The sequence below is a fragment of the Sturnus vulgaris genome, chromosome 10 (assembly GCF_052056855.1).
Source record: "Sturnus vulgaris isolate bStuVul1 chromosome 10, bStuVul1.hap1, whole genome shotgun sequence".
Classification (NCBI taxonomy): Eukaryota; Metazoa; Chordata; class Aves; order Passeriformes; family Sturnidae; genus Sturnus; species Sturnus vulgaris.
Genome location: NC_142252.1, coordinates 1,394,431 through 1,526,722, shown reverse-complemented (window position 1 = coordinate 1,526,722; position 132,292 = coordinate 1,394,431). Strand labels below are relative to the sequence as shown.

The following is a 132,292-nucleotide window of genomic DNA, read 5'->3' as shown; positions in this document are numbered from 1 at the left end:
CCAGTGAGCTTGCCTTGCTGTTTCCATCCAGCTCTGAGTGTGCTGCTGGTTTTGGATGTCAGTGCATGGAAAACTCTGCTTATGGGAACAAAACCAACTTGGAATGTCTTTATTTCCATTCCTGCAAATACCTTGCAGTGTTTTTCCTGCCTGGCCTTGGCATCCTTTACAAAAACAACAGTGAGGTGCTTCCATGGGCCAGCACTTGTTCTAACCTGTGACAAACAAAAGGGTCCTTGTAACAAGGGGATTAAATCAGCCAAACCTTTGCTAATCCTGCTCCAGGACAGCTCTGCTTTGTGTTATCCCCTGTTCCAGCCCCTTGTAGTTCACTCAGAGGCTTCCATGGGTGCTTACCTCGTACCACTCTGGTGATGCTGAAATGCCTGGGCCATTTCAGGTCCATAAATGTAACTTGTCAACATGGGGAACTGCTGAGTCTTTATAGTTAAAGACAAATTAAATGTAGGGCCCTGGATGGTGAAAGTGGTACCAGCATTCATAGCACTAATTTAATTTCCCAAAAGAAAATAAAAATCACTAATATGTGTGAAAGTAGGCTGCATTTCATTAAAAGCTCGTTTCGGGTACATCCAGCAGCATAAAAATAGGAAAACTGAATTGCATGCTCAGTGTGTAGTTTCTATATTACAAAATCACTGTTATTTGTGGTGCCTCAAATGTTATATAAACACTAATTTTAACAAGTATATGGAGGAGGAGCTTCCTTAGTTTTCTCCTGCTCAGCTGAGTGTTCCACACCCATTCAGAAATGCCAAATTGTTGCATTACCACGTAAAATACTTCAAAAAACGGAAGCTGATCTTTAACTGGGATAAGTTACTAAGTATCTTACCATCAAGGAAGCTATAAATAATTTTCAAGAATTGAGTCTCTGTCTCCCCTCTCAGTTGCCTGTTTTTTCCTCGGGTATCCTTATAACAGACATTATCCTACTTGATTCTTTCTTGGTTTACCAAAAATACATTAAAGACACACAATTCTTAAGTAAATATGTGGGAGGGGGCATTTGCACTGGAATTTAGGAAGAAGGCTGAGCAAATGGTTAAGGCTGGAACTCCAGTGCCTGGGACAAAGGGCAGAGCAGTTTCTTCCTAGGGGAACAGAGTTTTATAGGGAATTTGGAATGGGCTGTCCTGTCCCAAGTGCCAGTTTAAGGCTGTTTTTATGGGACATGTGAACCGGGACTGAAGCCAAAGAATTTAAGGGAAACAACAAAGAAAAATTGTTTTGTTAGAACTGAGATGCTCAAAGCAGTTTTGACAAGAAGCAACTTAATCTTGTTGAACTGTCATGGCAGATAATTTGAGTCTGACCAGGCTAATTGTGACCCATAGGTTAGATAAACTCTTTTCTTATTTTTAATAAGAATTCTAATTTGCATAAACAAGATATGCAGTCTCTTATTTGTTTTGCTTTCCTGCTTCCAGTTCTAGACCTTGTTTGTGTAGAGAGATTGGTGAGTGACTGGGACAATGAGATGGAGAATTGGTTTTGGCATGAGGTAATTGTGTATCCTGGCAGCTCCCTGTGTCCAGCTGGGCTCCAGAGGTGCCAGGTGTGTGGAGTGCTGTAAATGCCCCATCATTTCAGAACCACCCCAGCCTTGCTCAATCAGCTTTGAAGGCTGAGCTCTCTGAGGGAGCTTGAGCTGTCTTTGAGCTCACATCACAGCTGAGCTGCTGCCTCTGAGCTTCTCTGCTGAGCTCCTGTGGAGGTCTGAGGTGTCCCTGTGCCCCAGGGTGGGCACAGTGCCTCCTGCTCTGGGTCATTCCATGACCAGATGGAGGTGACACAGCTGGCAGTGGCTGCTTTGCATTCCACCATCTGACTGCCTGGACTGGTGAGGGATGCAACAAAAAGAGCCATAAAATGGGTGTGTTTTCACAAACTGGGCCCACACAGTCATTGTTGGATTGATTTTTCACTGCTGGAACGCTGGGGTCAGGTGAGGAGTGCTCGGGACAAACCTGTACTGCAGCACTGCCAACCTCTGTGTTTCTCACTACTGTGGAACTCAAAAACTTTCCTTGGGTGACAGAGCAATAAAACCACCTCCTCCCTGGCTGTGTCCTACAGGGAAGGAAGGAAGGAAATCTCTCCAGTTCTTGATATGTGTAGAGCAAAGAAGGGCAGAATAAGTGAGTGTGAGTGGGTCTGGGGTATGTAGGGACACCTGGGGCTGGAAGCTGGGCTTAGGTGAGACTGTGCTGCTCCAGGTTTCATGGTGAAATTTCATCCAGCTCTGCATGTCTGTCCCTGGCTCCTGACACTTTCCTGCCTAGAGACACCCAAACCTGTGCCCTGAAGGAATTCTGATTTATTCCAGTTTAACTTTACATTTTAGTTAACAAAGAAATAGAATGATGGTGCTATAATGCAGCATTGTCATACGTGGCAGAGAATGGAAAAAATAGCAAATGAGTAGCCCTGGTGGTATGTGTGAACAAGGAAGTGGTGTGTCAAGAAATCAGCTATTTTTATCACTGTTTGCCATAAAATGAACAATGCAGGAAATAGTTTTAAGCTCAGTTAATTTTCAGTTCTCTTGAATAACTGTTAATATTAAAACAAAGCCTGTGTTGCCCCCTGCTCCCCCCCGTTTCTGTCCAGCCCTGTCACCCCAGGCACGTCAATGGCCACGCTGGCACCCAGGGATTCCTGCTCCATGGAGGAGCTGTGTCCCCCCTGCACCTCCCCCAGCCCCAGAAAGTCTCCAAGGGGCTGGGAAGGGGCAGTGGTGGGTGTGGGTTTCTCCTTTATGAAACCTGTGTGCTTCTGCTTTCTGAAATACAGTGTGTGTACCTGTGCTCTAATCCCATCCCTGTTCTCTGTCCATCCATGCTTGGGAGCAGATGGTTCCTGTAGAGCCCCAGCATTGCATGGATGCTTTTATTCACTAATCTGCCAGTGTAAGCAGTAAAGCATCTTTGGAAAAGCTGATACACAGATTAAAAGCAGCTGAGCCATCCCATCACCTGAAGTCATGCTTTGTTTTTTGCAGAGTGAAATTTGTCAGCACACTTCAATTCCCCACCGTGCCCAGCTGTCACTGCATGGGGGGGTGTGTGGTGTGGGGAGTACAGGGGAGCTGGGAAAACAATAAATACAGAAAAGTTCACCTTTGTGGTTTGCTGAAGCAGCTGAAGCTGAGGGTGTAATGCTGCAAGAAGCTCATTGAAGGTGAGGAGAGGGATGCAACCATAAAGGAATTTTACAGAACTAGGAGGAGATACCAGTATTGTACAGCAAGTGTATGGGGGCTGAGCACCACGCTGCTTTCAGCACAAGGACACTTGAAGGGCAGATTTTTTGCATCTCTGGTACAAGCCATATGGAGGTGAATACAGCTGGTTTTGTGCCAAGCATTTTGTTACAAAATCCCTGCACTGCAAAGCTTAGCTTAATCCCTCCAAACTCCCCCGAGCCCTTGGGAACACCTGGATATCTTGCTTGAGGTTTTCAGTTGTGATGAAGTTGCACTTCAAAGCTCTTCTATGGATCAGCAAATGCCAGAAACACTTTATATTCTCCTTTTAAGCAGGGCTGAGCCCCCAGTGGGTGCTCAGTGCAAGCCTGAGAATTGCAGTGCTTATAGAAACACCTAGAGTCAGTGACATCTCTCTGACCTGGTCAAGTTAAAAATTTTCTCTCTGTTTATTTGCTAATGTACCTCTTGCTTTGATTCATGAAGATAGTGATCTGGCAAAACTGAGTGCAGTATTTCCAAGAACACAGCTCTTAAAAACAGCTCTTTTGAAGTCAGAAGGTGATTATTCTACCAAGAGCAGCACTTGGCACTTGTTCATGATCAAACAATTACAAAATCACAGTAATCATCAGGGAAAGCAAGCAGGAAATGGCATGTTGGGTGAAAATGGGAAGAGCTGTGCAATCAGTTTCAGGAAATTCTATTTAATAAACAAAACAAAAGCCCCAAACCGGTCTTAGCAGCAACTTATCTAATGGGCAAAGTACTTGACAGGCACCTTCACACTTGGAGTGTTCCTGAGTCAATGTGATTTTGCTGCATTCTTAATATTTTAAGCTCCTTTACCGAAGCAAATTCACAGGCACCTGTAAGAAATCCTGCAATGCTACAGCAACTTTCCATCTCCAAACTTAAACACTCCTTGCCTGCTGCAGAACCTGGAGCATCTCCCCTGGGGTGGCTGATGTGAGCAGCCAGAACTCCCTGCAGGGAGGGCTTTGTGCTGCACCTCTGGGTTCAGAGCTGTGCTGCCCAGTGGGATTTGAGTTGTTTGTGCACTCTTGGGACTCTGCTGGCTTTTTCTGCCTGATGAGGTGTGTGTGTGTGTGTACAGGCATCAGGGGAAGAAGCACAAAGCTGCAGAGTGAGGCAGGGATGTTTTGAGCAAGAATGGCAGTGGGGGGCATTCCTGGCTTTTCTACTGAACCCAGTATTCAGGATTTCCCGGCAGAGGATGGGGCACAGGCTGGAATTTGAGTAGTGGGGACATTTACACATACTTGAAAATGTGAGCAGGTGTAACCAGTGGGGATCTTCTCACTTCAGCCAAAGGCCATGTGTAAATGAAAATAAGTTTCTTTCCACCAACTGCTGTTAATGAATTTTGCCTGCCTTAATTGAGTTCCCAAGGTCAGTGCTTCCAGTCCATTCAGGTTGTCATAGGTTGGTCAGTGCCTTCACTGCCACTCTTTGGCTGTTTGGTTTTGTGGTATTTGAGGTTGTTAAAGCCACAAGTGTAGTCTAAACTCAGCTTTCTAATCTCTGCTGCCACAGATATTCCTCAGTTTCTCTCTCAACACTGGTAATCTAATCCTTTTAGATATTTGCCTGGAAGAAAAGAACTCAGAAAAAAAAAAAAAACCAAAACCCTGAATGTATCAAATAGGATAAAGTCACCTCCTCCCTCCAACTGCAGTAGATACTTTCCACAGTAAAATACACACTTAAATTAAAACAGCCTTTGCTATGTGTTACATAAACTCACACCTGTCTCATTACAAAGCTAAGGAATTGAGTATTTAAAAAGAGTTTTTAAACTTGAATTGTTTGAGGAAAAATACCTGGAGCCTGACAGTTTTCTCACGTGAAGCAATTTAGCATCACCTCAGAACAGCAGCTGTCCATATTTGAGGGGTTTCCTATCCCCAGTTCATTGGTTTCTGTTCAAATTCTGAAGTGCTTCTGTCCCCGAATTTCTTGAGGTGAGTGGGGTCAGCCAGGGGTGGGGTTGCACTGGTGAGTGAGCTGGACCAGGGGTGGTGGGGAAACATAACACGTGCTGGATCCTTCCACGTTCTCCTGGCAAAGGAGAGGGGAGCACAGCTGGGAATGTGCTGCCTCCTGCATCCCCCAGCCCTCCTCTGCTGCCCCTGGGCAGGGCACAGGCAGCTGTGGGGCAGAGACCTCTCAGGGCAGGAGAGCTGTGGACACACACATTCACAGAGCTGGGGAATTCCAGCTTGGAAATCCTTTTCAGGCCTGGATTTCTCCTGACTCTCAGCTCCATTCCCAGGCTGACAAGCTGACTGCAGCTTCAGTTAGGGAGGAGTCTCCCAGGGTGAGAACACGGTGACAAACAGAGTGGAATTCATCATAAACATTAACACCTGGTGTCTTTCCCGTGGGACACATCCTGAGGTGCTGTCCCAAGGATGTTTTTCCCAATTGTCCAATGAGCTCCTGTCCTGTCCTGGCTGTACTAACACACTTTAAATCCGGGCTGTCTGTACAATAAAGTTGGCCTTTTTTCCTTAAAAAAGTCCGTGTGTTACTGTCCTTTCTCTGTCTTTTTAGCACAGTAACCACAGAGAGTTCCCTCTTCCATGGAGCTACTCTGTTGTACAGGGTCAGGAGATTCATGTCCCTCTTTTCAATAAACTGGGGAAAAATTTATACCCTTCTATCTCAACCATTTAAGTATGTGCATGTGGATTTTCCCCACTTGTACAGTTTTTTCCTAATTATAATTTTCTGACATACTTCCTGGAAACCAGAGTTATTAATATTTATCCTCCCAGGACTAAATGCCTCTGTTCAGCTCTGAGTCACCCTTCCAATTACAAATGAATTTGTCCAGTATTGCTCTTTGCTGGGAGACTGAAATTTGCTAAGGGAAGAGGTAACATGTGTGAGGTGTCTCTGTGGGGCTCAGCTTTGTGAGGGGTGCATTGAAACAGGCTGGATGTTTGGGGAGGCAATAGGGGCAGTGTGAGGACTGATCTACTCCAAGGAGTTTTACAGTGTGCAAGTGGGAAAAGCCCCCAATGCAGGGGAGCTCCCCAGGGCCTCTCCCCCTCACCTTCCCTCCCTGACCCTTTTGGACTGGCCTTGCCTTTCTCCCTGTACACTGTCAGGACAGGATGGGGATTGCTGAAGGCATCTTAGGGCTCCAATTTGCAGACCAACAGCAACTTGCAAAAGAAGTGTGTTTGTTTAACTGGGTTGCTTAAGATCACTCTTCCCTGGTGAAAGGGAAAAAATGCAGATACTTGGGTGAAAAAGCTGTTTAATGATTCCTAAAAGATATAGGTGGTGGAAAATGACTAAAAAGCTTTTTGCTTTTTTTTTTTTTCCCCACCACAATGAAATCTGCAATGTGTGTAGCCCAAACTTTGGACTGGCTGGTGAGAATCCCTGTTGGAGTAGAGGAGAGTCAGAGCCAGTCGTCCTGAGTAAAGCCTGCAGGGAAATCCTCTGTCTGAAATGTGGGAAATGGCATTTGTTTTAGGATTGTCTGCCAAGGCAGAGAACTGTCATGATCAGTCAGTGGATATCTGGAGGGCATCAGCATGAGAACCTGCTGTGCATTTGGGTCATCAGTGAAAAGCCATGAGCTAAAATCCCCTTGGGGTCACCTGAACTGCATGGAGGGCATCCCATTGCATGGCTGCACATCACCCACAGGCAGAGCTGCCCCTGAGCTGGGGAGCTGCTCATTAAAACCCAGCTGTTTGGGAAGCTGCAGTGTCACCTGCCTGGATCTGAGTTATTCTGTAAATAAACCTCTGCCTTGACAGAGGGGGCAGGTCAGAACTCTGAGTTGGGGGTTTTTGGTTCCTGACTTGGGTTGCACCCACTCAAGAGAAGCCTGGCCAGGCACTTTTATTCCTGTAACCCCCTCACTTGCCTGCTCACTTCCAGCAGGTCTAGATGGATTGCCTCTGTCCCCCCATCTTAATTATCTTATTCTTATCTGAAAGTAAATTCAGAGAAGTGCAACTAAACTAAACATGCCCTCTCTTTTCTTGGAAACACAGATCCCTGTTTGTTGGACATGCTATGACCTCCCAGGTTAATTGAGCAACTTTCCAATGCAGTGTGGGGGTGAACCTCTCCTCTGGTTTGGTGTCAGATGGAAAATTCAGGAGGGGGAGGCATTTCCTGCTGAGTGGGCCTTGGAAATGTGCAGTGCTGAGCATGGGGAGCTGTGTGAAGCAAGTGCCCCTCTCCAGGGGCAGGGAATTGTTGATGTCACTGAGCTGGTCCCTGACAGCTCAAATCAGACCAAATCAGGAGCCAGGGCTCCTGGTTCCATCAGCAGTTTCAGACTGAGCTGAGGATGTTTTAGCACTGGAAAGCCTGTCTGATTAATCTTATTGTCATTGATTTACCACTATGTCACTGTCTGGTTTTTAATGCAAAGTGCTGGGGGGTTTGGGGCAAATTATATTAAAAAATCCAACATGTAGAATTAAGGCTGAATGAAGCTCTTAGTGTTGCTAATCAGTCTTCCTTTATTCCATAAACATGTTTTTATCCTTTCATCATCATTTTAGGTTGAAGGGAACATTTTTGTTATTTACCATATTTATAAGTCAGCCATCTTAGTTTTTTTAACTTTATGTTCCTCTCCCTTATTTGTATCTCAGTTGTAAGGTATGGTTTCCTATTTCAAGGTGAAAACCATAACAGATGTTGGGGTTTAAAACCCTGCTGTGACTGGAGAGTGCCCACTGTTCCCTGAATCCAAGGGGTCACTGGAACTGTGCCCAGCTGGGAACAGAGGAACAGAGCCCTGCTGGGAACAGAGCCCTGAGATGGGAACAGAGCCCTGATACGGGAACAGAGCCCTGAAATGGGAACAGAGCCCTGAGATGGGAACAGAGCCCTGAGATGGGAACAGAGCCCTGATACGGGAACAGAGCCCTGAAATGGGAACAGAGCCCTGAAATGGGAACAGAGCCCTGAGATGGGAACAGAGCCCTGATATGGGAACAGAGCCCTGAAATGGGAACAGAGCCCTGAGATGGGAACAGAGCCCTGAAATGGGAACAGAGCCCTGATATGGGAACAGAGCCCTGATGGGGGAACAGAGCCCTGAAATGGGAACAGAGCCCTGAGATGGGAACAGAGCCCTGATGGGAACAGAGCCCTGATACGGGAACAGAGCCCTGATACGGGAACAGAGCCCTGAGATGGGAACAGAGCCCTGAGATGGGAACAGAGCCCTGATATGGGAACAGAGCCCTGATGGGGGAACAGAGCCCTGATGGGAACAGAGCCCTGATATGGGAACAGAGCCCTGATGGGGGAACAGAGCCCTGAGATGGGAACAGAGCCCTGATATGGGAACAGAGCCCTGAGATGGGAACAGAGCCCTGAGATGGGAACAGAGCCCTGATGGGGGAACAGAGCCCTGAAATGGGAACAGAGCCCTGATACGGGAACAGAGCCCTGATGGGGGAACAGAGCCCTGATGGGGGAACAGAGCCCTGATGGGGGAACAGAGCCCTGAGATGGGAACAGAGCCCTGATATGGGAACAGAGCCCTGATACGGGAACAGAGCCCTGATATGGGAACAGAGCCCTGATGGGGGAACAGAGCCCTGCTATGGGAACAGAGCCCTGATATGGGAACAGAGCCCTGATGGGGGAACAGAGCCCTGATATGGGAACAGAGCCCTGATGGGGGAACAGAGCTCTGCTGCTCTCTGTGCACGTACAGGGGTCACTCTTAAGCTTCTACTCAAACAGATTTTTTTATTTCTGCCGAGACACTTGAGACCTCAGTGTTTTTCACTCTAATTTTAATCTTGTAAGATGTTTCTCATGGGCTCTTTATAGACTGGTTGGCTCTTCAAAGGCCCAGAGGGACTTTTTCTGTAGAGCAAGCCTGAGAACTTCACTCAGGGAGACTTGCCAGGAGCCCATGTCTTTCATTTATTATCCTCAATTGCACAGCTCACTAAAGAGAGTAAATCCTGCAGACTTAATGCAGCTTCTCAGCCTGGACTGACCACACTGATGTTGAAGGAACTGCTCAAAAGACTTCAAATAAAGGCTGGTGTCTGCACGGATGTGTGTGGGGCTGGGGTCAAAGAGACCCCAAAATCTGTACCTTTTGAAAATTAGGCTGCTGAGTGAAGATCTTCTCCAGCTGCTATGCTCCTAAAAAATTAGGAGAAGACCACACACATCCTCACCAAGGACAACTTATTTTGGACAAGGCAGCTTTCACACCTGACCCACTTAGTATGCAGTAGTTCCCTACCTGGTCTGTGGTATGCTGAAAAAACTTGCAGCCTGACTGGATTCATTGTTTTGGAGTGTAAGGGGAGAATTAAATCCCTCTTCTGCTCAGTAGTGCACATGTAGAGGTTTCTTTCTGGAAGCAAACCCCTCTGTAGTGAGGATTAAGCATCAATGGGCAGAAATAAAGACAAAGAAACAAACTGTCCTCTCTGAGGTTGTTATAGAAGGCACTGTGCAATAATACCTCAAATTATTGCCTGTATTTGGATTCTGTAGATAGACAAGATAGGATCTTTTAGCTGTGTTTCCTCAAATTACAATTTGATAGCAATGAATTGTTAGACCCAGGCAGTTCAACAAAGCAATTGGTCTTATAATGCCTGTATAAATCTGTTTCCAGTTCTTGTGATGGAACAGATTGTGTGTGCACTTTGACTTCAATCATCTTCCTTTATTTTCCATCTTTCCTTAAATAGATGCTGAAATTCCTTCTCCATTGTTCATCAGTTTGGGCTGTGTCACTGTGTTAGTTGCTAATTTAGAGCAAGTGGAATAGGATCCTCTCTATTCATTCCTCCATGTCTCCTTTGAAAGGATGTTTTTCTTCTTGGATCACAGCAACTTCTGCTGGAAGTATTTGTGGCTGGCACTTAGTGCATTTTTACTACATTTAGATCATAAGGGTGACACTTGAATGAACCCTCATCAGTGGAGCTTTTTTCATCGTCTTTGCCTTCAAAAAGCACTCCAGGCTTTTAAATCTCATCGGTGGGAGGTGCTGTGCAAAGGTTCATTAGGTAGAGCAGCAGGCTTTGATTTATTTGATGAAAACATGTCAGTGGTGTGTGAGGCTGGCTGCTGTGGGACTGCAGGCAATGAGAAATGTGTTCTTTGAGCAGCACCAGGTGTGGCATGGCAAATGTGCTGCCACTGGGATGTAGAAGAGCCTCCAGTGAGCTGTCAAGGTCTTGGGCTTTGTTTCCATCTTTGATTGTAGCTGTGGCTGAGTGCTGCAGGTGGGCAGCCAGAGCTCGCTGTCTTGTGGCCACCAGCGGATTAGTGGTGGTGCTGATGCCTTGCAGAGCCTGCCTAGAACAGAGGCTAGACAAGGTTAAGAGCAGCTATGGGCCAGAAGGATCAGGGATAACCTGCTCTGGGAACTGGCATTCCAAGGATGCCAACAACACATCCTACATCATCTGTCTTTTCATCTTTTGCCTTGTAATCCCTTTTGCCATCATTGTCTATTCCTATGGGAAGCTGCTCTGTGCTGTCACACAGGTGAGTTGACTCCTCAGCTGCCCTTTGACTGTGACCCCAAACCAGGCAGAAGCCCGTGATCACCTTTGTCCACCTTTAGGACTCCTGTGCTCTCAGATGTGCTGCCACCCCTGGAAACTGCCTGGGCTGTGACTGTCCTGGGGACAGGCTCCAGTCTGCTGGGCTTTGAAAGCCACACTCAGGTGTGTACAGCTGGAGGTGACGCCCTCGGGTGGCTCCCTAGAACAGAGGCTAAGAGAAAGACTGAGAGAATAAAGTGGGTATTTATGAAATAGATACACCTGGGGCAGTCAGAAGCCTCAGAGGCTACACCCAAGGATGGTCATGAGTTTTTCAGACAGATTTAAGTTTGGTCCATTTACATATCAGGGGTTAATCCTCCAATTACAGCTCCAGGTAATGAAGTCATTTACCCCCAGTTTGCTCCCCCCAATTCACTTTTTTTATACTTTTGGGGCCTGAGGCAGTGAGGTGACCTTGAGCTTCAGGCTTAGAGGAAATGTTTTGTGTGAATATCATGGGAGAACAGTAACTCACACTCTGTTTGGAGTTTGGAGTTACACACTAATGAAGTACAGCATTTGAAAAGTATAAAAGCTAAAATCCTAAGGAATCAGTGCCTCATGAAAACCCTTGTGGGCTGGGGTATCTCCAGTGTGTGGGGCAGCCCTGTGGCAGGAGGCTCCTCCCCAGCCTGGGATGGTTTTGGGGTGGGATGTGCTGTGCCCAGGCAGGGCAGAGCTGTGGGAAGGAGCTCTCTGCTCACAGCAATCCTGCCCCCACACTGCTGCTGCTGAGGGACTAAAACAAATCCCTGCAGGGCTGTTCACCTCATGGGGAGCAGGGGAAAGGGATGGCAGGAGCTTTTTGTGCCTCTGGACAGCCTGCCACATGTCTGGAGCTGTGGTGCATCTTGCAGATTAAAGAGTGGATGGTCAGGGCCGGGTGGTGGCATGAGCAGGGACTGACCCTGCTGACAACCCCATGTTTGCCCTTTGGAGGACTTCTGGCTGTGTGAGGATGTGGAAAGTTGTCCTGGATTAACATAAAAAAGAACAAACAGATGATTTAAATTGGTTAAACCCTGCTGTGGACTTGGATTTCAAATGGTATATCAGGTACTTCAGATTAATGATATCTGAAAGTAGAGTAAGGACCACTAACTCAGAATCAAAGCAACTTAATGCAGATCATCCAATTAACTTTAAATCCACACCCCTAAGTTAACTCCAATGGATTTCCCTCTGTGTCCCTGTGCTCTCCAGAGTGGTTCTTCTCTCCCAGGCAGAAGTGGCTTTTAAGTAAAGGAATTTGATGGCCTAAAATTGCCTCCTCATTCCTTTTTCCCTTGTTGGAAACAGCCTCTCTCTCTGCTGAGGAGCAAACACTGTAATGCTACAATTAACACCACCGTTGTAATTAAGAACTGCCTGGAAGACACTGCCTGCTCCACTTCTAATTGGAAAATCTCGTGGAAACACCTGGAGAAGCTCAGTCTCTATCATCTCAGTGACAGATTTCACTGGCAGTCCCACTACTGCTGCTAAAACAGTCCTTTTATGTTTAAACCAGTCCTTTTTTTTATGTTTAAAACAATCTTTTCCAGTTTAAACCACGACTTGAACTTTTTGCAAGAGACATGGTTCACTCTTAGCTGAGTGCTGCCTTCCAGCCTTCTGGCAAAGTAAAGCTAGTAATATTTTCTGAAGTAAATTACGTGCAAGCACATGTGTGATGACCTAGAGCTGGAGAATTGGATGCTGCCTCCTCTCTCCTGCTAAGAAAAGGTGCACAAAGGCTTTCTGCAAGAAAACCTATGGGGGGAAATGAGAGGTGCTCTGCAAAAGTTGTTCACAGGCTGCAAGTTCAACTGGCCCTACCTGCAGGACTTGCTGGTGTTCAGGGAAAACAAGAAAATCGAGGAATCAGGAAAAGGAAATGGGCTGCCTGGTATATTCTCTCTACTTGGGTTGCCAAAACATGAAAGTGTTGCACAATCCTTTATGGGCTGCCTAAAGTACTGGTGTCATTCTGCTGTAGTTTGTTCCTCTGTTATTGAACTTGTTTACAGTTTGACGTTTGATAAACATAAAAACATTTTCTGGGGATGGATGTATTTCAGTTGTCAGTGGTGTGACCCAAGAGCATCACTTTTTTTGGGCAATATTCTCTAAGGTTTAGGGGAGAAAAAAAGCCGTCTAGCCCATGCAGAAGATAAATAAAATCAGTCACTATAGCAACTGCAGTAGATGTTAATCACACTCAGTTTAATTCTCCCCTGGTACTGTGCTATGTAAAAATAATCTGTGTGTCACCTTCCTACCTCTCTGGGTGTTGTCCTGGCCACAAACCTGACAGAAGCTCTGCAGGGTAACTCCAGAACGAGTGCTGGCTGTCCCCTCTTGCACATGGCCAGTAACCCCAGATTTCCTTGGGATTTAGCTCCCTGCAGCTCCAGCAGATGTTCCTCCTTCTCCTGCAGGACTTGTGCTTGTTCTGCTTCTAATCTGGGACCTGGGCCTTTTAAAGCTAAGCTGGCATTTACGTTCAATTCAAGGTGGGGCAGAGGTGAGAAGTGATTTGTTTAAAATTAAGTTTCACACTGCGGGCCTGAAGCTCTTTTGCAGTGGTGAGAAAACTCCCATTGCCTGAAGAGACTTTTCCTGTTTCTTCCTGGAGTGGGGCCAGCACAGCCCAGATATAAAAGGAAAGAGCTCCTGAAAGTTTTTTCTCTAATCAGTGCAAGGGGGTCTGTGCCTCTGGGAGGTGACATCTGCTGTGTCCCAAGGGGCCCTGCAAGGCTCCCTCCTCCCTGGAGGAATCATCCTCTGCTGCTCTGCCCAGTGCTAGTGAGAGGAATGTTGAATTTGTCTTTACAAATGAGCTGTGGATCAGCCTGTAGATAAGGCTAGCACTGAGAGATAAAAGAAACAATGGGATGGATTCCACTGATTGATGAATGGAAAGAGATATTTGCCTTTACAAACAAACTGTAGGGCTGCTGATAAAGGAAATTGGATATCGAAAGATGAAAGAAGCAACGGGGGGGAAAACTATGAATTCTGTAAGAATTAAAAATTAAAAGGGAGGGTTATACATTAGAGGGGAATTTCAGGTATCAGGCGTTCCGGGAAGTCTGTGCCTCTCAAGTACCTCAGCCAATGGGGAAAGAGAGAGGGAAATGCGGCCGGGAAAATAGGATAAAAAGGAGGCTGCGTCCTCCAAAAATTGGAGAGATCCCAGGGGAATGTCCCATGGCCTCTCCCTTTATTCGAATAAAGCAAAAAGGACTCCTCTGTCTCCTTTTTGGACATAAACCTCTGGTGTTTGTGGATTAATTTTCCTGACACTAGGAAGGGAGAGCTCTAAAGGAAACGGGGCTGCTTGGAACTGTTCAATGGTCATTTCCTTTCTGGTATCAGTTTTGCTTCACTCTAAACCCAGTTCTTGGATCTGCATTCTGAAAACTCTGTAAAGTCTCTCTTGGGATATCCCAGGGGTTCACTGGAGGTTGGATCTGCATGCAGTGAAATGCCAAATAGCTTTTCCTTATCACAAATAAAAAAGGATGTAAAGTAGTGCTAGGGGTGAATTCTGGTCATTTAGCTCATTTTTCATATACTGAAGGTGCTGAAAAACAGGTAAGGGAAGGCTTGGCTGCTTGCTGAACACCCTGTGATACTGCTGGTTACATGCTACAGCGCTTTGTTTAAAAAAAAAACAAAACAGGTAAATGGTTATGAAATTACCATCTCTTTTAATGACAGCCATTGCAGGCAGCAAATCTACCTGCTGAAATGAAATTACAAGCTGCTTAGAAATCTCAGAAGGTCCAGAGCTGTACAATCATTGAAAAAAAATGGGAGCTGTACCTCCTTTTCAAGGAGGAGAATTTTGCTCTCACTTTGGAAGTGTAAATTGAAATCTGGGGTTTTTTTGTTGTTTTGTTTGTGCTGGTATCACCTAAATCATATTATTCAGCAAATCCTAAAGGAACTGTTGGGCAGCACGAGCCAAGTGCAGCTCCTGTCTCTTTGGTGCCAAACCTGGGAATTGTGTGGGGGCTGTGCTAGTGTTCAGGAGATAAGGCTGCTGAGGTACCACAGGAGGATATTTTTATTTACAGCCACAACATCCTGCATGTTTCCAAGCAGGGCAGTTACAAGCTGCTCTCTGGTGGGTTAATGAAACAGAAACCAATAATTTGTGTTGAAAACAGACATTTGTATCACAAACCATGAACTATTTAATGCCTCAAAGACACCAATCAAGGACAGATTTGTATTCTCTAAGACAGAACAGATCCTTGCATGTGCAAAAACCACCAGTCACAGAGCTGCAATATTATTATTAATGCAGAAAATAATACTGGAATTTAACAATCCACCTAGAGACAATATCAAGGGAAAAAAGAAGAACTGAAAATATCCTGGCATGCTTTCTAATCTGAAAATAACAAACTACTCTTTAAAATTATATACTTGGGAATAAATAATTGATTAGTATTGCTTAGCAGTAAGTGCATCTATTGCTTTGATTTCATCCACTAATACAACCTCAGTAAAAGCCTCAATTCATGGCTTCTGCTTCTGTATTTTAAAACATTTGATGTTATTTAGGTTATTAGTACAATTGTGGTTTAGGGATAAAAAAAGAAATAGGTTGTGAAATAGTGTTAGGACTACATAGAAGCTTTTGTTAATATTGCAAATAAAATGTAAACCCACATCCCTGGAAGAGAAAGACAGCCTTGATCACCCGAAAAATAAAAAATGTTATTTTGGAACAGGTACCCTGGTAATGATATGCACAGTGTTCACTCACCCAGACCCCTGTGTTGGCTAATATATGGTAATGAAAGCACTCTGGTACAAGTTTTTGACAGCTGTGTTGGCAGGGCTGTGGATTTGCTTGTGTGTGAAACTCCTCTGAAAGAAGGCATTTCCATGTAGTTTGGGATTTGAAAAATAATTTTCCACAGAATGGTGTTATTTCATGCTTTCCTTCCAATTTGGGATGAAAATATTGTCAAAATATTGAGATTGTGCTCAGAGCTAATGAGGGAGAAGGTTGTTCCCTGTTTGCTTGGTTATAATTCTCCTTCCAGCTGCACTTCTGAGGCTTCCCAATGCTTTTGTGTTTGCTGGAGGCACCACCTGCCCCTTCCTTCCCAAAGGTGGTCCAGTAGAAGATCCCATGGAAGGTCCCCACCCAATTTTCCTGATGGGGTCGCAGGGACTGCTCTGGGTGAAACCTCTCTGTCCCAGCCCTGCAGGGTGTCACTGATGCTCCTCACTGCTCACAGCCTTCCCTGGCTGGCCTGGCCCTTGTTCCTCCACACATGCCCTCATTCCCACACCTGTTCAAAGGGTGGAATCACTCCTGGCTTTTCCTAATGCTCACAAAGTGGCAGATTTCCAGAGACAAGGGCTTTACCCAGCTCAGTGCATTCAGAGCTGCTCCTTCACTGAGTGCTGGCAGGAAGTTATCTTTTGGTGCAGTAACTTTGTGAGCTGATAATTTAAAAGTCCCTAAAATGCTTATTTTCCTAAGCTGCAATGGGCCATCTTCAGTAATGTGTAATTTTCCACAGCTGCAATTTCTAAAGTTTGAGACATAACCCATACACGCAGCTGAAATTTTAGTAGAGCTTTATTTTGTGCCTGCATTGCTCTTCATAATCCATTCAGGTTTGTGTTGAAAAGCAATGTGAGACTTCTTGGAGGAGCATAATCCAAAGCTTGGAGGGAGGGAGGGACCATCTGCGAGCTGATAATTTCCTCCTGTTTGCCTCCTCTCTTCACAGGCAGGTTGTTCCTTGGGGCTGCCCTGCAGCACCACACTCTGCATCTCTGTTTTGGGGTGGCTGGGCTTGGATGGGCTTTGGCAGAGGCTCTTCAGAACCTGGGTTTTGTTGGTGCTTTTTTAACCTGGGCAAGGAAGTCACGGGGGATTTGTTGCATCTCAGGAGTGCCACAAAGCACCTGTAAAACTGTCACACAAAGAGAGCAGCAAGTCAGCAGGAATTTAATTCATCAGGGTTTTGTAGGACAGACTTGATCTCCTCATATTTGTATTAATTAAGTCCTGAGATAGCTCTGGAACAATATGGGTGTGATAATATTTTGTATTGGAGGTTGAAATGTTTTGTAGAAAGAAAATATGTCACTGTGCCAAGAGACCTTGACCACAGCACAAGTACTACAGAGGGGAGAGAGCCATAAACAAAATTTTGGGACAGGTTACAGGCCTCTAACAGCTGTCCTGGGTTTTTATTGGTTACAAATGTCACTGACTTTGTGGCAATGCAGAGAATAGAAGGGTCTAAGTGCTGCCCAGCCTGCTTGCAGGTCTGCAGGGTCCTGAGCTGATATAAACCCTGCTGCTGTGGCACAGAGATTTTGGGGAGCTGACAGTCACTCGTGCTGGCCTGCAGTCAGGTTATGGCCATATCCCATTGCTAAAAGTGTGGTATGGATTGAACTAATTGAATTACCAATGAAACTGATGCTGGCTGGTCTGCTTTGTGTTTGAGAAGGGAAAAGATGAGAACTTGGTTTGAGCTCTCAGGAGGGCTTGGTTTGAGATCCATAACTGGAGGGATGGCAAAGCATTCTGTGTATCTCAGAGCTGAGGGAATGTGCTAAGCATGAAGGTAAGGAAACTGCCTGTAGCTGAAAAAATACCTATTTTAGGTGGTGTGCATTGTGTGCATGGCCCCCCTAAAGCTGCAGGGTCCTAAATGCTGATAACTGATCTCTCTACACTCAAGAGTCCAAAACAACATTGCTGGTAATTCTTTGTACAACACAGCTGCTAGCAACAAGCTCTGACAACTCTTGTTATCAACAGGGAAATGAAAAAAACGTGCTGGTTTTTCATCAGCAGCCTTGCTTGCTGGGGAAAATGGCTTTTTAAAAGTTGTACACAATTTTTGCATCAGCTGAGATTCCTTTTTTTTCAATGAGAAGCTGCATTTCCTCAGGATTAAAAGCTCACTTTGTAACAATCATACATTTTTCATCAGCCTCTCACCACTGAGCATTGAAATATTAAGGACCTTCCAAACTCGTGGGGAGTACTGTCTATTTTCTAGTTTTTGCTTTGCCCCCTCCCCTCATGGTCAAGCTCACGTGGCTCTTCCCAGGTACTTTCTGCAGCTGTTTAATCCCCAGAAATTTCTGTTACAGCTTGAGAGTCTCTTCAATCTGTTTAACCTTCCCCTAGTCCCTGTCTGGATGCATTTCCTCCACGTAAATGCTATTTTATCTGGCCTGTTCTCAGATTTTATCCAGCCTGATTAGAGATTTCTGAGCATTTCCCAAAGGAGGGAGGGGAGCCTGGACATAGAATTGTTTTAGGAATAGCACAGAATTAGAGGGCAATGCCAGCTGTGTGAGTTTCCAAGGCATCTCCTATAGATTTCCACAGCCTCAGGAATGCTGTTGGTGTTGAATGTGGTTTTCTGGATGACCAGCATCTCCTGCCCTCACCTGCCTGGCACTTCTGGGTGGCTGCAGCATCTTCTGCTCTGAGTGCAGAGAAACCCAGACCACTGACTTCTTACTCTGCCCTGAGTATAGAACCCTGAGCACTGATTGCTGCTAAAATACCAACAGAGCAATGGAAACCACGTGGAATTTAAAACAAATCTCAAACCAAAAGCACCACAAAACCCCCTCCACAAACAAAATGAAGCATGTATGGAGCACTAGCAGTAAAAGTTTATGGTCAGCTTGAGGAGTCCAGCATGGTTAAACCCACTTTAATTTGTGTCTAGCTGCTATTTGTGTCAGCAAGCTATTTAGTAAAAAGATCAATTTAGAATTGTCTGTAGAAAACTCCTCTGCACAGTCTGTGTTGTTTTGGAGTGCTCTTTCCAGCCCATGCACACGTTGTGATCAGCCTGTGATTTCTGCATTGCCTCTCAGGATTTAAGCAGGGCTGGATGTGTTTGAGGTGAGTCAGAGTTACCCTTTGTGTGTTGGTGTGCTTGGGGATGGCAACAGCTCTCCAATGTTCCAGGTGCTTTCATGAGAGAGTTGACTCAAAAGCTAATAGTAAAGGGGAAGGGAAAGAAGGGCTCCTATCACAGGGAAGATGTCAGGGAATTGTGCAGAGAAGGAATGTCAGGGAATGGTGCACCCCCTGAGCTGTTTGTGGCACTGAGTGGAGCTGATGGATGCTGTGGAGATGATGGATTGTGTCACGGAAACTTTCACTCCCTGGGAATTTCTCATGGCCCAGGAAAAACACCCACAGCTAATTTAAGCTAGACTTGAATCAATCTTTTACCATCATCATTTGTTTTCAAGAGGGACTGAGCAATTTACTATCTGTGCTTCCAAAAATCGTTTCAAGTGGAGGGCTCAGAGAAACAAATGATCCAGCTGCTGTAGTCCCAGCAATGCACAGATCAATGCAATGTGCCTGAGCACATGGGCTGATGGAGCTGGAGCTGGCTGAGGCATTGGAAGGGCTCTGGTGCTCTCTGTTTTCCTCTGCAGATCTCTGCTCATCTTCTCTTTTATCCTCTGTCCCTGTGCAAGGGGCTACCCCAGCTCCTGCCTGTGCTGTGCTGTCCCCTGCTCCAGCTCCCCTGGCAGTGCTAGATCCTTACTGCTCCTGGCTCCCACCAGCTCTCAGGAGGGGAGAGCAGGACCAAAGAGTGGCTGAAGGATTTTTGGGGGTTAAAAGAATAAATCAGGGAGGGGAGAGCTGGTGCTGTGGAGAGGAGGAGTTACTGTGGGCAATGTGCTGTGCTGGGGCAGCAAGGGCTCACATCCTCACAGGGCTGCTCATATCTGACTCACCTCAGACAATTTCTGGTGCTTCCACTCTTGCCAGAATAAGGATTTCTCCTCTTTTTTGTCAAATTGTGCAATGGAAAGGAAGGACCTATCATTTACTGTGTGCACATGCGGGGAGTTGGTCAAGTCATCCAACTTCCAAAAGCACAGATTTTTCCAATATGTTTGCTCCTTGGAGCCCTTTTTCAGAGCTTCCCTCTCATGGATTTGAGTGATGTCACTGATGCTCTGTCTATCTCCCCTTGCTATTTTTTCACTCCTTGCACACACCGAATCCAAAAGAAGGGAGGAGAGCACTTCACTGACCTGTTTGTTCAGAAACACGTAGATGATGGGGTTGTAGACAGTGCTGCTCTTGGCGAGGATGGCTGGGATGATGCTGGCTGCAGGGCTGATGAGCCCAGGCTGCCCAAAGGTGGCAATGAGTGCCACAGGTGCATAGGGCAGCCAGCAGAGGAGGAAGCACAGCACCATCACCAGCACCATGAGCAGGATGCGCTGCTCCCGGCCCCGGCACGGCCCCCGCTGCATGCTGCTCACCTGGGAGGGACAGAGACACAGGTGAGGCTTCAGCTCTGCTTCTGCTGGGGACACTGATGGAGCCTGGGAGCTCCTGGGGACACTGATGGGGCCTGGGAGCTCCTGGGGTGGCTGCACTAAGGGCAGGGCTGGCAGTGTCACCTGAACTGCTCTGGCTGGACAGGAGCTGCCCCGTGGGCAGGGCTGGTGTGGTTTGTACTCAGAGTGTCCCTGATGCCTTCCTGGGACTCCCTAAAAACACAGGCCAGACAGAAATAAGGGAATAAAAAGCAGTTACATTTATTGAAGAGCCTTCAGGTACATTTAGGGCAGACAAAGCCCCCCCCCCAGGGGCTACACCCAAAAATGGATGGCAGGTCCCAGGTTTTCACATTTTTATAAGTTTGGTCCATTTGCACATTGGGGGTTAATCTTCCAATTACAGCCCCAGGTAATGAAGTCATTTACCCCAAGTTTGCTCCCCCCAACTCACTTTTGTTTACATTTCTCAGGGCTGAGACAGTGAGGTGTCCTTGATTCCCAGGCCTGGAGAGGAATTGCTGTGTCTGACCAAAATGGGAAAGCAGCAGCTCACACTGGATATGGAGTTTAGAGTTAGACACTAAAGAATTACAGGATTACAAATATATGAAAAACATAAAAGCTAAAATCCCAAGGCATCAGCAGCACCAGCAAAAGTGCTCTTCATCTACAACACCTCCTCCAGCTCACTCCAAATCCCAGCTTTTAGCAGGAGTATCCTGGGCAGGAGGCAAGGAGGAGGAATGTGCCCCAGAGGACAGCAGCTCCCAGAGCTCCCAGAACCACTGCCTGAGCCCTGGCAGGAGAAACCCCCAGCAAGGATGAAATGCCCTGTACCTACAGGGAACTGGGGCAGTGAATAACAGCGGGTTGAGAGAATTCCTTCCCTGAATCCATGGCAAAAGGCAGCTCTTGAATTCAAGTGATTTACAACAGGCTCCTCCTCTGAACTTCAGGCTCACACGCTGCAAATAAATCACACTGCACATAAACACTGCTGGCCCGTGCCTCACCCTTGTTTCCTAATTTGCAGTGTGTTTTGAAAACCAGACCTTTCAGTGACTGCTGTGTAGTGCCTGCAGTAAGTGACGTGCTGCAGTAAGCATGAGGAACTAATTATTTCAAGCAGTTTTCTAGGGAATCCTTCAGGATGTATTTGGGTGTCACCTTGAGACTAATTAAAAAACCTAACCAAAACTGTTCAAAAAATAGAACATATCTGTAATTGCAAGCTGAGGGAACTCAAATACCAAGTACTTTATTAATATCTTGTTAATGTGCAAATGAAATCTTTTATGACACTTGTCTGTGATTTAAAAGGAAAAAAAATGGTATTTGCCACTAGGCAAATAAAGTTGTTAATCAAAATATTTCCATTAGTGAGAAGTGAATATTTCACTCAGAGCCACCCACAGGCATCAGTAGCTCAGATTTATTCACAGACATCTCAGACAGAAAGCTCACATTTATCATCTTACATTGTATCTCATGGAGCTGGCAAGAATTTTGTATGAATATGTTGATTTTTGTATTTTGTAAGAATTTTGTACAGCGCATTCCCTGTGTGTGGATTTTTTGAGAGCTTGCCATGCCTTGGTATAAAACTTCACTCAGGCTGTGTGATGAAGTCCAAAGAGCTGGATTGGGGTGGGAACAAGGCTGGAGACAAGAGAGGGGCTGCATTTTGTGTTCTCAGTTTTTGGGGCTCCTGATGAGAAGCACTGAAGGGCACCAGCAGCAGCTGCCAGGGTATCCCCACACAAACCCCCTTTTTTTTTTGTGTTCCTTTGTGCCTTGCTGGGACCCTCCTGTCCCTGCCCCGTGCCAGGACACACCTGGGATGGGTGCTGGGTGATGGCTGGCATGTGCAGCACCTCCAGGAAGCCAAAAGCTCCTTTTGCTTCTGTTGATTTCTATCAATTTCAGAAAAGGAAACCCAGCAACCTCTTCCTCCAGGTAAGGTCAGAGAGGACAAATGCTTTACTGGTGTCTTCTAGATGGAAACCAGGCTGGTGAGAGGCTGGGCACGGGAGGAGGGCTCTGGAGGGATTTCCCATGGAATAACCTCCAGCAGGGCTGGGGCACAGGGAGCTGTGTAATTCTTGCTCTCCACATCTCTGCAAATCCTGCTGCAGGCTGGCACGGGGCTGCACAGAGAGCAGGAACTGCTTTTGGCCACTGCCTTCAACTTAAAGCCACTGGGGACAGCTGCACGTTCCACCTGGGACATGCTCCCTTCTCAGGTAAACTCTACCATGTATCACTCTCTTAACTTTTCAAGTGTTTTGGCCTTTCCTAAAAAAAAAAAAAGAGAAAAGCTTGCAGTTTTCAGACTGCTGATACCAGGGAATTCTTCACGGGTAAGCAAGGAAAGGTTTCAATTTCCTTGCCAGCAGCAGGAAATTATTATTTTCATCCTATGAGGCAGCGTGTTTGAATATCCTCCCACTGCTGTAACTCTCCTTGGAGCATTTTTGCTTTCAACTACAAGGCTCCCCTGGTCAGTCAGGGAAAGCTGAGATACTCATATTTGGCACATCTACAGAAAACTTCTGCTAAACTAAATCAAACCCAGCAACCTTGAAATGTTGCTCAGCCACCAGCAGATGGTGGCCTGGCTGTGCCATGTAACTGTGGGCTGTGCCTGGCATCAGATCCCCCTCTGGAGGTGGACAAAGCAAAGAGCTGGGTGAAAACGATTCTGATGAATGATGCTGTGGCCTCTTAGTTTAATTCTGTCTTGATAACTTCCAGGAGAGCTGAGAGCAGAAGTCTGGCCCATCTTGCCTTTGGTTGCTGGCCCGTGGAGATTGGAAAGTCAGCTCAGGCTGTTCCTGGCTCAGGGGTAACAGCAGCAATGCCACTGCAGGAGTTTAGCACAGGGGTGCCCTGTCCTTTGCTTCTGCTTTGCTCAAAAATCTAAACCTCAATCTGCTGTGCAAGAGATTTGTTTTAAAAAAATCTCACTGTTTCTGTAGGTTTTGGTATAGAAAACAGCCATGAAAAAGGTGCTTTTATAGCTTTCATATTTTCTTCACTGGAAATTGAGTCTCTGTTTCTTCTAAAACGATGTTTTCAGTTTCCTAAAAGTTATTTTGCCTCTGTATCATGCCTTCTATATGTAGAATGTGTGGCCCAGTGTCCTGAGTTAGCAGGACTGGGGAGCTGGAAGCCCTGGCCCCATCTTGCTCTTCCAATGTTTTCTTCTCTTGCTTCCCATGGGTGTTGATCGTTTTACTGGCTAAGTTTCCTTGTGTTTTCTCCTGCAGAGAAGCACCTCAAAGTGGCGATTCAACCTGCAGAAATGATTAATTTGCCTTTTTTTAAATTTCACTGACCATAATTGGGATTGTACACAACCATCCTCCCAGAACAGGAGCAGAAATGCTCACAAATTGTGTTTGTGTGCTGTGGCATGGGATGTCACAACCAGAAGGACATGGATGAGTGACTAATGCAACAAACAATAAGGACAGGTTTAAGTAGAGGTCACTGTGGGCACAGCAAATTCCTGGCTGATATTGCTGACACTGTGCAGAAAGAACAGAGTCATCACTTTAGTAGGAAAGTAAAAAATGTGTTTTCAGCACTGGGTATGGAAATGGCTCAGTCACATCCAGGCCTGGAGAGCACAGCTGAGCCAGCTGGGAGGTTCAGGCTCCTGAATCTCCAGGGTTATGAGAATCCCAGCTGAGTGACTCTGCTTTCTCTTGTCTTTTTGTGAAACCACCATACTATTTAGAGCCTGCAGAACTGACAGCAACACTCGTGGGAGTAAGAGGATGGTCCCTGAGAAACGCTGGAATAAGGGAGATAAAGGGGAAAATAACCCAACTGTGCATGTGCTGGCCTGGACATGCCAGCTGAGCCCTGTGAGCAAAGCAGAGACACAAGGGCAGCACAGGCACTGCTGGGCTGTGGCAGCAGCTGAGCACCTTCAGGCATCACTGCCCTGCTCATCTGAAGGAGCCCAAGAGCTGTGAAATCAGATGTAGCCAGTCGTGCTCTGCCCCGGAGAATTCATGGCTGGGGTGCTTTGAATATGTAGTGAGGAACCAGACTGTAACCTAATGGAGATGCAATCTAACTGCACAGCCTGTGCATTGGAGGTCAGTCTGGTTTATTCTGAAGAGGATGTGAGAATTCCTGGTGGTCCCTGTCCATCAGCATATGCTCTGCTTCTAAGAATTGATAAATGTAGGCAGCTAAATGGGATGCTTCAGGGGAAGCCCTCAACCCTTTGGGGTTGGGGTTAGATGATCTTTAAGGTCCCCTCAAGCCCAACACAACTCATTCTACGATTATTGAGAATTTCCTTGAAGTTCTGAAACAGTGGGCAGTCACTCAGTTTAACAGTATTTCATGATCTGTCCTAATACTAATTTTAAAAAGTTTTGCTTGGAAAGGAAATAAATGGCTGACACTCCCCTAGAAAATGTTGCAAGAACAACTTTGATTTTATTTTTAGGGAAGTTTTTCTATCCCTCCTAACATTCAGACCTTTGAATTATGATTAAAAGCCTCTAAGTACAATCATAAAAGCTAGAAACTGGTCTCCTGCATTCAGAGTGAAGTTTTCTTAAAAGTCCCATCCATTCAGTGCCTTGCCATGAAAATGAGAGTGGGGAAAGCAAGCTCTGTTCCATGTCTGCTTTAATGCTTGTCTGTTCCTGACACACCCAGGGCTCTTACCCCACAAAACAGCGAGGGAACAGCCTTGAGCCCAGCAGGTCAGTCTGCAGGACAGCACAGGCACAGACGGGGAGGAGCAAAGCTGGAGCCTCCAAATGATGTGAGGCAAAAAGCAGCTTCACTGCTGGCATGTCACCTGGAAACTTCTGCCTCCCAGATTCCCAGCGTGCTGATTACCTGCACTAGATATGGAAGATTGACACATCAGGAGGCTTAGCTTCACCACTGAGCACGAAAACCTGAATTCCTTTGTCTGAGTGAAAGACAAAACCTTTTGTAGTGCCCTTTGTGCAACACCCACTAAGCCATGTGCCTGCTGGACCCAAGTCTTTCCTATATCCGAGAGGACAATTAGAAACCCCTCTGATATATATAAAAATATAAATATTTTTCTGCATGCTTTTAGGGAAATGGGGGAACATGAGGTGGGGGTGATGTTTTGTAAAAGATGTGAAATGGGAAGGGTTTATCAGTCCTCTGAAAGTCACAGAAAATGCAGCACCTTTTTCTGCTTCCTGCTCTGCCTTGGCTGAAACTGGGGGCTCTGCCAGCCCCAGCTGCACACCCAGAAAAGCTGAGCTGCTGGGGGAGAGAGGAGTGGGAAACTGATTTAAAATAGTGGGTATTAGTTTCAAGATTCAACCCCCCACATTTATTCTCCAGGCTGGGAATCCTTCCTCAGGATTTCCAGGGCAGAAGCAAGCCTGCCTGTGGGCTGTGGAGAGCCTTGCACCCTCCTTCCACAGCTACAGCATTCTTGATTCTTGGTTTCTTGTATTTTTATGGATAATGGAACACCTTATGCACAGGAAGGAATAAACCATCTGTAAGAAATTGCTTTTGCCTCCAGCTGCTGAATAATTTCAAGCAGAATTCCATCCTCCTTTTGCAGAAGGTGTTGGGCTGAGGGAGTCTCAGTTTGGCTTCACTCAGGAGCTGCTCTGAGGTTTCTGGGCTGCCCTGCACTGCCCCATGCACACTCCTTGCCCCAGCAGAGATCCAAGAGCAGATGTCTGTGACCTGCACAGCTGAGACATGTCCTCCTCTCTTCTGAGGGCACGTGGAAAGGCAGAGAATTCCTCAGCCACATCAATACATTCTGCATCACTCGAGCTTGACAACAGCCCACATGAATTACTGATTTTTCTAGTCAAACATTTCCTTTCCCCCTGCCTTTTTCCTATGCTGTTTTACCATTTCCCCCCTCAGTTATTGATGCACAGTTTGGGTTGCCCTGAGCATTTCCTTGCTTTTGGAACACTTGAGACCTCACCTCACTTGGCTGTGCTAGGGAAAGGGAAGCAGATGACAAATGTGACCATTCATGATGTACAAAACGTGCTCCAAATCCCACTGATGCTTATGCCTCAGCTTCAAACCTAAATACAGGGTGTGTTTGTGTACCTTCATGAGTTGGGTTTGCACCAAAATATCCCAAGTTTGCCTGTTCCTACAAAGAGAACACCCACGGGTTTGGTGGGTCCAAACAAAACTTGTGACCCTCAGGCTGTGCTGCTGGTGCTGCCCAGCACTGAGAGCTGGGTGAAGACTTGCCTCTGCAAATCACCTTTTCTTTTCCTGTAAATGAAGGCTGTGGAAGAATCTCCTGTGGTAAGTGAATGAACAAGAATGGAACAGTGGAAATGTGGCCAGGAGCAATTAAGGCTGGCTATTAAAAAAGGAAGGTGGTGTCAGGCTGGCAGGGGATCACACAGCCCACGCAGGGATCATCAGCTACTGATGGTTCTCTGGCAGCTGCTGTTTCCAGTGTTAACACAGACCCTTGCCAGAGCTTACAGGGAGGTGAGAGGAGAGACACAAGAAATCCATTTCCATCTGCTGTGCTGATGTCTTTCACCTCTGCAGCAGTAATTTTTCTCATTCCTGAGAGGGCTTGGAAGGTGCTAGAGGAGTCAGTGAGGGCCCTGTGGTGTGCAAGGGAGGAGCTCTCTGGCTCAGATATCCTTTGAAGTGCTCACAGCATCCTCTCACACCCACCTCTGTCCTCTCAAGGGTGAACCACATGATTTAAAATCAAAATTTAAATCTCAGTTCAGTCCCTCATTTGTTATTATAAACATAGAGGGCTGTAAGAAGAGGTCTTGTAATCACTAAAGGGGTTAATTTTTTATTTCAAATACCAGGATATTAAAATAATTAATCCTGGTCGTTGTTTGCAAAGGTTGGAGCACCAAGTGTGGGCACGATGCAGCACTGCTGGGGCATTGCTGGGTTCTAAGGGTGGTCCCCGAGTTCTGTGTGACACAGCCAGGTGCTCCCAGGCCTGGGGATTTCCTGAGCAGGGATGTCCTTTGGAGTTGTGAATCTGCACAGCCCATCTGGCAGTGAGAATGGTTATTAAAACATCTCAGTGATGCTCACACTGCTTTGGTTCCCCTCCTTCTGCACCTTGCACGGATTCTTTAATCAGTAATGACTGTGGAGAGCCTGTGTTCCTTCACTGACAGTGGAGGTGTTCTCAGTGTTACCTGTGTGTAGCTGTGGAAAGGGGTTTTAACCCTTTAAGTGCAGCAGAAATAAGATGCACAGCTACATGGTCGTCTGTCATGACAGGAAGAAAGAGCCAAGTTTATTCAGAAACACACTTGGTTTTATAGCATGACTGCAACTCCAAGAGTAGAGAAAAGGTGATTGGTTCAGAGAGAAGACACCCCATTGCCAGGGCCTGGGCACACACCACAACAGGTGTTCTATCTTGTTATTAATTCCTTTTTATTGCGACCAAATTATCACCCTGGGAGAAATTCTCCCTGGCCTCGAGCTGGACCAGCTCATGGGCTGGGAACAGAGCTGAGAAGCTCCAGCCTGGAATATTTTTCAGGCTGTAATTTTCTTACCTTCTCAAGATGTGTCCCACACCTGTGGCACACAATGGAGTGCCAGGAAGAGCCAAGGGAGGAGGGAATGTGTCCTCTGGGCACGAGAGCAGTGGAGCTCAGCCTGCAGGGCATGGCTGCTCCCTGCTGTCCTAAGGGAGAGAGCTCTGCAAGGCTCTGCTTCCCTCACTGCCTGTGCTCAGACACTTCCCAGGTTTGGAAGCACCTACAGAAAAATATTTGCACTACAGGAGAAAAAAAAATCACAGCTGCTTTGTGTTCAACTAGAAAAAATCTTTAATGTGTTCATCAGGTCAGTGACTGCTGTTGGACAAATGATGATGTGGCACACCCAGCACGAGGTGTCTCCTCTCCAGCCCTCTGGAAAAGCTGAGGACAGGCAGTGCCCCTCTCTAAGCAAATCCTCCAGGGAATCACAGCATCCCGAAGGGGGGAAGTGCTGCCCCTTGTTCCAGAGCCACCTGGGCTCTGGCCCTCCTTGCACACGTGCTTTGTATTCACATGATGCCTTAGGACTTTAACTTTTCTATTTTTCATACATTTGTAATCCTGCAAAAATCTAAACTCTATATCCAGTGTGAGCTGCTGCTTTCCCATTTTGGTCAGAAAATTCCTCTCCAGGCTGGGAATCAAGGACCCCTCACTGTCTCAGCCCTGAGAAATGTAAACAAAAGTGAGTTGGGGGAAGCAAATTTGGGGTAAATGACTTCATTACCTGGGGCTGCAATTGGAAGATTAACCCCCAATGTGCAAATGGACCATACTTTTATAAGTATGAAAATCCATGATCCATTTTCCATTTTTTGCGTGTAGCCCCTGGGGAGCTTTTTCTCCCCTAAATGTACCTGAAGGCCCTGCAATAAATATAACCACTTTTTATTCTCTTAATTTCGTCTGGCCTCTGTTTTTAGGGAGTCCCAAAAAGGCATCACACGTAGGTATCAGATCTTCCACTGGCCACAGAAGAGAGAATCCTTCCTGCAGTGTGAGAAGGGGAGCCTGCAGCCGAGACCAGGCAGGAGCAGGAGCAGCTCGGATGAGGAACCACGCCGAGCATCTGGAATGGGCAGAGCTCCTGCTGCCGTCCAAGTGGGGAAATACAGAAACATTCTCTGCTGCATTTTCACTGGGACTGAACTCAGCTGAAGGCTAGAAAGCCAATTCCTTGGTTTTCCCTCTTTGATCACTGACCTGCGTGGTTTCTGCAGCTCTTCTGGGCTCAGCTGTCTCAAGACTGATTTTCTCTTCCCTGGTGCCTGAAGTGTTCCAGTGCTGAAGCTGTCATGATTCCTGCCTTTGGGAATGTGTCTGTCTCACATGCCCATCTCAGCCTCAGTTTATGGTGGCTATTCATACTGTGCAGATCAGTGCTGAAGGAGCAATGCAATCACCCCTTCCCCTTCCTGCCAGTGGGAGGGAATTGCTGGAAAACAGAGCTGTTCTCCCCAGTTTCTCCTCCCCATGCTGTACAAAGTTATTACCCCGGCATTAGAAACTGCTGGACTTGCTAATAATGAAATTATGGACTTGCATAATGAAGTTAACATGTAACACATCAAGTGCCTCCTTGCTGCACTTTTTTTTCTTTTTCATAACACTTGAGGGGCCAAGGGGGCAGAGTGCTTGTTGAAACCATGCCAAGGCGTTGGCTTTTCCTGCCTTGCCTGTGATTACTGCTCAAGGTAGATTTACCCTGATATGACTCAACCCAGGGCAGGAGTCTGTGCAGAAAAGCAGAATATTGAGCCTTGCAGTGATCTGCTTGGATGAACACTGGTCAATAATCTGCAGGCAGGCCCTCAGATTAATTTGTCAAGGAGATAATAGAAGAGTAAGTTATCTGTGAATTAAAGGGAAAAAAACCCCAACCACACTGTAATACAGTGACACAAAAGCTGGAATTGATTATATTTGCATTGTGACAAGTCATGTGAGAGGACTCAGCCAAGCCTGTCAATGGCTCTAACTAATGACTTTCTAACCCCTGTGCTCACAAAATGATTTATCTGTTTCCAGCAAGCATTTTAAAGGTTGCATGTGCTGACTACAGCTGTTCCAAACCCTGGTAGCAGAATGGTTGTCTCCTGCAGGATTCATGAATTTTGCCTGCTATTTCCAGCTGGAATCTGGGATGCAGATCATGTTTGACCAGGGGGTTTGCCCAGGCAGGCCTTCACTGGGCATCTTTACACATCACACCTGGGGCTGTGCAAAGTGCTGAAACTCAGCAAGGGCCAGGGAGATTCTTCATTCTTCAGGACATCCCTGAGCTCGGGGTGAGCCCAGTGCTGGCCACCAAGTCCTGGTACCAGAAGAAATTCTAAACTACTGTTTCTTGGCAGCCCATGGATTGTTTGCATGGCCAGAGCTGCCTTTGAGGGTCCATGTGCACAGTCCCTGTTGGCTGGAGGGGTTTTACAGAAGCTACAGACACGACCAAGCTTTTCAAGCCAGCCTTGAAAGGCTTTGGAGGAGGAAGAGTCCAGGCTCCTGCACTGCCCAGCTGCACATCCCAGAGGGTTTTCCCTGCTGCAAGCAGCACTGAACAGGTCACCCCGACAGCCTCTGCCCCTCTGTGGCTGCCAGGCCCTCCAGGGCAGCAGCTCTGCACAGGAAGAGGCAGATTTGCTGTTCTGCTCCTCACAGCTTGCTCAGCCTGGCTGCCAGCTGCCTCCCAGGCTCTGCTTCGCTTCTGTCATTTCCAAACCTTTGTAAATTCTGTCACCCTCCCGAAGTGGTCTGAGCTGAGGGATTACAGCTTCTCTGCTGTGGCATGGAGCTGTGAGCTGCTCTGGAGCTGCACACTCAGCTGTAGGGGCAGCACCACGCTCCCCAGGCTCTGCTCACCAAACCAAGGCATCCTAAAGCATCCCTGCTCTCTGCAGCAACCCCCAGCTGGCAGATTCCTGCCTTTCAAGAACGGGACTGGACACGGGGGACATCCCTGGGGCACTGTGGTGAAGCCAAGGAAGCAGAGATGAACCCAGACCCAGCTGTCTGCCAGGGCACACCTGCATCCTGCTCTTGTCTCCCCAGGAAAGCAGCAGCCTGCTTTTTGCTTCTGCCTGGGCCCTGCACAGTCCTTCACAGGAGAGCTATGAAACCTGTATCAAAGCAGAAAGACTTCTCAGAAATGAGATAATTAAGACTAAAAATCAATGTGATTGGAAACTCTCATTTTCTGATGGTTTTCATAATTCAGATTTCTTGTTGACAGTGTGCTGCAATACACCCCAGCTCCTGTGGTATTCATCTTAAATGGCTCAGAGCAAACCCTTCCTTCTGCTCATTCCCTGCCAGCCTCAAACAAGACATGGGAGGAAAAACAGATCCGCTCTGAGTGGTGAAAATTTTCTTCAAGTTTAAGGAAACTGTGACCTTGAAACAATCCAGTGGGAATGGGAGCCTGGACCGATTTCCAGGAGTTGAAGCACCCCTGCATATGTCCCGTGATGACAATCAGAAATCAGAGCATGAAAATACAAATGTCAAGCGAAAGCATGCAATTGTTCATGCCTGGCTGAAACCAAACATCCTGATCTCCCAGCACAGTTTTACTCCTGTAAGTGGTGCAGATAGTCTCAGTCATAGGGAGATATTCGTGGCAGGAGCTGAAAACACCATTAAAGGCTTACAGAGTGTTGCCTATAATTTAGGATCCACTAAAAGCACAAACGCCTGTTTTTCAATTCCTTAAATATTAAGCTGGCATGTGAAGCTTATTTTGTCCATTTTTTTTTCTTTTTATCTTACACCAGGGGTTTTGCTGCTTCTGCACCTTGCTGCCCTGGGGGATCATGGGCAGCAGCCCAGGCAGCTGGGAGCAGCCTGTGTCAGGAATGGGCATGGCACTGGGGATGGGAGGCAGGAGAGATGCTCTGAGGCTTCTGCCCCTGCACCTCCCCTCCCTCCTGGCTTCCCAAACGAGCCCAGGTGCATCCACAGGACCATCCAGTTCTCACTTTCCCTCTGCTTGGAAAATCCCCCTTCCTGAAAGGATAATTTAGATCCAGACAGAACAATTTTCATATTATTTTCCCATGTTTTAGGGTTTCTGCAGGACCAGAGGGCACAGGAGAGACAGCTCCTGACCTTTAGAGTTGTCACCCATCTGAGAGGGAGGGTAACAGCTCCTGCCACCACCCTGTCCCTCTTCCATGCCACCGTGGAGCAGTTCACTGAAGAGTTCCCATTCACAGAGGGCTCTGCTAAAGCTGCTGAGCTCTGCTGCTGAACTCACCTGGTTCGTGTCCACAGCTGTCCTGAAGACAGACAACTCTGCTGAGCCCAAATGTAACACTCCATGTGATGGCTGCATCAGGGGGAGGAGTATTTAATGTGAAAACTTGCACCCTTCAGTGCCGCTGCACAGGTCAGCTCCAGCAGAAACAAAGGCTGTGTTGGCACCGGAGAGGGCAGAGCCAGGAGAGCTTGTCCAAACCGTGGGGATCACTGTGACACATCAGGCAGCACAGCCTTTGACAGGAAAGCAGGTTTGCTGCTGTTTCTTGCCCTTGGAGGAATTTTGGAGGGGAAGAGCCTCTCTTGCAGGCAGGACCTGCTCCAGCCCCAGCTGCTGTGAATACTTTGCAACAAGCAGCACCTCTAAAACAGCATTTTTAGTTTCAAAAGATGGAAAACACTGAAGTCCTATGAAATCCAGCCCTTGCCTGCACTCAGGGGACTGGTCCATGGTGTTCCCACCAGCTGTTCCCAGCAAAGGGTGACCAGGGAGGCCTCAGCTGGCTTTCGTGGGGAATGAGAGGTATTTGGAACAAGACAATGTGCTGGGGGTGTATGAGGATTAATTTAAACATCTCCACCGCTTTAATTTCCTTTTGTCCAAAGTCCCTAAGCAATAATAAGCTTAAATTAAATGTTTACATCTGCAAATGTGGCTCACAGAGTGATCTTTATCTAATTCCCCCTTATCTTTCAGGTGCTTGGTGTACAAGTTGAGCCCGAGCCAGGTCAGGTAACCCTGATGGAGCTGGAGCCCAGCCTGGGGTGGGCTCCCAGGGTGCAGGGACCCAGTGTGGAGGTGTTTAGGGGGTGAATGATCCCTTTGTGCTGGGAGAGTCCTTCCTGTGCACAGACTGGTCCCCAGGGAGGGGCTGCCCTGCTCACCAGTCTCTCCCAGCATCTCCATGCCATGAGCAGCCAGTGCTGGCCCATCACTCCCCAGGACTCGTGGCTGAAGGCAGATGTTCCTCACAAAGGAGGAAAAACCTCTGCACTGGCATTTCCAGCTGCCTGATGCTGCTGTCCTGATGGTGTTTGGTACCAAGTGTTCCACTGGGGTAGCAATATTTACAGCTAACATTCCTTATCTTGGCAAAAAAGTTCATGGTCTTTTCTGGACTGGCTCTGCTTTGTGTCCAGGGTTATCTGCTTCATGTCACAGCTGTCTTACAGTTTGTATTTGTTAAGTTACATCTTCCTGCTTTGCCTGATCCCACTGGCAGCTTGGTTATATGTGACTATTTTCTTAGCAGCCTTTTTTTGCAGGGTTCACTTTTCTGCTTTCAGAAGAGAAGCACTGATCTTCAGAAATCACAGCTAGCACACTCTCCACTGACCATGCAGCTGCTGAACCAGCTGGTAATGCTCACCTTTCCATAGCATGCCTGCAGATTTAAATCCTAGAATCAATCTCATCAAGGTAGGTAAATCTTTCCCAGTTTTAAATAGGGGTCATTTGAAGTATCTGGAGTGCTCTGGAAAACTTCCCTCATCTGTGATGCTGTCAAAGGAACCTCTGATGCCTTAGGATTTTAGCTTTAGTATTTTTCAAGTCCTGTACTGCTTTAGGGTATAACTCTAAACTCCATAACCTGTCAGCTACTGTTCTCCCATGATATTCAGACAAAACAATTCCTCTAAACCTGAAGCTCAAGGACACCTCACTGCCTCCGGCCACAAAAGTATAAACAAAAGTGAATTGGGGGGAGCAAACTGGGGGTAAATGACTTCATTACCTGGAGCTGTAATTGGAGAATTAACCCCTGATATGTAAATAGACCAAACTTAAATCTGTCTGAAAAACTCATGACCATCCTTGGGTGTAGCCTCTGAGGCTTCTGACTGCCCCAGGTGTATCTATTTCATAAATACCCACTTTATTCTCTCAGTCTTTCTCTTAGCCTCTGTTCTAGGGAGCCACCCGAGGGCATCACCTCCAGCTGTACACACCTGAGTGTGGCTTTCAAAGCCCAGCAGACTGGAGCCTGTCCCCAGGACAGTCACAGCCCAGGCAGTTTCCAGGGGTGGCAGCACATCTGAGAGCACAGGAGTCCTAAAGGTGGACAAAGGTGATCACGGGCTTCTGCCTGGTTTGGGGTCACAGTCAAAGGGCAGCTGAGGAGTCAACTCACCTGTGTGACAGCACAGAGCAGCTTCCCATAGGAATAGACAATGATGGCAAAAGGGATTACAAGGCAAAAGATGAAAAGACAGATGATGTAGGATGTGTTGTTGGCATCCTTGGAATGCCAGTTCCCAGAGCAGGTTATCCCTGATCCTTCTGGCCCATAGCTGCTCCAGCCAAACAGCGGGGGAACAGTCCAGAGCAGGGAGTATGTCCAGGACAGGATGATACCTGCCCAGGTTTTCCTGTAGTTGGTGGTGTCAGGCTCTGCTATTCTCGTCATGGTGCAGTAACGCTCGTACGAAAGCACAGCCAGGGAGATGAGAGAGATGATGCCTGTATCAAACCAGACACTTGGATCAGCAAAAAATGAATGAATGAAGGCTTTGCTCTGTCTCCCCAGAAAAGATTTCAAGCTATAGATGAGACTGGCTTTGCAAACAAGGTGGGCAAGGACTGGGACTGGAGGTGTCCCCCTAAGAGAAAGAGGTGCTGAGAGCCTGACTCCACTCACCAAAAGCTGGGGGTGCTTACACACGTGTCCAGCCAAAGCCAGTCAGTTATAAATGCTGATCACTAATTAAGCACATCTGTCTGAATGGATACATGTATGCGTGTGTTTGGGTGACCTGCAGCAAATTCCTGGCTTCTCTATCAGATTTGGTTCTTGCTGCACCTGTAAAATTCGAGATCAAAACCAGATTTGACCAAAGTGTGGAGCTGATCAAGTTCTCCTCTGCCAGCTCTGAAGTGCAGCCTTCTGAACCCTTCTTGGGGAAGTGCCCCACAGGATTTTCAGATGGATTTCAAGCTCTGCATAATGAAGAGCTGTAGATTAAACCCATGTCCTGAAGCCCCCTGTGCCAGCAAGTGCCCCCCTGAGGGGTGCAGGCAGCAAAGAGCCTTTGCAGAAACAGTTATGGGTCTCCTGCAATTGGGGTACTGCCAGCAGACACCAAAGGGGCAATAAAACCACCAGCAGCAAATCAAAGGCTTCTTTTGCATGCAGAAATGCTGGAGGGGAGGTGATTTCTAAAGTGATATAAGAGTTTGCAATTTCCCTCCACACACTGCATTTCCCTTCCAGGCTGCATTGTGGAAGCGATGCTGGCAGGTACAAGGGAGTATTGATGGATGCTGAAACGCTCTTGCCAAATAAAGGTTTTACATGCACGAATTTGGCTTATTACCTTGTATAACTTCATGAGGGACAGAGATGGCAGCAAACACCCAAACTGCAGCTGCTGCAAATATCTCTTTGTGTCAGTGTCTGTGTGGCTGTGTGAAGCCTGCATGCCAGGCTAAGCCGTGTTCCTGGCGTTGTTCAGGTCTGTACTGATGGGCAGAGGGATGCTCTGCTGGTAAAGCCTCGCTCCATGTGAATGCTGGCTGGGGGAGAGCCCCACAGGTGTGTGCCAGTGTCTGCAGTGGTACAGCAGGCTGGGAGAGACTATCAGCACCGGGAAGCTTGAAGACACGAGCTATTGTTATGTATAACATGATATAAATTGTACCTGCTGTCCCCACAGCCCCTTCACTGCTGTCCCGGAGCTCCCTCTCTGTGTCCCCGGCTGGCAGGTGAGGACACACCTGGGTAAAGGTACAGGCAAACAGGGCTGCTCTTCCCTGCCGGCCTGTCCTGCCCAGTGCTGCCCATTCCCGCACTGGGATCCGGGGTCAGGGCTGGAAGCCACCAAATTTCCCAGGGATCGTGGCTGTGCAGGCTCAGAGCTGCTGAGCTGTGGCACTCAGGGACATGACTTGGTCCTGGGCCTGGCAGTGCTGCATTAGTAATTGAACTCCATGACCTTAAAGGTCCTTTCTAACCTAAACGAGGCTGATTCTATGCTCCGTTTTCATCCTTTAAACTTTTAGAGCTCTTCTTTTCGCAGCCGCTGGAACACGCTGTGGACACTTCGCGCTGCCTGGGAGCTTCTGGGCTTTTCCCAGCAAAACCTCCACTGAAGCTGGGAGATTTTCACCGCACCCTGTGCTCCTGGCGTCCCCTCCCCACGCACACCCGAGCTTCATGGAGCCCGCCGGACACGCACCCAGCGCGGCTGAGGCTGTGGGGCTGGGGGGCTGTGGGGCTGTGGGGCTGAGCTGTGGGGCTGTGCTGAGGCTGTGGGCCTGAGCTGGGGGGCTGTGGGGCTGTGCTGAGGCTGTGGGCCTGAGCTGGGGGGCTGTGGGGCTGTGGGGCTGTGCTGAGGCTGTGGGGCTGTGCAGCCATGGGGGGCTGCCCGTGCCCTGCCCTGACCTCCCGGAGCTGTCCCGTTCCCTCCCGGAACTGTCCCGTCCCTTTCCCTCCCCGCAGCTGCTCCGGCTGTCCCTTTCCCTCCCGTCCTCTCCCGGAGCTGTCGCATCCCGTTCTCTCCCGGAGCTGCCAGGGCTGTCCCATCCCGTCCCTTTCCCTCCCGGAGCTCCCGGGGCTGTCCCATCCCGTCCCCTCCCGGAGCTCCCGTCCCGTTCCCTCCCAGAGCTCCCGGGGTTGTCCCGTCCTGTCCCGTCCCGTCCCCGGTCTCAGCCGTGCCCCGCGGTGCAGCCCCCGCTCCTCCCGCGTTCCGTCCCGGCCCGGGCGGGTCGCACTCACCGCAGAGGGCGGTGGCGAAGCCGTGCCAGGCGCAGGCGGCCCCCGGAGCGGCGCTGGCCCCCGCGGCCAGCCCGAGCGGGGTGCCCAGGGCGCAGCCCAGCAGGTCGCTGAGCGCGATGTTGAGCAGCAGCAGGTTGATGGGAGAGCGCAGCGCACGGAAGCGCCAGAAGAGCAGCAGCACCAGCAGGTTGCTGCAGAAGCCCAGGCTGCCCAGGGCGCCCAGGCACACGGCGGCCGCCAGCCTCCCCGCGGGGCTCAGGCAGCGCTCGGGCTCGTCCCGGCCATCCCCGCAGGCTCCGGGCGCCCGCATCCCCGCTCTGGATCCGCGCCCGCACCGCGGGCACGGCGGGCACGGCGGGCGGGGTCCGCTCCCCGCCGAGCCCCGCAGCCCCCGAGGGGCCCGGGCACCGCACGGGGCCGGGCCGGGCTCCGGGAGCTCGCCCTGCAGCCAGGGGGGAGGAGGCAAAGCTGAGCGTGCCGGTAAATGCAGAGCAGAAGCGCAGCGCTCGCTGTGTGCCGGCACCGCCCGGGCGATGTGCGAGCCTCGGCTCGGCCGGCAGAGCTCTCAGGGTAAAGCTGAGAAGAGCTCGGGCTGACCCAGGAGTTCATAGAGTTCAGGAAAGGTGAAGCTTCAGCTGCCAACCACAGTGTTATAAATGAGAGACAAAAGTCTCGATATTCAGCAAAACTTAGATTACTTTATTTGATATAGACAGAGCAAGCAGCGCGCTGGGGAACGTGAGGGATCACCGCCCACTCCACGCTCGACTGAACCGTGGTTTGCAGCCTCTTCTTATACTGTGGTTTCTCGTTGTAATCAATAAATTTTGGGGGGTTTTTGTTGTCGTAAGCAGTGGTGGTTGAATAAACATCCTTACACAAATTCACAAAGCCTCCGGGCGACAATCAGTCACAGATAGCCATCGGGTCCTCGTAGATAACCACCAGAGAAGTTCTGGGAGTCTGGTCCTTGAGACAAGCAGTATTGATCAGACAAAGGCAGGAAGGGCTATTGGGAAGTCCTATTTTGCAAGCTGGTAGCCGATACAACTTATTTGGAAAACATAATATAACATAACATAGCGTAACATAATGTAACATAATACGACATAATATAACATAACACGGTGATTTTAAACAGAATGATTTTATCATATAATTTCCTTTATCTAGTGTTCATGCTTCACTTCAGAGCTTAGTATTCTGGTTTATACAGACCCCAATGCTTTTGTGATTAACACGAATCTTTTCTCAATTATCACAGCAGTAAAGTATTTCTTATCAGTTGAAGTTCTTAAAATCTAAGTTCTGGTCATATCCCGCCCTTCAGGAAGGAGAGCACCCTCAGACATTTTAATGTTTTGATGTGCTGACCTAGAGAGGAAAAAAACCACTGTTCTACTCACAAGGGAATTTTTCTCTGTGTTTGCAAATAAAATGTGAATTTGTCCAATTTCCCGCAGCAATTAGTACTGAAAAGGAGAGTGTGAAGCCTGATATCCCCCTCTTTTTAGTCTCTTTTTATCAGTTGTTTATTACAGGAAGTTGTTTATCTACAATTCAGAGTATTTCTGCTTGTAATGACCTTTAAGTTATTTTTTTTTAAAAAAACCAAATCCCTGGACTTTGGAAAAGCTGGCTGCCTCTTGCCTTCCCTCTGGGCTGCACAGGGGAATGGTGGGTTAGGGATGGACAGGGTCCAGCATGATGCTATTATTTATCATCTTTTCCGAAGATGACGAATGTAACTCAAGAGGTCAGACACGTGAAACGCTGCATTCAGATAAAAAATAAGGATGGAAAGCAGACCCTTCACCGAGTTTGTTGTCCTGCTCTGGACATGTCCTTCGATGTCTTTCACGGAGTGATGGGCCCAGAACTGGACCAAGGATTGGAGGTGCATCCATCCAGGTAGTTTTTAATGCAGTGAAGAATGTTCCTGTCCAAGCTCCGGGCTGCCAGTTTTTCCAGGAGAATGCTGTGGGGTGTTTCAGACCATTTACCGGAAAAATGTGTCAAAAAGTCTTTTTGATAATGCAAAATGGGTTTGATGTGACTGTTTCATTTCACCTGGCAAATCGTATCACTTACTATTTGTTGTGGCAAGAGGGATTGCCGACTCATTTTGGGGAAAGAGCAGCACATCTGTCTCCTTGATCGTCTGAGAACTTGGCTGGAATGCACGGCTGCTGGGGAAACGGGTTTCTCCTCTGAGAAAGGATGGGAATTACCTAAACCCAAGTGTGGAATACGGAGCGATTTAATTGCGTTTCCCTCAATTTTAGCAACGGCCACGAGATGGCACAGGGCCGCTCCGAGGAGGATGGGAATTGCATCCCTGGGGAGAAGGCTTTTCCAAGTCGCCTGGAGCAAAGGGCTGGCTGAGAGCTCGGAAATGACGATGCCCGTGAGCCGTGGCCCCAAGCCTGGGTGGCACAGCCGGACGGGGGTGACCCGCACCCTGCGCCCCTTGGCATCGCCCTGGCAGCTCTGTGCATGGGGGAAGGTGATCTCCAGATAAATGCCTTGCTCAAGGGCTCTCTTTTGGCGGCCCAGCTCACCGTAGGGCTGGGTACGTTCCCTGCCAGGCTGGGAGCTGTAAATCCCTTGTCCTAATGTGGAAACCCCACCAGCCACAGCCACCAGTGGCACTGAAGTCAACAGAGTAGTGGCAAATTATTTTTTCTCTCTTACTAATGATAAGAAAAGTAATAATCCTCCTACAGGACTAATTACAGCCAGAGAAATTGTAGTGATGAAAAGAACTCCCTTAGTCAGCATTCGAAAAGTTACAATTTACATGAACTAAGAGGCTTATGTGAATAATGATTATTATTTTGTACATGGCTCTCTCTGGTCCCATCTATTCTGATCTCAGTAAATCAGGGTGTAATTAATCACAGAAGATTAAATGTGGCAGGACAAAGACTGGAAAATTCTATAGAAGCAAAACTGTGGTTGGTTTTGACTTAAAATAAACTTGGGTTATCTGTCACAAAGGACGTGACAGCTCTGCTTCCGACTGCCATCACCTCTTGCTGCTTTCAGGAATCAGTGTCATTCTTATTTCAAGTTTTGGGGTTGTGTTTTTTATTTCTTAATGTTTTTGGTGGGGTTTTTTTTGTTTTTGTTAATAATAAAGGTCTTTATAAATAATGTCTTTGTAGAGCTGTGAGCCCCAGAGTGTCTCAGAGATGTCCTGGCCCTGAGCTGCAAGCTTGGACCACGCTGCTGACACATGGTTTCAGATCTCTCTGCAAAACGTTGTTCTTGTGGTGTTCATTAGTGCAGACCTGGGGTCTGTGCTCCTCTCCAGCCTTTCAGCATCCCTAAAAGATGGGGTGTGGTGGAACAGGTGAGCACAGCACTGTGGTCCTTGTGCAGCCAGGAGACCCGAGTGTTAGCATGGTTCTCCATGCCAGGGAAGGGGTCTGGGGAGCAATGTGTGTATCAGGGAACTGGAAATTAAATATAATGGACATCAAACTGTAAAAAAGATTTTAATTTAGCACTGGAGGCAAATAGACACCAAAAAGGCAAAGTAAAAGCAAAATAAATATATTGCTTGGGATGTTAAAGTCAGTAACGTCTGTGTGAAAGACAGCCTGGTACAGAAACAGGGTGTTCCCTGTGCAGAAGCTTCGAGAGCAATAAGGGAAGTGCTTTGGCTAGTTGGAGTCACTGGCCTCTTCCCTCTCCATGTGGCCCAGGCAGGTGGGTGCATGGCAGGTAAAGCTCCTGGAGCAGAGCTCAATGGCTACAGAGGTGTTAAGAAGCAGAGCCACTGCTCACAGCAGAGAAGAAAAACAAGAAAAAAAAAAAAAAACAACAAAAACCCCAGGAGAAAATAAGATTTAACTCTTTTAACCTTTGAGACAACAACATTTCTGAACAGGTGTGTCAGTGACCAATTTCCTGGGACACATTTCTCACAGCAGGGCATCCTCAGGATCCCTTTCATATCACAGCAAGACAGAGGAGTTGTGAGGTACAAGCATATAAGCACTATTTGCCTTATGGTGAGTCACAAAAGAGGCTGTCAAAGAAGAAGGTAGATAATAAGCTGTGGAAACAAGGGAAAAGCTTAATGACTTTTTCTCAATCTCTTATTTCAAGCCCTGTTAAGGCTCCTGGGATGTACTAAAAGCCAGAGAGGTCCCTGTGCTCTGCACATTAAAGACATTTCCATTTTTTTTTACTTTTTTTTTTCCAGAACTGGGCAAGGACAAATGGAAGGGGAGTCTCTCAGCCATCAGAAGCTGCCCTGCTGCTGCAGTTGTGCCCTGGTGCCCTGAGAGCAGCACAGTGCTGGCTCCTGGCAGGGCAGTGCTGGGAGCTCGGGGGGCACTCACTGCCCGTGGAGTGACTCCCTAAAAATCCTCCCAGCTGCCAGCTGCACAAAGGCCACTCCGTGGGCTACCAGACCACAACTCAGCTCTCCTGGCTGCAAAACCCAGGTGACCAAGCTGAGCCTGGTGCCAGCTGCCCCTACCCCCTTTGAAGGGTGCACAAGTGCCACAGCAAAGGCTGTGGGGTAGGTGATGGACAACCAGGGTGTCCTGGGGCACTCAGCTGCACACAGCCAGACCCCGAGAACAATTCTGGACCTACTGTTTAATTTTGTTTTGTCCAGCTGTAAGTATTTAAATCCAGCAGCTCTGTGTAAATGATGTCCCAGTCCCAGGTCCCTGCTGTGCCATGGGTCCTGCTGTCACCAGAGCAGCCTGAATTTGAGATGTCACCCTCACTGTTCTCATAAATAACCAGCTCAAATGGTCGAAATAGTAACCTGAATTACATCACAGCTTGGTGGAATTCACACCTGATTCCTGTGGTGTTGAGGGGCCATCTGCCAGACAGACCTTAACACCACAAAGGAGCCTGTTTCCTTTCTTGGGCTGCATTAAAAATAATCTGAGCATCAGTTTTCACAGCCAAATTTATCAGTGGTGTCAGCAAAGCACTTTAACTGAAGGTACCAAAGCCGAGGTTCAGCAGGGACGCAGCCCAGCAGACACAGCACTGCTCACAGGGAGAGCTGCTTGGGCTGTTTGGACTTACCATGGCCATGCCAGCGCCTTCAGAAGTGGCAGTTTCAAGCCCCAAGTTGTTTCAGGCAGGAATTACTTTTACTATGTAGGTGGAGCACCTAAAAGCAGCCTGGACCATGTTTAGGGCTTCAGGTGCTCCTGCACTGGAGCAGGGGCCTGCCTCCCTCCCAGGGATGGGTGCTTTCCCTGCAGAGAACTCTCCCATGAGAGCTGCAAGTGCTCAAACGTCAAGAGGAAATATCACTGTCGTGAAGATCTGCCCACACAATGTGCGGGTAATCTGAATTTTGGAGTGCAAACTCTCGCACTTACGAACTGTCTTTTCTGGAAATGATGATACAAAGTTAAAAAATGACCTTTAGACACCTTCAGACATCACTTCCCCCTGACTATAACCTTCTGGTCACCTCGGGTGTTAAAGCATCCAGCAGGGTGGTAAGAAAAATAGCGTTAAGTCCTGGCAGAGCCAATGCAAATTGGCTGTAAGCAAATTGGAGATTGATGACTGTTTAGAGGAAAAAAACCACAGTGATCAGCAATCAGGAAAGCAAATTAAGCAGAGATTTCCTGAGAGAAAAAGCTTACGGTGAAATTAATGTAACTGAATGGAAGAGAAAGGAGGAACCATGACTGGTTTCAATAAACACCTGAGCAAGTTGAGCAAATATTTCCTTCCTTGCTCCCTGTTTCTTCTCCTGAGAGCACACGGTTTTGCTTGGATTTACTGGTCCTGGGTTTTTCTGTGTCTGTGTGGCTGCTAGATTGTCGCTGTGGGTTGATGTCAGTGTGACAGGGACAGGGCACAGCTGTGGGGCAGCAGCTCACGGAGCTGGGGGTGCCAGGGCAGGGCAGCCTGGGGCAGGGTGGGGGCTGGAGGTGCCTGGCCCAGCTCCCCACCCTGCTGTGCCCGGAGCCCTCTCCATCCTCACCCTGGTTTGTTCACTGCTCCAGCCCTGCAGCACAGGGGACAGGAAGGAGATTCCCCCTGTGTGCCTGGCGGGGATGTCCCTGAACACACAGAGCAGACAGGGCTGAGGTGGGCAGGTGTGTGCCCACAGCCAGGCAGGATCAGCATCCTCCTTCCCGTGCCAATGGAGGGTTAGGGACATTAACAGGACAGGTGTTGAGGCACCCCAGCACTTCAATAAACAATTCTGTCCCCTTGTAGCAAACTGGGAAAGTGCTTTCATATTTAATGGGAGTAAGCCATGGAAGGTTACCCTTTTTAAACCTAGGGGTCTAGGAGGTGAAAAATAAACATCACATCTCATTTGTGTCATACACCTTCTGCTGATAGCAGCAGAGGAGGCTGATTTTTCCCTGACCTTTTACTTCAAGGAGGAAAGGAGAACTACCAGATGAGAGGTTTCATCTGTGGGTGGGACACACTGTTCTGTGCTCAGGGCCGTGGTGAGTAGAGTGACCGACACCTCTGTTGAAATGCCAGCAAGGTCCTGATGCAGTGAAAGAAATAATGCCTATTTTAGGGGCTGTTGGGATGAAGAAACAGCCTGAAGTCACATAAGCAACTCAGAGCAGCACATATGTCCCCAGAGGTTCCTGCTCAGCATGAGCCAAGGGGTCACAGCCTGCTCTCTGTAAGGTCATGCATCAGAGGGTGGCTTTGGGCAGGGAATTTCAGGCAGCACCAGCAGCAGACTCGCTCAGGAGCCTCAGATTTCAGGTGGGGCTTTCTCAGGGCCTGCTCTGTGTGCAGCACTGGTGACATGCACAGCACATGGAGACTTCCAGCAAGAACCCCTAAAATGTTTTCTCTCAGATGGGGAGCACTGGTGTGCTGGGGCTCAGTGTTTAACCCATCCTGGGGCTCTGGAAGCAACTGGATAAGTTGGCCACATCACTGTGCTTCAGTGTTCTGCTGAACAAACAGGTCAGGACATACCTGTGCTGCTTCTTAAGGACCAACCTCCCACAGGAGGTCTTTTCTTCTCCAAAACAACCAGTACTGTGATAAATGAGTATTTTAAAGCATTGAAAGTATTTCAGCCATTGAAGCTAGGGAAATGAGGGTAAAGGGGCTCCTGCTGCTATTGCAGCCACCAAACTTGGGCAGGTTTAGATGCCACTGACTGGCCCCAAGGGAAGCCCTGCCCTAAATAGGCAGGAGAAGGTGCAGGGTTGTTCAAGTGCAGGCTCAGGGACCATATCAGTGACATCTGGAATCTGCATTGTGGTCAGATATTCGCACAAAGGAGCTGTGGGGGAATTTGCTGCTTTGCTAAGTCATAAGCTGGGGTGATAAAGGCTGTCACACAGCAGAAAAGTACTGGAGCAAAGCAGACACAGAACCAGCCACCAAATGAACTTGGCAGTTCAATGGAACAACTTTATAAGATTCTGACGTTTCCCTCATCTCGTTTTTCCCTCCTCCCTCCCTGATGCCCTGAGCTCACTGCTCTGCACCCTCAGTGCTGGGAAGGGGAGCAGCCACCACCACATGGGGTCTTTTGGCCAATTTTCCCAACCAATTTTTTTTTTATTTTCCTAGACAACAGGGAGGTCTGGAAATGGGAGGCCCATGGTGTGTCTTGCACAAGGCCAGAGGGTTGGAAGTGCCAGGCTATGTTGAATTCTTACCTTTGATGAGTGGTTGGATACCAGAGTGATTAAATAAGAGTGAAAATGCCTTGGTGTAAATCAGTGGCTCCCCATGGGTGTACAGCTTCACCCGTGTCTTAAGTGTGAGATGCTGAAAGCCAAGATTTCCAAACTCAAGATTAAATTCCAGTGTCAGAGGCTGGAGCTGACCTTACCAAACTACATTTTCCCTGCTTCCTATCCATGCAAGTGAGAAATATGCACATCTCACAAACGTGTTTTTCAGCCAAGTTCATGTTCTTTGCTCTTGTTTTATTCTCAGAGCACAGTGTGTCAGCACAGCCCTGCAAAGGGGAAAGGTTAAGATAGATATTTTTTATAGATATGCTTATACGCCTCCTTGGCCTGAAAAGCAAGGCAAACATGACCAACTTACTGTTTTACTCTACAAGGCAGCCCTGCAAAGGTTACCACTCCATGCCATCACTGACATAGTGCATTTTCTACAAGTGCACAGACAGGTCTGTGGCTCACACCACCCAGAAGGATCAGTTTGGTGTCACTGCTTTCAGTCCTGTTACTCCAGTGGCACAATGTTATTATGCTGATGCTCTGTAGCTTGCACAGGAAGGCAAAACTCATTTGTCATCATTAGCTGGTTGCCCTGTGTCCCCAGTGCTCTGGAGCTACTGACAGATCCTGTGTATCTCTGGTAGGGAACAAGTTTTTAGCCACTTAATCCTTGCTGAGACATTGATCTTCACTGGGACAGGGCCAGGTGCTTGCAGTGCTCGTGTGGTGTGAGGCTCCTGCAGGAGAGGCAAGCCCTGTGCCCAGGTCCTCCAGGGACCCTGCCCTGAGCACTGTGTTCCAGCTTTCCAGCTCCCCTTGGCTGCTGGGGAGCCCAGCCCCAGCCCTGCCAGGCAGCAGGGGCTGTGTGCAGGCAGTGCCCCGTGCCATGCTGTGACACAGATGCTCTATCAGCCACCATGGCCCTGGCACCAACCACACTGCCACACTGAATGCTGCTTTTCCCTGTGCCCTTTCTTTGCATGGCTCATCTTTCCATCAGGAAAAAAAGGGTGGGTTTCTGACATGCAATAATGAAGAAGAAATCAAAATATAACTCCTTGGCATGATTAATCCCTGCCAAACCTCCTTTTCTAGTCAGTTATTTCATTTGCCATCAGGAAATACTGAATCAAAGGGTGATTCTAAATCACTATTCCTCAATTTCCATTTATTAAAGTTATTAAACTGTATTTCTAAAATTGCTTTCAGTTTCAGGAAATGGAAATAGGTCTGATATAACAGTGAATTTTTGCTTCAGGCTCATCATCACCTTTCCAAATAAGGTGAGACTGACTTGAATCTAATTTATCACCTCTCCTTTGCCAGGTTATTTCTAGTTCTTAAATGATGGGGTAACTTTCTTTCTGAGAAGTGGATGTTTATGGAGCCCTCTCCCTCCCTGTACCTCTGATGGCTTTCCTGACTCCTGCAGCAAAAGTTGCCCAGTTTAAAAGTCTCTGAGCTAAACTGCTCATTCTCATCCACATTTATGAAAAATAAAATGGAATGGGGTTTAGAAGGCAAGTGGAAAAATAAGCAGGAGGAAGAAGGGTGATGCATCCAGTGAGTTTTAGGCACAGTTTTATTTCAGGGAACCAGCATACATACATTTCAGCCTAGTCTGTGCTAGTAATGCCTAGAGCAAAGCAGCTCTACAGGCAAAGTCCAAAAGTATAAACAAAAGCCTCTAACACTCTTATGTACAACATTGCAGGAGTGATGCTTCTCCCAGGCTGAAAGTGCCTCTGTCCAAATGCAGAAATGGGGAGGATAACTACAGGCAAATTACAGACTTCTGGGAAAAGCCAAGGATAAATTGATTTGCTCTGCTGGGACTAGACAAGGTCAGAGTGTGGATTACAATTTCTCCTCTGTTGCTTCCCATTAGCAAACCCCATTAAAAAAAATAAATTTTTTGAGTGTCTTGTGGTTGAAGAAGACTGATAGAAAAAAATCTGGCAGAGCTCTTGAAGCATTAGATGTCTCCACTCAAACACAGGGCACTCAGAAACAGAATGATTCTTAGAGAGGGAGAGAGAGCAAAAGGGAGTTTTTCATCTCAGGAAGGATGTGAGACTATAGCATCAACATAACGAGGCTGGATAGGCTGGAGTGTAACCCAGAGAGCACTGAGGATTTGGTCCAGTCTGGCCTGGCCTCCATAAAGGAATACAAAAAGGAATACATAAGGGGATTCAGTCCAGAGGCACCTGTGGATGTATTTGTGCAGCATTGAACAGGTGGGTATTGCTGCAGCTCCCCTGAATAAAGCATGGCTGCTTGTGCCAACACTGCCATCCTTAGCCCATCTTTGTTTTCCTCCTTCTTGGACATATGAATGTAAACTGTAAATAAATTAAGCTTTGAATTCAGAATATTAATGAAGGTGAAGACCTTCCAAACCCAAAAGATTGCATAACGAAGTGACCTTTCAAACTGACTATATAGGAAAAACATGTTCATGATTGAGGGAGGGGAAGGGGGAAAAAACCCAAACCAAGGTGAAGAGTGTTTTTGCCTTGCTGTCATGGAAAAGATGCTACCTTGGAAGGCAGGCTCGTGAAGGTTTGCAGCATCCTGTGTAGGTGCTGCCCCTGTTTCTCACCACAGCCAAACCCACTTTGTTTAGTCCTGCTTAGTATGCTGTATTTCAGCAGAACACAAGCAGATGTAATCTGTACCAGTTCAGCATCTTCCAGCACTGAGACTTGGTGGAAGACAGGTACAAAATGCCAGGTGCTCAGGCAGACCCAGCATGAGCAGCCTTCTCCTGTCTTCCGTGGGGGAATGAATCTTTCTGTCCAGGCTAGACACAGCTGCAGGCAGGTGCCTCTGTCACAGCCTGACCTTCCCCCAGTGCTGCTTGGCTGCCACCATCCCAGAGCTCCTCTGCTGCCGTGTCTGTGTGTCCCCAGGCCCTTTCCAGTGCTGGAACTCATCAGCTGGGACAGTTTGGCCAGCCTCTATCCATCCCTGTCCCACATCCGTGGTTTTCTCTCCCCAGCCCCTCACTCTCCTGGCTTACACCCTCTTCGAGGCTCTTTCCTAGGTCACCACCTCCAAACCAGCTGGAACTCCACAGGCGGAGCTCCATCTCCTTCTGGCACTGGCAATTTTAGTCCCCACCATCGACTGCAGCCCGTGCAGATTGTGGTGGCACAAAGTGATTTTCCACTGCTGCTCATCTCCTCACAGCCAGGCCTGCAGTGAGCTGACACTCATCGTGTGCTCTTCCCTTCAGCACTGCTGTCTCCCTCAAATGTCACCCTTCAGGGAAGAGCATCCAGAGAACTGCAGGACAGTCACTCCCTACAATTCCTTCGGCTGAGGAGGAATGACTCCATACACCTGCCCAGGCTGGGGCTGACGTGCTGGAAAGCAGCTTGGCAGAGAAGAACCCGGGCTCCAGGAGGAAATGAAGCTGATGGTGAGCCAGCAGTATGCCATGGCAGCAGAGAGAGGTAACAGCAGCTGGGGCTGCTGGACAATGAGCACTGCCAGCAGCTGGAGGGAGGTGAATCCTCCCTCCCCTCTGCCCAGCACTGCTGAGACTGTCTCAGGCCATCCCTGGGGCCAGTGCTATCCCCCCAGTGCAACAAAGACCTGGAATTACTGGAGCAGGTCTAGGGAAAGGCCACAAAGATGATTAAGGGACTGGAATGTGTCTTGTATAAGGAGAGGCTGAAAGAGCTGGGACTATTCAGCCTGGAGAAGTCTCTCAAGTATCTGATCTATGTGTATAAATACCCAGTGGCAGGGAGCAAACATTTTTTATGTTTAAACAGACTTTCCTATATTTCTGTTTGTGCCTTTTGCCTCCTGTCATCTCCCTGACACTGTTGAGAGAGCAAGAGGCAAAAGGCACAGACTGAAATATAGGAAAGTCTGTTAAAACTTAAAAAAAGATTAGTCTCAGAATTATCAAGCACTAGAAAATGTTGCCCAGAGAATGTGTGGAGATCTTCAAACTATTCAAAACCAAACTGAACATAGACAATGGCTCTGAGCAAAGGGTTGGTGGAAATCTCAGGAGGTTCCTTCCAGCCTCAGTGATTGTGAGCAAGGCCATCACCGTGGGCTCTGACTCTAAAATAACCCACAGCATCAGCCTCTGGCACATAGAGCTGCAGCAACCACAGGCAAACAGCTCCCACCACCTTTGCTTTGTGGCTGTCTTCACACAGGTCTGTCCTGTCCCTGAACACCTGCAGTGACCTTCCTGTCCCTTTCACACTGTGACCCAAAGAGCCACTGCAGCATTTCGTGTCACCGTGCTCCCTGCCCCCTCCCTCCACAGCACCTCACAAATGCCAGATGCTATCCGAGGGTCTTATCAGCCTGTGGTTCAGAGATATCTGACGTGGCTCCTGCCTCACACACTCCTTGTTCCTCCTGTGACAGGCACGCCCAGGGCTCTGGATGCCTGTTTGCCTCCTGAGGGCTGTGATCAGCACGCACATCTCTGTGGGGCTGGGATGGCTGAGAGCTGCACAAGCCTTGTGGTGGAGCAGAATGGGCCTTATCTCCAGCATCCTGTGCCTGGTGCTCTCCCCTGCACAGCCTCGTGTGGCAGCTGTGCTGCAGTGCTTCCTTTGCCTGGTGCCACCCTGTGCCACCTGAGCCAGGGACATGTGGGCATGCTGCCATCCTTCACTCACAAAGCAGTGCCTGACACCAGGAACTCCAGCAGCTGCTTCTCTTCTCTCACAGCTCCCACAGCCAGGACAGCACCCATCGTGCTGCTTGAGGAGCAGCCAAGCACCAGTGAATCAATGGAGCAGCCAAGCACCAGTGCAGCACTGCAACACAGCAGTGCCACAGCTGGCCAGGAGCAGAGCTGAGTGTGCAGGGAAGAAGTCCCCCCTGCAGCTGATTACTGAGCCCAATTAACAGCCCACTGCCCAGCCCTTTGGGGTTTGCAGCTCTGCCTGCCCCCTGCACTTCTGTCAATGCAGAGTTTAACAGTGGAGCTCCCTGGCCACCCGCTGGGATGCTGAGGCTTGGTTTAGTTGCCAGCTGAAGTTCTCGGGGGTTTGGCTGTACCTGTGCTCAAACAGGGGTGCAGGCCTGTGGAGGGAGCAGAAAATATTCATAAAGAAGAAAGTCTCCCTGCATCCTCAGAACAAGCTCCTTGGAAAACCATAGCTTAGAGATAAGAAATGGCTTGTGAAATGACAAATACAAAAAGAATCCAGTTTCCCCCCTTGGTAGACCCTCTTATCTATCTTCAATTTTAGTTGTTCATTCTCTTTTAGTATCCATAGGCCAGCTTTGAATGTAAAATCCCTCGGGGATTGGTTAGAATGTAGAATTCCCTTGGTAATTGGTGCAAACTGTAAAACCCTCAAAAGAGATAAAACCCCTGTAAAACAATAGCTGTGGGTATATGTAGACAGGATGCCTTCATGGAATAAACGATGGATTTGTGCCTCTCTGCATATGCTGGTCTCTCTACCCCGCTGGTCTGAGAGCTCACTGTGAGCCAAATTCTATCTGGGCAAGGCTGGGGAACGTGCTCCATCACTGAGGGCTGCAGGAGCAGTCTCAGGGACCCCAAAGGGACCCCAAAAACCCAGCCAGTGACACAGGCCAGAGCTCCATCACCCTCTCCTGCTCCATCCATGCCCCAGGCACCAAACCCAGCCCAAGGCACCATTGAGTGCAGCGTTTGAAGAGGGTTGGGGAGGCTTTCCTACACCACTTGCCAAGCTGCTCCCTGTGCCCATGTCCACACCCAGAGCTTGCAAGCACAACTCAACACTCAGGGGTACCTCTAGCTGCATGGGGCACTCCAGACCAGATATTGCACCTTCCTGGCTTTACTTAGCTTAGACTTCAGCACATTTCAAATCCCCCCTTGCTGAACATCTCTGTTAGCCATAGAGCACACCCTCTATGTGCAGAGCAGTGAGGCACCAGAGTTCAGTGTGAACTAGTGCCACCATTGATTTGGCCAGAAGGTTGGCATTCAAAACCTGGCTGCTGTGAGATCTGCTCTTACGCAGGAGGAGGAAGTGCTGTGGAAACCCTCAAGTATCAGGGAGCTGCTGGTGCCAGGCAGGCTCTGCACAGAGCCCGTGCCCTGCTCCAGCCCTGTGTGCCCTGCCTCGGGTGGCTCCTGCTGCTGGCTGTGTCACATCAAATCTGCAGGTAACAGCACTTTGTTTCCTCCTCTCTTGCTGGCTGGGAAGTGCTGAGCAGGTTCCTGCTTTGCCTGGGGGGAGGCAGAGGAGGATTCCAGGGTGGTTTCTGCAGGGCAGCGAGGCAGGCGTCCCTGGGCTAGGTTGTGATCTCTGAGTCTTTCAATTTCTTTTCTTACTCCAAGGTATTCTCTGGGTACTTTACCTGGAATATCACAGCAGCTGAGAACTGGGAGTAATTCATCCCAACATGGGAAACGAGTGACTCTAACAATTTTTTTCTTCTCTAAGAGAACCCCTTCCAGTGTCTATCAAAGCAGATCACTGTCAGGGTGACCACATTACAGTTTTCAAGGGATGCAGTGATAAATGAGCCTGAAAGAACACAAGTTTCAAAAAAGAAGAGAAAAAAGTGCTGTGCCTTAGATCCCTGCATTTGAGAGAGGTGTGAGCAACAGCAGCAAGGCTGGAGCAGGCAGTTTGCAGAATTCTTTATGATCTTTGGAAACAGAGAGGAAAAGCTCCTCACTTCAGTACCATGGCAGTGCCCTCACCTGGGTCTCCTCTGCCATGGGGACAATTTGTCTGCTCACTCTTTCTGGGCCATGCTTCCCCCTAGCTCCTGCCCAGGGCAGGCCAGCAGTGCTGTGGGTACATTAAAACCTCTGGGAAGTGCTGCCCTGCCCAGGTCTGTTCTCACACCTGTGCTGTATCTTCATTGAGTATTTGCTGAGAGCTGCCCATTCCATTTATAGGAATGTTGGTGACAGTCAGGGCTGCTGTCATGGAGGTGGCAGGTCTGAGGGCAGCTGATGCAGAAGATGCTGTGCTGTACCCAACTTCACCTTCAGCCCTTGGTGCCTCCCCACTTTTGAGCTCTCCCCAGAAGGTAGGAGGAGGACTTTCCATGCAAGACTCCTCCTTCAGTGCAGCTGCTTTCCCACTGGAAAAACACAGGATGCAGCCACCACACTGCTGCTGCAACATCCTCTGTGCCTTCAGCTTCTGAACTACATCTCTTCCTCCAGCCTTTCTGTTCAGAGTCTGGCAGAAGCCTCCTGCCCAGCCTGGGCCTTGCTCCCCAGATGGTCACCAACTTCTGTGCTGGGGGACCTGCACAGCGACCTGAGAGCTGCTGACCAGCTCTCCCCAGCCTATGGTGGGGATAGCAGGACACCCTGCACAGAACTGGTGACCTTATCTGTTGAGCCCCAGCCTACTCCATGTCTTCCAGCAGCAATAAGATGCTGTTTCACAGCTGTCTCCATCCTTTTGTCACAGCTCTAAGTTGCTGCCAAGCCCCTCTGATGCTGCAGGCATTTCATCTATTCCACATGAAGCCTTTCCAGCAGCCATAGAATATGCTGGCTGGTCAAGCTGCATCCCTTTAAAGATTTTTTTTTGCTCAATCATACCCTATCAGTGCCAAAAAGGCCTGCTTTAAACCCTCTATTCATTTCCTCCATCCTCCTCCCAGCCTCTGGACTGCCTTGTGGCTTGTGAGCCCTGCTGCTGGGATCTGCATTGGGCCAGGTCTCCAGCTCCAAAGGCAGCGTTGGCCAGAGCCCTGTGATGCTGCAGAGCCCGGCGGTGTGGTTTGCCTGTGCTGCACATCTGCAGAGGCTGCTGCTGGCACTGCAGACCAGTATTGCACCCCAGAATTGCATCCCAGGGCAGTGAAAAGAAACCTGACAGTGCAGCTGTCAGACTTCTGCCTCGTGCCATAACCAGTGACCACAACCAGTGACAGTTCCCTGCTGCTACTTTCCACAGCTCAGAGAGGTTTTCCTCAGGGGACAGGTGTTCCCTGCCTCGCAGGGTACAGGCAGTGAGCAGCAAGCCTCTGTTGGGAAACCCAGATCTGAGCACACAAGAACTGTGCAGCAGTCACATCAGTGTCTGCTATTGCCCAAGGCACTCACACATACCCCCAGAAACTGAATTATTTGTGTAGTTTTCAGTCACTTCAGAAGTGAATTCTGATTTGCAGGCACCTTCACCAACTAGCCACAAGGTCTGCATGGCTGGTGGAGGCAAATAATTGCATAACCAACCAGACAGAGTGTCCCTTCCCACATCTCTGCAAGCTACAGGATTTCACCAAATCCCTCCCCACTTCTCTCTCCTGTTAGAGTGGTTAAACACTGATTTTACACTGAAGAGTTGTTTTTTTGTTGTTTTCTGAAGTGCATTTAGATGCGAGTAGAAGTGACAGATACTCAGAATCACCAGTTCAGAGAATTGTTCCACGTGCATGTCACATGAAGCCACTTTGCACAGATGGGCTCGTTGAAAGATGATTTTTATCAACCCATGAACTCACACTCTTCACATAACTAGTACTCTTGCAAAACATCTTTCAGCCAGTGTGACAGAGGTCAACAGCTACTACTCATCACCTGGATTTCTGAGGGTAGCTGCCTGCCTGCCTGCAGCAGGAGCCATCTAATCCAGCCCTTAAAAACAAGCTCCTTGCTCTGCAGTGGTGCTCCCTCTTCCAGATATGGCTTTCTGCTTTGCACCTGCAGAGTCATCCTCTGTCCTGGAACAAATGGGCTTAAAGTCAGGTGAATCCTTCCATGCCCCATTCCCCTCCTGGTGAGGTGGAGAGCAGCATACCTCACTCTATTAGGGTTTCAAGCATGCCTTTGGGAGAGTAGGAATGCAGATTCAGCTGTTTTCCTCAGCTTGGAGAAGGAACTCCAGGTTCACAAGCTGGTGCAAAGGCTCAGAAACCTTCCCACTTAGAGCCAGAGCACAAGGATTTCTATCAAGTGACACCTGCTGTGCACTCCCAGCCCTTCACCCCCAGTCTGAACCCAAAACCAGTAGAACTGACGGAAAAACTTTTGCCCGTGGGTTGTGCTGGGCTTTACCTGCAATCCCTATCTAGCTCAGCACCGAGCCAAGGGTAATTTTACATCATCTGCACAGCCTGGCTTAAGGAATTAGTGTTCACCTTGTCACAGGATGTGCCCATGACCTATCTGGGCTCTTCTAAGTGCCACGTTGCCTTCTGCCCTCACACACTTCAAGTTCTCCCTATTTAATAAAGGCTGTCTGCCATGTCCTGTTGGAAGTGTACCCTGAGACATTCATAAACTGAGTGAACATAAACAAAGCTTGACAAAGGATGTCAAAGGATGACACAGGCTAACTGAAATAGCTCTGTAAATCTCAGATTCGCATTTTTAACAAAGGACATATGTACTTATACGTGCTTTTTTTTACAGCTACTAAGAGGTCTTACCATGTCTTTTCCTATTTCAGGTCTCAGAACATCGCACAACATCTGTAACTCACGACAATGAATGTATCCAACAACTGCAGCACCACAACTCTAGAACTGCATCACCACGTTCGCCTCATTGAACTTGCTCTGTATAGCCTCATTTTCTTTTTTGGGGCACTATTTAATGTCCTTGCCTTCTGGATGTTCTCCTGCAAGATGAAGAAGTGGACAGAAACCAGGGTGTATGTAATGAATTTAGTGTTTGCAGATTTCTCTGTCGTCTGCACCTTGCCTGCCATGGTTTATTTACTGTGGAATGAGTCAGCCCGAGGGGAGCTCTGTCAGCTTACAGAGACCATGTATTTTATCAACATGTTAGTGAGCATCTACATCATCTCATTCATCTCCATTGATCGATACATTGCCATAAAGCACCCTCTGAGGGCCAGGACCTTCAGGTCGCCGTCCAAGGCTGCTCTCCTGTGTGGGCTCCTGTGGGTCCTGGTGATCAGCAGTGCCAGCATCCAGCTCTGGCAGAGACACGCAGCTCTCTGCTTCCACACCTACACCCCCCTGCCTGCTGCCCTCAGCCTGCTGGCCATCTTCTTCGTGTTCACCCTCCCATTGGCAATCTTGACCTTCTGCTCCACAGAAGCCATCAGGAACCTCAAGAAACATCTGAGCACGAATTCAGCGGAGGAGAAGTCAATCCAGAAAGCCGTGCACATTATTTATGCAAATCTGATTGTATTTCTGATCTGTTTTCTGCCAGCCTACCTTGGGCTGCTGGCCAGGTTCATCATAGAGAGCCTTGCACCTACCTGTTTCCTGCTCTGTGTCATGAGGAACTTCTCCTCTGTGATGAGGTGCATTGCCACCTCCAACTGCTGCCTCGATAGTGTCTGCTACTACTTTGTCACCAGGGAGTTCCATGAAGCCTTTCTCTGGCCCAAAGCCAGCACTCAAAAACCAGAGGCAACCCACCCCATGCAGATAGAGACTTGCTAAAGGAAAAATGGGGAACAAAACCCACCCACAACATCTGCAACGTAGAGAGGAAATACAGCTTCAGGGCTATTGGGATAAGTATTGCTCTTTTTCTCTAGCAAGTTCTTCGTTAGGTTTAGAAATTTATACTCTATGTGTTTGTTAAACAAATAGGTGACAGAGAGGTGTAGAAGTGTGTATGTAACTGCTGGTTGTTAACGTGCCTCCATTCCAGCACCTACCTGTTACTCTTACAGGAAGACAGGTGAGCCATGTGCCTCTTTTAGTTCCTTCTGCATCTAAAATCTATTGATCCTTCTTGCCAACATGTGCAGATGTACATATTATGTATTTCATTGTGTATTTCAGGTTGTCTGCATAATTAAACTAATCCAGTTTATATTTATCCCATTCCTTTGGCAGGCTGGGTTGGATGGCTGCTCAGGTGGTTCTGGCATTTTATCAACTACCTGTCCCTACAAAACAGCCTAGGCTGTCCTGACCTCCTTGCCCTTCAACTCAACAGGTCAGACAGGTGTGAAGGAACACTTTTGGGATGAAAGCAGGACTTGTCAGTCCAGATTTCAGAGCTGAGTCCTCCTCCCTGCAGACCCTGGCCCAGAGACACCTCCTCAGAGCAGCCATGCCTCCAGGCCTGATCCTCCCTCACACAGCAAAGCCATTTCACTGCTGCCTCAGCATTTGCCACCCTTTTGTTCCGCCCTGGTTTGTGTTGTGGCACCAGGCTGACCCCCAGGGTCACCCCAGCTCGGGCTCAGAGTATCTCCCCCAGGGGAACCCAGCTGGGGCTGGGTGTCCACAGCCTGCCCACATTGACAGCCCTAACATTTCTATCAGGAAAGTGTGTTTTTCTGTGAGTCAGCAGCTTAGAAAAGTGAGGGGAGAGAGGAAGTCAATAAATGCTGCCTAGAACTGGGCTTTTTTTTCTTTCTGAATGCTAAAAAACCCAAAATGGCACTGAGCTCTGCCGCAGCAATGCTCAGTGTTCCACCAGACAGTGTGGGAGAGCTTTCCTGCCCACAAACACTTCTCCCCTGTGACCTACATGTGCCCTTAGTGAGCCCACAGCCAGCACCCAACCTGCTGTTGTCACCTTTGAGAACGTGAGCTCCTGTGCTGCTTTTGCACAGCCTGGTTTTTGGAAGCTGGGGGGGCTCAGAGGTGGCTTCTCTGAGAAGCTGCCAGAAGCTTCCACCATGCCTGGCAGAGCCAATCCCTGATGGCTCTGAGGATGGATTTGCTGCTGGCCAAGCCTGGGTCAATGAGAGATGTTGGCAACACCTCTGTGATAACAGATTTAAGAAGAAAATCAAAACAAAGGGGGATGCACTGTTGATTCCAGCCAGAGAAGAGAAGGAGGTGAGAATGTGTGAGGGAAACAACGTGGAGACACCAAGGGCAGTGGGGAAGGAGGGGCAGGAGCTGCTCCGGGTGCCAGAGCTGGGATTCCTCTGCAGGCTGTGGTGAGACCATGGTGGGGCAACTGTGCCCCTGAAGCCCCTGGAGGGAATGGGGGATGCAGAGATCCACCCACAGCCCGTGGGGATCCGTGGGGATGCAGAGATCCACCCACAGCCCATGGGGACCCATGGGGATGCAGAGATCCACCCAGAGCCCGTGGGGATCCATGGGGATACAGAGATCCACCCATAGCCCTGGTGGAGGTGCCCACAGCAGAGCAGGGGAATGCTGGAGGAGGGTCTGAGCCCATGGGAAGCCTGTGGTGAGAGGGGCCCTGCTCCCAGGCTGGAGCAGCCTGTCCTTGGAGCACTGACCCGTGGGAGAGTGACCCACAGCACAGCAGTTTTGGGAGGTCTGTGTGCCTGTGGGAGGGACTCACGATGCTTGTGAGAGTGAACCCACACTGGAGAAGTTCACAGGGAACTGTCTCCCGTGGGAGGAACCCCACGGTTTCACAGGGAAGGATTCCTCACCTGGAGCAGCAGAAGAAAACCTCAGTGATGAACTGACCAAAACCTCCATGCCCTGTCTCCCTGCGCTGTCCCTGGGAAGGAGGGAGAGGCTGGGGGAAGAAAAGGTGTTTTAAGAGCTTATTTTACTTCTTATTACTTTACTTCTTATTATTACTAACAAAGTCTTACAATTTTGTTAGTAATAAACCCACTTTGTATCTCTAAGATGAGCCTGTTTTGCTTTTGGAGTGTTTTCTCCCAGTCTTTATCTCAACTTAGGAGCCCTTTGTTAAATTTTCCTCTCCTGTCCCCAGCTGTGGCAGGGGAGGGCAGTGAGCATCTCTCATGGATGCCTGGCATTTGGCCAGTGTCACACCATGACAGCTCCGAAGACAAGAATTAATGGGACAAATCCCGAGGGAGTCAGTCTGGCTCCTGTCAGCTGGCTCACAGAGATGGAATTGCAGCTGCTGTAGGCAGTGGACAGCAAAAGCCACCGAAATGTCCGTGCCATACCGCTGGGGCACGCTCCTGGCCGCGTCCCTACAGCTCCCAGCGCCGCACTGCCGGGCAGTGACATTACCTGGCTCCCAGGTGATGCACAGTGACACTCCTGGCTGCTGTGCAGAGGGAGAGCCAGCCCAACATCCTCCACCTTGCACGGACAGCAGCACTGCGGGTGCCTGTGTCACTGTCACCCACTGTCCCCTCGGAAAGGTCCCTGTCCCCCCGGGCACCCTGTGCCACCGCCCCAGAGGCTGCACAGCCCGCCGGGCACCCTGGGGACCCTTCTGCAGCCAGAAGGGCAATTTGCAACCATTATGGGCTTTATTTCAGAAATTGTTTTCCCACGACTGAAAAGATTAAATTTTAATTGCCGGGTTGTGCGAGGCGGGGAGGGGAGCGCACTCGGGGTGGAAAAACTGACGGGGATTGAGCTTTAGGGCTGGGACAACAGAGGGCACCAGAGACTCCGGCTCAACAAAACCAGGGCATAAATGAAGGGCTGAGGAGCGCACGGGTTCATTGCTGGGCTCAGCAGTGCCGGGCTGGGACAGCTGTGCCCTGCCCTGACACCTGTGCCACCACGGATCTCCTTCCCTGCCAGCACCCTGCGCGTTCCCCGCAGCCTTCCCGAGGACCAGCGCACCTGTCGGCCTCCCATGGAGCAGGTAAAGGCTTTTCACTGTGCCACAGTGCGCTCTGCTCAGCCCTTCAGGGTGTGCTTCTGCTTGCCAGCCTATGGCTCAGTCAGTGCCTGCTCTCCTCCTGCTTTCCTCCTCCTCTCCTCCTGCTTTCCTCCTCCTCTCCTCCTGCTTTCCTCCTCCTCTCCTCCTGCTTTCCTCTTGCTCTCTGTGGTCACTGCGCTGCAAAGAGAGAGAAAGGACAGCAGCACACACGGAGCTCTTTGGGGAAAAAAGGCCAATTTATTGTACAGACAGCCCGGATTTAAAGTGTGTTAGTGCAGCTAGGACAGGACAGGAGCTCATGGGACAATTGGGAAAAACATCCTTGGGACAGCACCTCAGGATGTATCACACGGGAAAGACACCAGGGGTTAATCTTTATTATGAATTCCACTCTGTTTGTCACCATGTTCTCACCCTGGGAGACTCCTCCCTAACTGAAGCTGCAGTCAGCTTGTCAGCCTGGGAATGGAGCTGAGAGTCAGGAGAAATCCAGGCCTGAAAAGAATTTCCAAGCTGTAATTCCCTAGCTCTCTAAATGTGTGTGTCCACAGCTCTCCTCCTGCTTTCCTCCTGCTTTCACAGCTGTGCTGCCTCTCTGTTCTGCAGCTCCATTCCATGCACAGGGGTCTTTGTCCCTTGCTGCAGTTTCCCATCAGTGCTGCCTCAAGTGTGGGGACACCTGGCGCCGGGAGCTGCCACCAGCTCTGTGCCTGCACAGGGGGGCTCCGTGGGGCTGGGATGTCCTGGGATGTTCCTCGGGCCAGTGATATACAGGCAGAGTGGCTTTTTCACTGCAAGGTGACCACAACAGGCTGCCAGGGAACAGCTGCACCACAGCTGAAACCACGGAGTGACCAAAACCTATGAGGCTGAGAGCCCAAGAGCACTAGGACACCAGCTGTGTGTTAGTTCCTCCATGAATTCCACCCTAAAAATGACTGTACACCTGTGGTTCAGTATTGCCATACCAGTGCTTGTGCTAGGGCAGGTGTTGTGCTTTTTCTGGGGTTGCCAGATCTGTCTCCCAATCTTGGACACTAAAACCAGTTCACTTACTTCATGCCATCGTGTATTTTCACTGCAATTTACATGCTGATATTTAGAAGCTGCTAACTTACAAAGCAATGTATTGGTAAGAGATTGTAGGAATCTGGGCACTTTCTATGCCTGGCTTATTGTAAACACTTCTTTTATGAGCTGCAAAAATGTCTGATTCATCCTCCTTGCTGATGGCAGATGCCCTGAAATATTTAAAGGAAGAGCAGAAGATAGTCTAAGTTCTCCAATTCATGTTCTGTGCCCTAGCAAAATTTTGGCTTCCTACCATTGAAGGCTGAGATCAGACATGTCTCGCTTTCCCTTCTTTCTCTGGAGGCCTGTTATCTGCCAGGGCTGCTGTTCCTCCCCAGCAGAGGAATGGGTTTGTGTCTGGGGGCACCCACCCAGCCAGCAGCCTGAGCAGCATTCCCGCTGCCCCTGGGAGCAAAGGCACTGGGCTGGAAGGGCTCAAGCCCTGAGGGTGTTCCCAGGTCTGGCAAGACCCAGAGCAAACCCAAGGGGTGGTTTCAGCAGCAAAGGCAGGGCTTTGGTGGCTGAGGGACTGATGGTGCTGGTGAGCCACTGAGCCCCTCCCGAGGCTGGCCACATGAGGAGCTGCAGGGACACGGGAGGGACACAGCTGCAGGACACTGTCACTGAGCTCAGCCTCATGCCTGCACTCTCTCCTTGCAGGGACAGCCCAGCACGGACAACTGCACTGACAGAAATGCATATGGTGGCATTGTGCTGCTTCAGATGGTTCTCTACATCCCAGTGTTCACCCTGGGGATCTCACTGAACTCTATTGCCTTCTGGGTCTTCTGCTGCAAAATCAGGAGGTGGACTGAGACCAAGGTGTACATGATCAACCTCATCGTGGCAGACAGTTTCCTGATCTTCACCCTGCCTTTCCTGCTATATTTTACCAAGTACAAACATCCTGTAGATGGGCTGTGTGTAGCTATACAAAACATCTGTTTTACAAACATGCCTATGAGCATCCTTATCATCACCCTGATTGCGGTTGATCGATACATTGCAATCAAGTTCCCTCTAAAAGCAAAGATTCTTCGATCCCCACTGAAATCAGCTTCTATCTGTGGCTTTCTTTGGATAATCCTGATAATTTATTCCAATTTTTATGGCACACTTAACAGAAACCAGGAAGGTTGTTGCTTTCAGAAAGAATCTCTTCAACCCAGGTATTCCTCTGTAGTCTACAGTATCGCTGGATATTTTATTCCCTTAGGGGTTGTGACTTTTTGCTCAGTACAAGTCATCAGATGTCTAAAAGAGAAGATGGCCACAAGCCCTCATGAAACAAAATTATTCCAGAAAGCTGTGCACATTGTTTCAGTGAATTTGTGTGTGTTTGCTGTCTGCTTCTCACCTTTTCACTTCTCACTGCTCTTGCGGTTTGCAGTAGAAGCTGCTGGAGCTCATTCTCTGCTGCCAGGAGTTACAACCTTCGTTAAGGTCTCTGCATGCTTAGCAAATTGTAACTGCTGTCTGGATGCATTTTGCTATTATTTTGCAGCCAAGGAATTTCCAGAGTTTTCCTCTATGTTCCCCAAGTGTGTATTTATGAAGTCCAAGACGAACCAAAGCGAGGAGTCGCAGCCATCCACGAATCAAGTGGTGGCATAAACAAGGTGCAGTGCACGGCAGGTGTTGAGCTCCACAAAGCTGCTCGAGTTTGAGGCACAGGGAATGGAACCACCTACAATGTTTGAAATCATTGTACGTGTAGCACAGGTACAAAAAGGGGCAAACCCCTCCAAAGGGTCTGATGTTAACTTGAATTTCGTCCTGCTGCTTGTGTTATTGCATGGCAGCTCCAGGTGCCTCCTGGTGACAGCTTGTCATGGTTGGCTTCATAGTCCCTCACTTTCAGTGTCTCCTGACTTGTAAGCCTCTAAAAAATTTCTTCCTGGGACTACAAGCTCATATTCTGCTCATGTAAACTTAGAGGCAATTAACTTCCCTAACTGACATACAGTTCCCCTACATGTCTGTCACCACGCAGTGACACTTGTTCTGACCACAGTCTGAAACCACTGGCTAGACCTTGGTCTAACAAGCACACAAAGGACTGTTCCAGCATGGAAAGTGTCCCTGTCCTAACATTAGATCCCCCTGCTTTGTGTCAGTTCTTTGGCAGACAACACGGTGGAAGCTGCAGTGAGCAACCGTGCCATAAAAACAGATGAAACTACTCAGGTCATTCAGCTGATAATTCATGTCCCAGTTGTCCTCCCTGGTGTATTTTCTAATGCTCTGGCATTACTGGTATTTCACTGCAAGCAGAACAAGTAACCTGTGTGTATATGTGACCAGTTTAACCATTGCACATGGTTTAGCCCTCGTTCTGCCTTCTAAATTATTTCTTCAAAGGCAGGAAAAGATATGGGAGACAAATAGTTCCTGATCTTAACAGCCAGCTATTGCTTAAGAAGAAGTGTGAGTGTTGTCACCCCTGCAGCCATCAACAAATATGCTGCAATTAACTACTCAGAATCAAGAGGACTCTTGACAGACACCTCTCACAATCCAGGCAAGTGTTATTCAGCAAGGGAAAAGACTTCTACGTCAGGAACAGCACAGAAGACCTTCAAAAATATTTTTGGACCTAGGATTCCCTTCTGAGACCTTGCATCTCATTGCTTATAATGAATGCCTGTTCCAAAAAGGTGGTTATGAATTTTTAAATTATTTTGAAAAAAGAGATGAAGATTCATATCAACCTGTTAACCTACTATTAATCTAGAAAGCAAACAACTTGCTTGTTTTTGCAGATTCAGTCATGCTCATGTTTTCTCCCAGTTAACATTGGAGAACTTCGAAATTGTTCCAATGGGCTCCAAGTAGGTCATCTACTCTGAAATACAGAGTATTTTATACATGTGGCCTCACATATAGATCTCATAATTTTCATTTTTCTCATCGTAAAGGGGAAATGAGTTGACTTCACAATCCTTGTAATCATTAAGATTTTTTTCCTGTTTCCACTGCATGCTATGAGAACAAACAAAAAATCCATACTTTTGCAGGTGAAAATAAAGGTGTGTCGTAGTAATATATCTATAAATAAATATTCATATATTACCATTATACATCAGAATCCTCTACTCTTAATGCTAAACTTATTCTGGAGTTTGGGAGAAAAGACTTTTACTGAGATATAAGATCTGCCTTACAGCAGGGTATTTAACAGTGAAGCCCAAAGATGAGCTAGGGACTTTCTGATTATCTGAAGGCATGTGCTCTGCCTTGGACAAAAATTATTATCTGGTTTATGTGTTTAGGATGGGTTTCTGGCATCCTCCTTCAGTCTGAACAAAGCTCCCTGAGTGCTCCCAGAAAATGGAACAGATGAGTTTCCAGACCCTGGGCCACAACGAACTACTGGCCACCATCCAGCACTGCAATAGCAATCCAGGAGGATGGCAACACACATAACCCCAAATCTTTTCCATTTCCTAGCACAAGAGTCTGGGGAATGGTAGTGGGGACCAGCCACAGCTGCCAAAGTCCATCAGCTGCCCCAAAGAGCAAGGCTGAACCACTGCATTTTACCAGCATTTCTGCAAGATACAACTTTCCTGTCCCTTAAAAGAAATACATGCTAATAATTGTTTCCACTTCAAGCGTGAGAGAGAGAAAAAAAAACCCACAAGAAAAAGCCTACAAAGTAATCCAGGATCTTGCTTTTATGTGAGTGAGTGGCGTCAGATATGGCATTTTTGGCCCTCCTATGCCTGGAAGGCAGGGGCTGGCATAAGACAGTATTTTGCTGTCTGGTGGCATTTGGGCAGGCTGAATCCTGAGTTCTTACCAGAGGTTTGAGCTCCAGGGACGCATCCTGGGGAGCTGTGGGCTGGGTGCTGCTTTCAGGTGTTGCAGGCATCTCTGATTTTGCTTTCTTGGTGCAGCACAGCAGCTCCAGTGGTGAGCACTGCCCAGCAGCCTCCAGGGAGCTCCACAAGCTCTGCAGCGGCCTCAGGCATTTGGGAAGCACAGGCTTTTCCATGCCCTGCCCAGTGTCTGTGCACAGACACTCAGCTGGTCCCTGGTGCTGCTGATGCCTTGGGATTTTAGCTTTTATGTGTTTCATGTATTTGTAATCCTGCAATTCTTCAGTGTCTAACTCTAAACTCCATATCCAGTGTGAGCTGCTGCTTTCCCATTTTGGTCAGACAAAGCAATTCCTCTCCAGGCTGGGAATCAAGGACCCCTCACTGTCTCAGCCCTGAGAAATGTAAACAAAAGTGAGTTGGGGGGAGCAAATTTGGGGTAAATGACTTCATTACCTGGAGTTGTAATTGGAAGATTAACCCCCAGTGTGCAAATGGACCAAACTTATAAAAGTGTGAAAACCTGTGACCTGTCATCCATTTTTGGGTATAGCCCCTGGGGGGCTTCATCTGCCCTAAATGTACCTGAAGGCTCTTCAATAAACACAACCACTTTTTATTCCCTTGACTTTGTCTGGCCTTTGTTTTTAGGGAGCCTCAAAAGGCATCACTGCAGAAGCTGTGGGGGTTGCAGCACAGAGAGCCCTGACAGGGTTTTGTGCTGCAGGAAATTCCGTGCAGTGCTGGGGAAGGGGAAAGGGGAAACAGCCCCAACAGCCAGGGCTGGTCACCGTGTGGGATTGCTGCACTTAGCCTCAAACTGCCATTTGACATGCCAAAAATAACAGTGACATGTTTTGCTCTCAACCCTGCAGTTCTCTTTTGGTCAAGATCTGCTGTTGCACCATCCCTCCTTGCCGTGAGAAAGGCAGGAACAAACCACGTGGGGCAGAGGCACTGCAGGGCTGGGTGCTGCAGGGCAGCCCAGGCTCCTGTGTCCCTGTCCCCTGTGTGCAGATGACACCAATAGCCCTCCCATCGTGCCAGAGCCCCTGTCCCACTCTGACAGCCCAGCAGCTGCTGCCAGCAGGACACAGGGATGCAGGGGAGACGGAGATTTTCCCTGGCAGGGAAAGGAGGCAGGAGCCCATCAATGTGTACCAGTGGTCTTTACCTTACAGCAATATGTTGTCCCACTGGCTACCTGCATTAAGAAAAGCACTTTTCCAGGCACTGTGTGGTGTGCTGGTGTCAGTGCCAGGTCCTTTGGAGCTCGCTGCAGGCAGCACTGCAGCCTGTGCAGGCACCAGTGCTCTGCAGTGCTGCTGGAATGCCCTGACGAGAGCTGCCAGCAGGGAAGGGACAACGCAGCACAGGTGCCACCTCCACTGCGCCACACGGTGACAGCACTCGCAGGACTGCGATGGGCTGAGAACTGCAGAGGCAGGGGAAATACCGAGTGAGTGTCATTGGTCCATGGCAGGGGTGATAAAACCTGCATGCAAGGAGGGGACCGTGGGCAGCTGCACACGAGGGTGTCTGATGGGGAGATGAGGTGGAGAGAAGGATGGGGATCCTGATGCTCTAGAGGCTAGGAATCAGGCACAGACCCAAGAGCCCCAGCAGGAGACAGGTACGTTCTCCACAGACTGCCCTTCATCCTAGCTTGGCCTACTGGTACCTGGTGTGGAGTTTGCTTTGACACATCCTGGTGAAGCTGCTGCTCGCAGCCAGCTGCTTTGTGCCTGGTGACATGGCTTGTCCCTCTCTTGAGACCTCACTGGGATGGTGAGACCCTCATCTGGCAACCACAGCACCAAGCTGTGGATGGAAAGCATCAAAGTGGAGAGGGGCTATGAGCTGAGACCCTCCAGGCATGATTTTGGCTGTTCATGGTTTGTACCACTAGTGATTGCCTGGACGCAGACAAGAGAAGGATGTGAACAACATTTGAGAATGATGCAAAGTTTTCTATACAGTGGTGAAACTATCACAACCCAGAAGCTGGATGACTTTGGAACTAAATTACCAACAAGGACCACAACATAAAAATGTTGTTGGTTGGGGATCAATGAGTTGGACACACTAATATGTCTGTAAGTACTTTTAAGCATCCACCGAGGAGCAGCCCCAAGAATGGCAAAAGCAGCCCCTGGAAAGTCAGAAGTATGTAATATATTCTGACTATACACTGGCACAGAATTATTCTCAAGGGCTGGCTTGTGATGTGCAGACAGACAATGCAGAAATACTCCGGATCTGCCCTAAGATGACCTGGAAAGTGGAAAGGAGAAATACGTTTGCCCAAGACGGCAATTCAAGGTAGTGAAATCAGGACCTTTAAGCTCATTGATCAACTTGTCTGTGCTTTTCTGGTAAATAGGCTGCCATGTGGAGCCCAAGAGCAGCCCCTGGGACACAGCACCTGCAACCACACAGCAGTCACAAACGCAGCAGGTCACAGGGTCACGGTGCCACATTTTCTCAGAATTGCTGGCTGAGAGAACTATGGAAGACAAGAGGGACAAGCCATGATTCAGAGTGAAACGCTTTGTAAGAATCACAAAACTGACTGCAAACCACTGCCCTCGGCTCTCCAGCAGCTGCAGGACTGTAAGGGCTGCTCTTTCCCAGGGCTCAGGCAGTGTGACAGCAGAAACCACTCCTGCTCCAATCCCAGCAGGGGTGCCACTCTGGAAGGCAGAGAGAAGACCTCAGGAGCTTCCAGGGCAATGAGTTCCCCTGTGTTGGGCGACGAGGGACAACAGGCACTGCCCAGTGAGACATCAGGCAATGGAAAGTGAAGCAAAGGAAAAGCCCAAAGCTCTTCCAGCGCCAGAGGAACTGCTGCAGGGATGCAGGGATGCAGGGATGCAGGGCAGACAAGGCTTCCACCTCCCTGCAGGACTCTTGCAGGCTCCTCAGTCAACAGGAGGTGGTAGAAGCCACAGCAATGGTGATGACAGAGGAAGCTCTGCCCTGTGCTCAGGAGTGCGGCTGCTGTCTCGGCCAGTTGTTGCTCTCCCAGCCACCAGTCCCTCTGATAAATTGGTTATCAGAGGACACCTCGCTGGTCATGTGCAAGGAGCTCTGCCCCTCGTGCCTGCACAGCGCTCCACGGCTGGGCTGGAGGAACTCGCTCTCTCCAAGGACAGCAAGAGAACAGGTAATTTCTCTTGGCTCTTTACTGACACCATTATTTGAATTCTGCAAGGCATCACCTCTCCCCAGCCACGGTGGGACACCAGAATAGGGATGGAGAAAGAGAGGGCTGGAGCCAGTGGATTTTCAAAGGTTCATATTGATACTGACCACATCTAACAAGTTTTGCGATGCTTAAGGGCTGTCTCAGCCTTTGCTAGGTCTTTGCTAGGTCTCCCTGTGATGATCTTCCCTTATATCTTATGGGCTTGTAATGCATTTCCAGAGCACAGAGCTGCTTCAGGTATCTGCTGTGCCACATTCCCTCACCTCTTCAGAGGTCTCTTGGCATGATTCCTCTGCTGCATGATTTTCAAAGCTAACCAAGACCCACAGATGCACAAAAACGCTGCAGCACTGCCTTATGGTTTGTTTGCTGGGGATGCTTTTGAGACCCATGGACTTTCCCCCATGGAGCCACATTCCCCTTGCAGGGAAAACCCAAAGACATGTCAGACATCCTGGGTCTTTCCTGTCCATGAACAGTTGCACCTGGAACGTGCTCCTGCATTAACTCCTCCAAAGCTGGAGGGCAAACAGCAATATTGCCCTTAGATCCAGGGTGATAAACCCACCCTCTAGACCAAATATAACTCACCTCTTCCACATGGCTGCTGATCACATTCCTGCCAGGGCATCGGTGAGCTTCTTTTGTCTTGGAATTGTGGCAGTTTGCTGTAAGGCTTCTGAAATAAAGACCAGCTTTGACAGTCCTCGAAATCAGCGAGCACACCCAGTGCTCCGATTCTCAGTGCAGCCGTCTGAGAACAGAATCTGATGGCAGCTGAAACTAGTGAGAGATATACCATATACTAATAAGAGATATACTAATTATCTAATATATATACTAATAAGAGATACATTAATTGCTCATATCACTAATGAGAGGTGATGCAGAGACATCTCAGGAGTGAGGGAAAGGACAGCTGTCCTTCTGCTGCACATCTGGAACATTTTAAGCTGTGAGGACACCGGCTGCCTTCCACTAATCCCTGCTATAAGGGAAGAGATGAGATCTGGGTTTAGGCATTCCCTTTCCAATATCAAATGTTTGCAATGGCTCACATAACTCCTTGCTGCAGGATATCTGCTGCTCCCCGATCCAAGTCTGAGCCAGAATAGGGGCCCAAGCCCTATTCCCTGCCACCCTCCAGGAGCAGTCTGCCCCACACAGGACCCGGGGAGAATCAATCTGAGCTTTTCTCTCCTTCACAACGGATCAGGCTGGTGTCTTTGTCCCTCTTCTTCCCACTGGGTACCCTACATCAGGCTTCCATGGCTGGTAAATCTCTGAACTCTCTCAGTTAGAATTAATCACTGATTCACTCCAGAACCTCCCTTGTAAAAAGGTTAATTTGCTTTTGCAGGAACTGTACATTTTGATAGACCCAAAATGAACCACAGCAGCTGCAATATCACAACCTATGAAGTATTTCCACTTGTCCAGCTGTGTGTTTACATCCCAGTTTTGGTTTTGGGCATTGTGCTGAATGTGTTGGCGCTGTGGGTGTTCTGTTGCAAACTCGGCAAATGGACAGAAACCAGAGTGTACATGGTCAACTTGGCTGTGGCTGACTGCTTGCTGCTCTTCACCTTGCCATTTAAAACTCTGTCCCAGTTCCAGCACCTGAAGGTAGATGGGTGGTGCCTGGTTCTGGAAGGTGGCTATTTCCTAAACCGCTTTATGAGCATTGGCATCATCACCATCATCGCTGCTGACAGGTACCTTGCAATCAAGTACCCTTTGAGAGCCAAAGCATTGAGGTCACCACTGAAGGCAGCTTTTGCCTCTGGATTCCTTTGGATCGTCATCATCTGTGAGATTTCCCTCATTAAAAGCTTTGAGGACCGAAGAGAAGATGATTTTTGCTTTGAAAAATCTTCCGTGACGCCGTCGGTGATCACACTGTGTGCCATTATTGCAGGGTTTTTCATACCACTGCTCATCCTGAGTTACTGCTCCATACAAATCATTGCAGAGCTCAGGAGAAAGAAGGATGGAAGCTGTCACAATGAAAAGCTAACCAGGAAAGCTGTCTACATCGTGTCTGCAAACATGGCTGTGTTCATCATATGCTTTTTGCCTCTTTACCTGGGGCACCTCCTCCGCTTCTTCATGGACCTCAGCTCCCACTGCTCGGCCATACAGAGCATCAACAACTTCGTTCACTTCTCCTCCATCCTGGCCAACACCAACTGCTGCCTGGATGCCATTTGTTACTACTTTGTCAACAAGGAATTTAAGGAAGCATCTTCCAAGCTAGCAAAGTCCAAATCTGAGGCCAGTGAAGAAGCTGAAGTTCAACTCCCACACGTAACCCATTAATGCAAAACACATACAGCACACGTTTTATATTTGCTGTGTTCAACTGGGACTCACTAGCAGGATTTCACACTTGCTTTTTGTAAGAGTGGGATGGAGGGATGTTCTACTAACAGGAAACATTCAGATACATGATTCAGCTCTGAATCAGACAGCCACAACAGTCTAGATCCTGATCTAATGATCTGGATTGCCGCTAACAATTCTCTGCCTTAATGCAAATGTATGTAAAATTATAGATTTCCCCTGCCAAAATTCCCCTGTCTTTCATTTTCCCACAAAACCCAAAAGAAGCTCAGGCAGTGGTAAATGATTGGGTTTTGTCTTTCATTCCCACTTTGGATCAGTGTTTGTGCAGCTGTGACAAAGAAATAGGTTATTCCAAATATCAACAAATTTTAAAAAATCAGAGTGAAACCATGCAGAAAAATAAAGGATGGTTTTTCTATAAGTAACAAACATACTGGGTTTTATTTCCTAATAATGCACTATCCAATAACTGGCATATTTAGCTTGCTTTAAAAAACTTTACAGCAATGTGACAGCTACAAAATGGTCATCATTACAATACGACGTCAAAAAATTGCAATTGCTTGTACTGGGGAAAATCTTTACATCAAAAACGTTTGAATCAAATGGCATTAAAATTAAATAGAAGAGTTGGTGCAAGGCAGTGGGAACAAGGACTCTGCATTAGGACTCTCTTCAACTGTAAAATGCAAAGGATTGTCTAAAGAAAGTGGTATCAAAGCTGTTCCAAAGGAATCAACCTAAATAAAGTTGTGTCACTAGGAATTACTGGAACTCAGTTTCTTAATGAGTTAAATGGAAAAGGTGGGAGATGGGGTGGTAGAGGACAGCTGGGCTGTCTGTCCAGGAGGACCAGCTCCCTGTCATCCAAGCCAGGGATCATGGGTACCAGCTCCAGCTGGGACTGGGATTTTCTAAGGGAGAGCAGATGATTTTACCACGAACACCTGAGCAGGCGAAACCACTCAGCAGCTTCAGACCACTCACCCTGGGCTGGGCTGTACCACTCGCACCTCCCAACTCCAGGCTGGGCTGCTCTATTTGTTCTGGTTTGGGGCAAATTTGGGAGGAAGCTTCCAAAGAGGTTTTCCTAGAAAGCAGGTTTAAGTGGCCCTTTTCCCAGTTGGTTGGGAAAAGATTTCTTTGGAGAAAAGTGGAAAAAACCTGTTTATTTAGCAAGCAAAGTATTCACGAGTATTAAAAAAATGAATAATATTAAACAACAAAATTTCTTGCTATTTTGAAGAGATGGGAAATTCAGAAAATCCTTTTGGTGGGGTGTAGCTCAGCTTGCTGATTCTTTTATCAGTCCCTGCTGAGCTGGGAAATGCTGTGTCCCGGTGGAGCACAGCTGTGAACTCCCGGTGTTTTTCTGGGTTTTTGGTCCAGAGCAGGGCGGATCAGTCTCAAGAAAAAGAAAAGCCACAGCCTGGGGAATGTCTCTGTTTCAGTTAGCTAAAAGAACTAACTAAAAAGCAAAGGAGAATTCTTTCCTGCTCTCTGTGCTGCAGACAGTCCATGAGAAGCAATGCGAGGGAGCAAGTGCAGTTTCTGAAAACAAACCGCTCTGTTCTAATTCCTCTTGGCTTTTGGATCCAGCCTTAAAGGGCAGAACTTAATATCCAGGATTAAGAGAGCAGCCTGGGGATACAAACTTCATATATAGACAGTCACTCTAGGACAACTGCCATGCACCTGCCCGTGCTGGGCCCAATCCTGCTGCCACAAAATCATCCTGGCAGTTCCCACAGCCAGCCCTGCCCTGGTGCCTCCTCCTATTCCAGGCAATGCCAAAAGGAGGAACCCCCTGCAGCAGAAAGTGCTTGAGCAGAGCCCTCTGTAGCTGTGGAAAGGGGTTTTAACCCTTTAAGTGCAGCAGAAATAAGATGCACAGATACATGGTCGTCTGTCATGACAGGAAGAAAGAGCCAAGTTTATTCAGAAACACACTTGGTTTTATAGCATGACTGCAACTCCAAGAGTAGAGAAAAGGGTTCAGAGAGAAGACACCCCATTGCCAGGGCCTGGGCACTCACCACAACAGGTGTTCTATCTTGTTATTAATTCCTTTTTATTTTGACCAAATTATCACCCTGGGAGAAATTCTCCCTGGCCTTGAGCTGGACCAGCTCATGGGCTGGGAACAGAGCTGAGAAGCTCCAGCCTGGAATATTTTTCAGGCTGTAACTTTCTTACTTTCTCAATATGTGTCCCACAGCCCTCCATCCACCTGGGCATGCACAGGACAGCAGCGAAACCCTGCCAGCCTCCCGAGGGGATGCAGGCTTCTCAGCGTGCTTTTCAGGCATTCAGATAGAAATGGAGATATCTGCTCTGTAATCACCCAAACCTGAAAGTAGAATCTTTGCTTACTACACAATGGGGAGGGAAAGGAGGAGAGGCGCTGCCTGCAAAGGCCTTTCAAGGAGGCTGTTAAAACATAAATATTTTCTTTTCTTTTCTACACTTGCATTTCCTTTGAGAAGATCAGAGCAGCGAGGCAGGGTGCTGTGCATGCAGAAATTGATAATCGGCTGCTGGCTCAGCCCAAGGGTCACACCTTGCTGCCTCCCCAGCCCCGCTGCTGCTGCCTCTCCTGCATCTCTGACTAACGTGTGCACCTCTGATCTGATGGATTGTTCCCCAGAAAAGCTCAACACATCTGTGACATCCTCTCCCCAGAACAGGATTTGAGAGATCACCTGATTGCCAGTGTATTTTTTCTACACCTCCAGTCTCACCAGAGGCAAAAGCTTTGCACAAACCAAACTGCTGTTTCAGATGGGCAAGAAAAAAACACTTCTACTCCACTAACCACTAATAAAAAGGGTGGGGGAGATACAAAGCAGGCAGTAAACAAAGCATTTCCGAGCACACTCTGCTAACCCACCTAACTTCTAGTAACGCCTCTTCCTCTGGCAGCCCAGAGACACACCATGAATGCCTGGCCAAGCTTCCACCCCACAGAAACCTCACAACAGAGCCTCTCAAATTGCTGGGCTTCACCATTCAGGCAGGGCAGTCAGGGATTCAAGAGTTCTGAGGCTGAAATATGTGGCACAAGGACCGAGAAACCCCCTCAAGTTCCCCAGCTGGAAAACTGGTTTTTACTTTCTGTTTATTCACTGTCTTTTGCTTCTCCCATCTGGAGCTGTCAGGCTGATTTACTAGGAGGAGTGTCCTCTAAGTTCAAGACCCACCTGGCCAAGCTCTCCCACCCATACAGAGAAGAGGTAAGAGAAGAATTGAGCAGTGAGGAGGCAGCAGTGTTACACGGGTATTTCTGGTGGGCTCAGCAACCTCTGGGAGACAAGGGGCATCCAAGCACTTGCCAACAGGATGCTGATTCTTCCACCACTGTCTGGAAGACAGACCATGGCTATCCAGGCAGTGCAGGCCTTGCCTGCCTTGCTTTTATCTTGCTGCAAAAACCTCTCACCACGTCTGCCACCTTTTGAGTATGTGCAATTTAACCTTCATAGCATAGGATGCACTTTCAGATTTCCCAGATTTCTCTGGAGCCAAGTCTGGCCAACACCAGCATTGTGCTTGCCAGGTGAGGAGGGCACAGGTGTGAGAAGGGCTGGAAGCTGCAGCTCTCAGACTCCCAACCTGCATCACTTCATCCACGCTGCCCTCCCAGGCAGCTGCAGGACACAGGCAGCACAAACATCTTGCACTGGCAGCTCCTACATTATCATAATCCTATGGTTCTGTGAAATGGTGACAAAGCTGATGCAGCCAGTGCCATACCTGCCAAAAACACCGAATGGATACAATACAAAGCCAGGTGGAGGTGGAGCAGCTGCAGCACTGGAGGTGGCTCTGCACAGGCAGGACACACACACACAGTGCAGGTACACATCCAAACCTGCCTCTGACTTTCACGTTGGTGCTCACAAAGGTCTGCTAACGTCTCACACCAGATTTCTTGCTTGGGGTTTTCCATTTGCTTTTGTTGTCACATTTTAACGAGGAACCCTGATGCCAGCCAGGGTGGCTGACTGAAAAATGAGAGTTCAGCTGAATGTCAGGTGTGGGGGGAAAGTGTGAAAACTGCTACCAAAAATCTGTGACATACTTCAAAAACATTTTTATCGAAGACAGAAACAGAAGACTCTTCTGGGGAAGTGAAAATTGGGGTGACTCATTACCGTTAGCTTGAAACAGAAGCAATCTCTCAGTTTCTGAATGAAGGCTCAGAGGCATCACTGGGTCACTGTAAGGGATGACCTGTCCTGTGTGGGCAGTGCCTGCACCAGCCAGGAGCAGTGTCTGACACCCTCATTCCTCAACATGCTGAAAGGCTGCAGATGCTGCAGAAACCTTTCAGAAACCCTGGCAGCAGTCTGCCAGCAGCTTTGCTTTACTAACTTCAAAATTCCATTTCTGCCTGCTAACATTTTTCTACCAAGGTGAGCAATCTCTAGTTCTCCCTTTCTGGCCCTTGGCTCTCCAGTCAGGCTCCCTGCTTTGGTTCAGCAAAAATCTGGCACAGATATTTCAAGCCCGACTTCCACCAGCCTCAAAATTGCAAGAGCGATTCTGTAAGCCTTTAGCCCTTGGTGGGTGGTACCACAGCCCACAGTTAAACCCTTGCTCTAGTTGCTGTAAAAAAACAGGCTCCAGGAGCAGCACATTTCCCCCAAAAGTCCCATTGCACTGCCTGGGGACCAGCTGTTGTCAGTGCCACAGCAGAGACTCTGCACCGTGTCCCCACCACACCATCCTGCACACCCCACACGGCTCACAGAGCTCCTCTGCACTGCTGCATCCATCTCATCACTTCCTTACATTTACACTTCTGCCTCTCACAAAGGTTATTTATTACCAGTTTTTGCTGAGAAGTGCCCTTGGTGGCAGAAGGAAAGGAGCTGCCTGATCTGATCTGGTTCCCTGGCAGAGGCAGCGTTTTCTCACCAGGCAGTGTGGGCAGAAAGCCGGGAGTGATCTCGGGGCAGGAAGGAAGAGATTCTTGTTTAAGCTGAAATTTAACAGTAACGTCTTTTATTGATGCTCACTTCCTCTCCTTGCTCATTATTCTGCTAAATGGAAGAATGCAGCAGATACTCCAATACCTCTCTGCTCCCCCACTGCCAGCTGAGCCATCATGGAGAATCCAGTCCTTTATTTTACCCCTCTGAGGCTGCTTCTTGTCCCGTTCTGGACACTGAGCATGGCAGGCTGGAGCCTGGGGGCTGCTCCTGTGCTCTGTGCCACTGCAGTCACAGGGATTCATCTCTCATCACGGTTATATTCACAGCCTTTCGGGCTCTTAGACAGGCGGTGGGTTTGTCTTCGGTTTTATTTTGAAAGAAACAGAACTTTTAAACGTGTTAAAGGTGAAATAAACTGGGCAATAGTGAAAGAGAAGTGCCTTTAATAACGTGACTGGAATTCTTTTGCCATTTGGCTAAAATATTTTTATATAAGATATTTGGATATTTTCAGTAGGCAGAGAGCAGCAAGGGATGATCTCACCTGCTGACTCCTGCGGGGATGGATGGTCTGCAGCTCAAATGCAACAACAAATACAACGAAAGTGCTCCAGATACACACATTTATGTTTTGGTGGGGATTTTTGTTTGTTTTTAAGATTCTTCTGTTCTGACCTCTCACATCAGGGATGTCAGATCTATCTCAGTCACAGCAGGAAGTTTTCAGCTGAGGCTGAGCCTTTACCAAGTCCCGTGCTAGGCAGAGCCCAGTGTAGGACAGGGAAGCCCTGCAATGAGCTCCCCTGTTCTCAGATGCTCAGCTCCTGCTGGGCTGCCAAGGAAAAAAAACAGCTGGACACCCAGTGCCTTCCCCCATGAAAGGGAAATGAGTCCCACCTGCCTGCCTGGGACAGGGATCCTCACCTGTCAGCATTCCCCATTGGTTTAAAAATAATAAAGGTTTTAAAAACAAAATAAAATAAAACAAAATAAAGCAAAACAAAACAAAACAAAACGAAACAAAATGAAACAAAACAAAACAAAATAAAATAAAATAAAATAAAGCCTCCCACAAAGATGTGGGCACAGAAGAAAAAGCACTGTGTTTCAAAAAGGTAAAGGTTTCCCAGAGTTTGCATTTAAAGAATCAAGTGACTGTGCTGCCGGTGACAATTTATCTACATGATCTTTGTGAAGCAGATTTCAAGTGAAAACACGGAAACCAGTTACGATATCCAACCCATCTCTGGTTACTTTAAGTTTTTTTTTTTTATCAATTCACTTGGGCTTTTGTTTGCCAATAAATGCCAAGCTGAATTACTTCCACTGGTGTATTTCAACACTTTATCTCATAAACACACATCCTCACTTCTCCCTTTACCTCCCTTGAAACATTTCCCTATTTAACATTTCAGTATCTTTATTTTCCTGGTACAAGTGATGCAAGGAGGGCTCGACCTTCTGCTTTCACATGGGGCTGTGTTAGGCAGAGGTTAAAGAGTCTGAGTCACTTCTGGCCAAGGTTCAGTTCCAGCTGCACGAAGGCACAGCACATCAGATGGCACAGACAGAAGAAAGAAATTACAAAACCTGATTTTTGTGGAGTTCAAACATTCGCCCCCCCCCCAGTGCTGGCAAAGGCCCTGGCAGTGCAAAAATTTCAGCTTTTTTTTTTTAGCTGGTGTTGGAGGTGTTGGAACCCAGAGTCCTGGGTTTTTTGAGCTTTCTGTGCTTCTGACACTGATCCCCAGGAGAACACTGCTTTGGACCTGAGGCCTTGGAGAAGGCTCCAAATTTGAGTGATGGAGTTAAAATCATAGGGTTAGAATAGGGGTGTGTGGTTTCACATGGTAAAGGGGTTTAAATTTGAGGTTTTTAGAATACAGTAATAGGTATGGGACAAGATGGAGGATTTTGGGTGGTGTCCCTTTCAGTGTTCATCTTCCTTCTTCTTCATGTTTTCAGGCAGTAGTTTCTGGTTGGTCAGTCAGTGTCACACTGAGGGTCATGGGAATTTAGTTATTGGGTTAAAAGGATAAATAATGTAAGTATTAATTCTCTATTAAACTGTTTAGCTTTAAAAGACCTTGTAGCAGCTGGATTCAGCTCCATTTTACTCTCTTCTAGCAGGTGGCTGGAAGTGCTGTTGAACACTCTGTACTTTTGATAAGATTTAATAAACAACCAAGCCTGAACATGAGAAAATCCATTTTCTTCATGTTTTTTTAATCCTGGCTCTGAGTGAAGGCAGAAGAAACTGAGACAAACCACTAATGAAGTGGTACAAAACTCCCAGAGCTGTTACAACAGGGGACATGCAGCTCCCTGGTGCACACACACTTTGTCCCCACACTTTTTGCTTTTGGCTCTGAAGGTCCTGTGTCCCCAGCACAGGCCTGGCCTGGCTCTGCCCCTGCACGGTTCATTCCTGGATCTGCACTGGAGCCACCCCACAGACCTCTGCCCTGTGGAAGGATGCATAGGGGAGCTCTGGTAGACTTTCAGCCTCATCCCTGATGCGATGAATGGCCTCCCTTGGCTCCAGGTGTGAATTTACCTCCCCTTCCTCCTCCAGACTGCCATGGCAATCACCCAGCCCAGGGCCACTTCTCATGCCCAGCCAGTGCCAGGATCCTGCTGCAGCTGGCAGGATGTCTGTCTGCCTCTTTCTGCTGTGGCAGAGGAGAGAAATGGGGTTACAAGGTCCAGAGAAAAAAAACAAGCTTTAGAAATTGCTGTTTCAGTGATGACACTTCTAGAGAGAGAACTGTGCAGCAGTTTTATCTTTCAGAGCCTTTCCTTCCTCAAGCTGTTCTGTTTCATCAGAATCTGGTGCTCGCAGGGTCACCCAACATCACCACAACATCATCAGCAGTCAGTCCCACGGGATCCAGCTGCTCAGCAGAACCACCCTTCCTCCTCTGCCCCCAGCTGCAGGAACAGCAGCTTCCCCTCCCCTGGGAAAAGCTGGAATGGCCAGAATGAGGCAATGAAAGAGGACAGGTGACCATGGAGGAGGGAGAGAGGGAGGTTCCATGTCTGCAGGGAAGTTCAATTCAGTAGCCCTGTGATATTCCCAGCTCAGCCTGAAGGTCCCCAGTGCAGCTCCCAGTGAGGCAGCACACGCACCACAAGAATTCCCTTTTGCAAGCAAAAGAAAGAAAGAAAACAAAAAATAACTTCAAACCCCCCTCACCTAAGAAACAAAAGCCAAAACAACACACAAAACCAAAAAAATCTCAACAAGAAAACAAATTTATTTACTGTCTATAAAAAAGGTGACTCATGACAAATGCTTGGCTGTGCAGGGAACAGGGAAATAAGAGGGTCCTTAGAAAACTATTGCTATTTCCATCAGCCATGTGGACTTGCCCTTTCCAAGTCTGGGGGATCTGTTTTCCCTTGTATCATCAGCATCATCATCCTCTGTAAATGACCCCAGAAGTGGCTGAGACTTTGCAGCACTCAGAGGCAGATTTTGGTGGTCAGAACTGGCTGCTGCTGCTACTGAGTTATCCTGAGCAGTGCTGAGCATCCTTCCCCAGCATGGATCAGTCATCCCAGCCCACAGCATTTTTGGTGTGTTATCAACTACAGCAAAATTTATCTGGTAGAAAGCCAAAAAAACACTAAAAGCAAGCAAACAAACAAACAAAAGCTCAAACAAAACTTTTCTGTGAGAAGCATACAACCTTTACCTGTCTCTTTGGCACTGTCTCACACTCCCTTCCATTTCCTATTTTAAGAATAAGCATTCCTAACCTAAGGCCAAGATGAAATGGTCAGAATGTATTTATTCCAAACAGGACCAGCAAGTTCAGGGATGTTTCCAGGCTGCTGTGTGTACCTACAGCCCCAGCTGCCACATGCCTGTGTGACATGCTGGCAGCCTGAATCTGCCAAGGCAGAAGCTGAACCCACAACAGGAGGACATTTCTTTTCTCCAGTGAGGTTGAGCTGTGCAAGCCCCTTTCTTCCTGCAGCAGGTTCTGCTGCCCATGCACCAGATGCTCCCCTGATGCTGCAGATGGTGCAACTGCTGTGAGCCAGGGACACAGGGAAGAACAAGCAGCAGCAAACAGCAGCATTTGGCATGCAAGTTAAAAACAAGCTTCCTCTCCCAACAGGGTGAACTCACAGGTAAGGGCAGGAGGTGCCAGAGCTCTTCCTCAGGCCTGTGCTCACCTTCTGGTCATTAAAGATGTTTCTAAGCAATGCTGATACAGGTGGTTGGAACCTTGGTTTGATGAAAATCCCGTGTTTTCTCTAGAGCATTTACAGCCAATTCAGGTGCAAGCTCCCTCACCTTCCCAGTGACAGCACAGACCAGTCTAACCTCTCCCAGTGCAGGGCCTGTGGGGTCTCACAAGATCATTTATCACCCTCTGCTCAAGCAGGCACTGGCAATTCAGAGGGTCTTGGTGCTCAGTGAAGTCCCTTCACTGTCACAGCTTGATAGAACAGCTCTCAGCTGGGAAGCAGTGAGGCAGGAAGGTGAGTGGCTAATAAACCCCAAGCAGCAATCCTCCTCCTCCTCCTCCTCACATGGAGCAGTGATTGTTCAGAGTCTGTCCCTACAACCCATCCTTCACCCAGCAGGGCCAAGTCCCCAAATGCCAGGTCCCTCCTTCTGCACCACCATTCCTCACTAACCTATTTTATTACCAACCTCCACAGATAAATTACCAAGCACTAACCTGCAGAATGCAGGAGGAGCCACCTTTCACCTTTTTCACCCGACCTCCTTCTTCTCTACCTTGTGCTGGAGTAGCCTGCCTCTAATCAACAAAGCCCAAGCCACCAAATGGTTTGTTTCCAGCACATCTGGCTCAGTAAATGACACATATAAGAGCAAATAAACACAGATGTCAGTAAATTAAGGAAGCTCAATCAACCAGAAAGTTGTCACAAAAAAAAAAAGAAAAAAATATTTGAGGTTTCATTTTAAGACAACAGTTAAAGAACAAACCTCCATAAGTGATCCTCTATAATTTCTAAAATCCTGGTTTGAGGAGAAATATTGTGGACACAAACCTCAGTCTCCAGTGGAGAAGTAAATAATGCATCAGTCAGAATAAAGAGAAATTAACTCCTTTTTCTGCCTTTTCCCCTGTGCTGCTGACAAATGGTGACATAAGAGGAACAGAAAGCGTGTACACATCTAGGAGAGACACAGCAGACATGGCAGTGGGTGTGGCATGCAGTCAGGGAAAATAAAATACAATTATTTCCTGATGCACTAAGCTTGTAAAATCAGAGAAATTAGGAATTCCCCATGACTAATATTTTTGAGCAGATAACATGGGTAGCTGACTATAGATACTTTTTTTTTTTTTTAATAAACTGCTTTTTCTTGATCTCCCAATTCCAAGATGAACTAGAAGGTTGAGTAATGCTCTCCACATGGGACTGACAGACTAAAAGTAAGGTGGTTTTTTTGGTGGTTTTTTTTTAATGTAGTGATTACAGAATCACAGAATTACAAGGTTGGAAGAGATCTTGAAGATCATTGAGTCCAAGCCATGCCCTAACACCTCAACTAACCCATGGCACTGAGTGTCACATCCAGTCTTGTTTTAAACACATCCAGGGATGGAGACTCTCTGTGCCAAGCTGCCTTCAGACACTTGTCTGAAGAAATTTCCCTCTGTGTCTTTTGAACTCAACCATCTTCCCTCTCTGGCAGCCAGAGCTCAGGTTTGACTCTGCCATGCTGTGTTAGTGACCCCTGTGAGCCCCTGGACCCTTTCCCAGCACGGAGCTCCTCTTTGTGGGCAGCAGAGACAAAGTGCAAGTTCCTGAGCTCACTGCCTTCTCGTGAGGAGGAGCTGGCACAGAGATCAGCCTCTCACCCTGCAGCTCACCTCCCCACCCGGGGTTTGTGCAGTTCAGGCTGCTCGGGAGCAGAAATCCAGCTGAGCCCATGCTGTCCCTGTCCCTCTGCTGCAGCCTGGCTGTCTGCAGCCCCCGAGCCCAGGGAACACTGGGTTTGCAGGGCCTGGAGCTCCCCTGCAAGCTGGAACACCATCCTTGCCATGGTGGAAAACCACCCAGTGCTTGCCCAGGCTACTGCAGCCTGTGGCTGAGGAGCCTCCCAAAGCAGAGACTGATTCTTGGTGTAAAATGGCCCACCAGGGACATTTCTGCTTTCCATGAGCAAGCAGAAACCAATTAACCACCCTGCCCACATCTGGCCTCTGCAGCATCACACCAGGCACAAAAGGGGCCAACTGCAGCCAGAGCCCCCCAGGCAAATCCTGAGCTGGATCCTGAAAACATCTGCACACACAAAGCTGAAGTTTGCCCTGCAAGAAGCCCAAGTTATGCTTGTTCAGCCTTGCACTGCAGGGCTGAGCAGTGTCAGACACTAAAGGGGAACCTCACGTCTGTCTGAAACTAATTCCAGCATGTCTGGGAGAGGAAGAGAAGAAGGGAGCCTTAGAAAGAAGGAAAAGGTATTTGGGACAGATTTCTGGCAAAGGAGAGTGCCTGGGAACTTACACCTTTGCTTGGATGTCTACAAAGATATTTCAAATTACTCATTCACAGTATGCCTAACACAATTGGAAAAGAAAAATAACCTAAAAACTGATTTCCTAAATATTTCTCCTTATCCTCCTTTAGCTGGTTTCTTTCCTCCCACAGTTGTTTGTGCAGGTAGCCTGGGAGACCTCAACTCACATCAAAACCAAGCAAAAGGGATTTGGAGGAAGAGGGGAACCAAAATTGGGATTAAATGAGAGGGAGGTGGAAAGGAAACACAAGAGTGAAGCAAACTAGGATTAGTGTCAGTTTTGATACATTTGAAATGTATTCTATTCCTTTAAAATTCTTTGTGCTCATGCTCTCCCTCTGCTCACTTCCATGGGAGAAGGGCTGGGAAGCAGGGTCGAACCTTAACCAAGAAATATTGATTTCCCATTCTGCTTCAGAGGGCTAATCTAAAAAAAGAACAATTCTCATAGGCATTTTTCTACCCCTTGTGATGGGCCAATAACCCAGAAAGTTCTGCTTCAGCACAGCTTACTCTGGCCTCCAGATGACACTAGGCAAGGAAGCATGAAGAAAACGACATTAATTCTTTTCACATCTCTTTTCTCTTTTCCCCATTTTGTATTGCTGTCTCTTGCTGGATTTCTTTTTACAGGGTGCAGTGATGTGTGGAGAAACTCCTGACTTCAGTGTGCTGTGGCCACTGGTGAGATCAAGGAGCAGGCCTGTGCTGAAGTGGGTATGGGGTGAAGCAATCTGGGGTTCCAGCCCCTGGCAAAGGGCTCCTGTCCCCGTGCAGACAAGAAGGGAGGACTCATGCCAAGGTAGGAGTTTGGGGGATTACATTGATTTGTACTCCAGGTGTGCCAGCACACTGCTCTGCTCCCCTCAGCACTAACACATGGAGCTGGCACATTACCCAAGGTTCTTTTTAATCACCTCAACTCTGCATGTGAGAGCACAGACTTGTGGAAAAGGCTTGAAGAGACCATCTAAGTCAAGGCCAGCCCAAGCATTCCCCTAGCTAGCAGAATTCTGTCCAACCTGCTTTGTACAACACCTCCCAGGAAAGGAGCCCTTCTACTTGCACCTGTCATCAGCACTAGAAAGGTTTATTTGCATTTCCAGCTGCAGAGTAAATCCATTATTTCTTTTCCCATTTGCAGTGGATATAGCAGCCTATTTATTTCCTTCCCCTTCACAGCTACCATTTATGTATTTGAAGACCAATTTGTGCCCTCCCCACCCCAATAGCTGTGCTGTAAATACTCTCAGCTACTTCTGTGCTTCAGATGTTGCTTGCTATGTTTGCCTCTGTTTTCTAGGCTCTCTCTTAGATTGAGTTGGGTCTTTCTTTCTTTCTTTCTTTCTTTCTTTCTTTCTTTCTTTCTTTCTTTCTTTCTTTCTTTCTTTCTTTCTTTCTTTCTTTCTTTCTTTCTTTCTTTCTTTCTTTCTTTCTTTCTTTCTTTCTTTCTTTCTTTCTTTCTTTCTTTCTTTCTTTCTTTCTTTCTTTCTTTCTTTCTTTCTCTTTCTTTCCTCAAGACTGAGTATAGTTCTTCCTACAACCTCGAACAATTGATATCCTATAATCACATTGACATTTTTCCTACAACAGCATCATCTTTATTTCATTTCCAGTCATGCTCCATTTACAATCTGTTCTAAGCTTCAGATCCCCTTTTTCAGATTGCACATTGAGCTCACCCATATTTCACATTTGTGCTCACAACTATGCCTATATTTGTGTAAAACTTTGCCTGTGTCTTTCTGCCTTATTGAACTCCTGTTTTTCCAAATCGTTTAGCCAACTTGTCAACACCATTTGAAATACTAATTTTGCTTCCACTGTCTTGTAGACTTGCTCATTCATGAAATAACTAATCACATTGTATATGGAGGTAAGTCTTAAATTAGGTGACCACAAACAGAGAAGCACTTTTCATGACATTAATAATAATACAGGGAAATGTAATTCTAAGAGCCTGTTCATACACTCATAAACTACAGCCATTTTTTTACCCTTATGAATTACACTAGCTCCTGTTAGTAGACAGCCTACACAAATATCTGGAAACATTACTGCTTTCCATGCAAAAAAAATCTTTTTTTTCCACCAATTTCTTGACTGTAAGTTGTCAGAGATCTACAGAGAGCTGGTGCTGCCTTTTTTTGGGAGGGACACCTCATGCAGGGCAGGATGGATCTGTCATGGCTGAGGTGACCCCACCGTGCCTTTGTGTTTAAGCAGGGCCTGATGAGCACATTCCCCAGGCTAGAGCTGCCCTCTGCTGTTTGGCACCAGAGGACCCTGAACCGTGTCCAGCACGCCCTGAGCAGGCTCCAGCTCCATCCCATGGTGTGCAATCTGCAGCTCCATCCCAGGGTGTGCAAGCTGCAGCTCCATCCCACGGTGTGCAGGCTCCAGCTCCATCCCACGGTGTGCAAGCTGCAGCTCCATCCCAGGGTGTGCAAGCTGCAGCTCCATCCCACGGTGTGCAGGCTCCAGCTCCATCCCACGGTGTGCAGGCTCCAGCTCCATCCCATGGTGTGCAATCTGCAGCTCCATCCCACGGTGTGCAGGCTGCAGCTCCATCCCATGGTGTGCAGGCTGCAGCTCCATCCCCTGGGAGCAGTGGGATGCCCCTGGGAGCACTCCCACTCCCACACCCGTTCTGCAGGAGCAGCAAAGCCCTGAGCTGGGGCTGGACTCTGAATCACACAGAATCACACCATCACCACGGGGGGAGAGACCTCTAAGATCGAGTCCAAGCCATGCCCTAACACCCCGACTAACCCATGGCACCGAGTGCCACATCCAGTCTTGTTGTAAACACATCCAGGGATGGGGACTCCACCACCTCCCCGGGCAGACCATTCCAGTACTTGATCACCCTTTCAGTAAAAAACCTTTTCCTGACATCCAACCTAAATTTCCCTTGGTGCAGCTTAAGGCTGTGTCCTCTCCTGTCAGCTGTTGCCTGGAAAAAGAGCCCCAGGCAGGTTATGAGTCTCTCACCAGCTGAAGTATTGGGTTTGCATGGCCAAGCTTTGGCAGGGTGGGAGCTCCAGGGGTGGCTTCTGTGAGCAGCTGCTGGAAGCTTCCTTGGTGTCCAGCAGAGCCAATCCTGGCAGCTCCAAAGACAGACGTTCTGCTGGCCAGGGCTGGTCAGTCAGAAACGGTGTGAACACTTCTGGGAGAACAGATCTGAGAAAAGAGTTACTAAACAGTTGTGGCCAGAGAAGGGTGGGGTGAGAAAGGGTGAGAGGAGCAGCTCTGCAGCCAGAAGGGCAGGGAGGAAGAGGGGCAGGAATGCTCCAGGCACCAGAGCTGGGATTCCTCTGCAGCCCAAAGTGCAGCCCATGGTGGGGCAACTGTGCCCCTGCAGCCCCTGGAGGACATGGGGGATGCAGAGATCCACCCACAGCCCGTGGGGATCCATGGGGATGCAGAGATCCACCCACAGCCCGTGGGGATCCATGGGGATGCAGAGATCCACATCTCCACTCACATTGCAGCAGTTTTGGGAGGATGCTGTCCATGGCAGGGACTCACATTGCAGCAGTTTTGGGAGGATGCTGTCCATGGCAGGGACTCATGCTGGAGCAGTTTTGGGGGGATGCTGTCCATGGCAGGGACTCACATTGCAGCAGTTTTGGGGGGATGCTGTCCATGGCAGGGACTCACAGCACAGCAGTTTTGGGGGGATGCTGTCCATGGCAGGGACTCACATTGCAGCAGTTTTGGGGGGATGCTGTCCATGGCATGGACTCACATTGCAGCAGTTTTGGGGGGATGCTGTCCATGGCAGGGACTCACAGCACAGCAGTTTTGGGGGGATGCTGTCCATGGCAGGGACTCACATTGCAGCAGTTTTGGGGGGATGATGTCCATGGCAGGGACTCACATTGCAGCAGTTTTGGGGGGATGCTGTCCATGGCAGGGACTCACAGCACAGCAGTTTTGGGGGGATGCTGTCCATGGCAGGGACTCACATTGCAGCAGTTTTGGGGGGATGATGTCCATGGCAGGGACTCACATTGCAGCAGTTTTGGGGGGATGCTGTCCATGGCAGGGACTCACAGCACAGCAGTTTTGGGGGGATGCTGTCCATGGCAGGGACTCACATTGCAGCAGTTTTGGGGGGATGCTGTCCATGGCAGGGACTCACAGCACAGCAGTTTTGGGGGGATGCTGTCCATGGCAGGGACTCACAGCACAGCAGTTTTGGGGGGATGCTGTCCATGGCAGGGACTCACAGCACAGCAGTTTTGGGGGGATGCTGTCCATGGCAGGGACTCACATTGCAGCAGTTTTGGGGGGATGCTGTCCATGGCAGGGACTCACATTGCAGCAGTTTTGGGGGGATGCTGTCCATGGCAGGGACTCATGCTGCAGAAGTTCACAGAGAGCTGTTTCCTGCGGGAGGGACCCCCGTGCAGCAGGGGAAGGACTCCTCTCCCTGAGCAGCAGGAGAAGCCAGGATGAGGAACTCACCATGACCCCATTCCCTGGCTCCTTGTACCTCTGGGGGCAGGAGGCAGAGCTGGGAAGGAGGGAGGGGTGGGAGGAAGGTGTTTTTCAAGATCTTATTTTGTTTCTCATTATCCTGCTCTGTTTTGTTAGTAATAAAGTCAATTAATATCTCTAATTAGAGCCTGGTTTTCCCATGATGGTATCTGGTGAGGGATCTCTCTCCCAGTCCTTATCTCAACCCTTGAACCCTTTGTTGTTTTATTTTCTCCCCTGTGCATTTGCAGAGGGGAGTGAGAGAGGCTTTGGTGGGTGCCTAGAATCCATCCAGAGTAACTCACTACACACCTGCAGGAAACCTTTGCACTTTCAGGCTCAGAGATCCCTTCCCTCTGTGATCTGGGGTGGTAAAGCCTTGCTGATTGAGGAATACTGCCGATTTAGGGTGGAATTAGAGAAATTGCCACACATCTGGCCAGATGCCATTGTTTGCCTGAGTGCTCCAGAGCAATCCCGAGTGGAGGTTTAGGCTCAGTGAAATGATTTTTCCTCTGGCCCAGGAAATTTAGAGCCATCATCACAGCCAAAGCCCCTGTTTGCAAGGAGCAAAACATGCTTGGTGCATGTGTGTGAGGTGCTTCCCGGGCCCAGGCAGGAGTCCAAAAGCACACGATTTCAAGGCAATGATACCATTTAATTCCTACATGATAACCTGCCTTCACAAATTTCTTGGCCACCTCAGTACAATCCCTGTACAACCACCCTAATTTCAGCAGCCACCCTTCCCACCCCACACAGGCACAAATGGGGTTTATTTGGAGCAGCCTAATAGAACAGCACAGTGGGTTTTTAAGCAGAGGCTGCTCACATGCCTTCATCCTACCCCAAGCAGGTGAGGCATTCACTTCTTAGGACAATCCTGATTTGTGGCACAGGAATTAAGGCAACCCATCCTGGAGAGAGCTGGCTACCAGCACACATTCAGGGCCTCTCTCTGGAGGCTGTGTCCACTGAAATTCAAAAGTTGTCATCTCAGGCTGATATTTCAGTAACCAAAACTTCTGTCCTTTAAGATTTTTTTGGAAATCTTAGCTTCTCTTCGTTTAAAAAAAAAAAAGGTTTGCACTGATTATGTGATAGTTTCTGCCACTCTAGTTGTAGTTCATTCAAGAGGTTTTCATCTGTTTGAGGTTTTTCACTTTCCTGCAAACTGCTTTTCTGAGCCCTTTTATGTTATGTTGCTTTTCTCTACAGTCTATTTATAGGAATACACCTGTGCTAAAGGGAAGAGAACTTTCCAGCATTTCAAATAAATGTCTAGCAGTCGGTTTGAAGTGCAAAGCTAGAAGATTATCAATGTAAGTGGTATGATTATATGCAAATGAAATGCAGTTTGTATTTCCAAAGCCTCTCATGTCAAACCTGTGTGTGAAGGTGCTGGGCTATGCCAGGCAGCCAGAACAAAGGCAGCCATATCAACTCAGCTAGACTAACACTACACAGCAGAAAGAATTAAGTATCTCACCACCATTAGGCTCAAACATCACAACCTCTCTGCACACAAAGGAGGATGAATTCCACTCTCAGGGAAGCTTTTCCCACTGGGGAGCAAGCTGGGCTGGCAGCACATTGCAGCACTCCCACCTTCTGCAGCATCCAAGACCCTGAGACCAGGATAAATTGGTTCTATTTTAAACATTAATCATATGCTGATAGCAGGGGCAGATAACCTAAGGCAAAGGGGAAACAAGGTACAAGTGATTGAACTTACCCTCATTACTGTTCATTCTCTTCAGGTGCCAGATTCAAGGATGGCCAATTCCCTTCAAGGCAAAGCCCAGTTCTGCATAATAAGAAATAAATAATAAGGAATAAATAAGAAAGTTTGCTCTGTTGCCCTTTCCAAAGGAGGGCAGACAAAGCCATGTCTTCACAAAGGGACATTTTCGTCCACAGCATAAAACAAAATTCTCTCTCTCAAAGGTCTGAAATAAAAAGTGTTCAGCCAGGACAGATTAGGAGAGAAGAGAACAAAATGAAGCTCATAAAGTAACCTGCACATGCAATGTAACAACTGTTACTAAGTCATTATGATAGCAATGCTTACACAAATACATACACATTTATTTTTTCATCTACAAGCATGGGGAGAGAGGGCACCACACCAAGGAAAAGTCAAGTTCCACTCTGATGCCTCTTGTCCAACTCATGGGATGCCTTTTCTTTGGTCTTAAAATTAAGAGCCAGACATGGTTAAGGGATAAAGGATTTTTATCTCAGTATTTAATAAGGATCCTTATGGTGCAACACTTTGCCAAGGTGGAGTGTGCTGAAATGCACACACTCGATAGGTCCTGTATACAATATCACAGACCTCACAAATTAGCATATCTAACAAAGATACCTTAATGAGAGGCTTGAATGAATAAATAGTGTGGTATTCCTCCATCCTGAAGTATTCTTCCCTGGAGGGTCTAATTCTGGTTTACAGGATGTATTTTAGGGGGCACTTTGGTTTCTCAAGACAACATTTCTGGCCTCCAACTGTGAGGTCTTTAGGATGTTTGGTCCTCTGGCCTAGCAGAATACCAGGACTATGCTAAGCTATCAGACTTAAGGAGTTACAAGTATGCATGTTAAGGGCACTGAGAATACATAAAAGATATATAAAAGGCAAAAAATCATCATGATCACACGGCCATGAGGTACCCAAAGATGGCACTGTCGAGCAGCAGTCCCTCCCCAAAATTGAGACACTGAAGCAGATGCAGGGATCCCTCCCAGAACTTTCTTGAACTATTTTTGCCTCTTTCTCAGCCACACTCACTGCATTTCCATGAAAAGTCGCTCAGTGGTTCAACTGGGGTTTTGGTGGGACCTGTGTGGACACTTGGGGCAGCAGCAATGTTGACAGCAGTTCTTGATCAGATCCTCAGATCTCAGTGCCAGGTCAGGGGACACAGGCTGGGGACAGGGACAGGGACACCCTGTGGGACACATATTGAGAAAGTAAGAAAATTACAGCCTGAAAAATATTCCAGGCTGGAGCTTCTCAGCTCTGTTCCCAGCCCATGAGCTGGTCCAGCTCAAGGCCAGGGAGAATTTCTCCCAGGGTGATAATTTGGTCACAATAAAAAGGAATTAATAACAAGATAGAACACCTGTTGTGGTGTGTGCCCAGGCCCTGGCAATGGGGTGTCTTCTCTCTGAACCAATCACCTTTTCTCTACTCTTGGAGTTGCAGTCCTGCTATAAAACCAAGTGTGTTTCTGAATAAACTTGGCTCTTTCTTCCTGTCATGACAGACGACCATGTATCTGTGCATCTTATTTCTGCTGCACTTAAAGGGTTAAAACCCCTTTCCATGGCTACATTTGGAGGTCCCACCGATGGACACACCCCAGCAGTGCACTTGGGCTGTGATGGAGGAATGTCGATGCCTGGAGAAACCACCAGGAGAGCCAAGCCAGGTGAACTGAGAGCTGTGGGTTGGTGACTGCCATGGCCCAGGTGAGACAAAACCAGCGAGAGAAACACCCCTCAGCTGGAGCCAAACAGCCTCATCCCCGGGACAGGAACCATTTTGGCCATGCTGTGAGGTACCAGAGCTGGTCCTGCTTCTCTGCAGTCCTTTGAGACCTGCTTTGAGAACTAAAAGAACTAAATGTGCTTGGCAGCACATGAGCTAAAATGGGAAAGGCCCCAAGTGCAAAGACAACATGCATTAATGCAACAGGGCACATCTCAGGTCTGGAAAATGTTCCTTTTAAGCCAATCCATGATCTTCATTTGATGCTTATCAATTGCAATTATAGGCTTGAGTGAGTAAAACTTTCTTTCCAGAAAAGCCAGTCCCTACACTGAGGAGGGGTGGATGAGGAAAAGCTGAAGGAAATTGAAAAAATGTACTTTCCACACTCCTTTTCAAAACCAGTCATTCAGCAGAACTGAGTCTATCAGAAGGTTGTAGCATCAAAAGTGCATCAACCCTGCAGAGGAGGCAGCTCCCACCCCTGGTGCCAGACTGTCTGTGGGAAGTACAGGGATGACTGTGCAAGGCACAAGTGTGCCCTGCAGCTGCTGCTCCTTTCCTGCACTGGCACCCCTCTGTGCCAGCCTGCAGTGCTGCCTGGCCACTTGTGCTGATGGTCAGTGCTCGGGTGACACAGGGTGGAACGAAAATGCAAAAGAAATCATTTTCATTTTGTTTTTCATTACCTAGTCCACTGCAAAGGCCGAGAAGAAAATATTTTCTATGGCAAAAAATCTAGATAACATCACTTATCAGAGTTTTTATGGTGAAGATGGGTGAGCATTACATGACTCTGATCTGATCACTGCCTGCGTCAGGAAAAATAATAGTGTGAAATAACCCCACACTGGCACTGGAGTGGTGAGCAGAGCAGATAAGTGTCCTATTTCACTGCTCCCACAGGGTGCTCAGGAGGCCTGCTGGGAGCCTGTGGGCTTCTGCTGGGTTTGTATCCATACCACCCCTGACCATTAGTTCCTTCTGCTGGGTGATTGTGAAATTAGCTGGCGGTTTCACTCCAAGCCTTGGGTCTGTGCACGCCTCCCGTTGCCCCGGCAGTGCCACGGCTCAGTGAGCAGCGCATCTTCAGCAGCCCCAGCCCTGTGAGCACCCACAGAGCCCCCTGGCCTGCCAGGTGGCACAGGTGGCTGTGCTGGTGAGCCTCGGGGGCACACTGCAAAGCTCAAGGGTGCAGGAAGCTCTGTGTCTATTCTTACACAGTTTCACTAAAGCTGAACTTGCAGCTTGACTGCCTGCTCCTTGCTACAAATACCCAAGAAAGACTCCTGGCCTATTGCAAAGCCCCCCAGCCAGAATTGCTTTGGCACACACAGGCTGCTCTGTCTCTGCTAGAGGAGCAGTGGACATGAAGGACATGTCCCCACTGGCACCTGGCTGGCACTGGCCATGCCTGGCTGGCACTTTTCCTCTGGAGGACCAAACTGAACTGTGGAAAATCAGATCATCAGCTGTGGACTGTGGGTATCTGAAGTTACTGAGGGGATGGCACCATGCATGCTTGGTGTTCTGATGGTGAACTTTTGAGTCAGACATAGCTGAAGATATTCTAGACTTCAAAGTGCTACTCCCATGATTTTGCTCACTCAACCACATTAGTGTGAGACTGGCTGCTCACCAGACTGCCCAGTTCCTTTCCTCTCATCACACAACCCTGACATGCCTTTGTAAAACTTCTCAAATGTAGAAATAAACCTACTCTCATAGCTGGCCAGCTCCAAAAAAACTGTACTTTTTCCTGCATCTAGGCTGCCTTTAAGTCTGCCTCATCTTGAAGAGGCTGGGTGTGGCCATTCCCTATAAAATACAGCGGTTCCCAGGTTTTCTTGTTGCAAGTTTTGCAGTTCCCTTAACCCAAAAAACTGGCTCCATGAGAAAAAACACAGCCCCAGAGCTATTCAAATCTCCCAGCTACACAGTTAAGATAGCTCACTGTTTGTTAGGCTTTGACTGCTTGTGAAAATGAGGAAGAGGGTACTAAGCAACCCAAAGAACACTGGTCTGAAGTGGAAGGTTTCCACATAAACAAAACACTGTATTCAAACCCAAGTGCAAACAACAATTTTTAAGCCACCAATGAAAATTAAGCTTGTTCTTTTACTTGTTCTTTTTACAGAAAGAGCATCACAGTATATCTTCAGGTAGGTGAGAGCACCACGAGCTCTTGGCATTTTCCTCTCCAGGCTTTTTCTTCTGCTCAGCTGGAGTTAGAAGAGTTCTCCAGGATCGCCCCTCTTGAAAAAAGGCCTCAAATCCCTTTAGGGTTTGCAAGCTTTGATAGCCTGCTCAGAACAAGACTTGTTGGCTTAACTCACTATGGCTATCCAATCTTTGAAACCTTTAAAAACACACCAAAATATCAGAAACCACTCACAGCACAGCACAAAAGAAACCTCAGCTGTCTAAGTTCATCAGTTTTCTAATTCCCCAATGCATGCAGCACTCTTCATGAGGACCAGGACAATTTGTTACTCACCTCCGTTGTCTGCTGAGCAATGTCTTTTCCTGACTCATTTTACTCTGGATGTTTAAGTCATGTTATCTGAAATGATATTTTACAGCTGTCTGGGAGAACAAACCACACGTTCATGCAGAATGGCCCACGAACACATTAGACCTTTCCTTTGAATTTTGATTAAGTTGCATTTGAGCATCCTAATTCTAGATCTGAGACCCAACTCATTCTATTCTGGGCATTAAGTACAAGCAAATACATAATTTAGACATTTAGACATTTGTGAAAGCTGGAGCTCGAAGGTGCTATGATACGTTTTCCACTTAAAAAGAGCAGAAGAATTCATGTTGGTGTAATGCAAATGAATGTGGTTTTGCACTGTATGAACGTGTTTCCTCTGAAAGAGATTTTGATTCCTTGAAAACTGCAAATGCTGGTGCCTGACTTAGCAAGAGCAACACTTATGACACCAAGAGGATAAAAAATAGGGAAAGTTCAGCAAACTTTAAAAAAATATCCCTCCAACCAACCAACCAGCCAAAAAACCCTACTCATCTTTGCCATAAACATAATGAAATTTCTGGTCATACACTTCCTTTTGGTTGGATTATGGTTCCTGCAGCCACTATTCATTTGCTAACTGGAACACAATACAGGGCAACAGATAAAGTTGTTGAGATTCCTGTCTCTAGATAGCACAAAAAGTATACTCTCAGAGCATTTGAGTGGTTAATAAAAAAAAACCTGAAGGCCTTCTCCTTCCCATTGAAAACTTCAGAGCCACGCAGCCACCTGGATCCCCAAAAATACAGCATTTATCAAGCAGCAGTGCTGGGTGATAAAGGCACTGGAGCACAAAGGACTCATTGAAATAATTCCTGCTGAGCATATTCATGTATAGCACCTGGGAAACTTCAAAAGCAGTCACCAAGGACAGGGGGAAACAAGCCCTCATTTCTCAGCCAGTCATTTATTTGCCAGCCTGGGACTGAGTCATTCAGAACCTGCCCTCATTAAATATGCTCTAGATGGAAGTTGTCCTCATTTAAGCCAAAAAGGCCAACCTGCAAAAAGATGATTTATGTGCACGCCAACAAATGACCTGCTCACCTGTGAACCCACATGTATCCCAAAAAAATTGCCAGCTTAGCAAACATGCAGTTGATGTGTGCAGAAATGCAGCTTTTTTTTGTCTAGGTCCGATGTACCAAGTGATACTAAACGGGAAGTTCACAGAGCCACAAAGAATGAAGATAGTGCAGGGAGTGAATGCAGCACAAAGTATTAAAATTCATTTTAAAGCTGAATCTGGAGGGTGCCTGTGGTGAGAAGATTAAAGAAGCAACCCCATTTCATCTGCAACATGGCACAGAATAATTTGTTCAAAAGTCACTTGGAATTGTAGGATGTTTGGTTTCTGCTAATATTTAGTTGCACTCAGGTTTCTTTCTCTGACCCCAGATTTATTTCAGTCTGTTGCTGTTGGAGGTAGACCGCAGTTCTGAGAACACAGAAGTTGCAAAGCCCTTGAAACCACCCAATTCCAGAAAGTGTTTCCCAAATGCTATGAATCATATTGCCTTCATTTCTTCTGCCATACAATTTTCTGAAAAAGTTTACCTAAACTTTGTTTGGGGTTCTGCTTTTATTTTTTTTCAAATCCCATTTTTAAGTGAGACAGGGAGAAAATTGCAGGTTTTTTTCTTCCCCTGCTCCTGTGGTATGAATGCTGGTGTTACTTTTTCTCCAGAAAGATGAAATTACCTCCAAAGCCAGGTTGCAATTTGAAAACTGTCATTTAGAGCTGGGGTTCCTCCTGTATTTTTCTGCAGAGGGTTACAGCATGTCCACAAGTCAGGAGAGGGGCTGTCAGCACTAGGGAGTGAGTTTCACACTTCAGCCAGAGAGGTTCTAGAAGTTTCCTTGGAAGCTCATCCCAAGGGAAGTGTGGTTTGGCTGCTGTGTGACTCACACGTGAGTGAGTGAGTGAGTGAGTGAGTGAGTGAGTGAGTGAGTGAGTGAGTGAGTGAGTGAGTGAGTGAGTGAGTGAGTGAGTTTGCTCTCACGTTTGCTGCTCCATGCACCTCAGCCCTCTCACAGATAAACATGTGCTTGCCAGCTTGCAGTTATGAATCACACACCTGAGCTGACTAAAACTGGCACATCTCCCTTAAATAGTTCAGCAGCTGTGTTGGAAGTAGCTGAACCTCTCAGAAGCCTCAGAGTGCCTCACTCCTTACTGATCTCCAGTATGCAAATGGAGCAGAAACTGGGGGAAGAAACCCTAGTTTTATTACAACCTCCCCTACAACTTTCCACTCTCCAGCTCCTACCCAGGTCCAGGAATGTTTGGAAATTTGGAGGTAGCTACCACAAGGTGACAAAAGCTTTCATCTGCATCCCACCAGGAGAAGGCCAGGCTGAGCCCTCTGACTTCAGAGAGGAATTGCTCCCCACCCTATTTCAACTACTGACTGGAAACAGCTGAGGATTCAAATCTTTACACTTTTTCCACCTTCACTTGCCTATATAAGTGGGCACAGAGTGTACCTTGAGACAGGGTAAAAAAAAAGAGAGAGAAAAAAACAGAAGAAAAGAAGGATGTGGTTGGTTATGCTGCTTATAAAATTAAGACACGATCTGTAAGAAAACGCTTTCGTGCTCTGTAGAACAATCTGGACTGAAGCAATACTGCTGATCTACTTGCTGGGCTTCAGGTAAAGTAATTCCTATTTTAGTTATTGACTTTTATTTTTGCCACAATTTAATAGCAGCATTGATTGTAGATGCTATTTTCAAGCTGATTAGATGATTGTTACTTAAAAAGTTCAAACAATAAGATCCAACATAGTGTTGTTTAGCTTAGAGCAGAAAGAAAGATTTCTGCTTTAGTGATAAATATAAATCTATTCCGTTGTAATCAAAATACTTAGGAAAAAAATGGTAAGAAATTACCCAGCCACAGATGAAATATATGGCAGGAGTGTGACCTGCTGCTCATCATTGCTCTGAGCCATCTTACTCTTCTCCAGTACATCCAGAAGAGAATCATTTATATCTAACATGAATAATATCCTAGGAAATAGGTATAAACAAATGATGATTTTGCTAGTGAAGCTTTCATGGATAAGAACACCCTTAGTGTAATATTTCTAATCTGTGCTTTCACTCAGATTTGTGTGAATCCCAGCTAGGGCCAGATGAACTTGGACCCAAGCTGGAAAGAGGAAACCATTCATGAATTCTGCTGTACAGCAAAAAAACCTAGTGGAGCTATTACTGTAAAACCTTGCTGTTCATTTCTTAGGTCAGGACACCTTTGCTGCTCACTAAACCACAAGCTCGTGCTATGGGGAAACCTAATTAATATTTAATGAGTTCAAAGAAAGAGGAAAATCCTCAGCAGGAGAAACTGAGAACAAATGGAGCAGCAATGACACAGAGGCTGGACCAGCTAAGACACACTTTCTTCAGTACTGTTAATTGCAGGTTCTTATATTATCTTTTGGTTTCTAGGAGTTGTCTGACACAATCCTAAAGCCACAGGAGATTCCTTCAAAAAACCTGTTGAGGAGAGAGAAATTTTCCTCAGAAGACTGGAAAAGAGCAAAAGTGGTACTTCTCTTAAGAAGGTGGAAAGGAAGGAGTTGGAAAAGCTAGATCTGTAATCCTGGCTTTAGCACTTGAAGGAAATACTGAAATCACCCACCAAAGAATCTGTTTGCAAGCATGGAGAATTCAAGTCAGCGGTAAGTTAAAAACCTGCACAGATTAATCTGAGAATGACTGAAATAGAAGTAACTTGACTTCCTCTGTGACCCTGTCAGCAAAGGGAGATGGGGGTGTAGGAGGGGGAAACAGACTTTACACACTACCTCTGAAGAAATTCTCATAAGCAAAGGAAACATGAGCAGTATGAAACTTGTGTATGATCAGTGAGTACCCACGAAGATTCTAATCAGTGTCTGCTCTGTAGGAAAAATGTCTCTGGTACAGTTCAGTATCATTCAGGATGAGTATTATCAGTCTTTTTACTAATCATTTAGACAATGCAGCAAAGATGATGCTTATGAAATGACTACAAGGTTATTTGTCAATGAAAATGATTCTTCAAGCATTACTTAGTCTGGAACAGTTGCAAATAATTACTGTGGATTACTCAAGACGTGAATTTTAAATTTGAGACACTGAGATGATAAAAAACCACCATGTTTTTGACAATCAGACAATAATCAGTTTAAAGGCTCTTTTCTTGAAATTAATGATTTCCTGGAGTAATGCTACATGTAATTTAGTACCAACGAATTCTAAAGAAAAGGCATTCAGTGAGCTAGAGATACAACAAAAGTAGCCCCAAACCTTAGACTTTGGAGAGTTACTATGCACAATTTTCTGATACATTTACAAAGTACACAAAGTGCAGGATTGACAGGGGTTGTCACTACGCCAAAATGTTTCATGTTGCCTGATTTTTCCCCAGGTAGATGGGTGTCCTTGGCCACAGGACATCCATGCTCACACTAAAGCTGATGTCCCCATGTCCCCTTCCCTGTCCTGCCCTCGGTGACCGCAGAACGTGCCCAGAGCGATCTCTTGTACACACGGCACCAACTCAGCTCCGGGTTTGTGTTTTTCTCACATACCACAAACACGTGATTTTCCAAGAAGCTGCCACGTATTGCTGGCTCAAACGGACTGATTTAACCTCATCTTGATGACCAAACCAATGTTTTCTCTTTTGCTCTTGTTTCTGACAGATAAATCCACTGAAAACATCCACTTTCCTTTTACTATTTCCTAAATTAACAACACTGTGACAGCCCAGCTCACATGGCTCTGTCCTGATGCCTTGAGAGACAACCTAGAACAGAGGCTAGACAGTGTTAAAGGCATAAAGCAGGGATTTATTAAAAGGCTTTCAAAGGATACACCTTGGGCAGTACAAGAGCCTGGCTGTGGCTCCACCCGAGACGGACCCTGGGGCAGGAGTTTTCACACTTTTATAAGTTTTGGTCCATTTCCATATTGGGGTTCATTGTCCAATTCCAGCTCCAGGTTCTGCAGTCCCATCCTCCCAGATTCTCTCCTCAGTTCTCTGCTGTTGCACTTTTTGGGGCTGAAGCTGCAGCTGTCCTTGGTTCTGGGGCTGGAAAAGGATTGTTTTGTGTGCCTGAGCTGTGAGGAGAACTTGCTAAGACTTTCTATGAAGTTCAGAGTCACACACCAATGCAGCACAGAGACTGGAAAATAGGAAAGCTCAAACTGAAAGCTAAACCTTAAGGGATCAGCCCAGCTCTCTGCAGGTGCCAGTGGCACCCAGCCCCTCCCCAGAGGTCACCCTCACTCCTGCAGTGGGATCACACAGCCAAGGACAGTCTGGGTGTAGTGCATGCCCTCAGTAACCCCCACCCAGTCTGGTTGTAATCCTCATCAGCTTTCAGGCAACCACCTCCCTGCTGTTTCCTCCTGTTCACCTACTGAACAGCCCTTGCCCTAAACCCTGTTTTCTCTAGTGCTGTTCACATGTTTCCAGTACACTTTGCTGAAGTGCAAGTGCCTAAAACCCCCAGCCTTTCCCTTATATGAAAAAGCAGATACTTCATCAAAGATAAGGGTCTGGTAAGAGCTCTGAAAGACTTATTTAGCAGTTTTCTTTTAAAATCTGTGTGAAGCTTAGACTCTCAACAGTTACAGAATTCCTTTAATCACATTTGATACTCTTTCCTTCAGCAGATACACTAGATTGAACCTTTTCCAGGCACACTAATAACAGCCATACTTCATAACAATTACTGAGCTGGATCTTCGGTTTTATGTGCCAGTTCTTTCTGTAGTCTGAGCTGGAAAATAACTTTCACTAATAGGAGCATGTCAAGCTCTGAGCATACTCTGTGTTCATATTTATTTCCATTATCACTCACTGATCCCCACAAGCCATCCCACCTCTGACCTCCAGCACAATGTCAGCATTCCTGTGAAATTAGTGGCATAAGAGCTGGCCAAATGCAAGGCTATCTCCTCAGCTGTTCTCTGTTTCTCTATTTTTTAAAAAATATTTCATTTTAGCCATGCAAAAATAATATTTTTTTTCATTAGTTGGTTTTGGTTTCTTTCGCAAAATTTGGCTCCATTTGTCAGTGCTTAAGAGCTGTCACTTTTCATCCTCCAAAGCAAAGATTCTCCTCTTGATCAAACTTCTTAAAACATCTTTACTTACTCCTAAAATTTCTTTTGAGCTACTTGGCTGGCTGAATTGGACTGAGAACTTCGACTACCAATTTTTTCTGCTTTATTAGGACTTTTTGAGGTTTTGATTTAAAAGAGGTTATAAAAAGCACTTTTAAGGCATAATTTATTAAAGCATAAGTATATTTTTAAAAACAGTGATAACATTCAAGGCCAATTTTTTTTTTTAAGAATTGTATTATGAAGATGTCATGGCTTCCACTTGCTAATCTTTGCTGGATTATCAAAGATAACTAGATAAAATTTCAAGTGCAAACCCCAAATTTAAGCAATGCTGAAAGTTAAGCACAACCATGAAAAACACCCTTACTCATTTTGCACCTAGATAAAAGATCAGTCTTCTGAAGTTGATCTTTTAAATTATTGCACTGGATATAAGCACTGTATGAAACTAGAACATTATATAAATGTGGGTGCAGTAAAAGCCCATCAGCAAAAGCTACTGATGCATGGGGATTCAGATATAAGAGTAAAATCCCAGCTATCAGATCAATTTTTATCAATCAATAATTTCATTAATTTCTGTGTAGCAATAAAACTAAGCATAAGTGTTAGGGAAATTTCAACAAGTGTACAAATTATTAAAGATAGCCAGTAGTCTTTAGAGTTTTTTGAAAATATGTGTTTGAAGGAGTCAGTATCTTCAATATCTGAATGGGATTATCTTACATGGGATGGTAATCAGGGGATGCTGACTACTTTCCCTTGAGAATCAGACTCCTTTGTAACATATCAAGCCAGTCAAATTGGAAATAGAAAGCCCTGTGCTTGAAAGGTTTCACTTTCCATAATAGACGAAGTGTCCATCTCAAAACCAAAAAAATCTAAAACCGTGTTTGAAAGTACCTTGGTTTGGTTTGGCTCTATCATGGTGTTAACTGTGACCCCCTCTCTGTGTCATTTCAGGGCAGAAATTACCAACAGCAGTGAGGATTGCAGCTTTACAGAGATTGACAAATTGGCATGGCAGGTGCAGCTGAGGATCTCCATCCCCACCTTCATCCTGGGGCTGGTTCTCAACAGCCTGGCTCTGTGTGTGTTCTGCTGCTTTTGGAGAAAGCAGACCAAGACCTCGGTGTACATGATCAGCCTGGCTCTGGCAGACGTCCTGCTGCTCCTCTCACTGCCACCAAAGCTCTACTACTCTGTCACCTGGGCGCCTGGACTGCTGTGCTCCTTCATACAGGCTCCTTACTTCGTCAACACCTACACCAGCATCTTCATCATTGTCTGCATCACTGTGGACAGGTACATCTGCATAAGGCACCCGTTTGAAGGTCGAGCTAACCAATCCCCCAGGTGGGCTGTCTTGATTTGCTGCTTCATCTGGGCAGCAGCTTGGATCTGCAGCAGCCCAATGTATGTGTTTCACAGGAAGGAATCTATTAAATGCTTTCACAACATGTCAGAGCAGACGTGGAGTGTCCCCTTCATTGTTTCTGTGGAAGTATTTGGGTTTCTGATCCCGCTTGCAGTGATGGTTTTCTGCTCTGCTCAAACCATCTGGATTCTTTGGAATCACAGAACTCATGACGAGAAGAGCGTGGAAGAAAGGGGCTCGTTGCGAGTAATCGTCATCAACCTCGTGGTGTTTCTGGTGTGCTTCACCCCCGTGCACCTCGGCATCTTCCTGCAGTGCCTGGTGAGGCAGCATGTGATCGTGGGCTGCAGCGTGAAGCAGAGCATCAGCCTGTTCCTCCAGGTGTCCATGACGTTTGCCAACCTCAACTGCTGCCTCGATGCCATCTTCTACTATTTTGCTGCAAAGGAATTCCTCAAGAAAACACACCTGAAGAGGGTGACTGAGGTGTGTCCTGTCTTTAACCCCTGTGCCATGCGATGGCACTGCCAGCAGTGGGAGAATGCCCCTTGCCAGGACACTGACACTGCTACACCTGACACGGCAGGGACTGTCCCATTGGGAGAAGTACAGTGATTTTCCAATGAAGGCAAACCTGCTCCATACTTTTCTTCCTTTTAAAAAGGAAGGAGAAAAAAGTTAGATTAAGGAACCAGCATTAGCAAAGTGACAGACTGACACCAAAAGAAGCATTAGCCTTGACAGTATCTACAAAATGTGAAAAGCTTGCCAAAGGAAAACTAACCATATCACAAGAATGCCTTTTAACATCAGCCTTTGTTATAGTTGCACCAGTTTTCCTTTTACATATGTGATCAGAAAGGTGTTGCTAAGAGCAAATACAGAAATAGCTATTCATAACCTTTCTAACTGAGGAGGTGCCTTGGCAGTTAAAAAGAAGTATCCAGCCAGAAGTCTGACTCTGCAGAAGGTCACTGTTGGAGCTCCTCTGCTTTGGCAGCTTGGGCAGCCTGGGACAGCAGTGAATCCTCCCTCCTGGAAGCATCACAGACTGCTCAGGGCTGCTTTGAGGAGCAGCAATTCTTGCTCTTTCGTGGAGGACATACTACCCAGAATAGAAATCCAGGGGATTGTCTCAGCTACCAGCCATTCCTGTGCAACAAACTTTCCTGATTACCTGAGCTGAGGAATCACTGTGGCTTTCTCCTGCAATTTTAAAACATGTTTTGCCCACGTAAATCAAAAGAACCCATTCAAATATGAGACTTAGAGAAAGACTGAATGTGTTGAACTGTGTTTCTACATTACTGGGTTTCTATCAAGGATGTAACATAACACATGTATGAAATTCTTCTGCCTGTCTTCTCATTCTTTCTTGGAGCAGGGGGATGAAGGAAGCAAGCTCTGCATCACAGAAGATGAGGGAGTGATTGATATTCTCCTGTGTCCCAGCTAGGAGGCTGGACCAGCTCTATCCAGCTCATTCCTTGGGATGTCCCTCCAGCCTGTACTGTACACTTCTCTGAACACCTCAGGGCTTGCCTGAACCCTTCAGGTCAGCACTTCTGGGCTGTCACCACCCCAATGCCATTTGCAAGTTTAGCTCTGACTCTAATCTAAAGGTTTCTTTGTTGTAATTTAAGCCAAGCATTTCTTGAACCCTTATCTGCATGGTTGGTGCTCGTAACCAGAAACACTTTCACAAAAAGAAATATTTTTCTTTGCCTTTCTAAAACAGCTGTGAAAGCAGTCTGAGACTGCTGGTAGTCAAGTTTCTGGGGGAGGTATTCTCTTTATTCAAAATGTGAAAAATTACCTTCTCTCTATGGAAAATTAAAAAGAAAGGGGTTCAGTTTTGAAAATACAATTTGCTGTCCACCAATTTCCATAAAAGTTATTGACTGTGCAAGTAGGCAGCTGAACATATCTTATAGTGGACCTAATATAAGAACATTTTCAAACTTGTTAGTATTAAACCATGACCACAGCTGAGGCAAAAAAAGTATTTTTATCATCATCTTCGGTGCTTTCTGTAAAGGAGCAAGAGGAAAAGCTCTCCAAAACAGTAGATTTTCTAAACATTATTTGTTACTGTCTCAATTTCTCAGAAACTTACAGATTTTCAATATGGGCTAACGTTTCTTTTTTGCACCTTTCACATTACTTTACATACAAAATACATGTGTGAGAAAGAAGCTGTTTTACTAAATAAACTGTACGTGTGAAGTGTATGATTTGAAAATACATTCTGATTTCCCAATTTGTCAGCATTTATGTAAATCTCCTCTACCTGCACTAGCTGCTTAAAAATTACTTGGCAGCAGCAACTGTGGCCCATCACACAAGGCTGGGATTATTAAAGTCAGGGTTAATTAGGCTGCAGTAATGGGCAGTGGTGGGAGCTGCTGTGAATCACTGCTCTCAAGGCTCAGCCTACTCCTGGCTGCAAACCCGGACTACAAAATCTGGAAGTTAAACTGGACTATTTTCTTCCCATTTATTGCCACCAGTGCCACTTCTTTGTTGGCCTAAAGTGTTTTTATATATAATTTCATTTGTCTAAATTTTGCCTGTTGTATAAATAAAGGAGAGCAGCCTCACTAAGCGTGCTTGAAATTTGAGAAACTAAATGAAAATGAAATTAAGAGAAAGAAGGAAGAGAGCCCAGCTGTGTTGACTCTACAGACTGTTACAGTCGTCTTATTTTTTAGCACAAAAAAAGCAGAGGTCTTTTGAGCAAGAAGGTGTCACTTTCAATTCACTGCTTTTCAAGATTAACTTACATTCAATTAAAACACTTAAGTCCTGCCTTTTGCCTGCAGCTAAGAATACAGTTCTTTCTAAATCAGGATTTTACACATAGGCTCCTGTGGGAAATCCACTGTTAACTCTGGAGCATCTCCAGTTGGTTGTATTTTTATACCAGGACAAAGCAATAAAAATCCTTCTGCAGCTTGAAAAGATACACAGCAATTTTAATGATGATAAAACTGGAAAGCATTTGACATTTAAAAAACCCGAATCTTCCTGAGAAGATTCACACAGATTCAGTGCAACAGAAATGGTTTCTTCTCTCTTGATGTTATTCTTAATACACAGAAAAGTGATGGAAACCTGAATGTGAACCCCTCATACACTCAGGTCTCCTGCCACTGCCTCAGCTGCAATATAAAGTCAAAGAAGCACTGTCTTAGTGGAAAAAAAAAAAAAAAAACAAGCACTAACCAGAAACACCAAAAACAATGTGTTTTAAAAATTACATTTTCAGTTTTGCCTTCTTCTGTGAATTGAACAAAACCACAATTGCACAATTAACCATGGATCTTACAGAGGAGCTGTATTTAACATTTATTTTTCTGGACATGGCCGTTTCAGGCCACAGGTGAGAATATTCAGAAAACAAAATTTTGCTTTTATCCAATTAAACTTCTCCAACAGGGCCAAACCCCACAGGTCTTCACAACATAGAAGAGAGCTGATTTTCTTGAGAGCATTTTTAGCAATTGCAGTTTACTCCAACATTCCACAATTAGCATTTGTTCAACCATCAGTGGGATTCCCCAAGCTGTATTTTATAGACTCACAAAACTGAAAGACAGAAAAGCATAAAAGTAGTTCGGACAAAAGGGAAAAAAAAACAACTCCCAATTAAAACAAACAAACAAACAAAAACTCCCAGCAGGAAAAAACACACAGGATTTGTTCCCCAAATTCTTTTTCTGTCCCTTTGCTTGGTGGATTATATCATCTTCATTTCCCTGCTCGAGCACAGAACTCAGTGACACTCCACTAATTTCTAATGATATAAAAGTACCATCAAAACAATGCTGGACTTTTTGAAAAGTTCTATTGCCCAAGAAGTCCCTTCTGAAAGATTTTCAACAACAATGACATCAAAAAAAGGAAATTCAACTGGTTTAATTGCAAGTAGAGGATCTAATATGTGAACTTTTTCTAGCTTTCATAACACTGCTTTTGTGATGTATGAGCTCGAAGGTACCTGGGGGAGGGTCCAAGCCTAGATCCAAGCACAGTTTGTCTCCTGCCTTCTCACAAGGGGCCACAATGAGCACAGATGGGCATGGGCCCTGCAGAGTCACTCCAACATCTTTTCACTATGATTAAATACATAGCTGAAAATATGAACCAAAAAGTTTTCCATGTGAGGATGAACAACCACAAATGAAGCCTAATAAATGTCACTCTAGTAGTTTGTCATTGCAAGTAATTTCAAGTGTGCAGGAAACTTCAAAGTGAGAAGAGCAGCCATCTCACTGCCTGAGGCAGCCTCTAGATCACGAGAAGAAGCTGAAATGGGCTGGAAGATTGAAACTGGTCTTCAGAGTGACATTACCCCAAACCTCACAGTGATATTTCACTGAGGGCTCATTCTGCAGCACCACAACATAGCAGGCTTCAAACACATGCAAATCAGAGACAAACTGAGGGTACTCAAAGGTATAGACTTCTGTTTGTTTCACCAAAGTGGTTTTGCTGAGTTTTTCCCCCTCACATTCAGAATATTTTCCACTTTAGACTAATTGCTTTCTCCGAGTCTTGGGCATGCTCTCCATCCTTCAACCCAAACACCAAGAGAGGAGCCGTGCAGACACAATGTCCCCTGAGGAAGTGGCAAGTCCAGCAGGGGAAAGCAGAGCCCACCCAGCTCCTGAGGTCACTGTCACCTGCCCTGGGTGCCTGCAGGACCTGCTCAGCACCATAGTGGCAAATGGCAGTAGCTTGAACAATGCCTTTATGGAGCCAGGGGGGTGGAGAGACTTTGGCTGCCACACACCAAGAGGATTTCCCAGCACTTCCCAAGGAACTGTCCTCACAAAGAGAGGCAGGAATGTGATTGCCCTGAGCAAACTGAAAAGAAAGGTGCCTGTCTGTTATTTACACAACAGTGCAGGTGGGAAAGCTGGCTTGGCTGGGTTTCAAATTATTGTGCTCGCTAAACATGTGGAGAAACACAAACTCCACACACACCTTTCTGGCTGCTCTCCTGGCACTGCCAAAATCCAGAGTCCGGAGAGAACAGCCAAAGGCTCAGTTTCCAGAAGGAACAGCAGCCTCTCCTGCTCTGCAGCTCGCTGTGTGTGCACGGGGGAGGAAGGCCAGAGGAAGAGGAGCAGAGGATGCCACAGCAGAGTGGCTGCACAGAGCTGAGCCTGCTGTCAGGGGAAGCATCTGCCTGGGCACAGGTGGCTACAGTCCAAGGACAGAAACCTGCTCCCAGAATAAAAATCTCATCAGGCACAGAAAATCCCTCTGACCACTCTCCTGGCTCAAGGCCAGATTTTGGGCATCTCCCCAGAGGTGTCCCCAAGCTGCTTTGTGTGTACCTGCCCTGTACTCTTTGCCACTCCATCTCACACTGTGGCTTTCTTCAGCTGCTTTTGTAAACAGCTAAAATTATTTCTCCTGTAAAGGTGTGTGGGAAACAGAAGAAAACAGAACCAAAACCCACCTATTTTTTCAAAGTTATATAACATTGGACTATGGAGAACATTAGGTGAAGGCTCTTGTGCTGCTTCTGAACACATAATTAAATGATTTTCTGTCGGCAAGAAAGCTATTTGCATTGGAAAATCACTCTTAGGAACCGATTGTCACAAAATGGCATTGTGTAATGAGTTTTCACAGTTCTGTAATTTCAGTGTTAACTCAAAAAACTCCAGAGAATCAAACTCACCCCTTTGGCACTGACACGTCAGGTCGACGCAAGCAATCTTGTATCTTTTTAACATCAGCCAGCACTGAGACTAAAGCAAATGTTAGCACTGAAGTACACCTGAAGAGACTAAGAATAGTCATATTTCTATAGTGCCTTTCATCTGAGGAAGTCAGAATGACTGAAGGCGAGAGATACACGCAGACAGCTCCCCAGCTACTGCCACAAACATGGGAAGCAAAGAGGTGAACTACGTGGGCAGCAGCCAAGCAGCTGGGGTAGGTCAGGCCCTGCAAGGTAGTTCTGTGATCCTGGAGTGGCACAATTTATTGCCTTTGGCCCTGTCAAAAGTTTTGCTTTCATTTATTTCATTTTAGAATATATTTTTTAAAAAAAAGAAACTCTGGCAGTACTCACTACAGCATATGGCATGACAGAGGGCTCACCAGAGCCAAATTCATGCTAGACCTGTGGATTTTTAATTCATTCTTTTTTAAATCACTGTCGTTTCTACCTCACCAAGAGGTCTTAGGAATGGCAGTTCTTTCTCCAGCACCCATTGCTCCAAGGTGAGTTCTCATCCTGCCAGGAATGAACTCAGTAACCAAGTCAGACTTGCTGTACATCTGTAAAGGAGCAGCAGGATGACATCCACATTGCCTCATTTACACCACCTGACACACTTCACTGCAAAAAACCCTCATCCAGCATCTGGCAGCCTTTCCACAGCATGCCCAGTGTCCTTGGACATGCTGCCTGGACTGAAGGTCACAGTGCTCACTCATTTAAAGCATGAAAAGCAGCTCTGAGGAGAGGCAGGGCATGCTTGCAGACCTCATGACAAGTGTCAAAGCTTGCCCATGAGGCAGGGGTTTTCAAACAAACACATCCTGCTATTTATCTTCTCCTCACTCCAGCTTGGTGCTTCCACAAGTCTTCCATTAGCCAGGTTTTCAAGCCCCAGTTCTGGACATACCTGCAGCTTCCCATGGAGCAAAGAATGTCCCAGAGGCATAAGAAATGAGATTGCCCATGAGAAATCCCATCCATGCAGCCACCTTGCTGTCTGCTCCATGATAACCCACCTTGTGCCCAGAGGTGCTGCCCAGGGCAGGCAGCTGCTGGTGATCCATTACCTCTGTGGGAGATCTGAAAAATCAGTTGGTTACTGAAGCACAAATGCTTCAAGGACAGCTGGATTTCCACATTAAAAGAATTAGGAGAAAATGCCCTTTTTTTTGTTCATATTAAGGCTGTAGTCTACTCATTCCATTTTCATATTTCTGACACCTGGAAAATCACACTTGTGAATGAGAGACATTGTTCCACAGTGAATCTTCATTCCAACCAAGATGGAATTTAGCCAGTTCAGTGCATGGGTGAAGTCCAGTCATAGTTCTGGGAATGGCAAACACCACGGATGCCCACAATGACCACATCAAGATCACAGTCCAAACCCACTGTTCTCCCTTTTTAAAAATGTGATTTCAAGTAAACCCATGAGATATTCCTGTGAATGATAACAGAGAAACGCCACAGGTTTTCTGGTCCTATGATCTATAAATAAAAAATGTAACTATTTTATCTTTTGTGCAGTGTACTGAAATGAAACTCAAGTTTCATTTTGGCACAGCAGTGCCAGCGCTCAGTGTCCCTCTCCAGTTTCTCACAGGGGCTCTCAGCAGCTTTATTTCAGAGCTGCATTTTGCCACTCTGTGAAGAGGTTGCACGGTCTGAGGGAAACAACTGCTCCCACCTCAAGCAATGCCCCATCCTGCAGTGTCAAATAAGGAACAGAGTGAGGGTCTCTCAGCCAGCCCTGAAGAGCTTCTGGCATCTCTAGCTAGAAACTCAATATTTTAACTTCTGGCTTGCCCTCTCGAAGGACATCAGGGTGCTCAGACATCTGAGCTCTCAGATCAGCTCTCTATGGACTTGGATATCTGTATCCTGCAGAGGAAACCATACAGATGCTTATTAAGCATCTCTGCCACCCCATTACTGAAAAAGATGCAGCCAATAATTATGCCAGATGCTAGCTGAGCTCTGGAAAGGAGCTCACACATGACTGCCCTTGTAGGTTAATGAGAGTTCAAACAACCATTAGTATCTATATTAATCTACTGATTGCCTGGTGTTACTGGAAAAAATATTAAGATTGTGATTTTTTTCTGATACCTTTGATCTGTTTATTTGCTATGTTACTATGGTTCGTTTCCCCTTCATTCAAGTTGACACTGACTGGGTAATTTTTCTCAGTATTTCATAGAAACATAAAAAACCAACCAACCAAACAAACAAACAAACAAAAAAAGCCGTTTATTTTAAAAGATCCTAATGCCTCCACTTTGAACCTTTTACAGACAGCGCCTTTCCTCTTCTACACCACCAAATTTAATCCAAAGGCAAGAAATTCCAACCCAGTGAAAGCAAGACTTGCTCTCAGTTCCTACAGCAGTTGAAAAAGTTGCTGAAACACTGTAAAGTCATCAAAATAACTGTACTAAATTCTTGCAAATCTTTGTCCTTCTTTTTCCACTGCACTGAATTGTCTTAGGTGAGCCCAGCATGTAGCTGTTCCAGTAAAATCTGAGATCTCTGCATGTTCCCAGTTCTTTCCTTCCCATGTACTGAGATCACACTGCAAAGCCAGGCTCCGTGACATAATTGTCTTGAAACCATAGATCCCTTGGTAGCATAAAATACTGAAATCTGAACCGTGGTGTGATTCTTTTAGGGTTTTTTTGTTGTTTCTTTTTCTGTGTAACAACAAACCCTAAGTGTAATAAAGACAGTAAAATTGTTAGAAAAAGTATCACCTTTAAAACCTCTTCTCTTCAGGGTTTAGTAGTAAAAACACAAAGATATCCTGAGAATTAAATCTTTCTCTTGAAAGTAGACAGCATGATTTGTTTTGAGTCACAAACTTCTCTAAATTACTCAAAACCACATTTGCCGAATTTACACAGCAAAACCTTCTGTTCTTTCTTCTCTTTTGACTTCCAGCACTAGAGATTCAGCTTGGGGAATTCAACTGGATCATCTCTCATTTATAGATCTCTGTCAAACGAATTCTGTGCCAGCTAAGGTCCTGGTTTCACAGGTGTTTTCTGGCAGCACACAGACAGGAGAAGGGACCAAAGGCAATGCCACAGTCGGACCCTCCTCAGCAAGGATGCTGAGTGTGAAAACAAACACATGCTCCCTTTCCATGCTCATGCTGGAATGCAAATGCCTGCTCTCCCTTACACTATTATTCATTCAGAGCTCAGCCTAATGCTTCAACTGTCATCACTCACAGGTTTCAGTCCAACTCAGCGGGAATTGCCTCTGTGTTGGCTCAATACTGCAGGCAGGAGGAAAAGAGAAGCAAAAATAAATAAAGAAATATATTCTGCTGTCTCCTAGCTGCACCAAGTACCAGGTCCATTATATAAAAATGTGTTCATGGTGATTTTTAGGACAGAATTCACCACCACCACTTCCAGCCTCACTCCAGCAAACCAAGCAGTGAGAATTCTCCCCTGTGGAAAGCTGACAAGATTGAACATAGAATTTTTCAACAAAGAACATACATCATGCACTGTCTCCCAGCTTGCTTCCAGCCTCCTGCCCCTGAAACACCCTTGGCCACACAAGCCATGGTTTGGTTTTTCTGTCACTCACATTTAAGCTGCTGTCTCTTACTTACTGCTGCATTCTTCCTACAGTTTGACCCTTGTAAAAATCCAGAAGTATCACCAGATAAATCTTTCATTTTTTGCACCCAGTTCACCCACTCATGGAAACTTTTTTAAATGCCAACACTAAGTGCCTTAAAAATTAATTAGAGCTCTGTGTGGCTGATTCCATCACCAAACTTTGCCAATGTCAAAGTTACAACCACTCTCAAGGGCTCACCATCATTAGTCTCATCTACAAGACCTTGCTTTTTCAGTTGTCACTGTAAAAGAAGCAGTCAGATGTTTTCTCAATTCCTCTGGAAGGAGAAGAGGGCACCCATGAGCTTCAGTAAGATCTGTAAATGCCAAAAGGTCAGAGATACATTATCAGGAGACACCTCAGTATTAAAATAATTCCAGACTATTGTAAGTTACAAAGTATTTCTAAAATAGTTGATTTGTTTTTAAGAGTGGGTGTCTGCAGGGTTGGGCTTTTTGCTTTTTCTTACTGTAACTAAAATTCAGAAACAAAAAGTCTAGCCCAAAGATCCACAAACACCATCTACCAAGATAAGAGATGTCACTCAGCTTTTTTAACCATGTGGACATGAAGTCACAGCCAAATTTTAGGCGTTGCCATTAAAGGGACAGGTCCTTTTGGGCAGGCTGTCAGCAGCTGTGGGGCTGTACCTGGGAGCTTCAGTGGCCATACCCTTCCCACGGAGTGCATCCTGAGCCTGGGGAGCAGCATGGGGAGCCTGGGCAGGTCTGCAGGGATGCAACCAGAGGTTTGTGGATGAGGAGGTTGTTGCAGAGCCCCTTGGGCCATGACAGTGACACTCATGGCTGAGCTGTGGTCCTTTTCAACACACCTCACAGTCTAAACCTAGCAGCAGGCTGTTATGAATCATCACGTGCTGACATTTCTTCAAATTTTTAAAGATTTAAACTCCACTCTGTCATGTGGTTGCATATTTCTCTAATACAACCACGCACACACCCTGCATTGTCAAGACGTGGCACACAGGTTCAAACTAATCCCTTTGCAAAGGTCAGAAAGTCAGAAAAATACACATATTGGAAAGCAATATAAATAAACCACTCTGTTCCCCATCACCACAGGCAGCTGAGGACCAATACACACTGGTAGTGATCCAGAGCACTTTCAGTCTCTCAGCAAGTCCAAATTTTGGGCTAGTTCTGCTCTTCAACAAAATCTTTAATTTTCCAAGTGGCTTTACCATCTAAAGTGCCAAATACATCACAATCCTTCTCCTGGTCCTAAAATAATAGCAGTTACTCTAAATTTTAACACTCAGGTCAACATGTTTTTGTCCCTGACCACGGCCTCAGCTGAAGTTCAAACCCTCTTCCGCTCCTGAACTTCACACCTAGATTTTGGCTCCTCAACGTAACATTTCAGTTCTCAAAACTGGTTTGTGGCTCACTTGCTTAAACTGAATAAGGTTTCTTACAAAACTTTCCATTTTGCCTGCCCTCTTACCTCCACCTAAAGTAGGAAGTTTTCCACAGGCAGGGTGAGGAGAGCCATGCCTGCGGCACCCCCAGAGATGGCCCCGAGCAGCCATCCCTGCTCCTGCCCTGCAGCATCCTCTGTCCTCTTTCACTTTGGGTTATTGTCCTCCCTGGCAGTCAGTCACTTTTCCAGGGAGCTCCTTTCCCAGGTTTGATGCTTGGCAGCAAGCCACAGCTGGGACTCTTCTGAGAATCTGCCCCAGATTGCCCTCAGCAGTGAGAAAAGGCTGCTTTTTCCTGTACATTGAAAGCTGTGGGATTGAGTCACCTTTCTTCTCATGTCAGAGACCTGAAGATCTCATGTACATCTGGAGCTGGAGCACGCGGTGCTAAGTTAAAGGTGAGGAACCCGGGGTAATGAAATGACTGATGTGCAACATGAAGAAAACACCTACATGAAAGCCCTGCCTGGGTTTCCTTCTGGCTGACAGCTTCACTGCACAGCAGCCAGACCCTCAGCAGTAGTCTGCCTCCTGAACCTCCGAGAAGACAGACCTGTATGAATCAAAACACCTTTAAATACTGAGAGCACCACAGGCAGAGATTTCTGAAGTGGGGATCACCCATCTCTGAGCATGGCTCACCAGGAGGAGGACACAGGGTGGCAATGAGGATCCCACAGAGCCAGAACCCCTTTTCTGCTGGATCCCCTGGCGGCTGCAATGAGGCTGAAGGCAAGCTGGGCTTCCCCTGTGGCTGTGCACTACAGCACTGCTCAGCCTGGCTGTGAAAACTCAGCTGGATACAGACCAAAACCCAGCACTCACACTCTCTTTGGGGGTCCAGTATGTACAAGAAAAATTGTGCTGGTGCAACCAGCATCAAGTTAACAAATATAACAGCACCACACACCTTTTTGCCCCCCCCTACCTCGTTGCTTACATGCTGTTATGACCTGGCTGAAAATCGCTGTCCTGCTGAGTAGCAGCTGCCCCTGCCAGGAGTCCTTTGGACTCTGGTGTGGGAGGTGCTATTGAGCAGAATAATAAGCCATAATTATATAGTGCATCCTTTATTTGGGGGAGAATTCCAATGAAATTAACATGCGTGGGTTTTCCTCCAACCATGCATCTTCTCCTCAATCCAGAATCATAAGAGCTCTCCTATTCAGAAATGGTCAGTATTTCTTAGTTTGACAAACCAGGTCAGGTTAAAAGAAGAAGAAAACAAGCACAGAAAATAGTTACTCTTTTTAGCTACTCAAGAAAAACAAATTTTAAACCACCAATTACAGTTTCAGGCAGAGATTTGGCTGAACTGTGGCAGGCTATGTAGATGTCATTAAACTGCAGTTCTAGAAACTTGGACTCATCTTCATCTCAAATTTGATCTGATTTGTCATAAATTTATCAGATCAGAAATAATGGAAGAAACAATATTCTGGATGCTGGAAGAATTTACTCCAAAGAACCAGGTGTCAACAGTGAAAAACATGAACCAAGCATCATCTCTGCAAAAACCAGATTACGGTAAGAATATTTTAAAAATTAAGATCTTATAGTTAAGGAAAAAGATATTCTAACACTTTCTCCCTCTCCCCACTTAATTCAGATCACAAGCCAGTCTGCTAAATCAGCATGAGTTTTATAGGCCTATTTAGTATTGCTGCAGTGGTTGTGGTTATTTACAAAAAAATGCTCAAGACCAGAGAAATTTTTACGCTAAAATACTTAAATACTTGGCTTTAGAAACGCTTACCAGGAAAACAACAGGAAAAGGATGTGGCCTGAGAAATGCTTGTAACATCTTCATCAGTGTCATATATTTATTCATATGTATTTGATTTCACTGAGAATTAATAAGTGTGAGAAGTCTGTCTGAAGTGCAGGAGTGTCGCGGTACCAGATGAGCAGCTATCAAGCTCCATTTTCATGAAGGAAGATGAACATTTATTAACTCACAGTGGATGTTGTCCACTAAAAGCCCTTTAAACCTTTCACTGAAGGGGCATTTTAAAAAGGCAGAGGCTCAGAATGTGCACACCAGCCCTCTGAGGGAAGCAAACCAGTGGGAAGAGGAGGGGGGAGATGGCATGAGGAAGAGGGCAGGAGCCACAGCTCTCCCTTCTTTTGGTTGAAACCCAGGGTTTATTTGGGTTTTTTTTCCTTTGTGGAGCCACTGAGCCCTTTTCTCTGTGGACCACATCTCTAACTTTGCATACACAGATAGCATCCTGTAGATACAGAAGCTGACACGAAGCTCTCCCTGCCCTACTCCACACAGCCTCACCCCAACTGAAATGTTCTTGAAATTAATCAGAAAGGTTGAAAGATTCAAATTAATTAGGTGATCGCATACAGATGAAACATGAAAGGAAAAAAATGTCATTTAATATTTCTTTTGCTTGTTACTACTTACTATCAACACTGTTTCAACACTTACCACCGAGAGCAGTAAATTCTGAATAGGAAAGGGCAGACAGACAAGTTTTTTTGGAAGAATGTAAGACTTCTCTAGAAGAGTGTGAGCATCCAGCCAAAACTGATGCAATGTTGTCCCTCCTGGGCTGCAGACAGAGCTGGGCTCAGGAAGGAACAGGTGAAAAATTGTGTGTTGGTCTTGGATATCTGGATCTGGTATCCATTGCAGGTGTCTTGTATAACCTTGGGAAAATCCTTCTTATTATCTGTGCTTCAATTTCCCATACATAAAATGGAAAAAAAATCCCAGACCCTTCCTATGCCAGCAGGATAAGACCAGAACAGGTACACTGAGAAGAGGACAAAAACCCACGATTTTGGCTGTGCCCAGCAGGCAAAGCCTGTCACAGTGCATTAAGATGTCCTGTGCAGAAACCTAAATTCCCCTAAATCACCCAAAAAAGTGGTTTGCCCAGGCACAAACACAACACCTCATCAGCACGGCGTTCAGCAGGGATGGTATTTGATAAACAGGTTGTAACTTTAGAAAAGCACCAAACTGATGTGTCCAGCTATGCACACAAAAGGAGGAAAGAGATTTTCATTAGCAGCCAAATCCTCTGTGTGCTCTACCTCTGGTGATAAAAAGTTACATTTTACTAGTACATCATGATATCATAAATACACGCATTGCTGCTGGCCTGTTAACATTAAAATAGATGTGAGTTGATGTTTGGCAGAACAATGGTACACACAATTTTTATAATAAAGTAATGGAGCAGAACATAGAGAAAGCAAAATGAATCCTCGTAAAAACATTTTTTAAAGTTTCCCTTCCTCCCCCCCACCAAAGCAGATCTTTTGCAAACATACAATTTTGTAAGAATATATCCTTTGAGGAATATCTTAACTATAGAAATTCAGGAAAACAATGACTTGTCAGCTTCTCACTGCTGTCACTGCATTCCTAACTAATTAATCTCTTAATGTTAATTATCTGAACTTGGAGGTTTGCTGTCTTTCAATTTGTTCTACTGTAGGAACACTAGAAATCATGATTCACCTGCCAACCTGAGCTTTCTCTCCACAGAGTTTTTAACTTTTCCCCTAAACATCCACTGCTGGTTCCAGTCACTTGAGTCACTTGAGCCACACTTTTTCTCTTGCCTAAAATGACTTTTGTGTTCTTCTTCCACTCATTATTCTCTTGTAATGAGATAACATTCAATGACCTTCCCACCCTGCTGTAAATACATCTGGCAGTTTCTCACAGGCACACTGTGCCATAAAACGCCCAGAAGCAAGGCAAGGAAAACTGACTTTTCCCATTAAGAAGAAATGGAATCATGAGATGTGGGGTCTGATCGAGACTCTTGTGGTCACCACAGAGTGCACACAGTACCTCAGCTATCTAAGCAGCCCAGCTACCTCAAAATTGACTGCAAGTACCTTTTGGAAAGGAGGTCCCGTTGTGCAGTTATTTTCCTAGAGCTGTATGTGCAATTCACCACTGTGAAAAATAAAATGAGATCTTGACCATCTTCAGTAACTGATTTTTTTTTCCCACCCTGCAGAATTCCAGCTGAAGTGCTTGTCTGATCTCGCCAGGTCAGTCATATGGTCTGGAAGTTTGTATGATCTCTCAAGAAATATTAGATTTGAGAAAATGCTACCTCTAATTTTTCAAAGGTGATGATAATTTGAAGACCAGTGTAGCTAATTGTTTAAGTAGGAAAAAAATACCTTAGAAGTGTCAAAATGACTCAGCCATTAGGCAGAAGAGACACGTAGGCTGTGATGTGCTGTGCAGGGCCATCAGTTGGGGTGCATGAGCCTCGCTTGAACGCTGTTCTGCGGAGCCAGAGAACAACTGAAAGTGCAAAATCTGCAACACCAGAGACAGGTCTCCAACAGTTTTTAATTTCCCCATTCTCAGAGCACTGAGATGGAAGATATCTACCCTGCTGATCTGGACTCAGAAGACCCACAGGAGCATCCCCAGCTGATTTTTCTGAGGAAACGGAGACATGTCTCTCGAAAAATACTACATCAGTTCAACACTAAACATGTCGAGGCTCAAAGAGCCAGAGCAGCTCACCTGCTCTCCCAAGCAGCAGATTTAGCTCCTCCAGCACTGAAAGGACCCTTGTTCCCTGGGGCACTCTTGCACAGCCAAGGTTGGCTGGTGCCTCCCTCAGTCTTTCCAGAGGACACTAAACATGAGTGACAAATATCAGTGCCTGTGGTAAGACCACTGGTTCGGCACAGCAGCTTCCTGGCCCTGGCCCCTCGGTCCCACCAGCCACACACAGTCAGTCCTTGTGGCCACTTCCTCCCCAGAAAAGTTTCATTTCAGCCTTTCCTGTGCTTTGGTCCTCTCTGCCCATAGCCATCAGAGCTTTTGGCTCTCCCTTGCTCATCATTCCAAGATGAGGATGCTGGGGCAAGCAGAGCCAGTGGGGATAAGAAGCTGAGTGGGGACAGGTTGGGATAAACTCACTGAGCTACACGATAAGCTGTTCCTCCCGGTGACACGCCACAGACAGACTGATGGCAAGGCTGAAGACGAGTTCCTCATTTCTCCTGTAGCCACGAGATGGAGCAACTAAGTTACAAACAGTTCTGCAGAGCCACCAGATGAAGGTGATGGGATATTTCATCCCACTTCTGGCTCACCCAGAGGCTGCAGGCAGTTCTGGATCACAGCAGTGGATGCTTTCTCTTCTCAAGCAGGGCGAATACTTTTCTCACTGGTTAGGCTATGATTTAAATCGAAAAAAAACTCACCATGTCTTCACTGCACAACCCTATGTGGTTACTGGCATGTCATAAACTGGTAGGCTGACAGCAGCATCAGCCCCATGCTGACACTCTTCCCAAGAGCCAGGACTGACAGCAGGAGAGCCAGGACCTTGGCTGGCACAGCCCAGCACTGCAAGGACAAGGTTGGCCTTAAGGGCAAGCACAGGGAATTAGCAGAACTTCCCTGCTTGCCACTGAGGGATGTATGTGTCCTGAAGGTGAGGTCTGTGTGGCAGCAGCGATATGGCAAAGTCCTCTATACCAACAGAAAAATGCATGTGAAGCAGCTCCTTCGTCAGGAAAAAGGCACAAGATGATGCATTCAGCATCTGAAATCACGTGAAACAGGAGGTGCTTCACACACTCACTGGTGGCATTGGTGACACACACAGACGTCAAGCACAGAGGAGGATGTGCAGAGGTGGCCTTCTTCTTCCAAGTCTCCAAGAAAAGGGACCCACACTTGGACTTGGGGGCTTTGTTAAGAGACACATCCCATCAGCACAGAGTAGAGCCTGTGTTGAGAACAGAAAGGTTCCTTGTTGCCCACTGCTTTCTCCCCCCTGCATCCCAAGTAAGCTATTAATGAACAGTGTGAGAGTCCTTCATGGGCTATCCCAGCCTTTCCATTGTGCTGCTCACTCGGATTCATTCTACCCTCTCCATCAGCCCTCAGCATTACACTTTTTCATCCATTCCATTTTGAAGGGAGAGAAGCCTTGGCACCTTGCCCCAAGTGCATTTGTCCCCCTGTGCATGCCTTCCTGGCCATTTCTTCCCCGAAAAACTCAAAAGGATACCGCTGCAAAAAAAGCAGATCACTTACTGGTGATGTCTAAACTACCCCTGCCACTGCTGCTTCTTCATCCTGCCTTTCCAAAGCATCTCTCTCCAGATGTGGAGTCTCACGGGGCTCTGTGCAGCAAGGGGACACCTTGCCCAGGGACACCTGGCTCAGGACAGCCTCCAGCAAGGTGGGCAGTGCTCATGTGGCTCAGAACATAAGGGTCAAAGAGAAAATGAGACAGAAGAAAAAGCACCAAGCGTGTGAGGAGAAAGCCTTGAGTGGGAAGAGAGAGCACCCACTCTGAGCGTTGGTGGCAGTTTCAGAACTGGCATCTGCAAACCCCAGAGCAGGGCAGGAGCACAGAGTGCTCTGGCACATGTGTGCTGATGGCAGCTCTGCTTCCCACCACCCAGGCTGCCCCAGCCCCAAGTATCTCTTCATGGTGGTGGTGCCTGCCTGTGCTGTGTGTGGGGGTTTTTGTTCAAATCCAGAATGCAGCCATGGTCACAAGACCACCACAGGATACACAGAAGTGAAACCTAGCTGTGAAATGAGAGAAGGTACTATTCATTCAAACTTGTATTGTTTTTTTCCTTTGGTGGTGTTTCTTTTTTTTTTTTTTCCTTAAATAGAGTAATTTCAACTAAAATACCATGGGGAAACCCCAAGGGACTATTTCTTCTCTCATCTCCTATTCCCCATCTCTTTCACAGATGCACAGTTTTAATTTAGCTGACATAATCCTTGGTTTTGAAATTTAAGGAGTGTGCAGAAGACCAAGCAAAACAACATCTGTGGCCTTTCTTTTCCTTTTTGGAAAGAACACTGTAAACATGTATACAACAGCAAAAAACTCCCACTTTTTTCCCCTTCCTACCTGAACAAAATCATCACCTGACACTCTCCATGGCTATATTCCCTGCTCCCTGGGAGTATAAACAGATGTAAGAGTAACCCTTGACTTTTTTGAAACATCAAGTTGAAGTGAACGTACCAGATCACCACTGAAAATCAGCAATCTCTTTTTCCTTTCTGATAGCATGAAAAGTAAGGGAAACAATTACAGGATGTACTCAAATCACATTTTGACAACTAGCACTCTATCCATGGATGCTGTGTACAATCAATAAAATCCTGTATTGGAGGAAAAAAAAGAAAAGTAAATAAGGTCTGTAGAGCCAGAATTTCTTTCTGTGTTACTGGAACCTCGTTTTAAAAGGTGACTCATAGAGATGTGAGTCCCACAGATCCACATGTTTACATCCTTAAATGAGCTGTGTGACGTCATGTGTACATAGTGCCTGCCTGCAGACACTCTGTGGTGAGGCCAATGCTGTCATGGAAATCTGTGATGAAACAAGAAGCAGCAGCACTCAGTGCTTTCTGACATTCTGACCAGCAGCTGCTTTGTGTGCAGCTCACTCCACTGCCTTAAAAGAAAACACAAGACTGAAGAATTCTACAAGGTGAGAAGGAAAAGAAGTCAACAACCAGTGAGAAGGTAAGGAACTGGACACTGCACAGTTCAATATGAATCAAGCAAATGCCCCTTTATTGCTCTCTTCTAACCCTAATACACAATTTCTCAACCTCTAAGTGCAATCACTGAATTTACCATTGGTAAAAGCCTTGCATGAGGCAACATGGGCTTTTCTATTTTTCATTTGCTTCAGAGTGTCTTGACATTCACCTATCACCTTCAGCTCTTCTTGTCTCACCCTCTGTTTTCTTGTTAAGCAACAGCTGTCCTTCTCTCTCTTTCAAGGTGACTTCAAGGGCAAAGCTACAGGCCTAGGTCAGGCTCATAAAAGCGTTCATATCCTTTCCTGGCTCACTCACTACGTGTCCATTTTCCTCTAAAAACATTCTCACAAACAGAGTACGAGGTACCCAAAGGTGAGATGACAAGAGATATTTCACTATAAGAAAACCTTGCCTTAAAATCTTTCCTCTTGTCACGAGATCCAAAAACTAATTCTATTTTATATAACTTGCATTGCTTACAGCATAGCTAGCTTTTTTAATGACTGACCAAAACTGGCCTTTGAATTTATGCTCTATATACTATTTTTTCTGTTTATTTTTTAATAAATCTGCACAACAGACCCTAGTCTGAAATATCTTTAATCATAGCAAGAATTTTCTTAGTTCAACATCTTGGTGAGAAGCTGAAATTCTATTTCTCTAGACCCAGAATTTCCTAGACACACTCTCAAATTAAAAACAAGACAGAAGAAAATGGAAAGTAGTAATGAAATCTCCTACAGAGGCATTGAACTAAAGAACTTTGTCAGTATTTATTACCTTTCAGAAATTCCTTAATTAACTTCTCCTCCTTTTGGCTCTCAGCAATGGCTCCCTCCCAGCATCAGACTCACAGTGCTTCATGCTGCTTTTCTTACTTCTGTCTAAGCCAGGAATTTACAGAATCTCATTTACCTACCATTACTGTGTCCTTAAAAAGAAACGAACTAAAGTTCCTTTTTGCTGATCTTAATCTCACTCAAAGAGATCTTAATCTCTCAAACCACAGCAATGGAGGGTTTACCTGTGAAATACTCAGGGGGGTGACATGATCTGCAGGACAGAAACTTCGACCGCTCTGTTGACAAACAGTTGACAAATCTAAAATGGAACAGCATCAAAATCAGCAATTCATGTAGGAAAAAGACACTGGTTTGAAGCAAAAACTAAAGAGCAGCAGGAGGAAGTAATTTCTGAATGCTGACAGAAAGATCTCTGACAGACTTTATTTACAAGTCCCATTTGCTGTCATGGAACTGGCTGGAGGAAGGGATCTGGTATTCCTGGGCATTTGCATTTTTAAGTGACTACAGCACTGCAGAAACCAATGAGCACCTTCCTAGTCCTTATCAGGAGAGTCTGAGGGCAGGATCAAGCCAGAACCCTTCCTTTAAAGAAGATAATTACTTCTTGACCCCAGCTCAGAGAGTCCCTGCCTCGACACTTTTAGTCCCCTCCTTGAAGAGGAGAATCCAGCTGCATGTTTCCTGTAACCCCTGTCTCTGCTGTGGTAAGTCTGGCTGATTTAGACAAAATCTCATCCTTCTACTAAAGACTTAATCTTTGCTAGAACTAGACCATTGGAAGCTTCCTGCCTGCAGCTTTTAGAAGGGCCAGAGGTACTCACAGTCCCTCTTTGCCCAGGGGTGGTGGGAGAAGGTGCAGGATGGCAGTGACTCTAGGGGATCTTCACATTAATAAATATGGGGGACCCTTATGTTATTGGCTCCCCCAGATCTCTTATGATAACTTGATGCAGGAAACAGGATTCACATAGTTGTTTCCACCCTCGCAATTCAAGTAACCCTAAAATCAGGGGCTGCTACCTTGGTCCTGCAAAGACATTGAATCTCTCCAAGGGGATGGTGTAGTCACATACTCTTTCCAGCCTAAATTACAGGACAGCACAGTCTGGGGTTACAGGTAACAGTGCAAGTGAGGCTTGGACACCAGGAAGCCCTATTTCCCCTTGAGGTACAGCCTTGTCCCAAAATCATTGGCACTGAGCAGTTCCATGCTACTGGGAGCTGCAATTCACTACACAGCAGTCCAAGAGGGGATAAAAGTATTTCCAAGACTGGACTCATAGAGACCTTATTATCTTTTATTCTTTGTATTCTATGTGATCTTCATCCTTCCTTGTGGTGATTTTCTTCTCTTCCAGCATACCTGGAGACATGAATGACACCCATGGCAAGGGCAATATCAGTGCTACAGTGGAACTGTTCCAGCTCATCATGTACACCCCCACTTTTATCCTGGGATTGCTGTTCAACATAATGGCTCTGTCGTTCCTGTTTTTTAAGGTTAAAAAGCTGTCAGAATCTACAGTCTACATGATAGCCCTTATATTCCTGGATACTTTGCTGTTGTTCACTCTTCCTTTTAAAATCATTTCCTACCACCTTCAGGACAACTGGAACTTGGGGTCTGTGTTTTGCTCCACCTTGGAGAGTCTTTACTTTGTGAACATGTATGGCAGCATCCTCATCTCACTGTGCATCTGCGTGGACCGCTACATCGCTATCCGGCACCCTTTCGTGGCCCTCACCCTCAGGTCCATCAAGAAAGCTGCCATGGCCTGTGCTCTCATCTGCCTGGGCACTTCTGTGGGGACAGTCTCTACTTTCCAACTGCATGGAAAGGGCCACAACATCTCGTCCTGCTTCCATAATTTCTCCAAGAGCACGTGGGAGAACGCAGGCTTGTTCAGCACCTTGGAGATCATCTTCTTCGGCAGCATGGCAACCATGACTTTCTGCACTGCCCAAACTGTCCGGTGCCTGAGAAGGCACAGAAACCCAGACAACCCCCAAACACACAGCACCAGAGCAGAGAGGATCGTGGTGACAAACCTGGTTGCCTTTTTGGTGTGTTTCACACCTTACCACGTGGCATATTTCATGTACTTTCTGGTGAAGAACAACATCATCCACATCAGTTTTCAACAAGTGCTACGAGACACTGTTCAGGTCACCCTTTGCTGGGCAAACCTGAACTGCTGTCTTGATGGGGTGTGTTATTATTTTGTTTTAAAGGAGTCCTTGGAAGACCCATTGCAAAACAGTGAAAAAAGAGCCATGCAAAAGCCTTGATTTATGTACTGCTTGTTCATTACTTGGGATGATGTGTGGAGAGGCTTTTGTGGAAAGTACAGGGCTCTGAACTTCTTGCCTAAGCAGTTTGTTTTAAATACTCACGACTGAAAATATTTCCTAAAAACCAGAACTAAGTCCATTTCCAGGAGGCTGTTCCTAACTTTTTTAAAATTTCTTTCCATAATGTTTCTTGTTATTATTTATGGATACAAAGAAAATTAATTTTTCATATAAATAGTGATACATAATTCTTTGGATGTGATTCTTCTTTACTTTGAAAAGAAAAAAATGTTTTAAAATATTTATATGTGGTAGCATATTTCAGCTTCCCTGTCCACACTGTTCCTGCAAACCTTCCTCAAAACTTTAGTCACTACAGACTTGGTCTGTTAAGAAACAAAGACTTGAAGTTCATGGTAAAAAGCTCTGGACTAAATTTGTTGCCTCTCCTGTCCTGGTCATGTATGCTTGTCCTCACATACATGTGCCTGTTGGGTTAAACTCACACATGCTATTTAAAAAAGAAACTAATGACTGTAACTCTAAATGCAAAGGCAGCTTTAGGTTCATATGGGTATAGAAGATCTCCATGGCATTCCTCCACTGCTGGACTTGCTCTGCAAGGCACAGAGTCACTGTTTTAGTGACAGCTGTTGTGACTACCTCATCACATATCTAACGAATGCTGCCACTGGCTCAAATCCCCACACAGCACATATTAATTGACTCCCCCAGCTCCAGGCTTCCTCACCACCTCCTCTGCTACTTGCAGGCTTTTCACATCTGTTCCTTCCTGCTTGGTTACAAACATAGTTTCATGAGCAGAGCCATACCAAACAAGAGCATGAAATAAAATCCCCATGTCCAATGCAGCAGCAAACACATGAACCTGAAGGAACCACCCCCACCTTATGGGGGATAAGATAAGAGCAGCCCTGATCCCTAAAGCAGTAGCCTGAAACACACAGAACCCTGGGGGGAAACAACCTTTTGGACCTCAGAGCAAGCTGAGCACTACCATTCCCCAAGCAAACAAGGCAATAAAAAATAATCAAGCAGCGAGAGCCTAACATGCCAGTCAGTTACTTCTTATCAGTGCTCACAGGCACAGATAAACCCAAAGACAAGGAGCATCCAGCCTGCAGAGAGGCAGACTGCTGCTCTGGGCCTCCCCTACTGCTGCCTGCAACACTGTCCAGCAATCAGCTGCCACCTTCCTGAGGAATGAGGCTGACTTAGAAATCAAAGCCAAAGAGTTTTCATATTCATGCTGAGCTGGATTCTTGCAGTACATCTTCGAGGCAGGGATACTAATCCCAGCCTTTGAACTGTCTGTTTTCCACACACTTTTGACAAGGATAATGCACAAATTGTGTATTGATCTCTCCCCTGAACTGGAGTTTTACATGTCGGGGCTCCAGTCAGTCGAAGTGAATGTTTTTGAAGTGAATCTATGTATGAGATTGTACCAAAGAAATCCAGTTCCAGTTGGGAACACTGACCCAACACAGACCTAAATATGTGCTGCTGCTGACAGAGTCCTTTTGGTGTTCAGGCAAGGAATTGTGCTTCTGAGGAGACATGGACTGTGTATTTACCTTATGTCCTGGTTATGAAAAAGTGCCTGAAAATAAAATTCACCAGGATATTCCAGAAAGAATTCCCCCACAATGGCCATTTCCATTGATTCCCTTAAATAACTTCAGAATATCTGACTGAATATCCCTGCCAACAGGATCCTCATCAGGTCCTTGTTCATAACTTACCTCTTAACTAACTATGCTTCAGTAGACACAAAGATTTTACCCTTGTGACTTCAGGCTCCTTTTGGAAAAAGAATTAATAAATCATAGAATAAAATAGTGCTGAGGCAAAAGAGTTATTTTACATCTCAAAGCAGCAGGCCATGCCAAGAGGGCCTCCAGTTTAACTGACAACGCCTGAACAGAGGGAACAGGGATTGCCTCAGTACCTCGGGAGGCAGAAAATGCCAAAGTGTATGAGAAAACTGATCTCAATTGCTCTTCTGTAGCCTGGAGCAGCTCCATTAGTTTCACTGACATGACTTGGGGCTTACAGTGCAATAACTGAGACTAGAAGCTCACCTGTAGTTTCATGCCTCCTCTGTTACTCAGCTTTTTTCCGAGTAAGTATTTTCTTTGTTTTGTTATCCTGCTGTCCTTGATCCCACAGATCATAAAGTAACTTGCACTGTAATTTAATTTAGAGTGCTGGTAGACAGCAGGGGGATGAACACTGAATTTAGGCATTTTTGGCTTCTAAGCTACCTTCCCCAGCAATAACATACTGCTTAGAAGAGGCTGGAATGTTGACCTGATTAAGCATTGTTAACACTGTATAAAGGACTAGTTAAAAATGCTTGAGGCATTTCTTCTTCTCCTGAGCATCTCCTCTGTGTTTCTCCAGTGATTCTGGCCACTGATTTTTTTTCTAGAAACAAACAGGCTGAGGTGTGGAAAAGCAAGTACCTGCCCATGGACAGGGCACAGGCAAGCACTGTCTGAACTCCCTGTCTCTCCACATGGCCCACAGTGCCTCTGTCAGCTCTAAGAGAGCACCAATGATCAGGGCACAGTAACGACTTTCATTCTGCATTCCTGGGACAAATTAGAATTTTGTAAAGGCAACACTTTCTACTCAAAAGCTCCTTGCTGGAGGAGCTGTTTCTGGGCCTCTGAACATTCACTGTTCACGTACTGTTGTCTGAACCCTTCTTTGCTCAGGTGGGTAACTGCAGCAGCTTGTTCATTGGCAGGCATTTATATCTAAACTATGACATGGGGTATCACCAAGTGAACATTAAAAGATGTAGAGTGCTAAGAAATAAAAGGAGAAAAAACATGAAAACCTATCATTCATATGAAGAAAAAGAAAGCAAAGCCAGGGATTTGTTCGGAAACAATTTGCCCCCAAGAACCGAGAACTCATTCCTAACACATACAGTTCTTAGCTTAAAATCATTAGTTTATTCTAAAAAAAATGCACTGGGGGCTAGAGAGCTGCTATAGAGCATGTTTTCTACTTGCACTTGGCTTTGCACTTGGATAGTGAACGGCAAAAGGTTTGAACCATCACTGAAAGCACAGCAGATCACGGGAGCTGATGAAGCTGCTTTGCTGGGGAATTTCACCTTTGGGCCAAGCAAGGCATTCCAATTAAGAAGCCTTTCAAAAATGCACCCTGAGGCTGCCAGAGTTCTTGCCAAGTGTTGCAGACATTCAAGCCTGTATCCTGTTCACATAAGCAATTTTCCTGCTCACCTCTTTGCAGATTTCACTGAGAGACCGGGCACGTGTTGAGCAGCAAATGCTCTATTCCCTGCAGCCTCACTCACCTGGGAAAGCAGTGAAGCTCAAACTTAGACTAACTCTGCACATCTGTCCTTTGCTTCCCAAATTTCTTGTCTTCTAGTACAGCTATTACGTTATGTGTCAGGCTCAGGAAGTATCTGTTTGGCTTAGGAAAGAATAAAAGGTTTAACAGAAAACATCACCAATGATATTTACAAATAACCACCGAAATCCCAACCAAAGCATTCATCTCCCAAATTGAAAGAAACAATGCAGATACCAGGCATGCAGAAAAATCTACAGAGTTTTTCACTATTTTGGGAATAAAAAATGAAAAAGTGAAAAAAATTCACTTTATATGTTTAATGAAAGATGTTCACATATAACGAATGGAGAAAAGTATTCACCATGAACAATATCACATCTGTGATGAGTAGTAATGAGAAAAATCTTTAGAAAAGTAATTCTCAGCAGAAATTAAAAGGGTTTTATAGATATTTTCTTCTCTATGCTTCACTTCTCTCAAAATGTTTTAGCATTTTTACTGCTGCCAAAATGGGTTAAAATTTCCCTTTGTTCTCTCTGCAGAAGGACAGCAGCAGAATCTAAAGACGAATTTGTAGCACTGTAGATGCTAGGCAGAAGCCCTCTGAGAAGTGAAGTAGTTAATTTTACTGTGAAAGTGAAGTGCTGCAGATAGGCAGAGGCAGAAATCACGCCCCAGCTCCCTTCACAGCTATTTCCCCACGGAGCGAAGCTGTTTGCATGCTCCTTCCATCTGCCGCATTTACTGGTGGAAGTCTCACAAAGAAGTAAAAATGTCCTAAGTGGGACCACAAAGCAGTGAAGAATTCCCACTCAGACCTTGGTGTGCCAGGGGCATGCAGAGGTGGCTCCTGTTTTGGGGGGAGGGCACTGATCTCACACCTGACCAATGCAGTTTGCTCCTGGATTTGCAGCTGGCAAAGCCATAATTCAATCAGGTGCTCCAGCTTGCCTTATTCATCCCTGTCCTCATCTTTCCCTCCCTTTCACAATCCTCTGCCTTCAGCTTTTTGGAGGCACTGAACCTTTTAGCAAAGCTGAGACTTCTCCCTCCACTAAGTTTCTTGCTACTGAGAGAGGTATACCATAGCAACAAACTAATGAATCTGTGTCTTTAGCTACTGGGAAATGCAAAGGACGCCTACAACCTCCTTCCTTTTGTTTATTCCTATTATTCTGATTTTATTCACTGTCACTTCATAAGAATGTCATTTACCACAATTTCTAATGTTGCTGTGGGACAGTGTTAAAATGAAAAATCTACGAGGAATCAGAATGTGTCCCTGGAAGAAGAGCTGAATCAGTGCCATTTGCAGACAGCAAACGATGTAAAACATCACATCTGCTGTATGCTACAGATTCCCATTAATCCTTCTCTCTATTCCAAGACAAAAAGGGCATTATACTGGGACTATGTTTGAGAGCAAGCATCAGCAGTTTGGAGCTATAAACACTGGTAGGCAATTGTTAATCCAAAACTAAGCATTACAAACCCAGGAAATCCAGTTTAGATTACACTTCGGAATACACCACAAGAATCCCAGCCATCCCTGGGTAAGTATTAACTTTGTGACTACAAGTAAAGCCACCTCCCAGAGCCCAGCATTTAACCTGGGCCTACTTGTCTACCATCACTGCTGAGACAGTAAAGGACACTGTCTGACACAGCTTTTATCAGTTTAAAGAGCTTAGGAAAGAAAACACAAGAAGCTGCAGACAGCAGAGACCTGACTAACTTCATTCATACTGATAGGCAGTGGTGTGGTTTGAAGAAGTTGCAGCTGAAAGGGGGCAGAAAAAAGGACTGTGGCTGTTGCCAGACCCAGCTCAGCATAGCAATAAAAGCCCTGCAGGTAGGTTTGTCTCCCTCAAGCAGTGCAAAATAACTTGGTATTAATAATAAACATGCTATTTAGATTTTTTGTTTGAACAGTGAGAAGACAAAAGGAAGCCTGAGGTATAAAACACTCACTCCAAGCTCAGCTCTTGCTGCTGTTCCTGCCTGTGACTTCACAAGGACCTTGGGGTGGGACCCTACTGTCTGTTTGTTCCCTTTTGAGGTGCCCTGTGGTATCCCACCCAGCCTCCAATGTAGAATCGAGCAGGGATGGGCTATTCCTGGTCCATCTCACTTCTGCCTATCTCTCACAGCAAAAATCACACAAAAGGAGCCAGATTACCCTTAACTCAAACCCACAGCCTGACACACGTTGCCTTATGATTCCTCAGAAAAACCACATGTAGGCTATCAGAAAAGGGTGGAGGTAAAGAAATGCCATGGACACATTTGCATTTGTAACCCACTCCATGCTATAATGGTAAGAAAAAGTTCAACACAGCACTCAGCACAAATAGTGAGACCTTTAATGTCCCTCTCCTTTGCAACACAAAATACTGAGGCTGGAATAATGTGTTACCTTGCTTTGGGACAACGGGGCAGAAACCAAGCAGTATCACTGACTCTTATCCTAGATTTCATTCCTGCACATAATCACACCATTCAGATCATTTTTATGCTCTATGCTATTATGGGTTATTGCACTCTCAAATTAGCCTGTGTCATTTGCCTTGGGATGCCCACATATACCTGTCACAAAACATCTTTAGAAGATATCCCAAATCTCTCCCCCACTTTTTGCCAATCAAAAATCCAATCCTGTGGGTAAATACACCCATTCTAACTATCAGGCTATCAGATTGTTCATCTTGAACACTACAGCAGCCAGACTCCTGTACTGAAAACTATTTTGTTAGATGAAGCATTTGTTTTTCTAGAATTCCACAGCATGTGTCCTAGAATCTTAGTCCTAACATTCTCCCTGGTCACATTACAGGTTTAAAGTCCAACTCCCACCTCCATAGCCTTTAAACACAGATGCAAAGAGAACAACGTAGATCACAATCTCTCTTACCAAGTTTCGACAAAACTGCTCAGGATACAATGTATTATTTTCTTGGTTATATACAAAATGCCAACACAGCAAAGCCTGAATGTCTTTCTGTCAGGGAGCCAAGAGGAAGGAAGGACTTTGCTGGTCAGCTCAAGGACACCTGGAAGTCTTGTGATGCTTTGAGTGTTAATGAAGACAGCACAAAGGACCATCAGGCAAGTTACTCCAATCAAACAAGATGAAGCAGCAGCACCTCAAGCCAATTGCAAGTGATAAACCAGCCACGGAGCTGCATTGCAGGCCTCCCAGTGGAACAAAGGGGCAGCAGATCAGGCGCCTGCAGCTCCAGGATTCTCAGCCCCCAGGGAAAGAGTAGGGGTTCAAACATAGCTGGAAACAACACATGAAAATTTCATTTGTTTAACAGCTACATTTGGCCCTTGGAGGACTCTGGGGAAATTCCTGTCAGAAGGGTATATCTTCCACTGATAGAACTTACATTTATAGTGTTACTGCACCCCACTCTCCATTACAACCACGTTCGCTCAACCTCTGCTGCATACTTAATCCACCTGAAGCGAGAAACCCTTTTCTGTATCACAGTCAGATGCCGTGGAAATGAGCCCAGTATCCCAGAGGATTAGCGTCTGGAGAATGCGAGTTAATTGCACTCTCTGGACAGACTCAGGCTCCAATGGTCAGTGTCCAAATGAGGAATCAGTAGCCGGGATGGATCAGCTCTTCAGAAACAAAAGGTCCCATTATAATGCAAATAGCATTCACTAGGAAGAACAATGAAGGAGAAGTAAAGAAAAGTCAGACAAAGCAACAGAATCCTTGTGGTCTGAAGGTTTTTAGGAGGTATCAGCTGCTCCTTAAACTATTAACAAGATTTCAGAGGGTTTTGTATTTGCTTTTGCATCCCTGGGTGGGAGTTGATAGATGCAACCAAAAGCAAGTATGCAATTTGCTTAAACTTTGTTTCTGTCACCTACGTCCTATTCACAACCTCAGATGGGAACAAATTTCAACATCTGTTACCAAACTTCTGAATGAGAAAGAAAAATTTTTTAAAAAGGAGGAGAGAACAATGTTATGTAAAGCAGAATGGTGGCAATGCCAACAGCTCTCCTTGGCAGGTGCTGGCTGTGAAAGGGCTCCTTTGGAAGATCTTGGCAGCAGCTCCCTGGGCCCAAGGTGAGTGAGTGCCAGGAAAGGGGGCAGTGGGAGACAAGGGAGGGCTAAGGGACCCCTCAGCACAAGCACAGAGATGACCAGGGGTGACCGTGCAGCACTGCTATGTCCTTGGGGAAAGCTCCAGTCTTCAACTGCTGCAGAGGGAAAGTGTCAGGAAAATGTATATACAGTGTAGTTCTTTGAATAAATCAGCATAAATCATGTATTGCTTTGCAAATTTTTCCATGCTAAGCCCTGGTGAAAGAAGGCACCTTTTTGTTTTGTTTGTTTGATTTTTTGGTTTGGTTTGTTCTTGTTTTCGTGCTCCACTGACGCCAGAGCACACCAAGAGCACGTCACACCCAACACATGAAGGGCTCACTGCTGCCCAGCATTTGACTCAACCACGCCAGTCACTTTTATCACATGTTTTGAAATGACAAAGCAATTACAGTGCCACCCTTCATGGTGCCACACATCCCTGAGTGCAATCTGTAGCCTCAGCCCTTCCTCCTTCCCCTCCTGCCACCATGGTGTGACAATCCACTCTTAAAGGTGCATCCTTCCCCTTAAGGGTGGGACATCACACACGTTTGTTTGGTTGGTTTGAAAAACAATACAAAACAAAATTTTAAAACGAAACAAAACGACAAAAACAAAATCAAAACCGCCCTCAAACACTTTCCTACATACACGGCCACATTCAGGATTCTGTTTCCACAAGGTGTCCCAGGGTCCTGTTTTGCAATGACCCAGGGACCGTGAGGGCACTCCCAGCTGCTGGCAGACTGTGCCTCAATGCAGCAGCACGAGAGTTTATTTTAAACATGGGCAGAAAAGGAAACTTAACTTCTTTCTCCTCAAAGCTATTTGCCAAATTCAGAAACTGTTTTAGTCAGAAAAGCAGTGTTACTTTTAACCACTCCCTGTGCCCAGGGAGGATTTGCACAGAAACACTCACAGCTCTGAAGACATGTTTTTCACCTCTGTGAGGGAAAAAACACGGGTTTGGACATTAAAATATTAATTTAAGCTTTTGACACTTCCTGTGTGTCTGGGTGAGTGCCAGGACACGGGCACAGGAGAGAGCGAGCCCGTGTGTGAGGGGAGGGAGGGCCTGCAGGCCCCAGCGTGCTCCTGCCTCCCCTCAGCTGCCACCCGCGGCCACCACCCAGCACCTCCATTGCCCAGCTGGGGCCAGTGGCAGCAGCATGGCCACGAGACCTGCCATGAGGGGTTCCATTGATGAGATAACAAGGTGATAACTCCAGCAGGAACCCCAAACACTCTCTGGCACAGGTGCAGGGCAGCCCTCGGCCCCATGAGATGAGGAGGCCTGGAGCCAAGATGGCGGCAGTTGCCTCAGGAGCAGGCCGCGTGATGCCTTAAGGTTTTAGCCTTTGTATTTTCCAAATCCTGTGCTGCATTAGTGCATGACTCTAAATTCCATATAAAGTGTTAACTACTGTCTTCATACTTTGGTCAGACAAAGCAATTCCTCTGAGCCTGGAACCCTAGAACACCCTACAGGTGCATGAAAAGTATAAACAAAAGTGAATTGGGGGTAGTAAACTGGGGGGTAAATGACTTCATTACCTGAAGTTATAATTGGAGAATTAACTGCTGATATGTAAATGGACCAAACTTATATCTGTCTGAAAAACTCAGCCCATTGTCCATTTTGGGTGTAGCCTCTGAGGCTTCTGACTGCCCCAGGTCTATCTATTGAAGGATTTTAATATTTATATTCTTTTAACCTTGTCTAGCCTCTGTTCTAGGGAGCCACCCCAAGGCATCAAGCAGACACCAAACCTTCTCCTGGCCTGGAAAACCACTTTTTTTGGCCATGCAGGGGGATGTGAGCAGGGCCAGGATACCCCACCACAGCTGCGTGGGGCTGACATTACCCTGCCCACACATGTCACAGCACACAACTGAACGTGCTGAGACATATAAATATCAGAAAGCCTTAATCAGTTTTACAGCTCCTGCAAACAGCTCTGCACAGTGCTGCCCTTCCAGCAGCCAGAGTGTAAGAATTGTGACTGTTAATGAAAAATCTAGAGAAAGAGGCAAACTGAAGATGTAAAGCCCCTCCAGCTCCATGTATGGACAAACAAAACACACTGCTCTGGCAGAGGTGGCAGTTCAGGAACAGCTACACCAGATGAACTCAAATTGTCAAGGAGATTAATATCAAATATTTACCTTTTAGTGCAAATAATCAACTCCATAAAAAGCACTGAATAAAAGCAAAGTGCATTTCCTTTCAAAACCTTATTAGAGAATTGTCAAGCTTCTCTCTCCCCACTTAACATTTCAGCCAGCCATTTGGTATTTGGTACCTGCTGTTATAAAGGCAACTCAATTTGAGTTTGCTTACTGTTGGCTCACGCATTTCATGGGCTAACATTAAAATACTGGGTCAGGGAGAAAGAGGGAGCATTTCTATCCATAGCATCTTAATTGAAACTTTGTTTAAAGCTGTTATAAAGCACAGAAAAAAATGGTCCAAAAGGCTTATTGCAAACCTGCTTCATGATTCAGAGGCGCTCAAGCTACGTTGCAACTGTCTGTACTTCTGCAGCATTCATTTTTCTTGGAGAGGGGGATGATTGTCAGTTCTAAGCACCTCCTTTCCAAATACAGCAAAATTCTTCTCAAAGCACTTTGATCAAGCAATTCTTTTTCCCCAGCCTGCTGCTGCCAAGAGAGGAGCCCCTCCTTGCAGTGCTGGGGATCTGGATGTCTTCAACTGAATGGAGAACTGAGACCAAAATAGGGCAGCAGACAGAATATGCTTAATTGGCCCTCATTTCCTTCCCAAATCCCGGGCTCAAACCGAAGCAAGACTGACAGCTGTGACCCTTCAAGCAGGCATCTGTCCCCAAAACACAACTAAGAGCTTGATAAGGACCTACTTAGGGCAGTGTCTGTGGCTGGCAGACTAGGGAGGTAGCACAGAGACAGCCAAGGCCTGGGGGCTTGGGTTGGAGCTCAGTGCTCATTCCCAACAATTGCCATCCAGCGTGACAAAGGCAAACGTGCCCCAAAAGCTGCCATTCTCCTGGCCATGCAAACAGCTCCCTGCCTGGGCCTAACCACGTTTCCCCTGACCCAGACCCTGACCTGGGGGACAGTTTCACATCCACCCTGCCCACTTAAACAGTTCCTACCAGGTGGGGTGGGAAATCACCTGTGTGCTGTTCCCAGCCACATTCATTGCCTGCCATGCATAGCCTGCCACATTCACAGCACTGGTGCTGCATGTGGTGCCATGGGATTCTTCCAGCATTGCCCAATAACTGCAAAAACTTGGTTTTTATGGAGGATGTCGTGTTAGCCTCTCCTACCTCAGTGAGCAGCCTCAGAGGCAGCTGCTGCAGCCCTTCAGGGTGTGTGTCCCATGTCAAGTGTGTGTAGACTGTGCCACAGCCAAAGGGCCACCTGGGATATGTATAAAGCTCTCTATAATCCAGGGACTCTTCAGAACCACTGCAGAAGGCTAGGGATGGGGAGTGCTTTCAGAAATTTGGAGTCAGCATCCAGCCCAACACACTGAGCCCCTCCTCCTGCTCTCTGTCCCCACAGCTGACAGCCCTATCTCACTCTGAGGTCTTGCTAAAGTCATTACAAAACCAAAAGGAATCAGCTGCACAACCTGAGGCAGGAACATGGGGCTGCCAACCCACACAGCATCCCCTGTTTCCCTCCCTAGGATCTGGGACTGCAGATGGCCGTGCAAATCCAGCCTGTAGGTGTGGGTGGCTGTGCTTGATTTATTCCATCCTGGGCTTTTTTTTTTTCCCTGGATGTTTATGCAGTGACCTGTAGTGTTTATTCTTAGCTTGTATAACAACAATACAGCAGTTTAGTAGGCTGCTCCTAAATATTTGACCTACAAAATGCTCAGTCTAATTTGGAGACCAAGCTGAACTCAGCCAAGTCATAAAATGCTGCCTCATGTTACTACTTTCAGCCCTTAAAACCCAAACCCACAGCTGTGTCCAAGTCTTTCTCTAAAGGGTAACTTCATTGCCCTGTATTTTCCTACACACCCCCGAGAGACCATTAACATGGTACTGCTGGTTTAATTGCCATAAAGGCTCCTGTACATTCAAAACCACTGAGCTGTAAACTCTTCATTTCTCCAATCCACCTTGCATTTTCAGATGGCAGCTCTGGGTATCCACAGTACCAGGACAAGTCAGCTTATAGCTGCTTCTTTGAGTTTTACTTGCAACAATTTTTGGAGAAGGGAGAATGACTTAGGGGATTGACTGTCGTTCTGGCAGTGGCAACCACGTAATGACCCTCTGAAAAGGGGGAGAAATGAAATGGGGCCTGATCCAAAGCCTTTCCTGATACTTCATGGAGAACAAGTTACTCCATGAATAACAACTGGGGGAACAGAATGGCATTCCAGAGAAATCTCTTGAAAAGAAGAGAAATTTTAATATCAGAGATTTTCTTCGACATCAAGTTGTCTTCGTTTCAGAAACTTCTTTCCCCAGTCAGACCAGGAGAATATTCAATCATTGCATAACGTGATTTCAATTCAAATACAGATCTAAAAGTTCAAGTATGAAATTACATACTTGGCCTTTTCACATTAATTAATCCAAATCAATAGAGTAACACACTGGCTTTCACTGGAGAACATCTTTGTGCTAGTGAGAACAGTTAATTAGAGCTGGCACAAACACCTTCCATATCCAGCACGAATAATAATATTCCCAGAGCAAATTTTCTCAGCAAACTTGAGGAAACAGCTGATTCTCGATTCTTCAGCTCACCCACTGCTTCAAAAATTTTAATAAGAGAGGAGTTAATTGGTAATTGATGAGCAGCCCCTGTACTCTTCCTGCCCACCGCACCAGCTCCAGCCCCTCCTCTGGTGTGATCAGAGGTGCCCGAGCCTGTACAATCAGTCCCGGTGCCACGGCAGCCTTGCATAGTGTGTCACCTCTGCAGCATCCCCCTGCTGCCTCCAGCAGGACATCAGTGTCAGCCAGTGACACACGGGCTCAGGGCAGGGCTGAGGCTCTGCCATGTGCTGCACCACTTGGATCTGCTCTGCATCTTCCCTTCAGCTGGGGCCTGTGGGGAGAGCTCTGCCATGTGAGACCCACCTGTGAGCACCTCGTGGAAAAGGGAACAATAAACAAAAGGAGATGATGGGGAAGGTCACAGTCATCAGCTGAAACTGCTGTGGAGGTAACCCCAACCTAAATCAAGAGATTTTCCTTTCATTCAACAGAGACTGAAGGCAGCAGCCACCCAGGGATGTCCATTTCTGCTCAGCACTGTCCTCCTTACCTGCAGACACAGCAAATCAGAGACAGCTGTGCTACGGAGGAAGCAGAGAAACACAAGGGGTCGTGTACACAGCAGCCAGGAAAAGCAACAGCCAGTTGCTCACCCTGTCCTGAAGTCAGTCTTGTGTTAAAAAATGCCACTCATTAAAAGTTATCTGACACACAAGGGTGTTGACACTGTCTAACTTAAGAGACACAGGTATGCAGGAACTCCTCAACTGAGCAGGCAAAGGCTTCCTCTAGAGATGGCCTTACTCTCCAGAAACAAAGACTCCTAAATTAAGAATGACAAGTTGGATGGTCCAAACATTGCTTCAAGCTCCAGTTCCCTTCCCAGTCTCATAGGGCCCTGCTGGCAAGTAGGCTGGACACTGTTTTGTAA

At 46.7% G+C, this 132,292-nt stretch overlaps 6 protein-coding genes and 1 long non-coding RNA gene across 7 annotated transcripts; 5 read left to right on the top strand and 2 right to left on the bottom strand.

Annotated features, from left to right (window-relative positions):
- Window positions 1-14,493: 14,493 nt before the first annotated feature.
- On the bottom strand, window positions 14,494-36,953 carry LOC106849608 (pinopsin-like). Its single transcript, XM_014870320.2, has 4 exons — window positions 36,644-36,953; window positions 34,061-34,389; window positions 19,882-20,115; window positions 14,494-16,757 (listed from the first exon to the last, which is right to left on the bottom strand). Exons 1-4 carry the CDS (start codon window positions 36,951-36,953, stop codon window positions 16,566-16,568), a joined length of 1,065 nt encoding a protein of 354 aa, XP_014725806.2. The 3' UTR covers window positions 14,494-16,565.
- A 1,467-nt stretch (window positions 36,954-38,420) lies between these two features.
- Window positions 38,421-57,906, bottom strand: LOC148222546 (uncharacterized). Its single transcript, XR_015805625.1, has 3 exons — window positions 57,769-57,906; window positions 56,640-56,728; window positions 38,421-38,621 (listed from the first exon to the last, which is right to left on the bottom strand). It is a non-coding gene; the product is annotated as an uncharacterized LOC148222546 (long non-coding RNA).
- On the top strand, window positions 53,773-54,705 carry LOC106849586 (G protein-coupled receptor 35-like). Its single transcript, XM_088170493.1, has one exon. The coding sequence runs from the start codon at window positions 53,773-53,775 to the stop codon at window positions 54,703-54,705; it is 933 nt and encodes a 310-aa protein (XP_088026619.1).
- On the top strand, window positions 57,633-63,319 carry LOC106849584 (G protein-coupled receptor 35-like). Its single transcript, XM_014870279.2, has 2 exons — window positions 57,633-57,790; window positions 59,540-63,319. The coding sequence occupies exons 1-2, from the start codon at window positions 57,782-57,784 to the stop codon at window positions 60,491-60,493; spliced, it is 963 nt and encodes a 320-aa protein (XP_014725765.2). The 5' UTR covers window positions 57,633-57,781; the 3' UTR covers window positions 60,494-63,319.
- A 2,042-nt stretch (window positions 63,320-65,361) lies between these two features.
- LOC106849585 (G protein-coupled receptor 35) lies at window positions 65,362-68,675 on the top strand. The gene is made up of 2 exons (XM_014870280.2): window positions 65,362-65,866; window positions 67,269-68,675. Exons 1-2 carry the CDS (start codon window positions 65,494-65,496, stop codon window positions 68,225-68,227), a joined length of 1,332 nt encoding a protein of 443 aa, XP_014725766.2. The 5' UTR covers window positions 65,362-65,493; the 3' UTR covers window positions 68,228-68,675.
- Window positions 68,676-92,774: 24,099 nt separating this feature from the next.
- On the top strand, window positions 92,775-100,383 carry GPR55 (G protein-coupled receptor 55). The gene is made up of 3 exons (XM_014870494.2): window positions 92,775-92,876; window positions 93,676-93,908; window positions 97,312-100,383. The coding sequence occupies exons 2-3, from the start codon at window positions 93,889-93,891 to the stop codon at window positions 98,339-98,341; spliced, it is 1,050 nt and encodes a 349-aa protein (XP_014725980.1). The 5' UTR covers window positions 92,775-92,876; window positions 93,676-93,888; the 3' UTR covers window positions 98,342-100,383.
- A 15,422-nt stretch (window positions 100,384-115,805) lies between these two features.
- LOC106849707 (G protein-coupled receptor 55-like) lies at window positions 115,806-119,344 on the top strand. Its single transcript, XM_014870493.2, has 2 exons — window positions 115,806-116,048; window positions 118,236-119,344. The coding sequence occupies exon 2, from the start codon at window positions 118,249-118,251 to the stop codon at window positions 119,164-119,166; it is 918 nt and encodes a 305-aa protein (XP_014725979.1). The 5' UTR covers window positions 115,806-116,048; window positions 118,236-118,248; the 3' UTR covers window positions 119,167-119,344.
- Window positions 119,345-132,292: the final 12,948 nt, after the last annotated feature.

What these genes read in the sequence shown, in the direction of transcription:
- LOC106849608 (XM_014870320.2), bottom strand. Translation starts at nt 36,953, where the DNA reads ATGCGGGCGCCCGGAGCCTGCGGGGATGGCCGGGACGAGCCCGAGCGC. An exon ending in CTTCGCCACCGCCCTCTGCG is followed by an intron (nt 34,390 to 36,643) that starts GTGAGTGCGACC and finishes GGTTTGATACAG; the next exon opens with GCATCATCTCTCTCATCTCC. An exon ending in ACGTGTTTCTGAACAAACAG is followed by an intron (nt 16,758 to 19,881) that starts GTCAGTGAAGTG and finishes TTTGTGTGACAG; the next exon opens with TTTTACAGGTGCTTTGTGGC.
- LOC106849586 (XM_088170493.1), top strand. Translation starts at nt 53,773, where the DNA reads ATGAATGTATCCAACAACTGCAGCACCACAACTCTAGAACTGCATCAC.
- LOC106849585 (XM_014870280.2), top strand. Translation starts at nt 65,494, where the DNA reads ATGGAAAGTGAAGCAAAGGAAAAGCCCAAAGCTCTTCCAGCGCCAGAG. An exon ending in CAAGGACAGCAAGAGAACAG is followed by an intron (nt 65,867 to 67,268) that starts GTAATTTCTCTT and finishes TTGCTTTTGCAG; the next exon opens with GAACTGTACATTTTGATAGA.
- GPR55 (XM_014870494.2), top strand. Translation starts at nt 93,889, where the DNA reads ATGGAGAATTCAAGTCAGCG. An exon ending in ATGGAGAATTCAAGTCAGCG is followed by an intron (nt 93,909 to 97,311) that starts GTAAGTTAAAAA and finishes GTGTCATTTCAG; the next exon opens with GGCAGAAATTACCAACAGCA.
- LOC106849707 (XM_014870493.2), top strand. Translation starts at nt 118,249, where the DNA reads ATGAATGACACCCATGGCAAGGGCAATATCAGTGCTACAGTGGAACTG.